Below are 144,179 nucleotides of genomic sequence, written 5' to 3' on the forward strand. Positions count from 1 at the left end.
TAAAATACTAGAGCATCCTGCCATCTGTTCCCCAATTAGAAAACTAACATGTCTAATTATCATCTCTTTCTCGGATACTCACAAAAAGAAGGAAAGAAGCCTGAGAAGCTGGTTGCAGAGAGGACCTCAGAATACACTGGTGCAAATACAAAATTACTAATTGCAAATACTAATTGCAAATACAAAATTTAAAAAAAAAAAAAAAGCTTAAAATTTCACAACATCTAATTACAATGCCAAGAAGAAAAGCTCTAATAAATCCTACCTGGCAAAAATACAAAAATAAATCCAGATGAATCTTCTTTCAAAAAACCCAAGAAACAAAAAACCCCAAAGAATCCCACGAATTGAGAAAGGTGAAGAATATTTATTATATTCTGTTATGAATTTATCTCAAGCTTCTTATGAAAGGAGCTTGAACAAGAATAACATTGGCTAAACTGTTACTTCATTAAAATTCTTAATATTTGTGGGGGGTTTTCGTATTACAGGTAGTGTGCGTGACTTTCAAGAAGGCATAGGTTTCTATGTGTCCAGTTCTGTACTGAAGACTTAACTCCCTAACACTTCTTTAACTCCCTCGACAACTGTATGAGGAGTACATTGTTATAAGCCAGCTGGTAACACCAGCTTGATGTATCCCATTAGACAGGCTTGGTTTTCAGCTGCCAATGAGTTTTCTAATCTTTAACAATTTCGCATTTAATATCCTGTTATGTGCCTGCTTCAAATGTATTTTTCTTCTTAAGCAGACTGGGTCATTAGGTTTCATGAATGAAGTTAGGGAAAAAAAAAAAGAAAAAAGGTGGAGAAGTTGTTTCTCCAAATTTCTGATGCTTTATGGTTTGGAGTAGGGTTTTGAATTTTAGAAGCATTTAGGACTTGTTTCATAGACAGTCTTTGGCTGTGCCCACAAAAGCAGCGTACGTTTGTCCTTCAATGAGTTTGTTTACACATCTTTGGCAAGGGCACCTTAGGCTTTTTTTCCTTGCAAATCCTCTGAGAATTTAGTTTTTACTGACGATGCTGTCCCCCAGCCTGACTTGACAAGATGCTGTTGGTGAAAATTTTGGGACTTTGATCCTCCGCTGAGGAGAGGTGAGTGGGTCTAGCAGGGTGAGGAACTGAGACTGAACAGACATGAGAAAAGGTCTGAGAGAAAAATACAGAAAGGTTTCCCCTTTTGAAAATTGCAGTCACTCGATTAAGTTTGCTGCCAGATCCCAAAACGGAACCCAGATTTCCTGAGTCTACTGTCAACAAATCTCTGCAAAACCCTCTGCAAAAATGTCCGGTTCTCCTTCAGAGCTATTCACAGAGCGGATGACAACCTGCTGCTACTATTGGTTTCTCCTTTAAGCCTAGTGGCAGAGGTAGATCTCAAGTTTCCAACCACCCAATGATTTGTGTGGGCGTCACCACTGATCTATGCAACAAAAAGTCTATTTTTTTTTCCGCATTTGATGATCTAAACTGTTGGAAGATTACATTCTTAGGAAATATGTAAAAAGAATATAGATGTTATTTCAAAGCAAGCATTAAAAATCAGATTTAAGGTTGTCTTGGTGATCTTAATTCAACCCTATAATGCATATTGATACAATAATTAAAGGAGTCTTTATATCTCATTTTTTTTCATGCCAAAATTTGTGTTCATTCATTACATAAAATGCATGGGCTCAGGACTAGGTAACAAAAGTAGGATCCCTACAAGAAATACAGACTGAAGGAATGGTGTGCAGAATAAAGAGGAGACATACAAAATATTAGCCACCTGTTTTGTGAAGATGTTTCAAGAAACAGAAAGATATGAACACAGAAGGAAAATACACTTTCTGTGCTAAAGACACATACCACTGTGCACAGACATACACATACCTATTTCCTCCTCTTCTTGGGTCTTTTTACATGGGATGTGATTACACAGCAGATGTAATTGCTATTTCCTGGTGACTCAGGCATTAGCTCTCCCGCACAATGCTCACAGACACAGCCCCTTCAATTCAGCATTCGCTTTCTGTTTCAGAAGGCTCTTCAAATGAAGATTTACACTCAGAAGCATAATGAAACAAATAGGGACAGTTTTCTTTAACATTATTTGTGTAAAATATTGACATAGGGACAGAAAAATTACCTTGACCATGAAATAATGTCTGAGATGGATTATATCACAGACATAGTTCTCTCCCTTTGGCAATGTTTCACTGATGCTCCCTTGAAAACCAGTCAAAATTTACATCCTCTATCTGCATGGATATACACATATTATGTTCAATTTTTCAGACTGGCTTTAACCTCAAATCTAATTTTTTAAACTTGTAAAATTATGGATACAATTTTGCATCTGCATTTTGTTGTTGTAATTTAGGTCCCTGGAACAGGTATCAAGACTGCACCGTAAATTACTGAGCTGTAAGGTACATTAGGTGAAATAATATCTCATTGATGTCATAGAAAGTATCCCATATATTTCAGAAAGCAGAACTTCCTCCCCTGTGTTCTTTGGTACCAAGGAGAAATACAAATCTGATGCTTGGTAGTAAAATCCCACCTGTGCTACAGTTTCTTTGTCCCAGTCCTACAATGCCATGAAACTGGTACCTCTTACTCCTTAATATTCCCACTATAAATTAAATCTATGGCATAAAGCAGGGACTTTTCAAGAATCACATTGTGCTTTGTGTTCCCCTAATGGAAAGGACACATCAGGGGCAAAAGAAACATAATTGGAGCACTCTGCTGTCTTGGCTGTTCTTGGTCACCAGAGTAGCCCTGTATGTGTGTATTGGTAACTGGGCAAAGCATTCCTGAGGCTGCTCTAATTTGTGCAGGGTACTAGACTGACATCTGGCTGCCTCCAGACTCCAGGGGAAGATATAAGTGGCCTAAAGCCAGTTTTGCTGTTCTAGTGATGAGAGCAGCTCAGCCAAATCAGAAAATCTGGCACTTAAATATAAAAATTATAATAATAATATTTTGGGGCAGAGGAATAAATAGACGCCAGCCTTAGCAAATGTGGCCCAATGGTGATGCATAAATAAACCACCATCTGCTGGAGACTTTGCAAGCCTTTAAGACTTGCACTTTTGAGTTTGCAGATTTATATTAAAATAGATAGATCATCTGGGCAAGGTTTAGGGACAGATAACTCAACTGTGACTTCTATTTTGATTTCTTTCCAAAGCATGGCACTTCCGAATGCTAACAGTAAGGTTTCTGTTTCCTTTCACAAATCTGCTTAAGTTTACTGTTTGGATTATAGAATCAGGATGAAGAGAGACTGGTTGGATAGTCCTGTGCTCCTTCCTCCATCTTTCTGTGTGCTGACGTTTCAGTCTTTCCAGAAAACTGCAAGAAGAAACATTGCAGTTAGAATCTGCTTGGTTTTGATGTTCACTAAATGCACAGAAGGTGTGTTGTGTGGTATTCCTTCCACCTCAAAACCTCTCTTTTTTGGCCATTGACACATGCCACTAACATAACTTACACATATTTTGTGGTTTTACTCTGTGAAAAGGAAGTATTAAGCTCTGAGACACTGTAATAAATTTGTTTGGTTTTGATAGAGATTGACTGCCTGAATGCTACCATTTTTATCAGCTATAAATTGCTCTACAAGCTGTAGGATGAAGGACCTTTCATGCTCTAGTTTGACTTAAACTGGATAAATCATTTGCAATGATTCCTTCAGCAGATGTCAGTTCTTTCTGTTGTGTAAATTTGTTGCAAATGCATTTTCTAATGAATTACATCATTCTCAATCTGCAGATTGCTCACAAGTAACACACTGCAAACATTTGAAGTTTTAGGTGCGCTCGTTACCAGCCTACATGGATAGTGGTTTTTCTGATCCCTGTAGGATGGTTAGATGCAGTTTAAAAAACTAATGTATATTTCAAATACAATATTATTGTAACATCTAGAGACCAGCACTAAGGCCCTGATCATCCTGTGCTAACAAACCTCTCATAAGAGCAGAGACAACATGATGACAACAGTTTGTGGTTTCAGGTCTGGGTTTAACTACCCTTTCTGGGAGAGAAGGGACCCAATGTGGTCCCCTACCTTGTGGGAAATTAAGCAATCAATGAGAAGGCAATGTGAGCCCCGTTTTTCTGATGAAGACTTGAACTTCACAACGACTGAGACTATAACAGGATCATGATACGGGTTTAATCCCAAATCCTAATCCAATGTTGGAAAATTATTTTTGCTCTCGCGCAATTAAAACAAAGGTGATTGGAATTATCATTTCAATTAATACTCGTGAAACTGAGCTGGCTTTTGCTGCCATTCAGTTCTATGTTTCCTAAACTTTCTATTTTCTGCTTTCTGTAGTGTCTGTCATAGCCTTTTCCTATCCAGGGGTGAAAAAAATTGAGCAGTTAACAGAAGTATCAATATCAGAGTTAACCTATTTTCTCTGTTAAAATGGCATTGTGTTAACCTCTCTAAAAGAGGGTGACCTCCCCCAGAGTGTCTGGGGCTGGCATTTAGTTAGATATCTTCTCAGTGGCCCTCTGTGGACCTTCCAAGCATACTGGCCATATCATTTAGAGGTGAACTAGAATGAGGTTTTCAGACAGAAGAAAAGAGGGAATTTCTGCTATTTTATTTTCTTAATTCTTTCTGAAACTGAATGGAAAACAAAGATATTCCCTGAAAGTAAATTCTGAAAAAAAAAATCCTTATTTTAAGCCATCCATTGCTAGTTACCAGGTACCAACCTGAAAAATGCCATCAGTGAGTAGTAGTCTGTCCTACCGGCAGATAACCCCAGATGAGCAGGTTTCCTCATTGTGGAAAATGCACAGTTAAGTCTCCTAAAGTACACTAAATATTTGAATCTTATCTTCCACCTCTCTGTTGTTTTATGAGTAGGCTTAATCTCAACCCGATGACTCCCAGCTCAGTATAGTTCACTTTTCTGTCTCTGATGCAAGACTCTCCCAAATAGGCTTGTCCTGTGGGTGTGCTGTCTTGGCCATTTGTAGAGATGATAAAGCCTGATTTTGACAATTCTGGTCTGCCCTTCTACACCTTTGAGTGGCACTGATGGTTACTGATTCTGACTGCTTCCATGAAACCTACACTCTCAGTTCTGGGATTAGGCTTTCTGTATGATAGTAGAAATGGAGCCACTCCTGCCTGCTCTGCTGAGAGGCGTGAAAAAAAAGCCATTCTTAGAAAAAATACTTTTTTTTTCTGAGCCTGCTTGGATATCCTTGTGCAGAGTAGTTTACAACAGTTTTTCTTGTGGGTGTCACTCTCACAAATACAATGGAGGAATAGAAAAGTGACTGTTTAGCCACTATTTGCATCACTGTCTCCCTATGAGCAGTCAGGACTTTTCCTTCCTCCTATCTCAGTGATCAGGAAGATGACTGGCAATGTGCCTGCCATTGTCAAAGGGTTAACCTGACTATAAGATTCATCCTTCATGTCACGCAGCACTGCTAAATATATCTGTTATTAGAGCTCATTAGATTTGCCAAATGTCTACATGTTTCCCTGACTCCTAGCTCTCAACATGCCTTTGTCCAGCTGACTCATTGATTCATGACGTCTTTTCGGCTGCATCACTGGTAGCATCGATGTTTTTCATTATTTATTGACCATCAGGCTTTTCTCTTTCTTAAATTTTGCTCCCTTTCTCCCCCTGCAGCATTGTCCAAGAGAAAAATTCCAGTTTTACCCAAAACCAAAATTACAAAGAGCCAAATAAAATAACACAACAGCTGCTGGCTGTGCAAACTTTGAGAAGCAGGCTGTTTTATGGACCCACACAATGGCAGTGTCGTAAAGAAAAGCTAAGTGGGTTCCTTTGTGAGCTGGTCGGGCGGCTTTACTTCAGAATAAGAAAAACAGCTGTGAGGCTTTCCAAAGTCACTGTCAGAGTTATGTTTTCACTGAGAGGAAAGAAAGCGAAAAAAAGATTAACAGAGCAAACATACAAAGAAACTGCTTGAAGAACAGGTGTTTCATGACAGGTCAGAGCACAGTAACCCAGCTGAAAAAGAGCTGTGACAAGGCATAACATGAGCATAGAAAATATTCAATAGTTTTCCAATCACAACTATTGTTCTGCTTAAGTGATGCTGGACAACAACCCTCCTGCAATCTTTTAGGTACAGAGGATCAATGAGCAATTAATGGTGCCACTGGATACACTGTAAAACACAAAATAATATTTATTATATTGGCAGGATGACTGTAACGCCTGCTTCCCTTGATGCTGGAATCAGGAATTCTCCATTCTGCTTATCTCTGTAAAGCAGAATAAAAACTTGGATCAAATCTGGATGTTAGCATTTTAGGTCATTGTGAACTGAAAGAACCAAGGGCACACCCAGTGTTACAAGAAACATATTGATTTCGTCTCTTTGAATATTTTTTGTCCAGCATGATGCACATGCTAAGCAAATCAGGAATGACTAATGGGGTTAAATGTGATCATCACCACTATCAAATATCGGCTCAGAGTTGCTCATTCTGCACTAATCAGATTTCACAGTATTAGGACTAGAATTTGTTTTAATTTTGTCTTTATCCCCTGTGTTGCATATTTGTGTTAGATGTGACAGTTGGAGCCATGAGGTTGAATCCTGTGTCCGACAGTCACAATTTGGTGTTTTAGCCACAGTCTGAGTTAGTCTAATTAGTCTAAGACTAACGCGAGGAATCTCTAAGTACTTGAGACCAGTCACTTAATGTCTATTATTGACTTTACACATCCAGAGAAATGAGAGGGTAAATACTTGTTAACTTCTTGTTGGCAAGATTGATCAGTTGGAAGGTAACTACATGCACCAAGCAACATACAACCAAGGGAGGAATGGACCCAACCTATAAACCACTTTGCAGCTCTCTGGATTTTGGGCCAATTCAGTAATATAGCAAAAATTAAAGCAATCAGGCATGCTGCAATAATTACCGTCTCCTATTCATGAGCTATTAGCAGCTTACTGTCAGCAACTGCCCAGTGTCTTCCTGGTGGTGTGTACCTCAGGTGGTTTCCCCCATCACCAGCCCAGCCAGCACATATGAGGAGGGCAGGATCAGGAAATAGGGGTCAGCTGTGGTAGCAAGGGTCTGTGCAAGTATATGCCAGCTTTCTAAAGATGCAGGCCGTTGACGTATACTAGGTGTGCTTTTTCATCTCTGCCTCCTACTGATCCAAACTGCTGATGCAGGTGTTCCTTAATGCTGAAAATTAGAGCTATAGGATGCAAAAGGACAGAGCTCAAATTCACTGCTGGCTTGACCATGCAGTTTTGAGCACTCCTCAGCCCTGACAACACTCCCCTCTCCGCCAAAGAGAGGAGGATACTGTGCTGCTGGAAACTTGGGTGAGCAATAGTTAATCCTACGGTCACAATTTCTCTAAAATCAGATGACTTCTGCTATGTCTGAAATGCTATTTTAGTGCTTTAAACTTCAGGCGAACTTCCAGCACATACACTGCTATATCCCAGAAGGCTGATTTAAGTGCATATATGTTTAAAGCCTAGAGAAATGGCATTTAGTTCACTGTGCCCTGGATCTATTGCATAAAGGATTAGGAATTTTATCCTCACAACTGCTACTGCTCTTCACCCATAAGCAAACTTTTTTGAGGTTCATGAGTGTATCTTGGTCTAACAAATTTAATCTTTTTTTGGAGAAAAAGACACAACCATATAATACAGTATAGACAATAGACATATTGGCTAAGTCCTCTTCAATTCTCCCTCAGCCTATTCTCAGGGTCTCGTTCAATTAAAAAATAAGGACCATCTTCAAAAGCACCTAGGTGACCTTGAGACCTAAATCAAATGATTTCCCAATGGGCATCTAGGCTCATGGGTTTCTGAGACTTTCACTGAGACGTAAATTCCTAAATGCTTTAGTTTTATGACTGTGACCTAAGTCACTTAGTTGCTTCTGAAAATTTTACCTGAGAACTGAACAATGGCATCAGAGTTTAACCTAAATTGTCAGGCTGCACATGCATCCTTATGTGGGCAGAGTTTCAGATTGAAACTGGTGGCTTTGCCATAAAAAAATGAGAGGGTTAACACAAATCAATTCAACAAGGGAAAACACATCTGAATCTCTTATGGGTGGCAGATAAAGAAGCTTTCACCAAGTAAAAGGATCCCCAAATCTGTTAGCATGAGTTACACAGCAGTTGCACACAGGGAAGGATTAGGGAACCCAGGTACTGCTTTACCTAGAGCTGACTACGAAGAAACAGAAGGATGAAGTCGCTGTTGTCACAGTCTCTGGGATTCAGCTGCCTCCTGGTAAAACTGGTTAAAAATTGTCATTGGAAATTTTGTCTCTGTAATCAATATGTCTTTGCTGCTCACTTCCAAGCTGGCAGTTCCAGTTTAGCAGAGAAGGGCTTGATGACACTCGGGGAACTTCTTATCCTGCATGGAGGGACTCTGTGCTATATAATTACAAGAATTACGCACTTACGTGGATGATGCTTCTCCCCTGTGTCAGGACTATCAGTCCCTGGCGAGCAGTAGTATGGGGCTATTAGTCCTCCTGAAACATATTTTATCACTGGCCAGACTTGATGGTAGAACCAAATGTACTTTCTTCCTTTTAAATCTAAGAGTTGAGGATGAGGTATTGCATTTGAAGATGTACAAAACAGTGAATACCTACACTGGCTTTCTTTCACTTGTTTGGTTTTACAGTGGATTTTGTCTTCCCAAAGTCAATCCAAAATGGTGCGTCCAGCTCCCAAATCGTCTAAACAGCACTGTTCCTCAAGATTTGTCTTCTGCAAATAGGAATCTCGATTAGGGTGTAATATCCATTTTATAACTCTCCCTCTCTGTAGGTTTTCTTTTGCATAAATCAGCATAAGGTTGTTGAAGATAAAGGGAAGCAGCTTATTACTATCTCATATTAATCTCAGAGACTATCAAATAAACATATTTGAAGACTACAGTGTTTCTAGAGAAGGAATTCCTAACTACATGGGCTTGGAAATGAGGTACACTCTGACAGCTGGGATGTAGGAACAACTCCTCAATTTCCCATTCACTGCATAACAATGCTCCAGCTGTGGATTGTAATTAACCAAAAACACTTATGGCATATTTAGAAAGGTTTATGCATCTGTTTATCTAGTTTACTCCAAAGACATTTCTCTTCAAGCCGCTTGAGTTCTAGAGTGCAAATGAAGAAATAGTGTAGCCACAAATGGACATTGTACAATTTATATTGCTAAAGAACCTGTAGAGACTGAAATTGCACATATGCATAACAAGAGAAATTTCTTGTCCTGAAGAGCTGCAGGCCTAATTGAAAAGAAAAACTTATTTTTTTAATGGTGGATTGACATACAGAAAGCATGAGTCTTCCAGTGTCCCATACAGGAAATCTGGGACAGAGACAGGTACTGCACACAGATCTTCTGCCTAACACTAGCACTGGAGCTAGAGGAGAGTCCTTCCTCTTGGCAATAGCTTTTGTGTGCCATCTCTCACCAGCCAGTTTTCACTGGACTAATTTTTATTCTTTCGTCTTCTTTGTCTGTTTCTGACAACACTCCATCTTGCTGCCTATTTCTCTAACAGGAGCATAAAGATGGCCATACTGTGACAAAGTTGAGGTCCAGCCATCCTGAGTGCTCATAGAGAGGTGGCTCTTTAATATGATCAAGTGTATTCTGCTTTTCTGTGAGATGTGTTGGATTTCAATGGGGAATAATGGTTCTGTGCACTGGAGAGTAACCCTAAATTGCAGAATTTGTTGTGGTAGTTGGAGAAGGGTGCTGCCTGGATGCTCTATGCTGGGATGACTGTCAGGGTAGCTGCAAAGGGGAGGGCAGTAAAGGAAATGTCCCCTTTATGTAATATTGGACAGTAATAACAATCAGAATGATTATAAGGGTGAAGTTGACTACTAACCAAGAAAAAAAAAAAGTAAAAAAACCAGTTACATTTTCAAGAGGAGCTATTTTGGGAACTGTTTTGGCACATTTCCCAGTCTCTTGTCCTAGGTGCATGGCAGTCAGTTTAATTAGGTTTTTTCTATAGCACTTTTGAAATGCTACAGTTGTGATTTGTGCCTGGTAGGTCATTAATTTACTTTCTGCCAGTTTTAATGCACAGCCCTCTTTGAGCTGGCAAAAACGTGCACTGGAACATGATTCATAGAGATTGATGTCCATAACAGGTGAGAAAAAGAGGAGGTGGACATAGGAAGGGCTACTGGAATTGTTGAGTGAAACACACCATCCATTACAAATATCGTGAAAAGATTATCCTTCAATATTACATTAACCCTCAGCAAAGCCTCATTGTGGCAGATACTCTTTATACCACCATATTTTGTCTCAAAGAGCTTGGCTTCCATCACCAGAAGAATTTAACTGCCATTTCCCGCTTAAATCAATTTCCACAAATCACATCAATAGGTGTGATGTGCGCTAATAACTTTGAGGATTTGGGCCATTGAGTCTTAAAGAGCAAGGCAGGTAAAGGGCTGGGTAGATAGCACTGAGAACTGGAGTGATTTGTCCCTTACAGAGGTAACTTGTGGACTAGAATCAACAGCTCTTCAAGTCCTACTGCATATTTCTTCTTTGGAGGGAGGAAGATAGTTTTGTCCATACTGAACTCTCAGGTCTTCCCTGCGGTGAGTAAAATTCCCTCTTCAAGGTTGCCAGCTTCCTGTCTGGACTTTGCACCAAGTCTTATGGTCCACACACTGTCATGAAAGCACGTCATGAAAACAACATGGTAAGAGGACACCCCACCAGGCCATGAGACTTATGTCTTTCTATGTGTCTTAGAAATGAAATATTAGTGGTGAACCATAGACTTTGAATCAAGGTATTGATTACCATTTGGTACCCAGATAACTTCACCCCTCTTCCTAGTTTGTCCCTCTTTATGCCTGTGCAGCTGAGGGCTTGTCAGTGCCAGGGGTCCTGATGCAGGCTTTTGTTCCCACACACCATCTGACTACACCATTGGTTGTGTCTGAGAGGTTGCCTTTGATTTGCCTTCTTTCAGCTGGTTCCTGAGAGATCTTGCTTATCTAGAGTCATTTACCACAGGCAGCAGTGGGCTATCCAAATCCTGCTAATGGGCAGGCAAGAAGTCATATCTTTTGAGTATGTAAGTTCAGTGGAAATGTAAAATAATTGATTTTATACCCAGATACTGGCATATTTATCTTTCTGGCTGAGGTCTGAGTTATCAGAACAGCATGGGAACAAATTCTCATTATGCTGATGGAAATCAGATTCTGTTTCCCATGTAAACCATGTGGTGCAGCTCCTTGCTTTCGGTGCCATATGTTTTCATGATCACAGTGATTTGCTTTGGTTTGCTTTCATTTACATCCTAGAAATATGGGAGTCAGGGGAGATGGTAGGTGCTGTATTTGCTTCTGCTTTGTTGATAGCTCTGTATATTATTCAAATCCATGTATTTATTCCCAGATGAGAAATAACATTAAGGTATTGTTAATGCTGACAATATATCATTCTTTAGAGCAAGGTGATATATTTTTATTTTTATTATTATTATTATTATAATTATTTAAAAAGCCAGCCGTTTGGAATATTATAAGCTTGGCTAACTCTCAGTTATGTGTTTAAGATCAAATTTGTCTGTAGGCTATTATCGTTGTGCACTTTTTGTCTCTGAAACAGGGACTCCCCTTACACATATAGTTTAAGCCCTGTCTGTTGAGGATATGGATTGCAGCAGGATATCAAATCCGACTAACCAATCGTCCTTACTGGGGTGGTGAAGAAATAGAAAATCTGACTCTGTTTCCAGGGTCCCAAAAATAAAACTTAGCTGGACGGTCCAGAATGGCTTTCAGGTATAAACTGGTACATATTGGCCCCACAAATAGAGCTTATTTGGGACAAGTAAAAAAATTGAGAGTTATATACCAATGGGACATCTTTCTTTAATGAACTGAGTCTGAACAACAAAAATATCTGAAGCCCATCTCAGCTCATTTATCTTAGTGGCCGAGCACTGGGCACTTCTAAATCATTACAAAACCCTTGAAGATAGAAAAGGATTAGTTGCTCTTTTTACAGGTGAGAAATTGAGGCACAAAAAGCAACTGGGATCATGTCCAAGGTCACCATCAGGAAGTCCTTGACTTCCTCAGAATGGAAGCCAAATCCTAGCACCATAGCAAGGACGCTGCTTTACCTTTCTAAGCAGCTGACCTTTGAAATATATTTCAGATTTGGAGATGCTCATATTCAGTTGCAAGTCTGAGCCCTGGGTTTCAACCCAACCTGCAGCATGAAAATTTCCTTGTATCCAGATTTTTTTTAAAATTTGTCCATCTGTTGTCCAAATCCTATCAGTTTTAGGAGAAACCACTACTTCTAAACTCTTTTCTCCTTGACTTTAAGTGAACGCTTTGTCTGCCAGACATTGATTTTTGATCTGGATTTCCTTGCCAGCCCTTCAAAACAGTTGCTGTCACCACGGCATCTTATTTCCATATTGTGTCTGAAAGCGACAGCAATTATTTCCCACCGGAACTGACTTCAATGTCACTACACTGATTAATCAGCAAAGGTTACTATAAGGGAAAGTATCGGTCTTCCTTTTCCATTGGAGCAGGAAAATGCCAGATCTTAGCAGCACAGCGCCTTGGGGACGGCTGCATTAATTTTCCAATGAAAGGCTCTGCACAAGTCAAACCTCCCATCCCCCGTGCCTCCCCTCCACTCCTCTCTTCCTAAAACACACACCGAGGTTTAGTATAAAGTTAATTCTATAACCCAGGGTCCTTTTTTTTTTCTTCTTCTTTTTTAATGCTACTGACCTCCCATTTCCTTGTCAGTCGACACCAAACAATTCCCCAGATGGAGAGAAAGATTTCCACTTTGAATATCCCTGAAACACATTTAGAGCCAAAGGCTTTATCATGGGAATAAAAGCACTGAGGTTCTCACAGCTGGGAAGATTTATACAGCTGAGCCTTACCAGCTTAAATGCCTACAGACAGAAACAGCTGAGCTATGTATTATTTCTTTTCCCCCCACTTGCAAGGGAGATGAAAAATGCAGAGGCAGCCTGCAGATAGATATGACTGACAAGGGAGGGCCAGAGCTGTCTCTATGTAGCTGCTGCAGCGGCGTTTTTATAAGATAATTTCAGCTCCAGAGGTGAGGGGGCTGGGGCTGACATGATTGCTATAGCTGAGAGGAACTGCCCTTTCAGCTAGAGCACTCCAGACAGTGCCAGGCAGTCGTAAGCATCAGTCAGGGAGGCATGGAGCTGACGCCGTGCTGATGAACCCCAAGGGAAAGGTGTTTGGTGGAAGATGCGATGAGCTGAGTGCTCAACATAGCAGAATTGCTGTTTGCACTCTGTGTAAAAACAGAAGCCAAACTGTCTCTGCTCTTCTCACCATAACAACGGCAGTATTGTATTCTTAAAAAAGTGAGTGCAGATCTTTAAGAGTTTAATCTGCCTCCAACGAAACAGGCATTGAATGGCCATGCTTCCCTGGAGACAAACAGGAAGGGAGATTCCCAGAGGCTCAGCTTGCTGTCCATCTACATGAAGATGTGCTGACCTGACAGAAGCAACTTTTTCTGAGGAGTCAACACTGGTTCTGGCCAAAGGTGATCAGAGCAGCCCTGAGAGTTCAATAGCCGTGATAGTGTGAGCAGGTGTGTGCCTTTGAGCATCCCCTCCCTCTGATGTGAGTCTGTTGCCCAGCGTGTGCACTGCCTCTGCTGTCAGTTGCCCTTGATGTCACACAAACCCTGGAGATGTGAGGTCCACTCTGTGCTGCGCATGGCTTCATCACATCTCTCACAGCCCTCAGCCATGACTCTAATTATTCCACTATATCCAGGTGCCTTTGTGTTAGAGAGGGGGAAGAATCATAGAATGGTTTGGGTTGAAAGGGACCTTAAAGATTATCTAGTTCCAACCCCCCTGCCACGGGCAGAGACACCTGCTAGACCAGGTTACTCAAAACGCCATCCAGCCTGGTCTTGAACACTTCCAGGGATGGGGCATCCATAACTTCTCTGGACAACATGTTCCAGTGTCTCACCACCCTCAGAGTAAAGAATTTCTTCCTAATATCTAAGCTAAATTGACCCTCTTCCAGTTTGAAGCCATTACGCCTTGTCATATCACTACACACCCTTGTGAAAAGTCCCTCTCTATCTTTCTTGTAGGCCCCCTTCAGGTGCTGGAAGGCCACTATAGGGTCTCCCCAGAGTCTTCTCTTCAGGTTGAACAACCCTAAGAATGGTCAGAGCTCAGTCTGTATGGGGTTTTGCCCACCCTACAGTGAAGAGAATAGGCCTCCAGAGTCCATGTAACCATGCCATGCACCTCATCACTCCTGATTTTCTCACACAGAAAGCCTGTTGTCCAGCAGTCCCTTGCTTTTCCCTGTGTGCCCAGGCAGGCTTAGGATCCAGCATCCCTTCAAGAACATGGTCACTCTAAGTCTGGGGCCGTCCTTGCCTTATTATAAAATGGAAACTAAATTACTTACATTCTTAGGAATGCCAGTGAGCCGCTTTTGAAATGATTGGTGGAAGAATGGCCAATATACTGGTAAATCATTGGGGAAGCAGAGCTGCATTTTGTAAAAGCTGCCAGTAAATAAGCATGGGAGGAGGAAAATAATTCAACAAACCTGAGTATTGATTAGAAATGTCTTTTAGCAATAGGGAAGAAAACAGAATATCCTAAAATTAAGGGGTCTGGAAAACAATTTAAAAGATTGTATTGTCAGTAATAATGTATCTAGTGACTGAAGTGCTCAGAAATAATCAGTGTCTGTGCTTGTCCAGCCTGAGGGACCTAACAGGGGGTCTAACTTACAATACCAGTGAAAAACCTATCCTTTGAACACCAGGTTACTTGGGATACTCAAAAATCACTCATTCTGCAAAACTTATGTCATCATGCCTGCCTGTCAATATCCAATTGTTGTCTTATATTTAAATGTAACTTTTCTTGGGATATGGACTTCGAACAAATGTGTAACAGCTGTAAGTCGTGTTGCTTAACACAAAAGCCATGCTTAGGTCAAAACAAAAGTCCACTTACCTTAATAACCCTTTGCTCACAATGACTGTAAATAAGAAAAGAATGGGGTCAATCAGAACTAGACACTAGGTTCAAAGGCTTTGCATCAGTTTATATCTTGTGAATTTATATAGAGCATATAGATGTTTTATGTCTGCCTTTATCCTTTTGGTAGCTCTCTGCTTGAATTTTGACTACCCTTGAGCACTGGAGGGATGCTTTACTGGGAATTGCACTCAGCGGTTCCTAGATCTTTACCATGAGTGAGTAAAGCTAAGGTAGAATCCATCACCATGCAGACATAATTTCTATCCACATTGTTTGGTACATGTGTTGGAACTGCCATTTTATTTCCCAGTCATTCAGTCTTATGAGGTCTTCCTGTAACTTCCCAGTTACTTGTAGATTTCATTACAATGGATAAGTCTGTATCATTTGCAGGCTTTGCCGCATGGCTCTTCACCCTCTTTTTTTATTGCCCTTTATGTTTTAAGAGCATAGATGTCTATGGTTTTCCACTGTGAACTTCCTGCAGTTGTGTAAATTTAACATGTAGTGGTAACTTTTCCTTTCCATCTTCTAAGTTGATTCAGATAGCAAGGGTGATTTGTTCCTTTCTCCTGTGACAATTTAATTTTTTTAAGACTGTAATGAAGGTCTTCAAGAAAAGCTTTTGTAAATTCAAACTTCATTATTTGAGCTGGAGCATCCTTTTCCCTGTGCTTGATGGCTTTGTCTTACCCACATCTACTAATTCAGCTCTTCTTGCAGTCTCTACTGATTTGCCTGTGAATCATGTAACCCTTGAACCCTTTTTAGTGGTGACTGACACATTTCCCATCTTCCCTCACTTTGACACCAAAGCTTATATATGCAAAAGGAAACACACTACAGGTACCAGCTCAGCAATTTCACATCTGAATTCCTGAGACCTCCTGAATGAATGAATGCTGTCCAGACTTGGAGTCTAGTTCCTTCTATTTTATTCACTTGTCCTGAAAGTTCTTCCAGTAAAGCTTCAACATGAGACAGTCCCTCAGCTTCGCATTCCAAAAAATAGTTCAAATATAAGAAAACCTTTTCTACAGAAAACAAGAGCACAGAGAATTACCTGCAATGGATATATCTTCGAGTGCTCTTTCTATTACTTATTGGAGGCATCCAGGGGTTTTGGAGGACAATATGTACTGAAGTTCATGAAAGCCACAGAGTAATCTAGACTTATTTTTTTGTTGTCACTTGTGTGTGATGGCCTCGCTAAGAGTGTTGCTCCTTTCTTGTTCCCCTCAGTCATGACATCTAACTAGTGTTTTAATCCAGAAACCCTTCTCAGGCCCCCTCAGGCTCCAGCCTCCATCTCCACCACGAGGTCAAGTTCAAGCTTTGTTCTTGACCTTTCCTATAGTCACCAGGAGACTGAATTTTGCACCACAGAGGCACAATCCCAGTGTTAGAAATCAGCACTCTCCAAATGGTTATAGACAGGAAAATGAGAGAAGCTGTCCTCTCCTTCTAATGTTTTCATATGCTCCACAGAAATCAAGGAACTTCTGATGGGGACCATAAGAGAGAGAGTTTAGGGGTGCAAAAGAAGTACAGCCCTGTCTCACTGCAGCAATCTAGGAAGGGAAAAAGTGATGACTCACTTTAAGTCTTGGGAATGGAAAGAGCCAATCATATAGTGATAAGAGGGAGGGAGAGGAAAGGTACAGATTTACAATCCCTCCTTTGGGTGAAAAATTGGAAACCTTAACCCTGCTGTATGCTATTCCTCATTTCTTTATCTCTTGTGAGTGACTGAACCTCCCAGTGCAATGCATCCTCACTCCTGCAAGCATTTCCCTCCCTCTTTAGAAATTCCAGCCCCAGATAGGCAAGATTTATTCCCTTGAAGAATACCTTCAAGCAGGTGCCATCTATATTTTTGTACACTGTTTGGAGACTTTTGCTGCCTTGCAAACTCCAACTGCATATCCTTGGCTAGTCAAGCTTTGCTGATTTGCACCAACCCAGAGACTTGGCTGCAGACTCAAAAATGTTCTGTGCTAATCCTGTGTGACCTTCAGTGTTCTTTGGCTTTGTGGATGACTTTCCCTGCCTCTGTAGCCTCCTGTGGCAGAAAAATGGGAAAACTAAGCTAGGAAGAGGTATCACTGGAAAGCCTAAGCCTGTAAAAAAAAAAAAAAAAAAGTAATGGAGAGACTCATTCTAGATGTCATCTCCAAACATGTTGAAGAGCTGGGGGTTATTGGAAGTGGGAAACATGGGTTTACCAAGGGTAAATCATGTTTGACCAATCTGATAGCTTTCTATGATGCTATGACTGGTTGGTTGGATGAGGGGAGGGCAGCAGATGTCATCTACCTTGACTTCAGCAAGGCTTTTGACACTGTCTCCCATAATATCCTCATTGGGAAACTAAGGAAGTGTGGGCTGGATGAGGGGACAGTGAGGTGGATTGATAACTGGCTGTGTGACAGGACCCAAAGGGTAATGATTAATGGAGCAGGTTCAAGCTGGAGGCCTGTAACCAGTGGTGTCCCCCAGGGGTCAATACTTGGTCCAGTTCTGTTCAACATATTCATCAGTGACCTGGACGAGGGGACAGAGTGTATCCTCAGCAAGTTTGCTGATGATACCAAACTGGGAGGGGTGGCTGACACCCCGGAGGGCCGTGCTGCCATCCAGCGAGACCTGGACAGGCTGGAGACCTGGGCAAGGAAGAACCTCATGAGGTTCAACAGGGAAAAGTGTAGAGTCCTGCACCTGGGGAAGAAGAAAGTCAGGTACCAATACAGGTTAGGCGTGGACCTGCTGGAGTCAAGTTCTGAAGAGAAAGATCTGGGAGTCCTGGTAGACAGAAAAATGACAATGAGCAAGCAGTGTGCTCTTGTGGCCAGGAAGGCCAATGGAATCCTGGGCTGCATAGGGAAGAGTGTGGCTAGTAGGTTGAGGGAAGTCATTCTTCCCCTCTCCTCTGCACTGGTGAGGCCACAACTGGAGTATTGCATCCAGTTCTGGGCTCCCCAATTCAAGAGGGACAGGGAACTACTGGAAAGAGTCCAGCGAAGGGCAACGAAGATGATTCAAGGATTGGAGCATCTCCCTTATGAAGAAAGGCTGAGAGAGCTGGGACTCTTTAGTCTGGAGAAGAGAAGGCTGAGGAGAGACCTTATCAATGCTTATAAGTATCTAAAGGGTGGGTTGAAGGAGGAGGGAGCCAGACTCTTTTCAGTGGTTGCCAGTGAGAGGACGAGGGGCAACGGGCACAAGTTGGAACATAGGAGGTTCCACTCAAATATGAGAAGAAACTTCTTTACGGTGAGGGTGACAGAGCCCTGGAACAGGCTGCCCAGGGAGGTTATGGAGTCCCCTTCTTTGGAGATTTTCAAGACCCGCCTGGATGCAGTCCTGAGTAACATGCTCTGACGTGCTCTGGGCAATCCTGCTTTGGCAGGGGAGTTGGACTAGATGATCTCTATGGTCCCTTCCAACTCTAAAAAATTCAGTGAAAATTCAGTGAAAGAAAATCAGAAAATTGCTGTCTCAGCTATAGACCTCAAAGTGTAATCACAGTTTTAGCGATCATAAAATGTGTGATTTCTCTTAAGCATTTGGGAAGTTGTAAAAGGGACTGAATTAAGTTCTGGAAAGCTTGAAAATTATAAGGCACCTTAGTCAATATTCACAGAATTTGGGAAATGTATCTTTGTTTATGAATAAGGAAAAATAATTGTGATGATATGGTGTTCACAAATGATGGAGATGCAAGGAAAAATTTTGAGGTTCTGAGTCTTTAGCCCCTGAATGAATTTAACTTAACTCAACTTAAAAGTTCACTAGAAATTGGTCCTAGAAAAAGTTAAATTATATTCTTTCAGTGCATTAAGTCAATTTCTACTATGCTCTTTCACAAAGAAAACGAACATCCTTACTATTTAATGGACCATTATGTCAGCTATCAACAGCAGAAAGCTCCCCAAGAAGCCTGCCCCTCTCTGGCCCCCATCTGAAACTAGGCTGCAGATTAATTTCCCCTCCTAGGTTTTCTGGACAGACCATATGAGGTATTTCTGAGATGCACAGGCTCAGTGTTTCTAGCAGTGGGATTATATGCATGATAAAAACTGCTTATAATTGAGAATTTGTATGGGAAAAATACACAACTCTTGAACTCTCTGGCACTTTGTTTCTGTGGATGCAGTGGTAACTACATATACACACTCCATTGTTTTTTCTGTGTATATATCATACCTCATCTATGCGTTCACTTTAATTGTAGAATTAATAGGGCTTCTCACTTGGAGTTTCTGCCTGCTTCCCATTTCTCATGAGAAAAATGCTCTCCTGAGTTAAATGACATTTTATCATGGAATCATAGAATCATAGAAAGGCAGAATCGTAGAGTAGTTTGGGTTGGAAGGGACCTTTCAAGGTCATCAACTTCCAACTCACCTGCAATGATCAGGGACATCTTCAACTAGATCAGGTTGCTCAGAGCCCTGTCCAACTTGACCTTGAATGTTTCCAGGGATGGGGCATCTACTACCTCTCTGGGCAACCCTGGCCAGTGTTTTACTACCTCATTCACTACCCTCATTTCACCTTCCTCTTTCCTTCAATGAGGAAGAATGTAATTTCTTCCTTACAGTTAGCCTAAACCTACCCTCTTTTAGTTTATAAGTCATTACCCCTTGTCCTATCGCAACAGGCCTTGCTAAAAAGTTTGTCCTCATCTTTCTTATAAGGCCCCTTTAAGTACTGAAAGGCCACAATAGGATCTCCACAGAGCTTTCTCTTCTCCAGGCTGAATAACCTCAACTCTTTCAACCTGTCCTCATAGGAGAGGTGCTCCATCCCTCTCATCATCTTTGCGGCTCTCCTCTGGACCTGCTCCAACAGGTCCATGTCTTTTCTATGCTGAGGGCTCCAGAGCTGGACTCCAGGTGGGGTCTCACTGGAGCAGAGCAGAGGGCCAGAAACACCTCCCTCGTCCTGCTGGCCACGCTTCTTTTGATGCAGCCCAGGATGTGGTTGGATTTTTGGGCTACAAGCACATGTTGTTGGCTCATGTCCAGCTTTTCATCCACCAGTACCCCTGAGTCCTTCTCAGCAAGGCCACTCCCAATCCCTTCATCCCCCAACCTCTGTTGATACTGGGGGTTGCCCTGACCCAAGTGCAGTACCCTGCACTTGGCCTTCTTGTACCTCATGAGGTTCACACAGGCTCATTTCTTAAGCCTGTCCAGGTCCCTCTGGATGGCATCCCTTCCCTCAGGTGTGTCAACTGCACCACTCAGCTTGGTGTCATCTGCAAACTTGCTGAGGGTGCACTCGATACCACTGTCTATGTCATTGGTGAAGATATTGAATAATACTGGTCCCAACATGGACCCCTGAGGGACACCACTTGTCACTAATCTCCATCTGGACATTGAGTCATTGACCACTACCCTCTGGATATGACCATCAAACAAATTCCTCATCCACTGAACAGTCCAACCATCAAATCCATATCTGTCCAGTTTAGAAAGAAAGATGTTGTAGGGGACTGTGGCAAAGGCCTTTGAGAATTCTGCATAGACAATATTTGTAGGTCTTCCCTTGTCCACTGATGTAGTCACTCCATCATAGAAGGCCGCTAGGTTGGTGAGGCAGGACTTGCCCTTGGTGAAGTCATGCTGGCTGTTTCAAACCACCTCCCTGTCCTCCATGTGCCTTAGCATTGCTTCTGGATCTGTTCCATGATCTTCCCAGAGGTGAGGCTGGCAGGTTGGTAGTTCCCAGAGTCCTCCTTTCTACCCTTTTTAAAATTGGGTGTAATAATCTTTCAACTATCTTACACTTCTATTAAGGGAGTTGGGAATGTGTGGGTGGAAGAAAGAAGTGGTGACTTTAGGTTACTTGTCATTTCAAGAGGTTTACTCCCTGAGTTTTTAGTCAAACATAAGGGTACAATCACCAGAAAATCTTACAGTACCTTCCCAAACTTTCAGCAGGGTCAGAAGCGAAACTTTTTCTTCACTGGGAAAGAGCCTGCTAAAGTACAAAGGGCCAGCAGCTTGAGAATGGCGATCAGGTCTAGTGATTGCCCTGTAATTCAGGAGGGCACTGCAGTTTGACTGCTCAGCTCCAAAGCTGGTTGCACTGGCTCTACTATAAGGGTATATCCTGTAAGGACTATGGGCAGGCCTTCGGGTCATCCAGAGAGCAGGTGAGGTTTATCAGATGGATATTGACAGTGCTGGTGATGTTAGTGTGAGAACCTCAAACATCACTCCTTGGCATTAAGGAGCTAATGAGGATCACCCTGTTGTAGTCCAGAGCTAAACATTTCAGCAACAGTAGGATTACAGACAGGACAGGGAGTGGAAAAACATGTAGAAATCTTTTCTCAGACTGAGAATATAGGAAATATGTGCTTGTGAATTTCTTTTATACTGCTTTGTTGGCAGAGGCACATTTTGATTTTACTTAGCGCTGCAAAGGGATTCCCTCTGTATCCCTTACAGGTCTGAAGCTTAATGTTAAAGTATCTTGACCCCAGGACATAAAACAAAGAATGTCATTGTTTATTCTTTGATGTTCTAAAGCATCTTATTCTTCAGGGATCTCAACATGCTGTATACACACATTAATTAAAGTCCATAGTACTCCTAAATCAGCTGCTATTATTCCCAGTTGATTGATGGAGAAGCTGAGATGAAGAGAGATTATACGGTACATTTTCTAATGTGGGAGTATGTGAAATTAGACCCACAAAATTCATGGTTCAGCAATTAAATGGAAGCAATATGATATTTTTCACATATACTGAAAAACCTCTATGTTCCACTGAAACAACATATAAAATTGTTCTTTGAGACCATGGTGTCACAATACTCACAAAACTTGAAGGATTTTTTGGACGAAGGAAAGCTAGTGTGCATGCCCATCTTCAACAGATGCCTCTATGGCATCAAGCTCAGATCTAAGCCCAAATATCCCCATGATTTATGGCTACTTGGATTTATTGTTTCAGTTGAAGCTACTAAAAAGAAAGGCAACACCCAAACCAATGCAGGCAAAGCTGAACCTGTGTAGCCAGCAGGTATTATCACACAAAGCATGAACCCAAACCAGCTACTACAAGAAGAATCAAAAATTCCACTGGTGAGCACAGTAAAATGAGTCACATATCTTCATATTTTTTAACAGAAGAAATTAACTAGATAGATTTTGATCTCACTCCTTTTGTAATACCTAAGAAATAATTTTAAAAGCTTCAGTGAAGATTGCTGACCAGTTTTTTTTTTTCTATTTACTTTTTCAGATATTAATTTCTTTTAAAAGAGTAAGACACAACTTTCTCAAAGGCAGATTTAATCCTGTTCTTTGAAGAAGTAGGCTTTAGGAGCTCCATCTTCCTCTTCATCAGAAGTATCATCAGATGCAGCTTCCTTCTCCATCTCTGGTTCCCTGCTTAAGTGAACGACATGCCTGGCTGATGGATCACAGTATTACCCAGGCCATTGGAAAACAAGAGGTTTAAAATAAACTATATTTGAGCTGATTGCTATTTCGTCTTTTGCTTTCTCATCAGGCTCCCTCATCACTGCCTTGGGGCAGGCAGGTTTGCAGCATCCTGGACCAGGGCTTGTCAGAGCGCTCCTGGAGCCCTGACTCATGGTGGGACTTTCCGAAGGAGTTGGATCAACACCGGCTGGAGCAGCTCCAGATCCCAGCCAAAAGTCTCACAAGTTTTGTCCACTTAGTTTGGGAAGATGCGATAGTCCCATCTCCCACTGAAGCCAGTGGATCTATACAGGCAACTAGGGGATTTTTGCTGGCTCAGAGGCAGCAGAACGGGACATCTTGCCAGCTTCTTTCTGATTCTAAAAGCATTGCTCCCACTGAATAATTTAGAATAAGCTGGGATAGAGAAACATTTAGGATCTGAAGAGGAACCTGAGTCATATACACAATTGCTATTGCAGTCAGTTGAACAAATAAAAAAAATAATCTGTTTAAGCTTAATAAACAGGATGTAACTTGTTAAACCTTAAAAAATAGCTAAGCAATCTGGTCCTTTACTGTTATTGCATTGAATTCTATTTCTGGCTTAGCTACTGTCTTGCTCTGTGACCTTGGCATGCAATTTCCCTCCCTTGTCTCTCCGTTCTGCCTCCCACCACTTTTCTGTCTTGCCTATTTATGTTTTCTTTCGCTCTCAGTTTTCAAGTTTATTTGTTCTGTCAATTGAATCCATTCTATTATTCAGGGAAGGCGGTTTTCTAAAGCATTTTGTCATCCAAAATATTCCCTAGAATATCAAAATTGAAAGTAATGGAAAGTAAATAAACATTCACAAAACATTACTTCCACATGGAGCTAGAACCTTATTATACCTGGCTGTGTGACAAGTCTGTCTGTCAGTAACACTTATTTCTCCTTGCAGCCGGCTGTGCCACAGTGCTCCTCTGAGTCCATTTTTCTGAATCCTGAACTGATGTATATCGTCTGCAGTGCCTGGTACTGACCTTAAGGTTTCTCTTTTAAAACAAGCAGGAGGTCCTCAGGTGGTACCAGTCTGCGTCCTGTGTGCAGCAGTTTGAGGGATATGTCTTTGTAAAGGCAGAAATCACAGGGCAGAGGAGCACCGAAATGAGCTCTTTCTATAGGACACGCTTGAGACACAAATCTGAAATGTTACCTTTGCAGCTCAGACTTTCCATCTCCAATGTTTTGTGATTCACAGTCCAAAGCTGTTTCCTAAACATGTACTCCAAAGTTATCAGGCTGAGTACTAAGGAAATGAATCACTTTCCCCTTTAAAAAAGCAGCTGCTGTGTGTTGGGGAGACACAACTGCCTTTTATGTTGTTCAGTGCTCAGACTCAGGGAGGTCTGGATTCAGCTCTCTTCAGCCTCATTTTTGGGGTCAGGTCCTAAGCACCAGGATATTCCCACTTGACATCCTTGCAGCAATATCAATGTGCAGTAAAAAAAGGCAAGATTCAAAGGGCCAGAGGCAAAGTGGGAATGAGAGAGTTATAGTCCCTATAGCTAAGAGATGAGTGCATTTCTTGATAGGCAAAAATGATGGATTCTGGTCTGCGTTGCTAAAAAACTCAAATTCTCTGTGTGAAGAGACGTTAGACATGATTCATAAACAGGGCTGAATTCTCCCCCTTTCCTTACAGGGCTTTTAACTGCTAAAGTATAAAAGATGCTTTATACTATTATTTCGGTTTTTGTTTTTAAATGAGTGGTTCTAAAATCGAAGTTCACGTTTTGGGCTAAACACCAGGATCTCAATGTGTCTGAGCAGCCCTGCCTCACCAGTGGCCCCATTAACACTCAGTTCCTGAATCCAAGCAAAGCTTAGACTTGCAATAGAGCACCCAGAAAGAGTGAGATGGTAGCATCTGTGGGTAACTTAAGTGTTATATTAACAAAAACATATGTTTCTATGATACCTCAGGCAAAGGAATGAGCAGGCAGGGCTTTATGGTGTCATCACCGGAATTCTATCTAATCTACAGTTTACTTTACAGATTATTCTTATTTCAGTGTCTGATGATCTAGTACATTCAGATGTTGCTTCTGCAAGTGGCCATCACACATTGAGATAGTGAGTTCTGTCAAGGCACAGAACCGGGTGAAGCAGGCACACAAGATGAAAGGCTGTAGGAAATTGGCCCAAAAATTCTCATTCCCATGTGGGGGAATTTGTAAGATTTTATATACCTGACTGGATATGGTCAGTATGAGAGGACCCAGCTCAGCTTTCCTATGCACTGATATCACACATGGCTTGTTTAAAGCCCGCCTAGATGTAGAGCACACCAGGTCGTGTGGTCATAATTCTGTTTAGAATGAGGTGAATAAATTATCTATAGCTCATATCTGAATTAAGGCTGGTTCTTGCTTTTAAAAAAAAAAAAGTGTAAAATGTTGAGGATTTCACTGTTGGAAGTTTGTGATATTGGGATAGGCAGAGGTGGCCACTGGTAAATGCAAAGTATTCATCAGCTTGGGAAGAATACTGGAAAAAACATACTCAGAGCAAGGGTTCCTTGTGCAGTGCTCCTGTGATCACATTGCCCAACGCTCTCTCTGCTCTTGTGAAATCTTCAAACTCCTTTCCAGCTCTGAGTTGGGTTTCTGCCAGGCCCACAGAGCAAAAATGCAAGGACTTCTATTTCAGGGAAGTGTTCTTTCAGCTGCTATTCCAGAGGTTTTCAAGTTGTTGTACTTTGGACCTCTATGATATAAAGAACATTTCTAAGCATCTACCAATGAAAAGAGCATCCATCACTAACTAACTAATGATTTGAATCCACCATAGGGTTGTTCTCACCTCTATTGGACAATGTGCAAATCAAGCACTCCTTTCCCTGTCTGTTACCATAGAGGGATGGCAGAAATCTCTCCATCCAATATAAGTTATTACTCTATTATATTAGCTTATCTCATTAAATATTTTCACATGCAAAGGGATGAGGTTGTAATATTTTATACATTGGAGTGTTTCTTTACAGGAATGATTTAGAGTCCTACGTATAGGACAACTCTAGCTCTCAGCTCAGTGACATGATCTGCATTAATCCAGCATGACACAGATGTAGATCTTCACAGTTAGAATGCTAAAATTGAGGACTAATTCCCCTGAAGTAAAACTGCAGAAAAGGGGAGAATCAATAGCAAGAGCTGAGTCTGCTTGATTGAACCATGCTAAATTACATCAGCTGTGAATGCGTCTCTGAGAATGCTTTCCTGTACTTTGTAACCTGCATTCCTGAAAATCCTTGCAAATGCACTGGTAAGGCTGCTGAGATGGATGTGGTTGATAGCTGTTAGTTCATGCCATATGGATCACAACTGGAGGTTCTGCAACTTGCTAATGACCTGTCTTAACAACAGTCTGCCTGAAAAGATGAAGAAATGGAATCTCCCCGTATTTGCTGTGTTAAGCTTTGTGTTGGCAAACACTTGCTAACATATGTCACCAGCTTTGAAAAGACATGGTTTATTTATATGTTAATTACTGCAACACTTTGGGGAAAATATTTGTTGATACAAGAGCTGTGTAAATAGGCAAGTGTTGAGAGCTGTTGCCATTTAAAAATAAATGAGTGCTAGCCAATAAGAATCAACAGAAGTCTACAATACGAAGAATGTCTCCTTGCTTATGGCTCAGTCCAGTCCCACTGAGATCTCCATTGATTTCTGTGAGTTGTGAGTCAGTCTCTAACTGTTCCTCATGCAAATGTTAAGAAAACCATGCACTCCCTTCCCTGAATTGATGCTGTGCTTCAAGACACTGCACTACATTTGAACTCAGAAGACGGAATTCACTTCTGGGTGACAACAGGGAGCAGAGGGTGTGTAAGTATTGCTGGAAGCAATGTCAATGATAAAATACATCTCATCCTTCCTCAGACCTGGGGCCTCGTCTGTACATGGAGGGGGGGCTGTTTTGAAGGTGTCATGTCTTCTGTGAAACAGAAGCCCTAGGCCTTCACTGCTGTGGTCATTAAAAGTACCTCTACACTGTTTGCAGGAAAATTCTGGCATTTCTGCTGTCTGGGAAAGTCGCTGGGCAACGTGTGGAATTTGCTGCTTTGAAGACTCCTTATTAGTCGCTGATAGAAACGTTTCCCTTCAGACCGGCTGCGTCTCACACTGCTGGCAGAAACCTGGTTAATGGCATATCAGACTCTCCACAGCCAAATTTCTAGGTCATAAAGTACTTCACAGCGAAAATTGTTCTGTCAATGTATTGAATTTTCACAGCGTTGCTATTAGCAATACTGTTTACCTTGAGGGCAAACAACAAAAGAAACAATTCTCTTGGATCTACTTGGTGGTTACAAACACCACGCGTTGTTTGCCAGGCAGTTTACAAACTCCTGGTTTTGTGTGCGAGTGCTATTACAGGGCTGCGAGGATCAACAGTGAGAGATGCATTTTTTCTGCATAGATAGCTGAGAGGTGCCACACCCTTTCCACATGTGGGCAGAAAGTTGCTTATCTTGTAACCCACCTTGTTATCCAGTTCTTCAAAACTATGAAACTATTGAGACCTGAGAACCCTAGAGATTTCCAGCTACCAAAAATATATATTTTGCTCGGTGTCGTCTTCACAAGGGATTAGAGCAAAATGTGGGAAAGATAAGAAATAGCAATGCAATCTTTAGTAGCAATCTCCTTAAAATCTGGCTTTGCAATGTGAGTATTTTGTATAAGTTTAAATGGCAGTGGTGAAACTCACTCCACAAGCAGCCTGTAGCACAGGGCCAGCACAATATATCTGTGCGTGTGATGAAATGGAGATGTCAAGCCACCACGAATAGGAACACGATCACACTATGCAGTCTGATAAAAGTTTGAGGTATCAGTTATGTTCATTATATCTCCTAGAGAAAATATAAAAGGACGGGGGGGATGAAGGGACGAAAGATGAACTTTCACAGCCCTGGTACCCACCTGTCTGTCTATCCATTCTCAGTAAAAGTAATACAAAGGTTGCTGTTATTATTAAGTATTCCTTTCAGGTCAGATACATGATGGTTCAGATGCTCTAGAAGGGGCTTCTTTGCTCCACTGAGCTCAATTTAAGGACAGAATATTAGACAGCTCAGGGCTGGTATGTTCGGATTCATTCCCTGCTGTAGAACATCAAAATCTCAGTGGCTTGTGGTTTTATGGCAGTGATTGCTGCACAGGAGTTAAACTTAAACCAATACACTAGTAAAACAAAATAATAAACCTTGTCATTCAGAGACTGCTCATTCCTGCTAACAGTGAATGGTCCTGTGAATGTAAAGGTCGTCATGGATTTTCTTTTAAATTTTTACAGCAATCTTGTTAGAGATCTTGCAGTTCCTGAGCTGAAAGTGGGGCGGAAACATGTTTGATCCCCAGTTCATAGTGAAAAAATAGAAAACTAAAGTTATGAAACCCTAACTGAGGGAGGAAAGGTGACTGCATTTGGAAATACATACAAACTGAAAATTAGCACTACTGTCAAGAAAAATAAGCTACTGAGTTCTGGAGGTAGCAATCAGAGTAGGACTCTGCCTTGACATGTTTTAGCCCCTGATCATTATCTGTGCAGTTTAAATGGGGGACGATCCCATGTTCATCAACAAAACTATCCTATGACCTGCACACTATTCTGAGAAGTCACAGAAAAGCAGAGTCTTCAGGAAACCACACAGGTTAAACAGACAAGTCGCTAAAGAGTACATATTCTTGGAGCCACCCATAGAAAGAGCCATTTCTGGTGATGTTCACAGCTTACCCCACATCCTGTTTTAAGACAGAGCACCTGCGCAAACTACGTGGTTTTATTTTTAACCAACTAGCTCTGATTAACCTATTACTGCCATCGTTTCTTCCACCCCAATGAAACTTGCAGTATCTCAGGAGTTGACTAAAAAAAACATCCAGCAGTAAGCAAAGCCCCAGGTGACTGTTTATGTGTCAGGTGCTTCAACTATGTAGGGTTTCTGGGTTTGGTACTGCCCTTGGTGTTGCACGTACAGCTGTTGCACAGTGTGGTCCTGTTCTTAGGAGTAGCACTTTCCACATCTACTGTTCAGCAATGGACCATACAAGATATCGCATCTCAGCGCAAAGACGTTTTTTCATTTTGGGAAAGTAGAGGGAAATAAAGGCCTTGTAGCTCTAGCACAACTTCATAATGTGCCACCTTACTTCTAGCAGCTGCCAATAGTGGAAAGCTGAGGAAACTCTGAACTTCTGAATGCAGTTTCCCTACATATGCCATTGTCCCAAAGAAAACAATGATTTTTTTGATGGGTCACAAATCTCTCCAGGGTCCCACATGCAAACAGCCCACAGAAGTCTCCCTTGGAAAGTTTAATTTAATTCAGACTTTTGGAAGATTGAAGGGACAGGTTCTATAGGATCCCACATGCCAAAATTATTTGCCAAGGATAGGCTCCATCAATTCCAGGTGGGTAATTTCTCACCATTTCTTTACATTAGCAAGCGAGTGACACCGTTCTCAAGTTTGTCCCCCCATTTCTCAAGTTGAGATTGATGGACCAAAGTTTCACACAAGCACTACAAGATGACATTTTCTCTCTTTCTTCAACCTGCTGGTACTTAGTTTCGAAAAATCCTTGGGAAGAAATAACTGGGTAAAAGCCATCATACTTCAGCCTTCCTTTCATTCCAGACAGTCTCTGGTAAATCATCACCATCATGGTCTCCATCAAGACTTGTATATCTTGACCTGAACTTCTCCTGTGACAGTTTAAAGGCAAAACAGTGGCCGTCTATGAGGTGAGAGGTATTTGAAGAGAGGTCAGTATAGCAACTGTGGGAGAGCTGGCGCTCTCTATGCAGTGGTGCTTGGGCTGGATAAAAAAGCTCTCGGAATGAGGACAGAGGATTCTCTGGCCACCTACTTTCTTATTCTCTAATAATACACCTTCCTGACTTGTTTTACAAGGCTCTTTTGTCCCTCAAAATTTCCAGAGAAAGCTTCTGCTTCATGTTTGTCCACATTCGGTGTTTGAAGAGTAATGGGAAGAGAACATGTGTGGGCCCATATGCAGAAACAGCTTTTTTACAGCAGTTGTTTCACAAGGAAGGTGGCCTTGGTCATCAAATTAACCAGTCTGACCAGCACTGAAGTGAAACTGCTGGTCAATTATGAAAATGCAAGAGGGTGTAAGGGAAGAGCAAAGGGATGTGAAAAACTGAACTTCAATTACGGTAAATCTGAGGTTTTTCAGCTGATTGGGATGTTAAACTAAGTTACTTCCTCACTCAAAACGAGGACACACCCAGTGGTGAGAACAAAACAAACTTGTTTTGATTATTGCTCTCTTCCTTTCACTTTTCAGACTCTCCAGCCTGCCTCCATTGTCCCAGTTAGGGTTGTTGTGTCCTTGCCTAGGAGAGATTCGACTTATTTTTGGCAGTTGTTTCTACTAACTGGCTGGCTTCATAAGGAGCAAAGATGCTATCATCAAAGTGCAATAAGATCTCTGCATTAGTTCTCTCATGTTATAAGGTGGCAGTGAACAGGGCTCTTCTTAGTTTTCTTTTTTTAATTGGCTGAGTTATTACTTATATGAAACCAAACTTATTTTAAGCTTGCTCAGTGAAAGGCACAGGAACAAACACTAGTCTATGCCCTACGATGACCTTTCTAGTTGCTATTGTATAACTACGTCCTGAAAACTTTTCTCTGGCAAATGTCCTTTTCTCTCCCTAGATCAGAACTGCTTTCCTTAGATAATTTAGAAGTGGATTGTGCCCAGCCTCACACAAGGTTGAAGAAGATATTTTTCAAGGAGGCTTTCCCGCTTTGTGCCCTTGGGCACATGCTGGAACAATCCAACACCTGCAGACAGATGATCAAAATTTACTTAGAGGACCTGGATTCTCAAGTCCAGCTCATGTCTTAGACACTTTTGAAAATGTCACTTGAATCTGCACTGCTTGGGCCATGGTGCATATATAGTGCCCTGCAATGATTGCCTTGCACACCTAGGAGAAGAGCCTCATTGCATCCTCTGAAATCATTGGACTGTTTTAAAGTCCAATGAGACCATAGAGCAGGGATGCACAAGCGAATGCAGTCTCCCACTGTGTCTGAGTGGAGACACAGTATCTCAATTACAAATATTTCTGTGTACTATTTTGAAAGATTTTTAAATATTCAGATTTATTGCATCTGTATCATCTGTATGTTAACAAAGAATAACACTTTAAAATGTCCAACTCTTACTTCCAGAATTGATGTGGTTGATCAGTATTCTGTAAGTGGACCCTGTGGATAGACACGACCCTGTGGACAGACACGACCCTGTGGACAGACACTACCCTATCTGACTTTCAGGAGTTGGCAGAGTTAGCAAGATATGAACTATTGTCTAAAAGACATGGAAGAGCAGTTCTTTGCTTTACATTTAATTTGTGTTTTGGTATTGAAGAAAAATGAAGAAGCGGGTTGGTTTATTTAAATTAAGTATATCACATGTGCTGTAGACCTAATTGGGATTTTCCCTGACTTGAATTATTCTTCCTACTATGTGGACTGGGAGCGTAGGATTTAAGCTGGGCCTGTAATTTGTATATACATTCTTTTTCCTTTGAGTTTTCTGTCACTCCTCCCTTACTCTCTTAACACAATGATTTTTAGGGAGTTTTCATTGTAGGAGCAGAATTAAAGCCAATATAGAAGGATGAACAAAACCATACACAGTTCTTTGTGGCACACTTCAGAACCATTCCCTAATGGAAAACAGATGGGATTTTTTTTTTTCCCCAACAGTACAAAATTCCCGCTTTTCTCCTTGTGGGACACAAGCTACTGGCTTTTAATATCATTACTCATCCATCTAACGTAACTGGTTTAAGAACAAGATGCCTATAAGATTGCACTCTTAATTAAATTCTTATAACTTTCTCAAGTTGTCTTTTCTCCTGTGAACCTTGCATGGATGCAAGACATGAACATCTGCATTAGTGCGGGTTTACTTGACACTTGTGTGGTTTTTACTGGCACTTACAACTGGCAAAGTCCCGAGGGACCTCTCATGCCTTGTTCTTGGATTCAACACTTGTGAATCCTGAGCTTAACCTGAATTGAAAATCATATAGGCCAGATTCCCAGCTGTTGAATATTGATATCTGTTTATTGACTCCAGCAGAGAAGCGCCGATTTCCATCAGTTGAGGATATGTGCACGGCTGTGTAGGTCTGAGGGTGCCCATCTGTTTAGCAGCCAGCAGGGGCTGTTCTCATCAGTGATCCCAGCCTACAATATTTGAATTCTGACCCATCCATCAGTGTCCCCAGGGTGATAATTCTGACAGAGGATAGATTCAGTGGCTGCAGACTGTTTGTTTTAATATAGTTTTGTTTTCTTTGCTTGGCTCTTATTGAGACAATTAGAATTTAAATTACTTCTCATCTTCCAGGTCAGCCATGAGCCATTAAAGGGTTCCAGTGAAGCAAAGGGGAGAAGATTACATGCCGGCTTCCTTCTCTAGGCTTGCATGGGGAAGAAATGTAAGGTTTTAATTTCCAGACCTGCTTACAGGATGCTCATAATTTTTACAAACCACAAGTTTTGACTATCCTCCTAGTTTCCCCTTCTACCCAGAAAAAAGATGAACATTAAAGCAAAGCTGAAGAATGTAATCAAAATGGGATTTATGTCCTGAGATGTCTTTAAACGTCCTTGTAGTACTTAAATAAAGTTGAAATTATCTTTGTTATTTGTGCCAAGCTGTATCATTTCTTTGGCATATCCTGTCCTATGAAATGGGAAGTGGTTTTGCAGACTTCCTTATATAGGGCATCTGTTTAAAATAGTTTGGGGTATTTTTTTTCTTCTTTAACTGTGATAAGAGAATCTAAACTCTGTTTACATTCTTCAGCCCTCTGCCTTTTTATCTGCAAGCAAAGCTCTGTTTTTCTTTGAAAGGTAAAAATGTCATCCTTAGATGAGAATAGCATTGTGCTAAGACATCTGATCAGACAATATTTTACTGCTAGTAAATCAAGGGAAGGTATGAGCTCTGCACTTGGCAGAAAAGGATTCCTAGCTCACAAGCAGCAGCTGAAGAGAAACTTACCGCAGCAAAGTAGGATCTACTAAAACAGAAACAAAGATTTTGGCAGAAAATCAGGATGCTGCACAATAAGCAATAGGTTCCTATCTCTCAGGACTAGATGCAAAGAAAAGGAGAGGAGAGCAGGAGACAAATGGGGAAGGGGGGAAATACCTTCAGGGAAGGAGAGGTGGGACATGGTATTTCCTTGTGTACAGCATAAAGCATTTTTATTAGCCTAGCCTAGTTATTCCAGATTTGGAAAAATGAACTAGGATATAATAATTATAAAGAGAAATTCTCACCTGGAGCTGCTGCTTTATGAAAAAAAGCTGTCAATTGTCTGCAAGACCCACATGGAGAATCCCTCCCTGGAGGAGAGCTCTGAAATGATATAAAGCTATCAGAGCTCACTGTGATGCCAACAAATTCACTACCTACCTAACCTGCTTCCACTCCCCAGCAGGAACAACTTCCTTAGAACAAGAATGTTATAATAGCTGCTAAAGCCACATCTGGATCCTCAGATTCTATAAGCTAAACCGCAGTTTTCTCTTCCCAGCTCTTTTGCATCAAATGCAACCCAAGGAAGAGTTTGGTCTGAAATCCTCATGAGGCAGAGAGCACAGTGGCCTGTCCTGCTATGAAAATGGTAGTCATTTAGGCAGGGAAGACTTCTACTTATCTTACTAAGAAATAAGTAGAATGAAACAAAAGAACCTCATTTCTGTCACCCAGTTACCTCCAGGAAATGTCTGAGATGAGGAGAAAGAAACAGAATGGTAACTATGGAGAAAAATTTGCAGGGACAGAGATTAATGGAGATAATGTAGAGGACAGACTGTGAAGAACTATGAAGAGATGTTTTGGCCATGAATTGGAGACAGCACTGTGAGTATGTATGTATGCATGTGTGGTAATTAATTTAAAAGGACAGTATCAGTCTTCTGCAAAAGGATCCCTGCAGAAAGATTTGAGAAGTAAAAAATATGAGGGACATAAGAATTGCAGATTATTCAGGGGAGAGAAGATGAAAGACCTAAGTCCACTGAGCAATGGGAATTGGAAAAATGGAAGATGTGGCTCAAAAAAAATGAGGAACGTTAAATAAGGAAGACTAAGGTGCACGAGCAACAGATTGTTGTTCCACTCATGCACAGTATTTCTCAACACATTCTTCCTTGCTGACAGCTGTCCAGTATCACTGAGGATTTTAGACCACCGGGATAGGGGAAACGTATGGGAGATGATGACACAAAGCTAGTGCAGATGAGACTTGAGTCAAGTTGCCTGAATCACTCTCACCACTTCACAAAAACACAAACTAAACATGTAGGGCAGGTAATCAACTCAGTGACACAAATATTTGTCAAATCCAGCATGGCATCACAATTTTCAAGCTTGTATGTCAGAGATTCAAGATAATTCAGATTCTAGGATGCATCAGGGGTCACCAGGGAGTAAACAATAGAATGGAAAAGTGTGTAGGAGAAAGAGTGGAAGATACGTTACTTTCAGGATTAATATTTCCATGTTCTTTGGCATGAGGGAAAAAGGAAAACTGCAGTACGTTCATGGTGAGGGAAAAAGAAGGTTTTACTAACTTTCTCTCTATTCTTTCAGAAGAATAATGGCTTTTAGGAAATCCAAAAATGAGCTAGCTGTTCCCCTGAAGAACAAGAAGGATGATAAAGACAGTTTCTCTAGTCCCTTCTCTTAATCTTCCTTTTCCCCATTCCTTTTGGACCCAGCTGAAGGGCTTTTGTATCTGGAAGCATGAAGGAGAGCCATGAAGTCTCTGGTGCTGAGACACTCATTGCCTTCTACTCAGCACTTTTGCTGCATAGCAGCATCATTTTTGTCCGAGTTCAAGACTGAGGTGTAAAACAACAGTTTTATCAGCCTGCTGCACTTGACCTGGGGTCAAGGAGCAGGGGAAAAATGCAGGTACTGTGGTTTAACTTGGACCCTGTGCAGCTCAAACTAAAAGCTCCAATTTGCATCCTCTGTGACTCTTTTAGCTCCATTAAAGGGATGCAAAACACCAAAAATTTCCTCTGTATTTAGCAGCAAAGATAAGGTTTCAATTATTTATTTGCACCTCTCTGCTGCAGTGGGTTTTTGAGAGAGGGTACTGACTTGCTTAATTGTCTTCTCAGTTCAATCCAGAACCAGCACATTGTGAGCTGTGCAGAGGGCCCAGGGAAGCTTAAGACTACATAAAAAGCAGGATATTTATTAGCATCTGACTCATAAACAAACATGGTTTGTTCTGAAAGCGTAAAAGTGTAAATATGGAAGTGGGAGTGGATATTTATATTTTTTTTAAACAAATGAATAAGAAAAATGAAGCATTTTTTTCCCCTTAGAGAGGACATGGACAAAACTCCAGGTCACGACTCTTTATAGGAATTGGTGACTTGAGACAGTTCCTGTGGGAGGAAGTCAGATGTGAAGAAACGTGTATTGGTCCCCTACTGCAGGCAGTTTCACTGTTGAGTTGAAATCCAGCCTTTACCTGGTTTTGTGGCAGCAAAATGTGAGGGTGACACTCTTATCATTCCCATGTAGCCTAGGAGATGGACCTGCTGAAATGCTGACTAGAAACTGAAAGTTCCAGCCCCAGGTATTTCACTGACTTCATGATACATTGAATTAAGGTTTTGTTTTCCTCCATGCTAGAATCAAGTTCAATCACAAATAATTAAAGCTGGGAGTTGAATCATTTCATTTCACTGTCTCCATTTCTCTGGCAAAACCATCTCTCCTCTACTTTACTACCGGGCATATGTTGAATGCCAGCTTGAGTGGGTTTGTGTCCTGTATTAATGTGTCTTTTTATGTTATAATTTTCCCAAGAACGGCAAAAGTGTTGTCTGTCTCAGATCATATGAGAAAATAGCCTTAACACTGTTGGCAATGTATTCATTCCCAATAGCAACACAGCAATACTAGTACCATGGTGAGGTTTGTCCTGATCTCAGAAGGAGTTTGTGCCCTAGAGAAAATCAAGGATCAGACTATTCCATTAAGGAATGTACTTGTTCCAGGTTTAATCTGGACTTTTATATTTGGTGTTTCACCGCTTCCTCTCACCCATCCCTCCAAATCACCTCAGCCACGCATAGCAGGATGTGCAACTCAGGCAGGATTTAGCTCTCACTCAGTCTGGCAACCTGTTTCCTTTGCTGCAGTGACACCAGCTACATCAGTTAAGCTCTGAACATCCCCTAGAACCATCGCAGGTCTCCTGGTGTTTCCGGCAGGATAGGCACATTTATCTCATAGTTTGAGAAGTAACACTTCAACAAAAGAAATCCTAACAGTTCACATGGGAGCACCATGCTGGCAGGAACAGTACTGTCATTCCTGAAGGGGGGTACGATAACTGCTGCATGTCAGGAGTGCAGATACCCCCCAAGGGCAGTGGCCTTATTTTAAGATGAGGCAAGAAGCTAGGCAAGTTTTTGTTTTCCATCTACAGCCCTGTCTTTCAACACAAATAATATCACAGTCCTATAGTCCAGAGACAGAGTCATAGAATCATTTTGGTTAGAAGAGACCTTTAAGATCATTGAATCCAACCGTTAACCTAGCACTGCCAAGTTACCACTAAACGTACATAACTCTGCTCATCTTTGCCTCCCTCAGTCCTTTGTTTCTCATGTTTTACTCTGTTCCTTTTCTCCTTTTTCCATGTATTTTCCCTTTGCTTCTCTGTAGTGAGAAGGAAATCTGTTACCCTGATGAGCTGCAACTAAAACTATCCACACTTAACCATGTGGACTAGATAGTGGCTGAGGACCGGAGAAATGGATCTCTCTTGTGCCTGCATCAGTGCAGGAGCAGAGGAAGAGGCAGACCCTAAATTGAGGCATTTCAAAATTGTCTTCGTGAACGGCAAGATGAGGAGCAGCAGATGAGGCAACGGCAGAAGCGTTGAAGCATGAGACAGGCTTTCCCCTAGCCCCATGTCATGACTCTCATGTTGGCCATTGGAAGACATTATAAGAAAGGACGTAAGGAATATGGTTCCTATGCAAGGTGACCCTTCCCTGGCATCACCCCTTCCAGCAGTCAGCAGCTCGGGAGCTTTCTCCCAATAATCATGTTTAATGACCCACAGCGGACCTCTCCTTTGTTCATCTACCAAACCCTTTTTCAACATCCACAACTGCATTATGTGCTGTGCAAAATAAAAAAATCTCCTTTGGCTTGTTAAATTTGCTGCCTGATCATTTTATGAGGTGCCTTCTAGGTATGAAAAGGTATTCTTCCTGTTAGAAAAAAAGCACAATAACAGTGCTCTATTTCAGCTAGATAAGCAGCCACAATGCAGGCTGGCACGGTTTCAGAGGTGTGTATTCCTTGGTAATTCACTGATGTGAATGCCAAAGGCCTAGCTTCACTTTAAAATGTTAGCCTTTTTCTTCTTATACTCTCTTACCTTTTTGAGACAGATTGGTTGTTTCCTTTCTATAATTGTAATCTCTGAAAGTAGCTGCCAGACCACTGCAAAATACAAAATCTTTTGCATTGTATGGGATGGTCTTTTCCTCTCTCACTCTGTTTTTCCCCTTACAGCTAAAACATAGTAACTTTATGTGTTTTCCTTCTAGGTATATTTATTTCATCTGTAACAGGAGATTAAGCAAAACTCGGTTTGTCTAGATTGCCACTGCTTCAAAGACTCAGTGGCAACAGAACAGAAAATCCTTATCTTATTTGCCTTTGATAGTAAAGATTTTGTGTAGTCATGTTAACTAGTGCTTTTATGCAAGTCTTGGGACCATTTACACAGCAATCAGAAAACGTGTCTTTTTCCAAACAGTTTCTCAATGTGATTATGTATCCTAGCCATTATTTGTGTTCCTTTTAGGATTCTTTTAGGTTGGACCAGATGCCACATTTCGGTGTATTTTGCTGGGGATGGATGATTTCTGAGAGTTCAGGAATCTTTTGGTAGTAAGTCTACAACTGGTGCATTCTACCTTCCCTGGACTCCACAGGGACAGTGTGACGGCATGCATGTTGATCAGTTTCCAAGGAACGGAAGAGCAAACCCCCACTGATAAATGTGAAAGATCTTCAGTGAAGACTGTAGCACTTATGAATTTTCTTTGGAGAGTAGGCTTACAGTGAAATCCACAAAATTCAGAGATACCTAAAATAACAGAATCGGTTTTGTCATCTCTTTCTTGTAGCATCCATCCTCTCCCTCTCTTTACTGGAATTTACTGAGTCTCTCTTGCTTTAAGCGATCTAGTGCTTATAATCAGAGCAATAATTCCTTAACCTCTTCTGTCTTGGATCCTATTTGTCTTCCTGCTCCCCTTCCTGTGAAGTCATCTTCAGGTACACCCAAGCCTTATTGTACTTGCAGTACTAGTATCATACTTAATACATCCTGGGGCCTAACCTTATCTTTGCATAAATAGTTACTTCTTACCATCTGTTCATCAAAAGACCGTCACAGAAGATGGAGTTTCACAGCCCAAACTGGGATGCACATGTGTTATTCAATGCATTAGAGCTGGTCTCTAACACATGACATCTTATTACTTACTTACTACTCTTTGTCACCATACAGTAGCCTCATGTCTACAATTGTTTTCATCTGTAAGGAAACAATGGACCTAAGAGTTTGTTTTTAAGTCTGTGGGTCAGTGAAAACAATCACATCAGTACTAGCAGGCTATAGATTTGGAAAGGAATTTAGAGAATACAGAGAGGGAATTGCCGTATGAGTAGTTTCTATTTCTACAAGCACTAAACATAACAATAATGTTAGCCATGAAATAAAACAAACCTCACTATTAACCTGGCTGTGAGATGATCTGATAGTCTCTGTTTTTCGAAGTGTGAAACCAAAAGCTTTCTTTGAACTAGAAATCGATGGAGATAACCTTTCCCTTTCCCCCCGCTACAGCCTGGACCCCTGACCCCAGAGCTGGAGCCTGGGTCCTGGTAGTGGAAAGTCCTTGACTGGTGGCAGTGGAGAGAAAATCATCACCTGCTCAGTCACAAACAACACATAGGCCTACAGCACTGTTTGTTAAGTAAGATCAGCTAATAGTTGCATAGCGGAGCTTCAAAGCTTCACGACACAGTTAATGAAGGCTTTGTAGATGCCGTGTCCCCACTGAAGCCTTGGACTTTGGGTTTGATATTTAATGCAAGAAATCGAACATTGTTTGGACTTACTCAGTTTTCAGAATAAAAAGGAACAGAATTGCTAGGAAATGAACACAAATTTTGACCTCTAGACCTGATCCCAACTTTGTTTACACCATTTAAAATCACTTCACTAAAATCAGCAGAGCAGATGTCCTGGTTTGTAGGTACAACAGCAAACCTTGGATTGGAATCTCAGTCCTGACTAAGTTTGATTTTTGGATGGAATTAGGATTCAGTTTGAATTGTGCTGCTGCCTCCAGAACCTCAAGTTGATACCTAATCTGTCCACGTGTTAAGCTGCATTGAAGGGAAGTTTTGTTTTAAAAAAGGTTTCTGATAACTTTTCTCAGAGGATACAGCCCATTAAGTTTTTAAAGAACCAATTATTTGCACGAGCATTGCAAACTTTTTAGCCTACAAGTTGAAATATGTCAGATTAAGAGGGGAAATTTTGTGTATTTTAATGAAGGTGTTCTAGCTCAGAAGCTATTTTCCAGAAGAAAAAAGACCATTTTAAAGTTCAGTTCACATTGTAAATGCTTCTCCTTGACTAGCATTTTCTTACCATAGAGTATATACAACATTAATTTTTCAACATATATATATATGTATGACTTTACATATGAGCAACCAAACCCTTTAATTTCCTTATATTTCTATCTTTCTTTTTTTGTAAGGGTGAGCTGAAGCATCTTTCCATAATTCCAGTATAGTCAAATGGTACTGACACTGTCAGACGTGACATGAACTTACGAATGCCCCTCGCAACAATCTTCATTTGGTCACTGTCTTCTTTTTGCCTAGCATAGAGTCACACTGCCAGCAATGCGATGTACCATAAAGGGTACATCCATCACACATCAGTGCAATGCAGATACCCACATTACCTCAGGGTGGGATATCAGAAGGCACCTGTGATAGCAAGATAAGTGACGATATGAGTGCTGGTGAATTTTCCTTTGAGACTTTATTACTCCCCAGCTCTGTGACGAAGCGGGTCTGTGCTGAGCTACCGGACTGTGAATGACAGCAACTGAGCTGTAGGCAGCATGTTCCCTTCCAGCTCTGCATCGGCTCCCCACCTTTCAGCAGAGGAGTGACAATGAGCAGCTGAGCAGGGAGTAACACTTCAAGATGTTCAAACACTTGTAAACCATTTGTTCTCTTGCAAAACTCAGGGATACCCAGGCTCTCCTGACTTTTTAGAGCCAGTTTGAACCCTGACCAGCACTGCATCATCTCTCTTCCAACAAAACTGATGGCATTTAGCAGAGAATGCTATTCACGTGTGTTCTTATCAAGTCCACAGTAATTTAAGCCTGTATCCTTTTACCCCTGCTAAAACCCAGAACCATCGCTTCTCTTCAGGGTACTGGAATTTCTCGTAGCAGAAGGGTATCTGATGGTGTCCTTCAGAAAGGCCCTTCAAATTGCTTCCTTTATCCTGAGTCCTCCTGCAGTGCCAGAATTTTTTCAGCATAGTAAAAATATTTCATTCATTATCAGGAGCTTAGTCATCTGATTCTTGGTGCTGATGCTGCCTTTCGGAACAATGGCTGGCTGCCACTCTGTCTGCTTCTGTGGGAGAGCTGTGCTCTGTAATCTTTGTGTGTTTCTTTCTCTCTCTCTCTTTTTAATATCCTTGGCTTTATCATGGGAATTGATTTTTCTAAATGTCCACCTGGTATGTTCTCTCTTCGTTAGAAACAGAGACCAGGTGTTAATTTGTACCAATGTCACTGACTTCAGATGATAATGAGTTCAGAAAGGATGGAAAATCAAAGCGTATTCCACCATGCCTAGAGGAGCAAAACTGTGAGGGGAAAATCATCTACGGCTGGGCGACATTGCTGGAGGGCATTCTACCCCTCCCTTACTGTGCCTTTATGTAGCTGCCTTTATCCTCTCTTTAAATGACTGGCATGACCAAAGGACCCCAGGGGAAAAGATGGAGAGACAAGAAGAGACCCATAAAGCTGCATCATGCATTAGCGGTGAAAAAAAAAAAGCCGGGGCAGCACAGTTCTGATCAGCTTTACTCTATCCTCTCTGTTCCTTTGGGGAAACCTCACATCACACGTGTCAGTTAGCAGGAGCACAGCAAGAGGTAAGCTGAGCTGCCTTCACGTGTGGAGAGCAATGTGGCCACAGATGCTGAGTACTCTGATCAAAGTCTTCCACGATGGGAATATAAGGTGTGGGGGATCCCTGGATCTAAATGCATTTTCCTTGGCCCAGCTTCCAGCCCAAATGATATCATACTCATTCCACTCTCATGTGCATAGGAATAATTAGCCTGAGGAGTTTTTGCATTACTTTATTTCTCTCTGGATTCCCTTATGCTTGGGAGGGAAAACAGAAATATTATGATCATGAGTATAATAGAAATGTTGGATAGGAAAGGACTTCATTAAGGCTTCTCAATCAGGATATTAACACCAGCACTGCTGCTACCTCATGTTATTTTATTCTCTCTAGTACAAAGGACTTGTCCAGAGTCTCCTTGTGTCTCCTTGTCCACAGTAGGGATATAGGCCTGTAGCCATTACTTGGGACCAGAGCATCACAGATCACATTTACTGCACTGAGCCTCTCAATGAGCATTTGTAGTTTCCTTTTTTTCCTCTTTGAAGGTAAGCCCAAGAAATACTTGTGCACCTCATGTACAGGATAGCATGGCACATAGATAATGTGGCAAGCTTTCAGCAAGTGATCATCAAAGCTATTAAATGCCAATCAGCTAAACTGAAATTATACTAGGTCAGCTTAGTGGTCTGTTGACAATGTCTCTCATTACCTAAGTGATACGGCTACAGATAGTTCTTGGGCAAAATGCATTGTTATTGCTTTTTCCTGATTATATTTTCCTGACAAAATTAATGAAGGCCAGAACTTTAAGAATTGGAACTCAAACTTGGGCTCTTCTGTCAGCAGTCCAGTTCCAAAATTGGCCTGGTTTTTAAAGATGTTGACAGGGCAACAAATTCCAGTGAAGTTGATGAATGTTTTGAATATTTTGACATAGATTTTCAGGGCTAAATGATTAACAGAGATATGCAAATGCTTATGCAGATGATCCAAGATAACTGCTTTAATTCTACTTACACTTTTGATAAGAGATGTCACCGTGGAAAGGAAATGAGTCACATGTTTCTAAAAGGCCAGGAGAGACCAATTTCTGAACAGTGTGAGTACATTCCTGGCAAGACCATGACAGGAAAATTAAACAGAGTAACAGATCAAACATGCAGGCAGGTGAACTGCAGTAGCAAACCCCATCACACAAAGATGGGTTTTCCCTCCAATGTGATGAGCTCACCAATGTGTGTGGTTCTGACAAGAACCTTTACAGCAGAGTGGGTGGCTTCCTGAGGCTCACTCACAGCAAAGGAAAGGGAATAATACCGTGGGTTTCCTTGTTGTTTGGTGTACGTATTTACCCACTTTTATTACAGAAACTGAAAGACTACCTGAAAGTGGTAAAACTAGCTGCCCCTTCTCTGAAATCCAACAGGTTATTATTTGCTTATACAACCTTAAAGAAGAATATTAAAAGTCTTTATGTGTTGTCATTACCACATTGGAGAACATTATGAAAAATTAAGATCTGGACAATGTGATCGTCAAGAATGGGACAGAAAACTTGTTTGCCCTGAAGTCTGTGGGAAGTCTGGCACTAAATTTAGAGACACTATTACTGCTACATGGCTTTCCCTTCAGATACGTTGTCTTCAGGTTCCCTTGCCTAACACTCCTTTGTGTGCTTTCCATGCAGGGGCTATGACTGAACCAGGTACTTACTTATGTACTTGCTTAGATGTCAGCTACATTAGACACTTTCCTTTTAGTTTTTGTCCTGAGATTTTTATATGTTTCAGCCTTCTATATTTTACCTAAAAATTGTTCTTTGTATTGACTTCCAATTTAATACCTTCAGCAGTCCACACATTAGAAGGAAACATGTGTCACTGGTATGAAAAAAAGATTTATCAAGAAAGGACAATAATATGAAGCAGTGCCAACAACCTGATCTAAGTTCTCTGGCTAGGATGGTTTTCAAGTGATGACATGACTATGGGCCAAATTTGAATTGAGTGATCCTAGTGTAAATCTGAAAAGAGTGAGGAATGTCTGGTCTATGCCCTGACTTAAAGTTACAAGTCCCCTGAAATCAACAGAGTTGAAGAAACAGAACTGATTTTTCCCCTCTGAGTTTAGTGACATTGCCTTGGATTTACGTCAGTGAAACTGAGAGCAGACAGTCATTTAGCTGAATATTGCCAAGAGGAAAGATCATGGTGAGCTGCTAATATTTGTTGCTGGAAACAATCCAGGAATGATACAGAAGCCAGATTTTTATAAAGCTTGGAAACCATCCCCTAGGCACACTATGTGGGTCAAGGTACTAGGCAGCAATGGAAGTCGAATGGGTCCCAGGCCTTTCTAATCCTGTCTGATCCAACGACTTCCTCTCTGATTTCGGTCATTTCACTTGAGCTGCTTGAATCTCTTTCAGGCCAGAAATGAAAGCAGGTATAAGAATAACTTAAGATCCAGCTAGGCTCCAGACACCAGCTTAAGTAAACAATACATATTCACTTTTTCTACTAGTTGTGAATGATTGGTAGAGTTTCACATAGAAATTAAACTGTTAACAGTCCCGACTGGGAAGATGCTGAATGCCTCCTACAAGATGGCAAGAGCCACCAGCTGCCAATACACAGCACCCTTATGGCTCCAAATGTGAAGTTATCCCACGGTCTATTCTGATAGACACTTACAACAGAGTTTTGTCATATACTGGTTTTGCTAAGGAAACTGCTTGTGGGCTGAGAAATCAGCATGGAAAGGAAGTCAGGTTTCTTGCTCTCAGAACGCATACGGGTTTATGCAATTTTATAACCAATGCATTTTTAGCAGCATGGCATTTAAGGCTAATCCACCTCCAAAACTGTCTTCCTGGTTTCCTCTCATTCTCAGGGATGAATCTTCCCTCTAGTAGAGACAATCAGAAAATATTGTGACAGTTCAAAGGAACTTGGAAATCCCTAACTATGCTTCTATTGTATGGCTCAGGTGCTCACTCTCAGTCTAAAGAAAGTATTTTCTGGGGAAAAAAGAAAAAAAAAGTAGCATGTAAGAGTGAGTGTATGTGCAGACATATGCACATACCTGTGAATTTTCTTTCTGCCACTTCACTGAAAGTGGAACACGTAACTAATCTTTTTGCCACTCTGAGATCTGGTAAACTATGAGTAAATTCTGTTACTGTTTGGTTAAATGAATGCAACAAGGTTAGGGGAATTATCCAACCTATTTCAGGTACATGATGGATATATGTTTTGAATTCCATGACTGTTTATTTATCTTTTTTTTTTCCAGTAAGCGTGGGTGGGTATTATTTTACACAGACTGTGCGAAAGGTTCAAGGAATCCATACAGCTGGTTGTGTAACAGTCACAAAACTACAGTTCATATTCCAAGGAAAGGACTGCAGTAATATTTTGACTTCTGCATGCTCACCTCTTTCAGAAGCCAGTGAAATTTAGATGTCTGATCTGAAAAACAAAGCTAAAGTCCTTAAATTCCTATCCTGGAAACAAGTTGAAGTTAATTACTAACAAATATTCCGCTTGAAGTCTGTGGATATGAATTTGTCAGCAGATGATGCCTCAGACATTGACCCCTTTGTCAAGGTGAACTTAATCAACCCGGATATTTTGTTGTTTATCTGATGGAATGCTGGAATAGAGCTCTAATGACAATCTTCTCTAATTCCAACTGCCATGTAAATATCATAAAAACATACAGTAAAAATATGGCCTGGTTCCAGGCATGAAAATATTGTCCTTTATGATTAATCAAATGAAGAGAAGGGAATGACTCTAGTGTCAATGTTGAAAAAAAAAATTAAAATCAGCAACAGGAGATTATACTAATGTTCATTTTCAGTACTGCCCATATTGCTTTAGCTGGGTTAACACGGTCTGGAAGCTTTTAGGGTCTTCCAGATTGGTCTCTATCTCTGGCTTTGATCACTGTGCCTTTTGTCCTGTATATTAAAAATGTTTCCTTGACATCAGATTTACCTCTTAGAATACAGTCTTTAGCCATAAAGTCCTGTCAAAGAAGAGCTGATAAAATAGAAGACAATCCAAATAAAATAATATATTCAACAGCAGATAACAATTAAGATATATGCTCATCTCAGTATTTCTTTTGCTTTGACTCATTGCTGCATCTTTTTGGCCATCTTTTTCCCAAAAAAAGCTTCTAGCAGTGTACATTGTAGATGACATGAAATCCCCTTGTGGAAATTACCTTATCTAGTTTTGCTCTCCACACTATAATTTTGTATCTGAGCTAGTTATCCTCCTGTAGTCAACTCCAATACAGTCAATAGAGTTAAGAGCATGATTGATCTGACCAAAAGCTGCTGTCTGCTTTAGGATGAGAGGAATTACGCCTTACACCTAATTTGAGTTTACCGACCTTCCCTCTATTGACTATAAAGAGACCTCATAGCCAGAAGTTTAGATATAGAAGTCCACACTGTAGTGAGATGTACCCTCTCCCTCTTGACTTTAATGGGATGTCAATCAATCCCTTAATATATGTATATACTGGGGTTCTTGATCTTCTATTTCTTTTTTAAGACAATGATCAATTAGAATCCTGCGAGTAACATAATTGTTGTTTTGTTTCCAGAGATGTACCATAGTGAGTCAGTAACCTTACAGCTCCTTTCATCATTGGACATGACGTAAAACTCCCTGGTATATTTGATGTCAACGTGAAAAAAAATTACTCATATGAATCTTCAGAGTGAGAGATGGAGGATATCTTCAGTTCATCTTTAGCAGGTAGGTTCATGATTAAGATACCTCTCCTGGAAAAGCAATAAACTTGTGTTCACTTGTCTTCTCTTGATAGTGTCTGTGGGTAACTTAAAGCTTTCCCTGGTTCCTTTTGATGTTTATTTTTATTATTTTTTTTACCATTTCATGTTCTTGCTGGACAGCTCCTTTTTCAAAGTGCAGCAGTAGCTGAGGCAATAGGAAGCCAAAGAACATCCTGCTCAGTCTGATGAGCCTTTTCTTAAAAAGACAGCTAGGTCTTTAGTGTAGTCTACCGTGGTTTGAAGAGAACCACAGGAATACACTATGTCAACCATCTACTGGTTAGTGTCATATACTATGCTATTTTCTCCCTCCACTTTTTGTATTCTTTTGCCTTCATGGGTTTTACCCAGTTATTTTGGAGGTTTGTCAGCACTTTATTCAGGGTCAGGTGGATACCTGTTTCTTGAGACTGACTTCAGGTTTTGGTTACATGAAGTCCTACTCATTTATGGATGCTTATGAGATAACTTTAATCTCAGCACTGAGGTTTGTCTTAATGTAAATAAGTAACAATACTTCACTAGTTGTAACAGGAAGAGCTGCGTAGATAAAACACTTATAGTGGAAAAATTGGCGGATTAGCTGAGAGTTTATATTGGAACTCTGAGGAACAGGACAAAATGTGGACAGAGGATGAAGTATTCTCAGCCATGGAATAGCTGTGTCATATGTTTTCAATTTGAAATACGGCCACACAGGATGTAAATGCAAACCAGACTGGTGGAAGTCAAAATCCCCTCCTTTCGAGAACCACAAAATGACATTTTGGGAAGAGATGGTTCTGTTCCACTGTGAAGTGGGTGGTGGACATACAATATTACAGTGTCAGAAAAAATTCCAAAATGAATGAATTATATACTTTATATTGCGAATGCTCTTAACAGCACTAATTACTTAAATTTTTAATCGTACATAAAGAAGGGACAAAATTATGCCTCTGACTTGAGTACATCATCCACACCAGGCCAGATCTGGAGGAAAGATCTTCAGGCCAAATGAGACATGCCTATAGTTGTTATTATTAAGCACCCACTGTGGGACTATTCTTGCGATATACTTTGCCAGCTCAGACATTCTTTCTCAGCCATCTTCTCTGTCAGAAGCACAGCGCCTGGATGGACCGATGGACTGTGCCAGTGCAGTGGCTCTTACAGCAGGCATTATGTGGTACTCAAAAATACAAGAACTGCATTCAACAAGAGCAGCATGTCTATACCTGTGGGAAGAAATGAATATATTTAAAGGTGTGAGATTAAAAAAGAATACTACTCAGGTAGATCTGCTGATGCAAATGTAACATGACTGAAGCGGAATACCTTCTGTGTCTCTAGGAAGGCCCTATCAGTGCGATATAAGAGCCATATGAGACTAATAAATGATGATCTTGGTTAATGGTTAATTGAAACGGTTAATCTTCTGTTACCTCCTTTATCTCCAACATTTTTGCACAGTGATTTCGTAATATCCTTTTTTGCCTAATTAGAGAAGTCTTCTATAAATCATTCATGGAGGAAGATGATAGACTGCTGGTAAGAATGTTGGACAAATTAATTTTAAAGATTAGTGAATATTTCAGGCCTTCTGTCAGAAGATATTGAATGTATATGCATTTTAGTTTGTGTTACCGTGGCTACTTAAAGCACTGACTGGAAAACAAAAAAAAATGACTTAGTGACCGGGTAATCATTACTATTTTATTTCCTGTTTTTTAGCTATGTTTCTGAATTTATCCTGAAACTATGTTTCAGCTGACTGCATCTATTCTTCCAACCAGTCAAAAAGAGAGTTTCACTGTGATAAAAAAAGTCATTTTTTCAATTTTTAGTAGAATTATCTTTTAGAGGCAGTGAAACAGTAGAAAAATGGTAAAATCATATAAAATCTACTTCTGAAATGAAAACACAAAAACTTTAAAAAATCAGCACTCCTGACACTTTTTATCAATAGGCTAGTAGAATCATAGAATAGTTTGGGTTGGAACAGACCTTTATAGGTCATCTAGTCCAACCTCACTGCTATGAGCAGGGACACCTTCCACTAGATCAGGTTGCTCAGAGTCCCGTCCAACAGTATTACCAACTGGTGAAATCACATTTAGAGAGAGGTTAGATCCAATCCCACTCGAAGGTTTCCAGCAGACTGAAAACGAAAGCCTCCTTTTTCTCTCAAAACCATGCCCAATTCTTTGTTAAATCTACCTCCTCTGATTAGGCCCATCACAGCTCACCGCAGTTCCTGGATACACCTCTGTCACCCTGGAAAAGTCTATGCTTTCAATGAGGTCTCAACCTCAAAGGTCAGATGATTTTACCTGTATTCATGTTGGCATGTACCTGTCACTTGTATCTTAGTAGTCACTTGTATCTTGGGATTTTTCAGGAAGCTGTCTTGCAAATCTCCACCACTGTGGTGTTTCTCCCTAATCCTTTCTGTTGGTAGGTCATGCAAGAAATTAAAGGGAAAAAATAGGTGTTTTGTGGTGCTTTTGTAGCATCTCCTGTAAATCTCTGAGGTTTTGTTTCCCTTGCAGAACCTCACAAAGGGAAGGATACAAACTGGGTAGCGTTTCTCAGGCCTCCGTTTCCCACAGCTCTCTAGTAATTTTGCCAAGTCTCAGGGAGCAAAAAGCCCTGGGCCAGAATCCTCTCTCATTTACACTGGCATACATTTGAAGATAAAGCCAGCAAAGTCAACACAGTTTCACAACAGTGAAAGTAACGTGAGATCAGAGTTTGATAAGCTATTTTTGGTTGTGTCTCAAGGAATTCAGAGGTATTCAAACACATTTCAGCCTAGGCACTTGCTTAGTATTTCTGCATATTCATGCCAACCATACAGATTTCCTTGTCACATTCTCTGACACTGACCACCCCTGCTCAGGTGACATGAGTCATCATATAGATTCATTAGTGACAATACATGAGCTTTTCATGAGATAATGGAAAGCTGTAGAATTTGTAGTTAAATGCAACACTGCTAAGTGCATCTGCCTCAGCACTGAGTCCCGATCAGCAGGGTAAGTGTTATAGAGAGGTTGTGTTGGCAACTGAAATAATGACTGGATGGAGCATCTGCCTTACAAAGTAAGACTAGGAGGGTTGGGGTGCTTTGATTTGAAGGGAGAAGGTTGTGGAGAGGATTATGATAGAGTTTTATGGAATCATGAAGGGGTGGATAAGGTAAATGTAACATCTTTTTTCACCACCCTCCACAATACTAGAACTATGGAGTCATTAATTAAAAAAAGTACATGACTGAATTAGGACAAATTGAAAAAATACTTTTTTACATAGAGTGTGGTGGCTTCTGGACAGAGAGTTATGGAGATAGACAGCACTGGCAAATTTAGAAAGAGATTAGGCAAATTCATGGACAGCAGGTCAATTAGCAGACACAAAACAGCAAGAATGTACCCTTTAATAACCCTAACTGGGTGGGTGCAGAAGCTGAGGAAGTATGAGATGAATGGGCCACAGGATCCGGGTGTGCTCCTTGTACAGCATCTCCTAGTGCCCCTGCAAGAGACAAAATGCTGAACCAGGTTATTATGGACAGTAGGGCTTTTCTTTTGTTGTTATATTCTCACTTACTATCCCTTGCAATGTTTTTCGATTCAATTTGTGAGGAACACTTTGAGTGGCTTCTGGAGTCCACCGGAGTGCTGTTTTTGTGGTATGTGACTGAGGGTATCCATTGTATGTCCTGGGGTGCTGCATAAGAGCAGGAATGAACGTGCAAAGATTTCTGGGACAATCTGGAGAACAGCACAGTGAAGAAGGAGCCAAACTTGCTCAGTGCCATACAGGCAGAGTCCCTTCTGTGAACTGTCGAGACCCACAGGCACACCCAGGCTTTGTTCTGGGGGGAACTCGTTACTTCACTGTAAAAGGAATTCCGAGAATGAGTAACAGTTATGACATTTATGAAACAGGCAGGAACAGTCAGAGGACTGGGACCTGAGTTATTTGAGACCATGAACATAACTGGAGTAGGTTTCACCAATTCTTTTAGCCAGTCTGCTCTACTGAAAAAGGATCCGGACAACTCGCAAAGGGTTAGAGCCAATGATAGGAGCCTGCATGGGGTCGTACAGCTGATGTCCCCCCAGTTTGGCTACATGGGCCGGCACTCAGTTAAAACTGAGGCCTCTTTCTTCCATTGTCCTGCATGGTGCTGGCAATGAATAGGCTCCTGTGGTTGTGGCTTAAGGGGTTTATTAGGGAAAAAAAACATGCCTCATACAAAAAAAATCTAGTTCTAAAAACTGTGGCAGTTAAAAAGTCTGATGAAGAGAAGGTGTTAAGCTTTAATTATGAGCTTTCTCCATGCACGAGGCAGAAGAATCAGAGCAAATTCAGGTGAAAGCTTCAGCTCCCACAACACAAACATAGCAGGGTCAGACTGAAGCTGTTTCTAATTGTCTAAGCCAGCAGGAAAAGACGACAGCAACGAAGGGCCTCTATATGGGAGCACACGGTGTCCTGCTCCTGGCTTTTCTCAAATCCACATGTTCTTGTGGCTATGGTAAGAATGATGTTTGAGTGGCTGGTATAATTTTACTGCATACACAGCTTTACCAGCATTACCAACATGCTCATTTTTACGTAGACTCTTTTTGCCTTTCATAGACACAATTTTTTGCATGACCTTGTGGCATCAGAAACAGAAGGATATGGGCTTTCATGACATTATTTGTTTCTCCACGAGAGCATATGATTGTAAGGCCTGCAAATAAACTTGCCTGGGGACAAAGGTTTTTCTATTAAGATTTTCTATGAGGCCCCACAACCTTCAGAATTACTATGAGACTTATGTTGTCAGTTGACTCATACAAAAAAGTCAGGATGAGATTATTTGCTTCCTCACGTCTGATTTATTGCTTTATTTTTCAGACTGCTGCTCTCCTAGGTCATGGATGACAATACGTGTTTCAACGTCTTTTTGGGGGAAGCAGGGGAACAGCTCTGAATGTAGCTTGCTGCATATGCAATCCTAAATATGCAGTTCATCATCCTGTCTGTGAAAAAACTGTAACATAAGGAAGCCCTAATAGATCACCCTTCATTTCTCCCTCTCTTTTCCAATGAAAAAAATTCTGTCTACGATGTTGATTGAATCTCTAAAATTGTCTGCTTCCTTCCTGCCTTTATAAATAGTTTCGTATTTGATGTGTATTTACTTTCATTTTTCTTTTTGGGTTTGAATGCACTTGTCATTGTAACAGTGATAGTAATTTACAATAGATGTTAAGACCCTATTAGTACTTTGCTTGAGTAACAGATAATTGAGACACTTATATGTAGTTTCTGGAAACATTTATTCAGTTTCCCATACTTTTTTAAGTGCAGTTGGTCATTTCATAACAGCAGCCTGAAGAGAGACCACAGATGAACTTTCTCAGTTTTGACTGTTTTAACTAGAAACTTCTGTTAAATCAAAGCTCTTCAAGTGGAACTCAGGGAGTGTGAACAGCTCCACCTTCAAATCAAGAAGATGTGCATATGAATTTCTTGGAAGCTAAACTGTTTGATATTGGATTGTAGATTATAGCCTAGCCTGTATGTTGGAGAAAGAGATTTCACCCTATCTGTATTTGCATGTTTATTGCAGTTATTTATGAAATGATTTATTTCTAACTCAAAATCATTAATATCTTTACTCTTCCACACTTTTTTGATATATTGCTTCTGGTCTAGCAGAGAAGATTTGTCAAGGAACTGTATGAATTTCTTAATATGACTGTAACTTTCCTATGCAACCATTCAGGCAACTGATGGGAAAAAGGTATCATGTACCTTAATAATAGATTTTATGCATCTATGGGGCAAAGATGCTTAAAGCAGTTTTTAAAATTCATTTCTGCATGCCAAATGTGTGCTTATGGGTGTTCCAAAGTAATTACACAGGAACTGTGATTTGGTTTGTGCTCAATGTGACCAATTTTGTGCCGACAAGTAATTGCACTTGTAACTGCCCATTTGGCATGTGTAATAATGTGTTTGCACTTCTGCATGCATATTTTGGAGAATACAAACCAGGACCTCACAGTTTGCAATGGAGCAAATGAAGCATGGTAGCAAGTCATTGAGAAGGCTGGTTTTGAATGCAAGTTCCTTGAATCGTTAGAAGTGTTGATTTCTAGGACAAAAGCAGCTTGCTTCACTGATTAATTCTTTATAAATTAATTTAAAACTTGCCTATTAGCTGTAATTCATCTCTTGTAAGCTTTGGTAAACAGGTGCTTTTAGCCCTGAAGACCTGCCGAGGAGCAAGTTCTCTATTTATATTTTTAATTGCTCAGTTGTCATAGCCAGCCACCAAGCAGAAGTTATTCCACTGAAGAATTTTACTTGGCATTTCAATGTCTGTTTTTTTCAGAGCTCCATGTTATTTGGCTGATCTTGACCCATGCCATGTCATTCAGCTGTACATACCTCCATTTTTAACTACTTTTGTACTACTCTACTAAAGAATTATATTCATTGTGAATATCTAGTTTCTTATTTGTATCCACCCATAGCTCTCCTGGCTTTTGCTTTATGTCAGCAAGGTCAAACTCATTCCTCTTCTAATTATACATGGTACCTACTTTACTACTCGAACATGTCAGCCATTGAAGTAATTACATTAGTGTAAATGTCAAAAAAAAACCCAATGAAAAAAGGAAGGAATACAAAGAATTTAAAGCTTTAAGATGAAAAGAAAGTGATTCTTACTGTCACTGAATGTACTAAGTACACTCAGACAATATTGTTTCAGGTGTTAAAGAATCTGGGGACCTGGCTTGAATTTAGGTGAAAAATGCCAGTATTCTTCACTTTTCATTCTTTCTTACTAATGTTCAGATGAAAGCCATAAGGTTTTCATCAAATTAATTACCTTCAGGGAGGCATCTGTGTGTCTGAAGGAGAAGAAATCTTCAGTCTTGCCTGCTGAAGTTACTGTCTTACCTTAAATGAGATTGCTTAGGACCTCCCAGAAAGGAAACAGTGTACTAGCTTGTGTGAAATGAACAGTTTTCAATGCCCTGCTGAAGAAAACATAATGGTTTTCGATTAATTTTCCATTTACATTGAATCTCTTCCTTCAGGGTAAATATATTGAGAAAGTTATGATGAATCATAGTTGCCTTTTCAATTTAAAATATCTACATGCTTTTTGCTATTTGAGTAAAGACTCTATGTCCTATACTTCATGCTACAGGTCTGTACTGGTAGAAGTCCTCTCATTTAGCAGCTGGCAAAGCTTAAACATATTGATTCTTTTATACGTACATAGCCTGGTATCCTTTCCTTCTGGTGTGTGGAGTTCCATGCTTCTCCTTAGAAGGACACAAGGGGAGGAGACCCATGCACAAAAGGTAGTGTTTTATTTTAGTAGGATTTTGACTGATGTCTTTTAACACGTCTTCTGATTTGGGTTTACTTTGGGTAGAAACAGTCAACATAGTACTTGGTACTTAGAAGATGATTGTGGATATTAGGTATCAAAGATAATCTTGCAGATATTAGGTATCAAAGCAGGTCTGGAAACAGCCCTAAATCAGCTTTCCCTGTGATAACCACTCTCTGCTGGTACGTACCTTGTTTGGTCATGCTTAACAGTCCCTCCCATTCTATTCTATACAGTGAGACCTGGAGGTAGATTGAGCTTTCTCAGCTAATTCTGATCACCTCAGGAGTAAAGGAAAAGATCCATATTTTTCTGGTTGATTTTGCCCTAAGCAGAGTCAAGTGTGCAGTGTGTATTTAACCAATTTTGGCAGTGGAGTATTCTGCAGTTGTTGTTATACATGGTGGCTACAGTAAGAGAATACTGCTGTTAAACATTATGGTTTAGTGCTTAGATTTTTGCAGTCAGTTACACTTCATGGAAATCAAGTACCAGTGAAACCATCATCTTTGCTGTAGGTCAATGAAACCAAAAATCTGCGTTTCAACATTCTGCTGATGAGAAGCTCCTCTCTTCAGTCAAAACAGGATGGACTGGATGAGTGGATTTTAGTTATTCTATAACATTGCATCTGACTCCCTTCTGCATTATGAAGTGAAGGTGAGATATATAATTATAGCAATAATTGCATAGCACTTTTTAGGATTATTTTTGAAGCTGGTTAACTTACTCTTGTTCATGTTTCAAAGTCATTCATGTACCGGGGTGAAATTTTTCCATCATTTATTTATTCATAGAGGAATACCGATCAGCTACAAAATTTACAAATTGTTTCTGAATTCATCACTTCAAGCTGAAAAAAAAACTAAACAAATCAAAAGGTTTCTCACTTTTAAGCAAAATTTATTTTTATTTTGAAGAATTTCATTACAAAATTGACATAATTTTACTAATAAAGCCCTCATGGGTTATATATTTCAAGTTGAAAAATAAGTTTCTCTTAACCTAAAATTATTTGGGCATGGAGATGTTTGTCTGAATCAAAAAATTAAATTTTTAAATCTTGTATTGGCCAAAACTTTTTTTTTTTTTTTTTTAATGTTTCTTTAGCTTCCTGTGAAAAACTCAATTATCTTTTGCAGGTTCAGCCTTCTGATCCACATTGCCTTTTGCCTGAACTTGAGTTTAATTTTTACTTTAATTGGTCTGATTGGATGACTGCATTAAATTCTATGAAATTTCTTCTTTCATTATGGAACCACATGAAACTCAGTGATGCAGCCCAAGTTTTTTGTTCACACTCAAACTTGAACGAGAAGGGAAAAACCAGATGTGAACTGAACTGGAAGAAAAGTCACAGTGGATGTATGCATAAAACTTGCATTGAATTCAACGAAACCAGGTCTTGAGGGAAGTTTTAAGCCACATCTTGTCAAACAAGGCTGATCTTTACAATAAGCATACTCAGTCTTGTGATCTATTCATGATCTCATCCATCCTTGTTTGGGGAAGATTGGATTGATATTTTGTGACAGGTTCAAATGTCATGCTTGGGCAATTTTTGATTTGCTGGTAATTTGGAGGACTGTGAACTAAGTAGGGCTGGTTGCATAAATAGCATCAGACCTATCAAATATGGAAATTTGCTATCAATAGAAATCATCCAAAGTTCAAGAACTTTATTATTACATTCGAATTGGGTCAGTGTGTCATGAAAGAGCTCTAAGAGAGATTATATCATTTCCTGACATAAAAGGGAACATTTGAGTTCTTTCATGATAGAGGAGTTGATCAGTTTCAGAATGTTTCAGCGTTATGGCATGCCCATAACATGAGGATATGTCATTAACACTGTAATAAAAGAACCAGACTTGATGAAATTTAACCTTTTAGAAACTCTGATTGAAAAACAAAGCATTCTCTTCTTAGTACTTGCCTTTTTGTGTCGCAAGATGTTTTAGAGGTGTTTAGTTGTTAGTGCTTGGAAAAGAATCCTTCTTTTTCACTTAAAAAATCAGGTTTTTGTAAGTGAAGGTTTAACATTTGTATTTTAAAACAGTGACTGCAGAGAACATATGTTGTAATTGCTTAAATCCAAAGAAATTGCAAATGGAGAGTTATAGACATAAGATTTGAAACCAGCCCACAACAGCTGAACGTTGAATCTTTCTCATTTGTATTGTTATGTCTGAAATTTTTGTTTTATTGGTATTTATTTCTTCATTGGTGCCTTTGGAGATGACCTTGAATTGTAGGTAGCCTTTAATTTTCATCTGTTTAGCCAGGAGAGGTTTTTCCTCTTGTATCAAAGCTTAATATGAAGAAAGTTAAGACTTGCTACTTTCTTCTATGGGATGAGTTAGCCAGGATTATGCAATGATACCTGTTTTCCACAAAACAGACTGCTCATAGCTTTAATGGGAGCTAGATAAAATATAACAATTGACTTTTTAGGACATTTAGGTAGAAGTCTTTTAATACTCAAATCAAAATACAGCAAAATAATAGTTACTACAAAATGGATTGGAATACAGGATTTTTTATCCGCAATTTTAAAAGAAGGTACTTGGATTCATGATCTACAACTGCCATTAGTCTTCAATGGTTTTATGAGTCTGAAGTATTCTAATTCTCAGATTTCCTAATTTCACAGTAATTCACAATGTGATATCAAGTTAACTAGGAAACCTAATCCAAATGAATCCAATCACATAAATGAAAATATATCCCTATTCTTTTGTTTATATTTTGTTTATATAATATGTCTCAATTAAAACTCTTCACAGCTGCAGACATATTGTTCTAAAATTCCATATTCTAAGACATTTATTTCTATTATTGCTTATGCAAAATAACATGTACCCTTTCTGACACTAATGATCCGGTCTATAATTGTACCATAAATTTTTAATCTCTGAATTTTTTTTCCAAACAATTGATCTCAATGGGATAACCATTCTGACAGTTTCTCTAATCTCAACTCAAGAGAGAAAAAAATTAACCTTCATTTTCTTCCTTATGCCTGACATATTTCACCATATAATCAGATTGTTTTTCTTTAAATTAATGTTGGCTGTGTGCTGGTTTTCTCTATTCGCAGGTATTAATGAATAAATTTAAACTCTGAATCACAGGTTTTTAAATTGGCTGAAGAAATAAATGTATAGATACATTCATAAATATATATCAAAGCAGTCAAAAGCTTGGCTATATATTCTACCTTGATATGCAGGCAAAATTTCCATTACTGTTAATGGGAGATAATGTGGGTGTTCTGAGGGCAGAATATATTCCACACAGTATCCTGTAACATGTTTTTTTCCTACTAGTCCCATTTTGCCTTCTTTGTACGCTGTTTGCTAATGCAACATAGCATTTGAATTTGAATTTTAGGAGCTTTACTGAAAGCAGTAACAGAATTTATCACAACAGAAAGACTTTGCAAGATTCGCAATGGACACATCTGTACTAGGAAACCAAACATGGCAAAGGCTCAGACCAAAGCATGTTTGGCCAAATGTAGATACCTAAATTGCAGACTTGCATGTTTAAGCAGATGAAGCCCTCCTGAATTTCTGTTCTGTGGTTAGGACCACACACAATGATAACAAAAAAAAAAAGTCACGATTACTAATAATGTTGATGGTGGTAGCAAAGGGATATTGGCACCATGATGGTGATGCAGGAAGATGTCCACATGAAAGAAAAAAATATTACTTATCCCTGTACACAGGCTGCAGGCCAAACAATTAAAGCCAAGTACCAGATCATGTTGGAAATGTTTTCTTAGGATGTTTAGTGCCACAGTTTATGATGAACGGCTAAATAAAAGTTCCTCTATGTCAGTGAGCTGTTCATAATTTTTACTACCACTCATTTTATAAAATTATTTTAAAGTCCCTAGTTTTTTTGCACGCATCCCAAATGGCACATCTCTCTGGGTTTTCACTGCAACTAGTGTCATTGAACAGTTTGCATGTTCAGAACATTTATCTGTATAAAAACCAGAACCAAAGCAATTACTTTATTTTGTAAGTATCTAATGCTTTTCTTGATTTTCGTGTCATTTTGGTTGTGCTTTCAGTTCTCTTGAGAGAAAAAGGGTGAGAATGAGAGAATGGGGTGAGACAGAGAAAAATGTTCCCCTCGCAGTGAAAAAGTCTGTGCAGAACATCCCACAGCCCAATTTCAACAGTTGTGTTCCCACTTTTCTGGAATGTGTGTATAGCATGGTGACAAATGAAGTGCTAAGCAGCTATGCTTAGCCAATGAAAATGGCATTCTTTTTTTTTTCCACCCTGTGAAATGGGTTAGAAGAAAATTATTTAGAAGAAACATCCAATTAAAAGAAAAAAATAAGAACTTCTCTAATAGTAGATGAGGGCGTCACTGGTGGGTACACTCACAGTTCTGTTATTGTGTGTTCCAGTCATTAAACTGTCATCAAGAAGGGATGGATGGATCTAGGTTCCAGGTGGCTACTGTCTGCAGACTAGTTGCAACTGTAAAGTTTTGGGTAACCTAAACACATAGTTTGTCCCTTAGCGTCTAGTCAGCCTCAGGTGTCCAACATGTCTATTTCATCATGTGTCAATACTTAATTTTCCTATCAATTGATAATTAATAATCTCAGGATCAACTGGCAACAAGAAAAATGCAAATGAGATTAAACACCGTTAGAATCATTTAAGACCAGAAAGGATATTTACTATTGAAATGTTGAGGTACTCACTCTGCATATAACATAAAACAAAATGCTAACACATGAATTGAGGTAATTTTTGTTCTAATAAAGCTTCAGGCTGTGATTAAAATCATTCTGTGGTGAGGTAGTTTTATTTTTGAAAAGCACAATAAAGGTATTTCTGACCCTATCTAGGACTGATCTTTACAGCTCTATTAGATGCAATAAACAAAAAAATTGAAAGTAAGGAGAAAAAGATAGAGGTGGTGACAAAATTTTTGTAGTATTGTTTCAAAGGCTGTAACAAACAGCTGTGTGTACAGGTATTAGTGGAGGAGGTGCTGGTACAGCAACAGAACAATATGATTTTTTTGGAAGAACTACTAAGGAAAGGTGGAATTGTGATAGAAAACTGCTAGGTTTGGGGGAGCCAATTAAAGTTTTAAACCAGAAGAAAAAAGTGACCGAAAAACTCCTTGATTGCTTTGGTCATTTTCGTCATTTTGCTCCGTGGGAATTAAATATGTTTTTGCTTATAAGAGATAGAACTCATGTCTCCTCATGAAACCTTGAGCTACTAACTGTGGCATCGCTCTCCAGGGGAACATATGCAAACAAGTTACAGTAGTCTCTTGCCTACAGTACTGTCATATTTCATTAAAAAAATTATATGAAATTTCACACAGAAGAAACAGTCCTTGCGTTCCCTTATTTGTGAATTGTATGCCAGAGTGCTCCCATTAGACATCAAATGAAAAACATGTCCAAGAGATAATGTGCATATTTATACTCAGTATCTCAACATGTTTGAGCTTTACGTATCCCAAAGTCTTAGCATGTTCTCTTTATGGAGACAGATGTTACGGGCAGTAAATTGTGCAGTCTTGGACCAGAGCTCTTGGCTCTGGCAGGAATCAACATGTTGAAAGGATTATGCTGCTTTTTTATATATGTAAATAACATATTTTTGTATGGCTGTGTGTATTCTCCAAATGCTAAGGAAATAAATAATTTAAGTAGAGAATGTGATGCCTTTTATTGAACTATGGTGTATAATATGCTAGGCCCAAATATTGTTTTCATGAAAATAAAATATTTCCAAGTCTTCAAGTCTATACCGACCAACCCTGATTCTATTAAAACAATGTTTTCTTCCTCTCCTTTAGAAAGACTGAGAGGCTACCTCTTGCATGGGCTAGTCTTCTGCCCTGGGACAATACTCTCAGCAAAGAAGTAACTTCCAAGGATTCATTTACAAGGTAGGAAATGAACCAAACCCCACACCTACTTCTTTGAACTGTTTCAACTCAAAGATATGTGTCATAGTCTAAATGGACTTTATCTGTCAGAATCAAAGCCCTTGATGATCCACTCCAAGACTTTGAAGAAGGCAAAATGCTCTATCCCTGTTGCTGAAGCATACAGTACAATAGCTAGAGAAAACTTCATTATGCCTGTGGTAATGCCAAAAATACACTCCACATTAACTAGTGTGGCACCTCTTCTCTGAGTTACAAGGTAAAGGATTATCAAGATAGATAAAGATCAGCAGTGTTGATGCTAAGGATAATGACTACTGTGCGGCAACAGAAACTCTCCACTGCCATGCACTGTGTAACAGCTTATTGGATGCTTCTAGCTAAACAATGGCAAAATACGCTTATTCTCCACTATAAAACTGTCCACAATTTGGACTCACTTTGCCAGAAGATAGGATTTTCACTGTAAACACATCTACAAGAAAAATCAAGGTTTGAAGAAAAACAGTTTGCCAAAATTTTATGTCAAACAAGACATGGAGAAGGAAGAGAAGAATCTGAAACCATTCAAAATAAACAAACCCCAGACTTGCTAAGAGTCTAACCTTGTCTGTTGCATGTGCACATGACTGAGAACAGAGGGGTTTACATGTTTATTTTGAAGCAAGGAAGTTGAAAGTGGACATTAAAAGCCTTGTTTTGTGATATGCACTTGACTGCATTGCATTTCTCACTTGGTGTTTTCTAAGTTTGGAGTGCTTGTCTTTGCAATGTCAGGGTTCTTCCTAAAGGGTGTTTGTGCATGAAGGAGAGAAAATAATTTTCTAGGTTTTTAATAAAGAAAAAAGGAGAAAAAAACCCAACACAAACACAAATTTCATCTGAGTGACATGCACATGCACGTTTACAGGCACCGCAACCTTTAGATCCACTGCCCAGACCTCTTGCCTCTCGAGATAATTTTGTAACTACCGGATGAGTTTCTCATCCTTTCTGCTGAGCAGCACTAACAGACACTGAAATGCACAGTCTTCCAGTGGAGATGTGCAAAATGCTTGCTGTGAGGTTTAGGAGCTGTGGAGCTTCAGATACACCTGCCCCTTTTTCTCTCAGTGGTACCTGTCCTTGTATATGATGCCACATCTAATTCCTGAACTCCTGCTGAGATCAATTTTGTCCAGTTCAAATTGGACTGTATCCTCTTTACAGAGCCTGGGCTGAGCAATCAGTGGTGAAAAAACTGAATTCACACAAAAAGAGAAAGAGAGGCTTCCTGGCCTCGAGAGCTGGCAGCAGGCAGGAAAACACAACCAGTGCGGAAGGAATTTTTAAGCACACAGCTGCCAACTTCTCTTGTCTGAGCACAGACAAACTCAACGCCTTTTGGAAAATCTACAGCTAGAGACAGAAACAGCATGCGACACTTCCTTAGTCCAGATTTCACTTTCCAACTGTTTAATTTTGAGTCTCTACCACAAAATCTAATATACTCAGTGTTATTCCCACAAACAGTTGTAAAGTTTTATTTTTATTTTTCTGAGATGGGCAATCAGTGCGCTTTTCTTGAATGTCTTAGAAGCAGATGAGGTACTTTGAATGATGGTCTCTGAAAATTCAGCCTAAGGGAGATACTCAGTCTGGAAAATTTTAGCCTGAATGGTTACAGTTTGACAGAATTTTAAACCACTGAAAATCAATATTTATTAGGAGTGTTGGGAAATTTCAAATGTAGGTGGTGTTACCACCTCCATTAACAATACATGTGAAAATTCAACAGCTAGCTACAGAAAACGAGATTCCTGTATTAGACTGTTGGTATATTAATATGCATATGGAGAGAGAGAGAAAATAAAATGCTTCTTTCCATATTTTTTTAATGAGACAGAATCATATGTTAGCAAGAAAAAACAGGCATACTTAAGAAATTAAATTGAACAGAAATAGGAACAACTCTGGCTTTATACATTCCCTTGACAAATCTCTTGAGTTTTTATGACTGTATAATCCAGCTCCTGTCACAGTTTTCTGCTGTGGCATCTTTCAGACGATTAGTTTTGTGCATAGTTATTAGTCTGATGCTGCTAATCTCTTATTTCTGCAGGAATAAACTCAACTGCTTCTATCTGAGTGCTTATGGTTTCTTTTAAAAGGGGGTAATTCAGGTGGCCTAATGGGAAGTGGGAGATCCAAATTTAAAGACAATGTTTGAGCTTTTGTACATTTCAAGTGGTCTAGAAACTGGTCAATATATGGGGCGTATTTTCCAGTATTAGCTGGAAGAAGATGACTAATAACATTCAAGAGTGGTACCTCCTGTTAATTAATACATTAGGTGTGATTTCCTTCACCTACATTAGTTGGGTTAAAAGTAATGCATGTAGGCCAATTCAGTTCCCCATTGGTGGAGAAGGTGACTTGTTCTCATCAGACAGGTCTGTATTGCAGAATGATCAGCTTCCCTGTGGAGCTGCCTATTTTTCCCCATTAATTATGGAAGTGGGTTTAGGTGGTGTGTATATGTCAGGCACCCAAGTTTTAGATGGCTACACCTAATGGAGATGATGGCTGTAATAATTTTCCTTCTTCCTGTAGGGATGAAGCTTACATAGACATGAATGTTTTGTTGTCTTCTCAGTGTTCCTATCCACTGTTAGCAGCTCAGGTATATTTCAACCTGATTTAAGATCAAATACTGAGCGGATGCAACAACAGTAAACTTGGTCTCTGGCTATCCAGGAAGGATACTAGGTGAAGACTCATTCTCTGAGTCCTCTCTTCAGCATTTTGTGCTTTCTATCACAAGACATTCCTGATTCACCTACTAAAGGTATCATAGCTCCATAAAATTGTCTAAATGTACTGGAGATTTTGTCTGAGGCTTCAAACAGATAAAAGTGATGTGAAGAATACAGGTACCTTTGTGAGTAAAAACTGTGCCTTGGAGATTAAAATGCTTATATGGAGGGTGGACAGATTTTATGAGTTTGTTATTTGTTGACTTAACGTTCATGTGAACCAACCAAAACATAGTAAATATACAGGTATTCTTACATATTCTAGCCTATGACCTTTCTTTTTGCTTGTTTCCAGACCCAGGAAACTAACTCTTCACATTTATTCCTGTCAACAGTAAAGAATCATAAGCACTTTTTTCTCTTGCTAAACAAGAAATGCTACCGATTGTCTTCTCTTCAGGCTCCCTCTGTGGCTTATTCTTGTTTTGGCTGCCATACCTGAAAGACTAAATATCTTCTCCCTTGTTGATACCAGTCTTCATATCCCAAAAGTCATGCTTTTTTTCCATCATCACTTTCAGATTTTCTTCCAATATTGAACAATAGGGGAGATTCTACCACAATAAAGGTGTGATCCTTACCTGGGACTTTGTGCTGGTTTTGGCTGGGGTAAAGTTAATTTTCTTCATTGAAGCTAGTATGGGGCTATGTTTTGGGTTTGTGCTGGAAACAGTGTTGATAACACAGGGATCTTTTAGTTGTTGCTGAGCAGTGCTTACACAACATCAAGGGCTTTTCTGCTCCTCACATTACCCCACCAGAGAGTAGGCTGTGTGTGCACAAGAAGTTGGGAGGAGATACAGCCAAGACAGCTGACCCCAACCTACCAAAGGGTTATTCCATACCATATGACATCATGCTCAGCATATAAAGCTGGGGGAAGAAGAAGGAAGGGGAGATGTTCAGAGTTACGTCATTTTGCCTTCCCAAGTAACCATTACACTCAATGGAGCCCTGCTTTCCTGGAGATGGCTGATGGATCTGCCAATGGGAAGTGGTGAATGAATTCCTTGTTTTGCTTCGCTTGTATGCATGGCTTTTGCTTTATTTATTAAACTGTCTTTATCTCAATCCATGAGTTTTCTTACTTTTACTCTTCTGATTCCCTCTCCCATCCCACTGAGGTTGAGTGAGTGAGCGGCTCTGTGGTGCTTAGTTGCTTGCTGTGGTTAAAGCATGACAGACCTCTGAGCTTAGTCATGACTTACAGGATTATGGCACCCTTAGATAGAAAGCAGAGTGTGGCACTGCCTTTTTAGAGGTTTTTGGTGATTTAACTTGTGAATTTCCTGTAGTCAATGTCCCATCTTTCTTTCTCCACAGCTCATGAGATCTGTGACTGCTTTCCTCAAATCTCAATTAAGCAAGCTCTTAAGTCCATATGCTGATGAACAGACATCATCCCACTTTCCCTCCAACCATGTGGCCTCTGAAACACACCTTGAGAAATGTATCTTTTCCTCATAGAAATTGCAAATAAGTTTAAAATATGCCAGCAAAGAGGGAAGGATTTCTTCTCACTTTCTTCTGAAAAGTTATGCAAAATGGGAAACACTTATGGGCATAGTTTTCTTAAGCTATTTCTCCTCTCAGTTTCCCCCTGGAATCTCTTTGTCCACTAGTTGTCGTATACAAAATTAGAAAGAAAGGTTGTCTGTTCCTAATTCATTCTTTGAAATATCTGCCACAGCAGTACAATAAATAAACATAAACTTTGTATCCCTGAGACGAGAAATCAATCTACAGAGGTAACTTTTAGATATTTCATCTAGAAGAAGAATCCAAGGAGGAGGAAGATTAAGTGAAATGGAGAAGTGAAGAACTTGCCTGTCACCTTGCCTCATGTTTGTTAATTGGATACAACTGTAGGAAGAGGCAACATTCAGCTTCAGGGATCTTTCTGTGTGAAAAGCAGAGGTAAATTCCCTGATTCACTACAAAAGCTCTTTTCCTCTTTTTTTTTTTTTTTTTTTTTTTCATTGGGATTATTGATTTTTCTGATGTATTTTAAGTATCTCTTTCTAGCTGCTGCGTTTTTCCATCCCAGACTCTGCCTGCCCTCCTCTGGTCTTTCCACACCTTCACAGGCAAAAAACTGAAATGCTGAAATATCTGAAAAACAGAAAATGTTGTAAGAAAGAAAGAAAGAAGGTGTGACTAAATGGGAAACTAGAAACTCTGAATGTAATGCCTGCCTTAGGATAAGTAATCTGAGAAGTATCTACAAAATTTACAATCGCTAGCTTACTGGCTAGGCAGGCCTTTAGTCTCCTACTTTGTTCAGGCACCTCAAAAATCTCATGGTGAATGAATTTGTCTGTGTGGGTGATGTTTATTTTAGAAAAGAATAGTGAATCCACACTTCTTGAGTCATGGTAAAATATTTGTACATACCATTCTGTCTTTTTAGATTACTTTTCTCAATCTTAAAATGCATGTGAAAATTTAGAATTCAGAAGTTTGTAGAAAGCCAAAAAATCAAAGAACAGTGTTTGCATTAAAACATGGGAGAGACTTGTTCTTTAGGTGAGATGTTTTCTCCTTCTTCCCCAAGTTGCAGTTGACTTCAAAAAGTCTACTGGCAACGCACAGGGAAATTTTCCTCTAAAGTTTGCCAATACATTTCTTAATTTTTTGTTCCTGTTCCTCCTGACCATGCAACATAGCTGGGCAGGGAAAGAACAAGAGAGAAAAAATGAAGATGTCCACAACAATGGAGTGCTGCTAGAAATCTGCCATCTGACTTGTGCTGGCAAATGATGTTTCAAGGTAATTAGTGCCTGGAATGGACTGATACTTACAAGAAAAAGAGAACATATTCTAGAGATTCCTGTCGGAATGCTTTTAAAAGCATTTGCTTAACTTATTCTTTGAATGTTATTTTAAAACATTCACAAGTATCAGTGATGTTCAGGGAGTTTGTACCAAACAGTTGGAAGCTCTTTGGTGGCTTACCTGATCTGACTCAACACGTCCTCCTCATAGGCGTAATCTTCACCAGTCCCAGAGATACACCCTTTCACATGGAAAAGTGTAAAAGCAGCACTTTGGAAATGTTATGGAGGAAGACTTTGCAATGCAGTTAAGTACAGTGCAATGTGACAGAAAATACAGACCCCTTCCAAGGAACCTCACATAAAGCAAAAGTCATAGAAGTCATTAGTATGTTGAACTGAAACAGGTCCACTGAAAGGAGCAGAGATAGTGGGAACAACAAGGCTTAGACTATCCAAAACTTCGTTAAACACAGAAACTAGGGTTGAGATTCAGTTCCAGAAAAATGTGAATAAAATCTATATGTACGTGTCTCCATGCACTCTAGGTATCTGAGATCTCATTGTAGTCCATGGTGTCAATACAGTCTCAGGGCTCCATAACCCAATTCAGTTCACTTTGTTGTGTTGCCTAGAATCTCAGCCCAATTGCCAACATCTCTTGTCATGTGAGATGTTATATAGAATGCCAGATACCTCCATGTGACTAGAATCATAGGATGTTTATAATTGGAAGGGAACTTAAATCTCATGTATTTCCAACCTCCCTGCCATGGGCAAGGACACATTCCACTATATCAGGTTGCTCAAAGCCCCATCCAGGCTGGCCTTGAACACTTCCAGGGATGGGGCATCCACAACTTCCCTGGGCAACTTGTTCCAGTGTCTCACAACCCTCACAGTAAAGAATTTCTTCCTAATATCTAATCTAAATCTCCCCTCTTTCAGTTTAACATTGTTGTCCCTTGTCCTATTGCTACAGTCCCTGATAGAGTCCCTCCCCATCTTTCCTGTAGGCCCCTTTTAAGTACTGGAAGGCTGCTATAAGGTGTCCCTGGAGCCTTCTCTTCTCCAGGTTGAACAGCCCCAACTCTCTCAGTCTGTCTTCATAGAAGAGGTGCTCCAGCCCTGATTGTCTTTGCAGGCCTCCTCTGGAACCGCTCCAACAGATTCATGTCTTTCTTTACATGACGCAGGATACCGAGCTCTTCTGAAGTGGTAACTGGAGGTTAGACTTGATACTTTATGGTCTAGAATTATACTCAGAAACCATACAAAGTAATTAAATTGAATCCTAAATCTCCAGTGGCTGTAATACATTCAATACCTAGCTGGCATGTAGACACCTTAATACTAGGTATTTTCATCTTGAATGAGTCCTTCTCTGAAGGACGTTTAATACAGTGATGTCATATTGCAGCAAAAATTACCAGCTTTTCAGCGTCAAGAGTTGATAATTCCTTTAATTGTCCTTTAGAAACTTCCCATACTAAAAAATAAAATGTCTTAAACCCTTCATATTTCTCAAGCAGTTTCTGCCATTTAAAACACTGTGGATTTCCTAACGAAGGCAATTTCTTTGTGTTTCACTTTCACATTTATAACTTCACAGTGATGTGGTCATAAATTAAACTCTACAAGTGTTTCCAATCTATTCTGATTAATCTTTGATATTTTTAGCTACATAGAAAGGTTTGCAACCCGTTTCAGCCCTCTTCTAGATGCTGTACAAACTGTAATGGATGCCAATCTCTAACTAGGTAGTTTATAATCTGAGGCACATTCTGGTGGTGAGGAGCATAAGTAAATTTCCCATTAGTTTGTATGAATCACTAGTTTATACTGTAACATCTTAATTTCACATCAATTAATCATGTGATTATTGGTTTAAGATATTCATAGTGGAAAAACGTTTTGAGAAAGATGAGTAATCAAACTGTTTTGAAAAGCAGCTGTTCATGCACAGTTGACAGGAACTTGTGCTGTTACTGTGTGCGAGTGGGATTACAAAAATTTCTGCCTTGATAAAGGAAGAAAAAAAATCTATATTTTCAAAGTCACCTCGTGTCCATTGAACTGAATGCTATATTGGTGGAGTTCCTGCTATCTGTCATCTCAGTTCATTCATTAAAAATAGAATTTAAAAAAAAAAAAAAACAAAACACCACACAAAAATGAAAAAGGTATGAGTGGGTGGGAAGACAGTGCAGGAAATTAGAACGAGTTGTGGGTTTTCCTGTGGCAGGTTTCTTCAGTTAGTTATCAAAGGCCTCCATTTGAAATAAATGGCTACTTTACAATTGTGTCTTCTCTCTGATAGCAATCAAGCCAGCAAGGAGTGCGGCGTGTAACTGAAAAAAAAAACAGGGAAAGATTGTATTGGTGAAAACATAGCTAAGACCTAATCAGAAAGTTAATTGAGACCTGTTCCCTGTGCGCTCATGCCTGGTACTGAAGCCACTGGGACTTACCATTGTATTAGACCTTTAGAAGAAGGCTATTAGCAAATGGTTCATACTGGCATGGATGTGGACTTTAGGAATAAGTTCATGTACTAGATTAACTGTTAGTTTCTGCAATTTCTTGCTTGTTTCACTAAAGAGAGAAAAATTTTCAAGCCTGCCCCAAGGAACTCATTTACCTTGAAATATGTACTATACAGTTCACATTAGTTTAGAGGGAGTTTTCAAGGTATTCTCATTATCTTAGGTTTAACAGTTACTCTTTAATTACCTTTCTACTCTAAGCATTCCCCTCTATAGGACTGGTAACTGTTCTAACAATAAAAGTGGCCCCTTTCTGGTGTCTGACATGCCCAGCTAGAGCAGACAGGGAACATCTGGATCATCTGCTTTACTAGCTGTGTGTGCTCCACTTTCAGCTATTATTCCATCCACCTAAAATTCACCCTGTGTTTTCAATTCATCTTCCTACATATTTCCTCCCTGAAGGCTCAAATCTGTATCCAGTGAAGTCAGTATGAATGTTATATGAGAAAGTTCAGGCCTTTAGACTGTGATTTAACAAGGTACTTAAGCACATGCCTGGCTTAGCACACAAGAACTTTCTCATTGAAAGCAGCAGAAAGATTGTGACTGGCCTAATTGGGAACAAGAGCGAGCCATGAACCGTTAAGCAGCTGCTGAATTCCACTGCAGCAGTGACTATATTTCAGTGATGGTCTGGGTGTGAGCCCTGTGAATAGTTTATGATCTGCTTGGGAACCTTAAGAATGAAAGCAGCTCTATACCAACTGCACCCAACCACGGAATTTACCAGTCTAGGCAATATATCTGCTGGTCCACAGCCACCAAGAAGCTTGTAAAAAGGAAAAAGGTATTTTCCAGAAAAAAATTAGAATTCTAACTCTACCCACTTTCAGTTTAAAACCATTACCCCTCATCCTATCACTACACTTCCTGATAGAGTCCCTCCCCATCTTTCCTGTAGGCCCCCTTTAAGTACTGGAAGGCTGCTATAAGGTGTCCCTGGAGCCTTCTCTTCTCCAGGCTGAACAACCCCAACTTTCTCAGCCTGTCTTCATAGGAGAGGTGCTCCAGCCCTCTGATCATCTTCATGCCTCTCCTCTGGACCCGTTCCAACAGGTCCATGTCCTTCCTGTGCTGAGGACTCCAAATCTGGACACAATACTCCAGGTGGGGACTCACCAGAGCAGAGTAGAGGGGAGAATAACCTCCCTTGACCTGCTGGCCACGCTGCATTTCATGCAACCCAGGAAACGGTTGGCTTGCAGTGGGCTGCGAGCGCACATTGCTGGCTCGTGTCCAGCTTTTCATTCACCAGTATCCCCAAGTCCTTCTCAGCAGGGCTGCTCTCAATCCCTTCATCGCCCAACCTGTATTGATATCTTCAGTTGCCCCAACCCAAGTGCAGGACCTTGCACTCGGCCGTGTTGAACTTCATGATGTTCACACAGGCCCACCTCTCAAGCCAAGCCTGTCCAGGTCCCCCTGGATGGCATCCCTTCCCTCCAGCATGAAGACCGCTCCACAAAGTTGATGTCATTGGAAAAATTCCTGAGGGTGCACTCAATGTCACTGTCCATGTTGCCAACAAAAATGTTAAACAGCCCAGTCCCAATACCAAACGCCGAGGAATGTCACTCGTCACTGGTCTCCACTTGGACATCGAGCTGGTGACCGCAACTCAAATAATTATTTGAAAAAAACTCAAGTACTTTTTTTATAAAAGACATAAAATTAGCAAAGACTGATGAATACATCCACAGATACTATCCTATCTTTTTTTCCAATTGTAAAATTTGGTACTCCTGTAGGAGGTGTTTAATGTGTAGGTGAGTGTAATATAGTCATAGATAAATTGTGCAGTCTGTAGGCAGATGGCTACAACTTTTGTGAGAGGCAAAACAGTGGAAGACTCACCATGTGATGGTAGATAGGAAAAGATAATACTAATTTTTGTAGGTTGATATGGTCCTCCCACTGCCCCATACTTAGGTCAATTTATGGCACATTTCAGGCTGTGAGATCCACACCCCTCAATTTTCTTTATCACTTGCCCACAATAAATCATCATAATCCGTCACCTGCCAGGGAAAACACCTAGTGCTTTAGGTCATGGTTCAGTGAAGGTGTTGCATAGCTTAGTTGTGATGGCACTGCCTCCTACCTACTGGAAAACATGAAGCCATGACAGCACCAATGCAGCATCCTGGTCCCCCTCCAGCCCTGAAAGTCCCAAAAGACAGGCTGCGACCCCATGCTGCCAACGCAGGAGGTATAGCCCAAGGCCTGATGATGTGAGGCTTACACCAGCTGCACAAGTCCCATGCTCAGATAATGCAATAGTAAGACTCTCTGGATTCTTTTAAGACAGCTTTAGTTTAACTGTGGTATGGACCACTGCCCATCTAACTCCCACTCTGTGCTTCCACCTGTGTTAGTCTTGGGGTTAGGCAATATCATTTGGAAATACTGTCATACTGTTATTTCTCCTGCTTACCCCTTAAATGTTGTAGTCTAACCCAGTCATTCACCTGTCTTTGTTTTAGTCATTTAGGACTGTTCATGCAATGTCCAGGAAAATGGTGTTACAGTGCTGAGTAGGAGAGAGTCTACCATGCTTTCAGGGGATCACATAAGAAATTCTGTCCCTAAATAACCTATTTTTCTTCTTAGAAATTTATCACTGTCTTTGTGGTTATTTATCTAAGATCTGTGAACCGTGCCTGGAAAGCAAACCTTCTTTATCTGAAGTTGCAGCTGAGGTCTGTGTGTCATTTATTTCAAATCAGCAGAGGAAAACAGCTGAAAAGAATTTAAAATTTAGGCTTTTAACTCAAAACTTATGCTTTAAGACTTTCAGTTCCATCTGGCTACATGATTCAGCACCATGTTCGACAGCACCTATACCTACCTCTGGTCAAAATGAGGTATCTCTACGAGATACCTCCCTGTTTATGCCTATGGTTACAGGAATGCCATAGCAACTGTGTCATTAGCCTTCACTTCTCTTGAAAGGTTTCAATATGAGGTAAAACTTGCAACAACACTAACAGGGGCACAGAAGAAGCAATTTCTGAAGGATCACAGTACTGGTCAGGCAGGTTTATTAAAAAGAAGGGGTAGGTGTTGTCTTGAAGTGAAATGAAACTCTCCTTTAAAGGGTTACACTTTGACACCAACAGATACCAAGAGACACAAATTGCTCATTGGTCCAAGAATTTGTATGAGGAAACTACTAAAGTGCTGCTCCTGGGTTGAAAGTCGAGAGCTGGAGAAGAGCTGAAAGATCACTGGCCCCAAAAGAGTATATCACTTCTGCGGAATGGTTAGACCAAAGAAAGCCATCTGCAAACACTCTGAGCGTTTCGTTACTGGGAACAGCAGCAGTCGTCAGCTGGGGGAGGCTGTGGCCTCAGCTTTAAAGCAGAGCATTGTCTGATTTGGTCTTTTGCTTAAAGCTGTGCATAAAATGTCAAGTGCTTTGGAGCTTAGGAAGTATTCAGGGATGTTTGTCAAAAATTTGGACAGAAAGACATCATTCTTCTGCTTGCTTGACTTTAAAGGGCACACCTACTGTTTGCTTACCGGGCAAAGAAAAGGCTGATACTAAAAGGTTAATTGACTTTACTTTGCACCTTTATAATTCTAAAAGGATAGAATATCTGGTGTTATAGAAACTATATTTGCATGTGGAGATGAGAAGGCAAGGGGCTATAGATTCAGAGCAACTCCAAGTGTCTGGGCAAAGTGCAAGCAAAGCCATAGAGTGATGCAAATTCATCACAACCGATGAAAGGGCCTGAACAGCTGGGCTCTTCTGCTGCCTCAGGAGCACCGGGAGGAATAACAGAGCATCTCTCTGCATCCTCCCAGTCACTTGAACTGCTTTGAGAAATTTGTCTGCTCATTTCCTCACTTTTCCCAATATACCACCTAGTTAATCCTCCCTGTGGCTCTCCAGCCAGCCCTGCGTATTTCAAAAGGACCATAGCAGAGAGCAGTTGGGTATGCTGAACTGTGAATGCTGAAAAATTGTTGTTTTTCTGGCTTGCTCTCAGATTCTCAGGCTGCCTCTGATCACTATTGTTCAAGTTTTGAGGCAAAATATTTTATTTCTGCAACATGTCCTGTGCTCTTATTTTTAGCTTATTTGGCGATTCCTAAAGTGTTTGTTTCTAGTTCTGCTAATTTCTTTATAACTGCATCTGTTGGGTTGGGGCTCAGTTCAGGAAAAGCAATGACAGTGATTTTACTGTTTATGAATGCTCTAAGTGCATGGCTCTGCACAGATAACTAGACAGAGAGTCACAATTTCAAAATGCTATTGCTCGATGACTTAGGCTCTTTTCCAAAAACAATTAGGCACTTACAAAGCTGATTTTCTATGAAAATCAAGAGTATGCAGGAGACCTTTGACTTGAGATCTCAGGCTTGGACACTGAACATATGAATATTTGAAATTTTACTCCTGACTGTGATCCAGTAAATGCCGTCTTGTAACCTACTCATTGCAACTAGTCCCATTAAACTGTGTTTACCTCACCATGAGTGAACTGGGTTATGACCTCAGTAGGGACAGAAACAGTGAGTAATAGAAACAGATGGAAGGGATGTTAAAAGAGGGAACAGTATGATTGTGTGCAACTGCTGTCTGAAGGTCAGGTCAGGTTTTTTTCCTGTATCATTATCCTGGTCAATATTATTACTATTTCAAGTAACTAATAGAAGCTAAATTTGCTTGATGTACTTATATGGCCCCTTTTTCACTTGCTTATCACTTTGCTAAAGTGTAGTTACTTGGATTGAAATTGTTTAATCTGTTCCAGTTTCTTTGTGGTTTTGTTGGTTGTTTGGTTTTCTTTCCTTTTGGATTCATTGAAACTCTGACACAGAGAAGTTTTGTGGGATATGAGGGTAGAGGTAATACTTTTTTCTTCACCCTAGAAGTGTTTTCCTGGGAAGCCATTTTGATGAGAGACTTTGGATCCTACAGCTTTGAAGCAGGGAATTGAAATCTGGCAATGGATGGGCTTGGTATATAGCCTCTTTTGCTGTCTTTGTAGAAATGTGGCCAAATCATGCGTGTCTGAAAAGAATCACTTTCCACAAGCTGAGACATTGTTAAAGATCAGGGGGATCAGTTCCCTGTCTTGACAGAACACACTCCATCCCAGCAGTGAATGAGAACCCTCATTACCAGAGCTGCAGAGCTGGAGCAAGACCTCTTTAGAACTGGTCTTCTTTCTGTCTTACTCCCTGGGACTGTGGTGGCAGTGGTCATGGAAAATTAGATAGAAAAAAAGTGTCTTTTCTGTCAGTGTTCCCTCTGCTAATGCCTTTACTGGGAATGGGTCCAGCTGAACCAAGGGTATGAGTGGAGATGAGAACAAACTGGTACCTCTGTCAGAAGGCATAAACAAACCCCACTGGGAAGTCTTAAATGTGAGAACATTGAAACTGCATTGGAGATTCATTCAGAAATCAATCCAGTTGCCAAAATCAGTGTCCACTTCAGATCCAAAAAGCTAAATGAGTTTTTGCCATCATATTTCATTTCCTATCCTAGTGCATCCTATAGTGTTTTACGAACTACACAGAGGAAGATGTGGATGCATTTGTTACCATTTTCCATGTGAAAAGTGACTCCTTTTTACAACACACTTCAGTGTTACTCTGTTGAGAGGGAAAGAAGAAAAGGGTCACTCACTTTTCAGAACTTCAGGGAGAACCTAGTCTGCAGCATTTGCTTGTCTTATCTGGAGTTTTCCCAGCTCATCAAAGCTAATATCCTTTCTTCTGCAAATAAATGTCGAGGGATCTTTAATTAGCTAAAATGATCAGCAGTCAGGACCTTGATTTTTCACTTAATCTGAAAATAGCACAGTGCCCCTTAGCATATTGCTGGAACGTTGGCAATGAACCAATTGAGAGAAAATAGTGCCAATTATTTAATCATACACTTCCTGCAGCTTCTTCTACATTTCAAGTTGAGTTCATCTCAACAGCTGGAGAAGGGCATTGTCATTTCTACAGTTTGTGGTGAGGGAATTCATGCTTTCTTTGGAAATTGTTTCATAGGGCTGGTTCAGAGCTTTTGGATTTGTTCACTCAAACGTTAATACAGCAAACTCTAGTGGTCAGTATGGTGCAGTGGGAAAAAATGAAAAAGGCAGTCCTAATCTACCCTATGATTTATTACCACCCACAGGTGAAACTAGAGCTCCACCCTTTGTGCTGTTCTTGTATACCGCAGACTTCTGTTCTTAACATAACACTTTAAACTAACACCTGCATCAACTCATGGTGTCCGGCAACAGTGTGGCTAGTAAAGGCTGAACAAGATGTTTGCAGAAGTCTCAGTGAGGTGTTCCAAAATATCTGCAAGTAGCTGTAGGACCACTGTACCAGCAGCCTGCATGCATGTGCTCCATTCCCACAGCTCCCAAGAATAGTTGGGAAAGAAAGCTGCCTGCCAGCTGCAGCCTTGCAGATCAGTTCATCCTTGGTTTAGGTGCTAAGCCAAAAATAACAGAATTTAACAACTTCAAAGTATGCTCTGACATCTCTCATCTTCGAATACTCATCAGTGTGTCTCGGTAACATAGTAAATGGTAGGATAAGGACTCCTTAAAACAGCTAATTGCTATGTCCTGCAGGAAAGATGTCCCAGTGTCAGTGAAGGCTGTAGACTGGGTGCAGCAGGGAGCAGAATGCTGTGGTGGAATTGGACACAATGGGAACATACTGCCAAGGGCCAAATTCATGGCTCTGCACAAAGACTTGTGACCCATTTTAGCAGAGTTTTGTTTGGTTTTGATTTTTGCTGGCAGTACTAAAGTGAAAAAAAGAAAAGAAAAGAAGGCTATAATGAGAGCCAAATATTCTGGTATAAATAAGTACAGTTCTGTCCAAGTCAACAGAGTGAGATTGGCTTAACTCAGAGCTACGCATCTACATAGATATAAGGTAGCTCTCTCCATGCCTATAATATGTCTCTTGGAAGAAACAGCAATAGGATGTCATGTCACTTTTTAGAGTTTAACTGTGATGACACCACAACTGATGGTTAGTCCTTTATGTTCCCAGATTGGACAGTGCAAGACCAGTTCATTTGGGGTGTGTGTGCGTGTGTTGCAGTTTCCACCTATTTTGCTGTTACTGTTTAGCAGTGTGTCCTTGTTCTCACTAGTACTGAAATGCAGGACCATGGTTCCTGGCTTCCATCACAGATGTCACCAACCACACATTTAATTTTGTTAATGTTTCTGCTCCACCCTTGAAAAATTTATTCCCATGGAATCCCATTAGTACCAGTAAAGTTTTTCTAAGGATATCCTGAAGCTTCAAAGCACCACTGTGAGTAGAAGAGGAAAATATTTTTATCCCCAGTTCACAGACAGGGAAATAGATGTTCTTAAATTACTTCCTCAGCATCATCGTACAACTAGTCTTACATTAAGAGTTACAGTGAGAGGACAAGTATTTCGTCTTCCAGCCCCGTATTTATTTCCATGATTTGCTTTCTTTCAAGAGACCCTGCATAATAATTAATTTAACAACAAATATGATTAAAGTAAGTGGTTCAGTTAAGGTTTTCTGAAACGCTATATATAGAGGGTGCTTTCAAGTAAGAGTCACCTTTTTCTTTCTTTTTTCTTTCTCTTTTTTTTTTCTGCAGTAAGCCTCCATTTCCTGCTTTCTTTGAAAAATTGTACTACGAATTATCAACAAGAGGTCACATATTCTAGCATTCAGCAGGCGCTGTCAAACCTATACGTGCTGCTTTTTAAAGTAACATCTTGCGTGTTCTGTTTCACACATGGCCTCTGGAGCTTGTAGGTCATGCACAAATACAATGGTGGTCTTTCATGACCACAAGAGTTTCTAAATCACTGTGTTTTGCATTCTCTCCAACTGTGACTTATTCTGGTCACATACCTTTGCAAAGAATGACCCTGGTATACTCAAAACCCTGCAACTCACACCGCTCTCCCCTCAAATGTGAAAATATTTGGCTCACAGCTCTTTACAGGATTGCATATAGTTCAGGTCTTGAGTTTACTAAGAAATAGAAATATGTCTGCTCTAGGTCATATCAAGTGTCTACCTAGCCTATGGTCCTTCTGCTAGCAGTGTCCATGCAAGGATAGCTCTTGAAGAAAGTGAGTATAGGGCAAATATAGTTTGTATCTGCAACCTTCCAGCTTCTAGGTCAAGGGAGTAATTATGCAATTTTCTGATGTGAGCTGCACAGCACCCAGCACTAGAGCTATTGTAAAGTAAGGTTATAAAGAAAGGACTGGGGGTAATTTTGAGCAGTATAAACAACGTGTGGTCAGTTCCTACTGCATCAAAGCTGGACACAGAAATGATTGATTGGATTAGAGGAAAGAGTGAAATTTACAGGGATTCGGGGCCCACCTTTGCAGGATGTTTGGTGCCTACAAGGGGATTAGTAATTGGAAGATTAGAACAGCAAGAACTAAGAACATCTGTGCAGATTAATAACTACAGGTTTTTTTACCCGGTATTGATATATGCTTAAATCTTAATGTATCCTCTCCCCCAGAAAGAGTAAATGAAGACTTGTAATTTTTTTTTTTAACTTCAAGTTATTAATTTCAACAATGCAATTAAATAATAAAGTCATTGCAAACCACTGTATAAGCATTGACTATCTACATGCTACCTCAGCGCTGGGAGATACCACTCAGGTTAGTATTGGTCTGAGTGTCTTGTAGCCGTTTGCAGGACTTTTAAAGAAATGGCTGGTGACATTTACAAATGAAAAGCACATGGATCCCAGCAGATTAGTACACTGGTCTCTTTCTTTAAGTTTTGGTGTCAAGAAAACTGAAAAACTTTTAAAAATGCAAGTGAAACCAAGACTTACTTGGTACCTTAAAGCACCAAGATTTGATCCATTCTTACGCCTTTTTTTTTTCTGTGATATTTAGTGCTACTTACACAGGAAAAGTTTGCATGATGCTATTGCGAATTCAAATCCAGTTATCAAAGCAAACTGTACATCTGCTGTGTGTGTGATAATGATAAGCCCATGAAAATGTCATTTAAGATTTTCCAAGCTCTACCTGAGTTCTTGGCTTCCCATATAGTACACTACATCCACAGTAGGGCTCTCACGCATTCACTCTAGCAAAGAAATTGTCCACACCACGAGATTCCTACAAGGCCTCAAGTGGGATCAAAGAATATTCTGTGTTTGGAGAGAAAGCTTATAAAAGGTGTGTATTAAAGAGGTTCATGCCTGGAGAAACTCTGTCTGTTATTTGTGCTGAACATTTAACTGATATCTGGTTTGAAACCAAATAACACAAACAGGGTAAAATTTTTCCCCATGTAACATTACTAAAAATCTGGCCACTGACTTCTTATGAGACTATCAGGAGATGAGACTATTGATCTAGTAATCTGATTTCCTTGTAGTATTTCATTTCCTTTACATCTTTATTGATAAAAGCAAGTATTTCAGAAAGGAAGCACATTTTTATTTGAAAACTTTGAGTTGAGAAGAAATCATTGCTTCCTTGTTAACATGCCCCATTAGCTCAGCACTTGTGCTATTATTATGCGTCCACTATTTTTCTTTTGAATTTGTTTAGTATCAATTTTTCTTACAGTGGCTCTACAAAGGCTTCTTTGGACCCAAGATTTCTCTGTTCAAGGAATTCCTGGTTGGAATTGCATTCTTTATCTAACTAGTTTCTCTGTGTTCTTTCTCAAACCAGTCTCTGTCATCACTCTCTTTCATCACAACACAAATGGCTTCTGTAGCATCATATCTGCATCTGTTCTTTCTGTAAGAAGACAGGGTATAATGACAAAGGCCTGTCAATGTCCCTTAAAAATGAAAAACATTCTCCTTACTTCTTCCCTGACTTACTAACACAATTGATCTGAGTTTCTAAAGCTCCATATGATTCCTAAGTAGGTATTTAAAATAACCCGTAATTGAAAAATTTTACTTTGTGGCTTGAGCGTTCAGGTTCACTCACCCATCCACAGGAAGATTGGATTAGGTGGTATGGACTGCAGATTTCTCCTTTCTGTTTTGAGGGGAACAGTACTCACTTTTCAATCTTCAGTTGTTTATTCTTATTTAAAAGGGATGTGCAGTGGCCCTTGGATACAGATTACGAGCATATACAGGTCCTCAGAAACATCATGAAGGTCAACATTGTAGATGTATAGCCTAAAACCTACTAACGGCTTAATTCCAACTAAATGACAAAAAGAGAAGTTTGGAAGTTTTAACCAGAGGTGAAAATCATAATTTGTTTGATTTACAACTCACCTTTGAATTGGTGGGGTAATAGTCTCTTTGAGAGCCAAAAGTATGGAAAATCTTTTAATTTTGGATTTATTTTGTATGGTGGTTTCCTAGCTGGATCAGAAGTTTCATTCCCTTTTAAATGTTCCCCCTTTTTTGTCTCACATATTGGCCAAACAAAGGCTCATGAAACAATTCTGAGTTCACAAGTTGATCAGAAAAGTTGATTGATTTTTTTAGAAACAGTTTGCCTGTAAGATGCCAAACTGGCTGTAGTTTCAGTATGGCTTGAATACTTTTATGCTTGTTTAGAGAGTAGAAGTTCAGTTTAGTGTTTGACCTTCAATGAACTTCAGGTGAATTTTTTACAGTTTTCATGAATATTGAACATTTTTGGTGGCAATAGTGCCTGAAAAATGTTGATGTATAACTTTATACCTTACTGGCTCTTCAAAACACATCAGCTTTATGAATGCCAGAATAGACTCAATGTAATCTTTAGCATCTCTCATATATGATGTGGAATGATGACATGATGCTGAGTAATAATATAATTGGCAATCTGAAACAGTCAATCAAGTACATATATCTGTCTGTATTTTTCTCAGTAACACCATCTTCCCCTCGTTCTGCCTCAAGTCATAGTGAGAGAGCACTGCATTGCAGCTTAAATAAATGTTTGTTAAAATAAAGTGGGTAAAATTTTGTCATTAAAAGTGGAAGACTGGATTGTTGAAACACTGGAGAAGTGTGCATAGCTTTCAGTGAGTTGCTTTGGCTCAAAACTCCAAAATAAAAACTGTGAATTGAAAATAAACCAATTGATTTTCCACATTACAGTGTTTTACTTAGTTGATTTAAACCAAAGTTTGATAAAAAAGTTTGATATTCAGTAATAGCAAGCAGTTTCAAACTGAGGTAAAACAAGATGTTCTGCACTGAATTAATTTAGCATGAACTGAAATAATTTGCTTTATAAAGTTATTCATTATGAATTTTTTTCTATATGATTAAAAATAAAAGTCAGAATTTTTCAAAACAAAAATGAAACAAAAAAACAAATAGTCACTCATTTGTAACACTAAGGAAATTTATCGTGAACCAAATGGTACAGAGGTTTATGTTGGGTAGCTGGAGGAGAAATATATTTCATGCACAATGCGTAGTACTGTGTAGGTTTTTGTGAGCAAGATAACGATTGTCTCATCAAGTGCAATAACTGCTTAATGAGTTGTTTTAAAAAACACATTGTCATAACATTTATCATACGAACAGGTTTTGTTTACAGATTATTTAATAATAATTTTTAGTATGTTAAAAATTATTCACTTGTGTATTTTTAGTTTTGAAGAATAATAGAGTTCCTCGCACTATAGATTCCAAGAGAAGGGGATTAGATCTGTGAAACAGACCAGCATGCACTTTTATTGCACATGTTCTCTGCTGACAGGATTTTTTTTCCCTGTTATCAGTAGTATTACATCTGGGTTTGTTTTTTTTTCCTTTGTTCTTTTTTTCCTTTTTTTTTTCTTTTTCTTTTTTTTTCCTTTGTTTTTCCTTTGTCCAGGTTATAAAAGAAACACATTGGAGATATTTTTCATCTAATTATCTTTTTCCTTTCCTGACAGAATACAGGCAAAAATAAAAAATGTTTAACTAAATTCCTGTATAACTATCTAATTAAAAAAGGGATTTTGGACTTAATTCTGATCCTGTTCTTGTGTTATTCCACATTAGACAATATAGCTGTGTAGAAAAGTGCAGAAATGTGCCCCTGTAGTGTATGAAGCACACTCTGTGCTGAAACATTTTGCAAAAGAACTTAGATCAACTGCTAGATCAACCTCCACTTCTCATTTTGAAGTCAAGACCCATGGCACCTAAAACATAAATGGCTAATCCCAGCATGATCATCCAGAGCACTTCAACCAGATGCTTATGACCTTTAGACAGTCAATGGAAGAGAAGATTGCCTCTGGAAGATGAGGCTGAACACCCAGAAGTTTAGATGGGGATTTGCTCAGAGTTACCAACAGCAAATTGCAAGGAAGGTGTCCCCATTGCTGTCCCTTTCAGAAGTGCAGGCGTGTGACTCAGGACTCACTACCCAGTGCCTGCAGCCACCTGGGATGCAGTCACTGCAGCCCTCTTCCGAGGTTAACTACCCTTCAGGACAATGTCCCCATTATGCAAAAGAAGATGTGACACCAGTGCCCACTTCCTTCATGGTAGCTTAAGAACTGCTAGATTTTCTAGCATTGCTGCTGGAGACAGGAGACCTTGGCTGTAGTCCTCTTTTCTATGTAGGTATTTGGACATATAAAATCAGCACCTTGGGCTGGCCTTCACCACCAGGCTGTTATATATTTGGGAGAATCAGAGGAAGCAGAACTACCTTCCATATCTTTTGTTGAGATTGATTACTCAGAAATGCAAGGACAAGAGTAGAAGCAAATGAGAATTTGGGGGGAGAGGGGAAATAGCGGTTAGGTTCAGCTGAGAAGAGGCAAGTATGGCATTCTGGTACCTGAAAGTTTGTGTGTCCAACACCCATTTGACAGAAAGTGTTCCCCTCCTCAGGAAGCTGTAGAGAGCCATGAGGTCACCCCACAGCCTGCTTTTCTCCAAACTAGACAAACTCAAAGTCCTTAGCTGCTCCTCACAGGACATGCCTTCCAGCCCTTTCACCAGCTTTGTTGCCCTTGTCTGAATGTATTCAAGGACCTTCATATCCTTCTTAAGTGCTGGAGCCCAGAACTGCACACAGTGCTCCAGGTGAGGTCACACCAACACTGAATACAGTGGGATAATCTCCTTTTGACCAGCTGGTGATGCTGTGTCTGATGCACCCCAGGATGGGGCTTGCCCTCCGGGCTGCCAGGACTCACTGCTGGACTGCTGGCTCTCATGGAGCCTGCTGTCGGCCAGCATCCCCAGGTCCCTTTCTGCAGGGCTGCTCTCCAGCCACTGCTCTCCCAATCTGTACTTATGCCCGGCGTTACTCAGTCCCATGTGCAGAACCTGGCATTTGATCTTGTTAAATTTGATGCCATTAATCATTGCCCAATGCTCCAATCTATCTAGATCCCTCTGCAAGGGGGGATACCTCCTAGTTTAGTATCATCATCAAACTTGCTAATGATGCATTCAACTTCTATATCCAGATCATTGATAAAAATATTTAACAAAACTGGCTCTAGAATTGATCCCTGAGGAACACTGCTGGTGACTGGTCGCCAGCCAAATGTAGCGCCATTCACTACTACCCTTTGAGCTCTGCCCTTCAGCCTGTTCTTCACCCAGTGCACCGTGTACCTGCTCATCTCACAGTTGGAAAACTTGTCCAGAAGGATGCTGTGAGGGACAGTATCAAAAGCCTTACTAAAATCCAGAAAAAATAAATCCATTACCTTCCCTTCATCCACTAGGTAGGACACTTTATCATGGAAGGATATTAAATTAGTTAAACAGGACTTTCCCTTTGTGAACCAATGTTGACTGTGCCTGATGATTGCAGTGTTATTTAAATGTCTTTCAATAGTACCCAGTATAATCTTCTCCATAATTTTGCCAGGTGCTGAGGTTAGACAAACAGGTCTGTAGTTTCCTCGGTCTTCCCTCATGCCCTTCTTATAAACTAGAGTAATGTTGGCCAGCTTCCAGTCAGCATCCACCCCCAGACTCCCAAAACCTTTGGTAGATGATTGAGATGCATCCTGCCAGAACATCCTCTACCTCCTTCAGTGCTCTGGGATGAATCTCATCAGGCCCCGTGGACTTGTGAACATTCAGCTGATACAGCTGGTCCCTTACAGTTTCAGTGTCCACAAATGGAGAATCACTGTTCCTGCACTCGCGGTCCTCAAATTCAGAGGACCGGGAAGCCCAAGGTCTACTTGTGTTATTAACAACTGAGGCAAAAAGAGCATTGAATGCCTCCTCTTCTTCATCCTTATTTGCCAGGTGACTATCTTCAACAAATATCATTCCAATGTTTTCCTTGGATCATCTCTTGATATTCATGTACTTAAAAAAACCTTTTAAAATAAAATGGATAAGAAGGCACTCACTGGCACACTTTATTAGATAGTGAAAGTTTTCTAAGGCAATCAATAGAAAATCCCTTCACTTTAGTAATTAAAACAATTGAAATGTCTCTGTGACTATAATTTCAATGACAATCTTCACTGAATGGAGAGAGAAACTGTTTTGTTCTATTTCCACAGCATACAGTGCAGTAAGATCTTGGTTCGCTGCATGTGTCCCTAAGTGCCACGGCAATAAAAGTGCAACAATAATACCCGTTTTTTCAGTCATATAAAGCTTTCAAATAGTTAAGTAGCATGTATCTTCTTTGCTCTTTACAGAAATACAGACATTGTCAGGTAAGTCTGTGACTTGCTCTTAGTCAGAAATTACTCTGACTTGAAACATAACATCTTCATCCCTCATAACCTGGATTCATTTGTCACTGTCATTCAGAGTGCCCTTGGCTACAAGAAGCACCTAACCAGACAATTAAATAAGATCTGTTGTTTTGTTTTATTTGACTTCGTAAAAGCAGTAACATCTCCATGTGGTCTTCAGGTTCAAAATCTTCATTTCCCTTGTATGCAATAACCCATAATTTCTCCCTTGTTTTTCCAATAAGGTGAAAGGGGTGTCCTTTAAGAAGTTCACTAGGATGGTTCATCACATAGAATCACTTTTACTTGATCAGATCTTACATCTTGGTTAAAAACCTGAAATTTCCCCAATGTAGCCCTTCCTTATCTTCTCCAGAGCTAAGCTAAAATACAGGATGCAAGAACAAAAGTTGAATCTACTTTCCTTGAAAAAGAAGCAGATTTTGTTACCAGCATCTCTGAAACAAAGGCAAGCAAAAGCATTTAGTGATCCAGCTATCTGCAATGCCTGGACATACTTTCACTGTACTTTCACTGTGAAAGTGAAAGCTTCCTCCCTACGGGACTCTTGGTCTATGTTCCCCTTGGGTTTTCTACTCCTTCTTCTTGTATTGGAGAATTTATCCCTTTATTTTGCCTTAGCCTGTTGTGGTCACTGATTTATATTCAGGAGAGGAATTGTTAAAATTAACCATGTAATGGTTCAGGTATATCTGGGACAATTTGCAAATCATTTACTAAATGAAATTAGAGTACAGCTAGCTTGACCTGGAACATATCTTAATACTGCCATTTCAAGTAAATAAGTTTGGGGATCTGGTTTGCTGGACTTGGGACGTCTTGGAGAAACACCAGTGTCCTGCTTTTAGCTTAGCTGTGCCTTCTCTTTGGAAGAACCCTAACATTTTTTCACCTTGCATACAAATGACTTCACTTCCTTCTTCCTATGCATTTGGCGGATATTTAAGACAGGAATTTTCTCCCATCCATTATAGTTTTTCTATAGATGCTTTGCACATAACAGTGTTTTGTTCTGAGAAAACAAAGATTTAAGAAGAGACGAACATTATGTAACTATTGAGTTCTTTTTGTGCTCAGAAAAGGTTCCTTGTTCTCAAGATCTTCAAAACCAACAGAAAACCAATCCATTTCCTAAATGAGAAAGGAGACATAATAAAATCCAGATCTCCCCACAGCTCTCCCCCATATAAATGATACTATTTCTTACAGAGGAATAACAACCCCGATCTTAATATGGGAAAAAAGACCTCCACTGCAGGAAATGCTTGTTTCTCTTGCTCAGTTCAGAATCTTTAACAAAGATACTCAAAGTCTGAACTGATGAGTTTCTTTGGCAGTGATTATCCCACAACAGCATTTCATTAAGTGGTGTGGGGGATTTCCTCTTTACTTCCGCTCCAGGCTTACTCACAGATCCCACAGATGCAGATCTCTCAAATGGCAGCCTTTTTTTTCCTCCAAAACCCCCAAGAATTTAAAGATCCCTTTTAGAAAAATAAATTTCCCTTTTATTGTGACTCGGACTTATTCAGTTCAATCCAGCCTATGCAAACACACACGCAGCTTTAAATTAGCATTTGTGAACAAGCTGGGTTTCTTTGGCTGTTTGCTCAGACTTGGCAGTTTAGTTCCTTGAGGAAAAAAGAAAGAGAGATTCACATCTATTTATGGCTTGATTTTCAGACATGCTGAGTACCTCCTGTGGACTTTGAGAGCTGTTCCTCTGAAAATCAGGTCACCGATCTGATGTTGGAAGGAGAGAATACAAGGAAAAGAAGGGCTCTGATTTTCAAGCACAAGTGTTTATATGATTTGGGAAAGAAAAGAAAATGAATAAATATAGTTCTTAAAGGTCTTCTTTGGAGCTGGGACTGAACTCCATATTTCAAATTGAATTTATGCCTGAGAAGCGCACTGACAAGTGCCTATTTTCTAGCATAAGCAGAATAGTCTTCCTTCTCTCCCCAACTAACTCGCTAGTAACTTACTAAGAGCTTTTTCTGTTAGCACCTGCCCAGCACTGGCTGGAGAGGTTGCTCTCCTCCTCTGTGCCTCAGCTGCTTGCGCTGTCTCCAGCCAGAAGTTCCTGTCCTCTCTGCACGTTACTGAGCAGCCGCTCAATGGGAGCAGTCACCAAGTTATTCGGTTGAAGTAGACCAGCTCATACATTTTAAAAAGTAGGTCTTTGACTAAAATGCAGTAGGCAGTGCACATGTGACCTTTTCAGCTGTGGGATCTAAGCAGGGTGGTGTTCTTCACCAGAAGCAATATCTTGCCTTACTTAGTTTTGAAAGCCTGTTTTTGACCCAGAATTTCTGTCTGTTGCACCTGACATTAAAACACAGTGGCACAGAGAGTAGTTGTTACAAAGCCAAATTACTACAGACTTCATAAAGAAATCATTTTTTCCAAAACTTATGATAGTCAGTTCCTAAAGCAAAACTAAAATCTAGCTTCCATCTATATTAAATATAATTGCATTACAACACCACCCTTGTCCATTTCTTTTTAAACATTAGAAAAAAATTGCATATACATAGTAGACTTTTATTTCCTCATCATCTGCTAAGACAGGGTTACAGGTGAGATTTCCAAAGGTACTTAAGCTCACGAAGTGAGAATTTCTTGACTTTCAAGGACATTATAGGTTTAGGTAAGTTGTTTTGTATAACAGATTTACAATAAAAGAAAACCTAAGCCAAAACCACTTGTGTTTCAGGGCTATATAACTTTTATAGCTTTTTGACAACTAGAAGATATTGATAAAAATGTTATGTTTTTCTAAATTTCCAATGCAATTTAATATAGACATATTTAGGAAAAAAAAGCTCAGGGATTTTTGTTCTTCACTCACTGTTCTTCATTAACTCCATGATGCTTTTCAGTGACAATGGGAATCGAGTATTCAGACCCCTTCAGTAACTCTAAATTCCACAGTAAATATTTAAATTCTGAGACTGCTTTTGTAGGTCAAATTCCCTCAAATGGAAATGGAGCAATTGCTACCAAGGACAAAAGTTAAATAAAAAAAAAAAAAGAAATAAAAAAAGAAAAAGAAGAGTGCGGTAAATTTGATAGTCTGGGTCTCCATGTAGGACAGAATGAGGCTAGTTATTTCATTGCAAATAGAATAAAATACCTTGTGAGTTGATATTTATTGATTTTTTTTTTTTTAAAAAGTGTCTTTTTGCCAGTTTCCTACAAATACTCAAGCTTTGGGATTTGGCATAAAAGCCCAAGTGGATAAAACTGTTTCTGAATATCTGACCTGAATCCTAGTCCTGCCAAGTAGGTTTGAAACACAAATTCCGTGAAATAAGGAATGAGCAGAACAGTGACCCTTACATTTGCATCACCTACCCTATAGCATCTTCTGCAGTCTTTTTAATCTAGGATATTAAAAAAACAGTACAGAGGTGTCTCGTGGAAGTTACTTGCAAAGCTGTTTAAACAACATTATGAGAATTAGAAAACCTGCTCATGACACAGCAGGAGTGAGATAAGACAAACATTGTCCCACTGTTTATGTCCACGGTTTATATTAGAAGATTGAATAATCCACCTGAAATGTTCAAAAGCATCAAATTTTAAAGGCAGAAATTCTAGTAATTGCAATCTGATCTGGTTATACAGTCTCTTTAGACAGCTTTGAAAATACAGCCCCTATAGATACAGGAAACTCTTTAAAGATTATTCTACAAGCCTGCTCTATTTATTTCTATGCAAGATTATCCACTGTATGTCAGACTGGTCCCTGCCCAAACAACTCTCTTGCAGCACACAGACAGCTGTGCAGAGATCAGAGAAGGGCAACAGCAAAAGGGAATTACTATGCATGATACCTTACAGATGTAGCAGTCTAAATAAGAAGCCAAATAAAAGTAATCGAGGGAAAATGACTATTGTTTATGCTTAGAAATACAGCAATATCTTGATCTTTAAGCAATAAATCAAATCTTTAGCTACTGACACATTTTAAACCAAAAGTTACTTATATCTGTTTATTGGCCAAAATGGTTTTGAGCCAATCTCTGCATTTCTTCTTACTTCAGTCATTGATTCTTCCAGGAAGATATTTGGCTGACTGGGTGACTGACTGATTAGTAAGAATGAATACAAAATACGTGTAATGACAGGCAAATTTCAGTGAGCCCAATATGCTTAGGAGGGCTGGGTTCTCTTCCTGGTTTTACTCTGAGAGGCTGTGTGATGTTGGGCAACTCAGTGCAGCTTCCAGTGCTATGTTTCCCTGGAAGATGAAATTCCAGATGTATTTCTTGTTGCATTTCCAGACATACAACACCTGGCAATACTGGACTTCCAAGAAGAATCCACTTTGTTGTCCAGTTTTAAGCAAAAGTCCAGACAAAGCAAAAATCAGCCATCAGCCCAGTTTGTACCCTTGTTGTGGTTTAACCCCAGCTGGCAACTAGGACCACGCAATCACTCGCTCACTGGGGATGGGGAGAGAATCAAAAAAATAAAGAAGTAAGGTAAATAAGGAAAACTTGTGGGTTGAGATAAAGACAGTTTAATAGATAAAGCAAAAACCATGCACACAAGCAAAGAAAACAGAGAATTCATTCACCACTTCCCATTGGCAGGCAGGTGTTCAGCCTTCTCCAGGAAGGCAGGGCTCCATCATGCATAATGGCTACTTGGGAAGACAAGCGCCATCACTCCGAACATTCCCTCCTTCCTTCTTCTTCCCCCAGCTTTATATACTGAGCATGATGTCATATGATATGGAATAGTCCTCTGGTCAGCTGGGGTCAACTGTCCCGGCTGTGTTGCCTCCTAAATTTTTGTGCACTCCCGGTCTACTTGCTGTTGGGGTGGTACCAGAAGTAGAAAAAGTCTTGACTGCTCAGCAACAACCAAACCACCCAGTGCACTATCAACACTGTTTCTCATTCCAAATTCAAAACACAGCACCATACCAGCTGCTGGCAAGAAAGTCAACTCCATCCAGCTGAAACCATAGCACTAAAACTAGAAAACACTTTGATTCCACTTTTTTTCTTAATATGAGGTAAATAATCATTCTTAGAAACATTGTCCTCATATAGCATTTAGAAATATGACCAAATAAAGAACCTAATTTAGACACGAAGACTTAAAGATGTCCTTAGAATATTTAAATACAACACCACATCTCAGTGTTTGAAATTCTCTGTCCAGGCTTAAAATATGGCTGATAAAATTATTCCCCTGTTTCCAAAAGTCCTAACTCTTTGTCACACCTCTTGAAATCTTTTCTGCTCTTGAAAACATTTATCATCGATGAATTTTTTTATTAATTAGTATTGAAAGGCCCCAAGAAAGGCCTCATGTCAGCTGCAGGAGGCTGGACGTAAATGTACAGAAGGGAGGATTTTCCTTTTTTATGGTATATATTTTTAATATCTTCCCATCTCTCCAGTCCTGTTCATGGCCTACTTGAATCTTTTCTTCCTTCAGCAGAGAGTAGTCCTGCATTTTCATACCCTACTCATCCTTGCGACTGTCGTACAATCACCTGTGCAGTCAGAGACGGTCTGTTCTGCTCATAATAACACTTAAATGTCAGACCTTTATACATCTGCTCTTGACAATTTGGATCTAACAAAATGTCTGCAAGAAATCAGTCAATCCAAACATGATATTATACTTGTTTTCTTCAGCTGAGTTTAAATTGTGTACTGTTTCTTTCTCTTGTCCCTGCCCATTGCAGAGGGTTTGGACTACATGACCCTTAAAGCTCCCTTCCAACCCAAATTATTCTATGATTCTATGATTCTATGATTGTATAATGCTTGGAGAGTTAAAATTGACATGGTATTTTTTCAGGCATAAAACCTGTGATTTGTAGGCAAATCTCCAGCAAACCAGGCCGCCTCACCCCGATCAAGTGAAACAAGGTGTCATACACCACAGTTTGGGCACATGCTTGATGTGTAATGAAATAGTTCCTTCTGGATCCTTCCAGAGTGATCCTCCTGTGTCAGCTCAGGAAAGCCCCATCGTTTCACTGGATGGCCTCAGATGCCCAACTAGGCTTGCTTCTTCCTTGGTAGAGCACAGTTACCTGTCACAGCAAATAGTACTAATCATTATAGATGTTTGTACTTTTTCTTTACATGCTCTGGTCATGAGTGAAATAGTTAACCATGTTATTATTTGCACTGGCAGCCCCAGAATTCACTGTTAATGGTCACTGAAAAACAGGGAGATGGTTCCCATTTATGTTATATCATTCTCTGAATACTCAGGCAGACATTCATGTGCCAATTATAACCACAGGTTTACTCTCAAAGACCCCATGAGAGCACAGTACTGCTGTCCTAACAAACCTAAATAATTAGAACAGGTCTAGGCATAGGCAAGAAAGCTGTGATTTTTTTTTTTATTTTTTTAAAACCCAAACCTTTTAAATGCACCAATATATTAAAACAGGATTGAGGGAAAGGAAATCTAAGAATCCTAAAATTAAAGCAGGAAGTTTTCAGGTTGGCTTTTCTAATTATAGATCCAAAATATGTGGTTTGAGCTACTTTTCCGCTAGAAGGTAACAAACAGACCCCCACAGTTTGAACTACTTATCTACAGGTGTTAATATATCTGGTGCTTTAAGACAGAGTGAGATTGCCCACTCTCTCCACCCACATGTCTATGGGTTCTGAAAACCAGTCAGTCAACAAGACAGTTTTGTTTGTATGTCTTCAGTCTCCTCACCCCCACAGCTGTCTACAAAAAAAGGATGAACTGTCCTTCTTTAAGTGAACACTGAGGTAATGGCGGTTGTTAATAAGGTCTCAGTGGTATCGTGATTGTAGGACTTTCCATTGGAGTGCCTTTGCTGGGACTTCTCCAAGAAACAAATTCAAATGTAATCACCTCATGTGTTGCAATGGAAACAGCCCCAGAGTACCACTCCAGTGTTTCAAATCAGGCAAGCCTAGAAAATGAGGAAAATTATTCTGTGTATTTTAATAGTGATTTCCTGCAGTCCTTTTCTACACCTTTCACTGTCTTGCAAGAGTTCCTCGTGTTTTTAAGAAAGTACTGAGTTGTTGAACAGGACAAGGAAAAAATTCACATAACATTTTGAAAAAAAAAAAAAAAAAAGGAGAAAAAACCTAGAAATAACAAACTTTATGAGGTTCTACAACACTGTTCCAGTTTCCTGTTACTGCAGGCAATAAGAACTCATATAATCCCCTTCATAAATTGAACAAACTCCATCCTCAATCTGCTTCGATTACTTTGTACTTATTTTGGAAAGCTGCTCAAGAACGTCACTACTGTGAATAGTGGAAACCTTATTGTTATTAACCTGCAACTGTTCAAGGCCAGATTAGTTTAGTCTCTGTCTTTTCCAACTGATTTTCCATGTTGTACTCAAGCAGCCCTTTGTGTTTTTTATATTCTCCCTGGTTTTATTTTTTCCATTTCTGAAATGTTCCCATTCTCCTCTGTGCTGCTGATGTTTCCTGACTTTGTGTCATCAGCAAATTTTATTAGTCTCTTATTATTATATTTTGGCCATAATTTCTAATAAAAATATTAAGTAAGATGCATTTCAAAACTATTTCTAGAGAAACTCCCTTCCCGTTTAGCGCAATCTGTGGGTTTATCCTCTTTAACCAGTTCCTTACTGGATTTATGATTCATTCATTTATTAATTTACATCTCTTCTAGTTTAATCTATGGATTTCCGTGTGACAACATATAAAGTTGAAAGCCAAATAGATTTAGTATAATGAAGTTTCTTTGTCTAAAATTAATTTCTTATTAAAAGATATGGGGCTATTCTGGCTCAATCTGCCTTTGGTAAATTCATGTGACAACTCTTGCATGGCTTTAAATATTTATTCTGCAGCACTGCACATAGTTAAGATCAAACTATCTTTAAAATTATTCTCTTACACATTTGATGTTTTCTCACAAAATTACTCTCAGGAGGAGAGCTTTAAAGGAGAAAAGTGATGTTTGTCAGTGATATCTACAGCTGGTAACAGAAAGGATGAAGGGTCTCATCCACAGTATGTGTGTCTGCTGGAATCTTTCCACTGACATAGTGATCTGCAGATCAATCTTACAGTATTCTAGAAAAATCACTGCTTCTTTTTAAATTTTATTATCTGTAAAAGCTTTTGTGGCCCAGCTGCAGAGACAGACAAGGACTATGTATGGTATTATAAGACAGAACAGATTTTGTTTCAGTAGCTATTTAGTAACTAACTTGCTCATCAGTAGTTGTAGCTAAAATTTTCAATATTAATAAGGAATACATGACAGTTGTACTTGATGAGCTATCTAGTCTGAAAAACTTTCCTCTAAATTTCGGAGAGTGTAAGATCAGAAAATATTGCTTCTGGACCTCACGCATAAATCAAGAACAAAATAGGTACCCTTGAAGTATGATACAGTCATTATGGTGCAGACATATTAACATCAACATTTAAAAAAATAGTTATATCTTATTATAGAAACATTCAGTAGCTAAGGAAAAATGCACAAAATTTCTGGGCTCAGAAACTGAGTTATGGATTTCATTCATAAAAACAGTCACGTGCTCATATTTACGGCATTTAAGTATGTGCATAAGTAGTGATTAGAACAAGCATGTTTCTTTCAAGGATGAAGTTAGGAATTTTGTATTGCTCTATTAATTAGTTAACCCATGGAATTAAAATAGTAAATAGTAGTGCCTTGAATCCTCAACACCAGTGAAAGATTGTACATTTGAAGTCATATCTATTTCACCACGTCATTGTAGTTATAGAGAAAAACTCTAATATAAATCTTAGTCTTCCATGATGAGAGGAGGTGAATAGAAATCAGGAGCCAGTTCTTGAGACAAAACACAAGCTCCTACGTCATGATGTGTTCATTACCTCCATGCTCATTTCATTAGGGATAAATCTTCTGTTATTCCAACTCCTCAGATTCTTAAAACAGCAATCCGGAGCCTCTTTCCCAGCTACCAGAAAGCTCACATGCTTGAAGATGTAGCCTGACATTAGCAAAATGGGTGAGACACATCTGAGCTTTGGGGAGGACAATGCAATCCCTCTGTGTTATACATTGGCAAGTGGAGGATGCCACATGTTTTAACACTTGTGTCTCTCTTTCTTTAATACCTTGGCATGACTGCAAGCAGGCTTGCTGCTGATCCATCTGCTAGCTCCCAGACTTGAATGAGGAGGTCATTTAGATACTCTTCCAAGACCTCTGTAAGTTTACCTGGAATAAACTTTACCTTCAGGCTATACACAATCTATTTCTTTTTAGAGGTTCAAGTGTTTCAGTGACCACTTTTAAGAAGTGCTGAAGAGAACAAGGAGGATTTTGTGGAACAAAGTGGTCAATGAAATGCAGATTATAGTTCTGAAGTCCTAGATGTTTCCACTTGTTCTCAGATGTGGCTGGGAAGCAAGAGCTGAAGAGCTAGCTTGCCACTTTTCATGACACTCACCCACTGACCCTGTTTTTGTTTTTTTCTTAACATGCAGGGAAAGGGTCAAAAAAAGGGCTAAAGAGCAGAGTCCTCCATCAAAGGATGATATAATCATGGGTTGTAATATTATTGATGGGCATTTCATTAATTATTTGTCAACAGGGATTTGCACTCTGTATCTTGTAAAACTACAGACAGGAGTAAATCCAAAGCAATAGGAAATGGTGTTGTCAGGATTAAGCATGGGGAAATATTCTGGTTTGGACTGAACAACATTTGATAGAAAAATACATTTTTCTGTTGGATTGTCAACACCCTCTAAAATCCATTTTCTGTGTAACTGCACGCTCCCATACTGATGTATACATGGCTAGGTCATTTTTTCTAAAACACAGGAAAAAATCCTCAGGAAAAAAATCAGCAGAGGAGTGATGGAGGAGAGTTTTTGCCTTTGTACTTTGAGATGAAGTATTTCTAAAGTGCACAGCTCCTGTATTTCTGTATCAGAAATACAGCTCTCAGTGAAACAAAAGGAAATACTGTGTATAGGAAGAATTTTAGGAAAAGTTTAATGGATATATCACATGACTGAAATCACATTTTACATTTCTTTACAGCAGGCAAAGCATTATGAATGTTTGTTTTTTCCTGTTCAATCTCTGTGTTAACTCTGCATTCATTTTTTTGCAAAATTATTATATCTACCAGACTGTAAGATGAAAAGTTGGAAATCATATAACCCTGTTTTTAAATTTCTCTGCCTGCAAGGCTGGTTAAAAATGATTAAAACAAAAAATAATAAAAAAAAGAAAGTGAACTGGTATTGCACTGTCAGATTCTTAATGCAAATCAGTCAAACCTCCACGGACTGACCACTTGAACTCAGCTTTAAGAAACTCTGCCTGTTGCTGATTTGAGTTGACATATCTCTTCGACTGATTGACTTCACAAGCTTGAAAAGCTGTATTGAAGAGATGTTGTGGTTCTGAGTAAAAGAAGAAAAAAAATCCACTGTGGAAGTGGTTGAAACCCTTGAAGCTGTGTCTAAACTGATGCATTTGATAGTGTTTCCTCATGGCCTGGGTATGAGCCCCACCGCACCCAAATCCCTGCTTACCTTTCACTCAGTGTGACTTCAGGATCTTGATTGTATTGATCTGGCTGTCACAGACATCCTTTGACATGCAGTCTTGCTCCCAAATAGATCAAGTGCCACTGTGAAAACAATAAGTCTTTTTTTCAGTCCTTCTATTCTCATTGTTCCAGAAAACTCCCTCCTCTGGCAATTAGAAACTTGCAAACAGTTGCCAGCCTTGAGTCATGCATGGTCAGTTTTCACTCATTCAGCCTTGTGCTGACATGTTTCTATAGCTTTAATAATTGATTCTTTCCATGAAATATACTCTGATGCATTAAGAGGCAGCAATGGCATCCCTTCTTAGCACGAAATTTGATATAGTAAGCAAGCCAATGCTTTCAGGCTCCTCTTACAAGCAAAACTCTCTCTTCCACTCATTATTGGTTTCCATGAGCCTGTCCTGTATTTCTGTAAGAAATCTGTGGATTTATATATACATCCAGGATTTCTGTCTCACTTAAACCCACTGTGTGTTAACTTTAATCAGGCTGGGTCCAAAAATCTTAAAGTCTTTCTGCAGGACACACTGAGCTCAATAGTATATCTACTTGGTCCAGCACTTCCCAGAAGTGTTACACCTGGACAATGAATCCCTGGAGGCTTCAGACTTACTGCTCAGGTATTAAACATGTGCTCTGCATATGTGCAGCAACTCTGAAGAACTGCAAAACACTAAATTCAGTGCATACATATCTTTTCAAAGCATGTAGGTCTATTTGTGAAATCTAGGGAGGAACAGGGCAATTCTCCCTCTCTGTAGCATCCTTTACCTGTTTCCAACTTGAATGAGCAGAGGTGATGGTGACCGAACACATTAACTCTATACACCATGTTTGCAGTATCTCAACTAATACAATCTTTCATTACTTTTGACTTGGCCAAATCCTAGTGTTGTCTCAGAGTCCTCTGAAACCGATTGATGCATTCAGATCTCTCCTGTATCATATTCAACCCAAGGGTACGTAGTTCATTAAAAATTATTGTTAATTATATTTGGTGTCCAAATGAACTTCTGACATTCTGATCTTTCACTACATGGTTGATGCAATTCCAGATTTGTGCCACTAGCAAATTTCATTAACACTGTGCAAGTATTTTCAACAAGGTCACTAACTGAATATATTTAAACTATATAAAATATATAAACTATTATTTCTTTCTTCTTAGCTGGTCTCTTATAGTTCTGCATTAGCTCTTTAGCCTAACTGAGGACTCCAGTCACAGAATTCTAATTCATTTTAATTGCAAAATAATTTCTAACAAAAGGCCAGTTTGAGCTTTCTGAGTGTCTGGTATTCTTTTATCCTGTCAATATAGATAACTATGCTACTTGAACTACTTTGAATTTATTTTTTCAATTGCCACTTTGTTCCAATGGGACAAAATTCTGAAAAGATGAAAAGTCAAACTAATGCTATGGTACGTTAATAAAGAATATGGTCTGTGTTTTTCATGGTATGGATGAAGATGAAGTAAGTGACTTCAAAAACAGTTTTTCAAAAATCTTGTTCATAACATCCCTATATTTGCTGGCTGGGTGTTTTTATGGAAGTAAACATTTTCAGATTAAATTGAAGGAGATTTTTTTTTTCCTTAAGACACAGTGACTGCTTTGACTTTTAAAAGCCCTCTGCATTGATCTGCTCATCCTCCTCTGGAAATATTACAAACAAATTAAAGTGAGAAAAAACACTTTTGAGGTGTTGAATTTGAGACTCAGTACATGAGACAACAGGGTAGAGAGGTGGGTCACACAGGATAAGACTCACACCCAGAAGCTCTTGTTCAAATGTGCGAACCTTTTGGTGAGTCAATTACAAAGGGTTTGGTTTCAAAGGTTACTGCTACTATGATTTACAACAAAAAAGCATTATTGGTACTAGGCAGAGAGCACTACTTTAGTAATGTCTCACTCCATCCAGCTAAACTCTGCTTAAATCACTGTAGCCTCAAGCACTCTTGAACCAGTTTGATAAACATGGTTTTAATATAAGCAAGGATCGGACAACAGCAAATCAGTGCCAGAGCTTGAAAAATAACCCAGGACTACTGGCCCTCAAGTCTATGTGCTAATTAATGCAAACATTTCCCCTCTCATCCTGCAAGTACGGACTGCAAGGGATACAAAATGAAAGCGGAGGGTTTGTGTGTGCTGTTTTACTAACCTGCATCTTGTAAACATTAGTTACAATTGGACTTTTAGTATAAATTCCAGATTGCAGAGATCACTGTTCTCAGTCAGATACTTTTCTGATTCATTGATGTGTTTTGTTTTTCCTGGCTTTGTATTAAGGGAATTATGCCTCACTGAATTGTGTAACAAGGATTGGGAGCTGCTCCTTGGCTAAAGCAACCTCACGCAAAGATACTCAGCCCCAGTAAAGCTGCTTGAAGTCTGCCAACTAACCAACTTTTCTTCTGCTTTTTTTTTTTTTTTTTTTTTTTTTTTCCATTGGCTGTGAACGGTCATTTATTGGCTCCAGTTCAGTCCTCCTGACAGGAAAGGTTTTCTTCAGGATAATAGAACATAGCCGGGTGTCTGAGCCTCCATTGGGCTTTTTCATAACAGTCTAAATCAGTGCTTTTCAAACTGTTTTCATTTTGTAACCCCCTGAATATCTTCAAGGGGAGATGCAAGTCTCTGTGTAATAAATTTAAGCCTCCCGAAAAGACGCCCACCACAGTCTAGTTGACAAAGTCTTCAGGAATCCTCTGGGGTTGCAAGATGAGAATAGCTGGCCAGACTCTAAGTCTTATATGTGAACTTACATCAATCTAAAGCATTTTCAATCCAAGGTTTGAGATGGGAGGAATATTTCCAGTACATTTTTGTTTAAAAGCCTCTCCTCCATTAGTGGTATTTCTGATACATTAAACCTTTTGCTTTGTCAAATTATTTACTAGCACAGTAGTGAATTCAGAAATTTCCAATGATATCAAGACTTTCATTTCTAAACACACTGTCACCTTCTGAACTTCTGAATTTATGGGAAGAAGATCAGAAAGAATGAGGTACAGTCCAAATTATGGTAGAGGCAGAGGAGCCTTTCCTTTCTTGGATGATGCACCTGTGTGAGAAAAAGTAAGGGAATTTTCCTGTTTTCTGGGTATGAACAGCTGTCACACAGATAAGGCAGCCTGCAGCACCAGTTACTCACCGCAAGTAAATCTTGTTTCCACACCCAGGTAGAAGCGTACAGTGGTATTTCACTGTACCTACACACGCATCTCTGCCTTTTTGTGGGTGAGTCAATAGCCCTGTGTGTTTTTCTAACCTTTTCTCCACTCGACAAGCAGATGAGTAACTTTGTCATGGGGAAATAGGGTGGTGAGAACATCTCTGTCTCAGACATGTCACAGACTGGGAAAGGAGAGGACTTTGTAGCGGGGGTGAGGGGGAAAGAGTTGTTTCTTTTTCAGGATGAAGTTTTCCCAGGATCAAACATACATGTTCTAAGATGATAAGATAATTCAGAATAGTTTCAGGTATTCCTAGAAACCAAAAAAAAACCCCTAAAAAGAGGACTCTGAGGGTGGATTCTTGTATAGGGTGAGTTATTTTCAAAAGGTCTGTGCTAAGGCTGCTTGTCCCCAGAAGACCAGCTTGCATTAAGCAGTAGTTATATTCTTGTCTACTGACTGGAGAATGAAAGTGAAATATAAGTACTATAAATGACCTGAGTTGATGAAGTATTAGAATTACTCACTCAGCCAACCAAACCTGTGCTTCCCCTTCACCCTAAAGTCCAAATAAGGACTCCATTGTAAAAATATTCTAAAGCCTTTTTATCAATAATTTAATGCCTCACAGAAATAGACACATATTTGGTCACTGCTGGGTGCTCCTAGTCCCCCAACAACGGATGTCAGTGGCTGTGGTAAAAAGTGCTCTTTCAGATCATGTAGATTGTTACTGCAAATAAACCCAGATTCTTTTAAGTTCCTCTTAGCCTGGACTTATTTATAACCTCACAAAACCAGCTTATCCTCACGATGTGCCACGCAGTAGAATATTTGGTTATGCTTTGGTGAGTTACATACTGAATATTATGCCATTGATGATGGCAAAATTTCACGTGTAGTTTTCTGTTGAAGACTTACAGGAAATTATCAGAAACTTTGGAGCATCTATTTCCATCCTCTCACCCTTTTTCAGTTGTAATATTTTTCCTTAAAAGATACTATTTTTTTCCACAATGAGTCCTAGAAGCTTCTCCTTTCATCATCCAAACAACTGTTTCTCACAAAAGACATTTTCTTCATTCTAAAATTAGAGACACTTGTGAGGGGGAGGGAGGGAATTTTATTTGTAAGAAATATTTTGTTTGAACTTTTTTCAATGAATGACAGTGAAGAGTTGAGGTTTAGGGTAGGAATTAAGGAGACACTTTTTCCCAGCACTGGTTCCATTGAAGCACGGAAGCTGATTGTAGAAGGGGATGGAATTTATGACATATTTTCAGCCTTCAAAATTTCAGCCAATTCTTTCCCCTAACTTTCCAGCCACCTATAGCAACATTTAGTAATTGTATTCTGTTTTGGTTTTCACTGAACTATGTCACAGAGTCTAACATGAAGATGAATTGAATAATCCTGAGCATGTATTCTGGTATGATGAGTTATTCGTTACATTGTACTATGACATTATTTTTTCCTCATGCCCTGTATTGCAGCTAACAAAACATCTTGAGCATTGATGTTAAATGGCTTTTTATGTTAATCACCTAGCTTTTTTTTCAGCCCTGCAGCTTCTGTAAATTTGTGTTTTAACCATAATGAGTGGAGGAAACAGCTAACCCCTGAGTATGTTAGGTTTTCCTGTTCTAAGCAGGTTTGAAACCAATTAGTTCATAAAGCCACAATAGTAAAAGTTGAAAACATGTTCAATTGGAGAACAAGTACTACTTCTTACGGATCAATTCCAAGAATGTTTTCACTTTGTGTTACCTGACCTTTGTACAATATCAGGTCAGTTATACTTAGCTTTCCAAAGAATAACAGTTTTCTGCCTTCATCTGTAACCAATATTAAATTAAAAAAAAAAAAAAGAAAAGAAAAAAGAAAGAAAAACCAGAAAGCTCAAAAATTAAACACAAGATATCAAATAATATCTAAGTATTTGATGATAAAATGTAGTGTCTATCAGTACCCTTTTTTGTTCAATGTTATCTATTTTACTTACTTTGCTTGATTAAAATTGTGTTTACAAAAATGTCCATTTTAAAGGAAATTCTATAAAAGGTCCCTTTCTGTAATAATGAGTTTTAACACAACTGTGAAGCCCAGAGCCATGCAAAATGTTGATACTGGAGGTCAAAAACAGGAAATGCCCCTCTGATTTCCATATCATGACCAACATATCTAATTCATAGAAAAGCTGATTAATGATTTGTCATCACAACAACTTTCAATGCAAGCTCCTATGTTCAATTGCATTTCAAAGGGCTCATGTCCTGATCTGAAATCCAAGAAAATGTTAACACAGAGAACTGCTCTTTGAAACATTCCTCTGTCATTAACTTCTGATTCTTACCTGTCATCAGCAACAGTTTTTTACTGACTCCAGTTCTTCTACTGATATGTATCAAGAGCCAAACTCAGAACAGAGCTATTGAGATATTGAGCAAGCTCATCAGTGATATCCACCACTGAAAGTAAAAGTCTTTAAAAAAAACCAAAACCAATTGGACTTAATATCAATTTCCAGAAAAATCAAGAAATGTTACAGTATTATGACTATTACAAGATTTTTGCATTTCTGGTAATGTGTTTTATCATCTGCTTTTAGTTTTGCACATACATGAAGTGCTGTATGGACCAGAGATAGCAGACTCACTTAACAAGACCTTGTTTTGTGTGAATAAAATATATGCTGTGATTCAGGCTTGGATGGGTAAAAGGTTTGAAAGCTTTTAGTAAAAGACTGAAAGGAAAAGTTAAGACACTATGATAAGATCTATATCTGTGATGCAATTGCTGCTAACAGATTAACACTTCCTTTCCTGCAGATATCACACTCACACTCACACACACAGAGGGAAGTGCTAATGTGTCTAACTACATGATTTTAATTAACTGCTCACAAATACTGCACAGGCCTCTGACAGGCTTCTAATATCTGCAGCACATGCACGATCTTCTTAGCAACAGTGCTTGCATCTGGGGGCCAAATTCTGATGAGCATAGGTTTGAAGTGCCTTATAACCCTTGCAAGCACAGGGTGCTTTCCACATGTAAATATGCTGGTGGGAAAGGAAGTCCTTGCATAAGCTGCAAGTGGGACTGTGCAAGACATTGACAAAGACTTGAATTCGGTTTCTAATCACTGATCCAAGAACTGAGCAACTCAGAGAAATTATTCTTAGGGCATGCATACAACAGACAGGGACAGTGAAAGTCCTCATCTACCCCTTGATTTTTGTTGCTCATAAGCCCATAGTAAGCCCATGCCCTTAAGTGCCATATCTACTGTACAAATTGATCGTGTGCTATCACAGCTCCAAGGGAGATAGAAATGACCTAATCATTTCTTAATCATCCACGTGGGCGATGACATCACAGGCCATGAGTTACCTCAACATGATATTGCACATTCTGTGTATCCTGTAGCTCTCTGGTAAATTAAACGTTTTCTAGCACAAGAAACCTGGCTCTTATATTTACTCCTGTCATAAGGCAACTGTGCTTGATACGGCAGCCCCATCTACCCTGTGGTTTGTAGTCAAAATATGTCATGATTGCTCCCCATGCTGTGATTTTTCATGAGTGCTTTGTATTCTCTCAAGTACTTTTGAATTTTTGGGAATTGAGATTTTTTTTCACTTTTTCTTCCAGTGATTGATCCCAAGGTAGCCAGAAGGTTTAAGGGCTTCAACCTATTTTAGCAAAGAGAGGAGGTGGGGAATGGGGACCTAATCCCTGCACTAGGGGAAGGTGCAGGTTTTCTACACTAGTAGAAACTCTCCGAGCTCTCATATTTCTATTGCTATGGCACAAAACTGGAAAAAAGAACTTTTGCTCACACATAAACCTGGTAAAAAATTCATATTTGTAAGTCTTATTATAACATGTCAAAAGCTTAAATAGGCACAATAAACTCCAGTACTTTCTTTGCAGGTAGTTATTGTCAGTGGGCTCTTTGCATTGCCTAAAACCAGTAAGTACAGGTACAGAACGTGTGTGGGAAAAGCATACACCAAGGCACATGTCGGGCACATTTCAGGGCAGTTGGAGGAGATGTCATACACAAGGCTCCATCACTGACTAGGAGGCTTTTGAAAATAGGATGCCACTATATGGCATACTTCCCAACTTCAGTTTAGTCCTTGACCTACTTCTTTCCTCGTTATACCTCCAACTGTCTAACAAGCGTATGAGAGGTTGTGGTGCTGCAGTGCAAATGCATGAATTACAGGCCTACTTCTGGTGGGAACAGGAAGTAGTAGTCATCTCAGACTCCCTCTGTGAGAATTGACAACTGTTGCAGGCAGCCTGAGGTATGAAAGGGCAGAGGCAGTTACCTGGCAGGAGAAATGAGCTGATAAAAGAAGCACTGATTTTCCTCTGCTGCTCTTACAGTTAATGTTTCAGTCTTTGTACAAAGGCTCCCACAGCAGCCAGAGCATCTCTCTCTCTCTCTGTACATACATATTTATATATCTGTAAGTATGTGTATGGGGGTGTGTGTATAGGAAACAGTCTGCCTTAGACACCCTTTTTGTCTGTGAAAGGAAGTGTTTGAATTAGAAGGAGATTCTTCCAAGGATAAAGCACCAGGGACAAATTTATACACAGCAGTAGAAACTGCTCTCTGAACTTCATGTAGGAAGGAGTCTGAGATGCAGATTTTATAAACAGACCCCTTTGGATCTCTGAAGAGAGGATTTGAAAAGTCAAACACATCCAGGCCATGCCTATAAAAGTAAAAATTACACTGCCCAGAGCCTTTTAAGCAACAGACTTATTTCAAACAACAGAATAGTATGGCTCTTTTTCTTTCTCTCTCTCTCTCCCCGTGTAGACACACATTGGCAAAACTAACCCCTGACTAAAGATGCTGTTAGTTTAGAGATTTTGTGCATTACGGCTCTAAGACCCATGGCTGAGACCTTTAATGAGAAGGGAACTAGTTGATAGTTGTTGCTGAGCAGTAAGACAGGCAAGTCAGATGTCTGGAGACAAAGGCCACTTCCCTTCGCCTAGCAAAAGGATTGAACTGGATGGGCCAGGCATCATCATTTGCCTGTCACTTAAGGAACAGTTTGGGTGAATTTTCTTCCATTAGTGGAGTGAATGAAATTAATTCACCTGAAAACAAATACCATAAAGACTTATCCAGGATGCTGGAAATGGACGGTTATTGCAACCTGTATTGGATAGAGACTACAGACAGCAAAAGACAAAGCATACTGGAAGTGTCTGTCCAGGAGGAAGGCCCTTCTGCGGGGAGAGTGTAGGATCCCTTATGCCACTAACTGTTTGTAAAAAAGACTGGAATGTTACAGGACCTGTTGGGATGAGCAATGACAAGATGAAACAGGGTGGCAAGCAACAGTAGTGATATCTGGCAGCAGCCAGTGAAATGACAACGTAATAACCATAAAAAGCAGCTACCAGGAGAACCATCATAGAAACTGGTTTTATGGTCAGCAGCATCATAACAAGGAGTTTTGGTCTTATCTTTATTACAGAGGTGAGAGCTGTGAGTTTCACCTGCAACACATAGAGTTTGATTTAACCATTTTGAGCTCACTTTGCAAATATTTACGTATGAGTGCCCTGAGAGTGTTTTTGAGTCTCTAGGTTTGTAGCTGGGCTCTGAAGCAGCTATGTTTCAAGTATCCTAAGAAATAGACGGTGAAATTTTGAAAATTTCTGTGCTGTGCCACCAAATCACTTAAAACCAGGTAAACTCATCATGTAAGCGTGCAATTAAGAGTTTAAAATAAAAGATGATACTTATACAGGAAGAAGTCTTGGCAGGACTGACAAGGAGTGTAAGAACAGTTCCTGGGAGCAAAAAAATATTTGAGTTGTGTTTCTTTGCTGCCATTTTTGTATATTTGGCATTAATGTCTCTACTCCTGGCCATGGCAGAACTAGCGAAGGCATCGTTGCAGTACTGACTTGTCTCTGATGCTGCCAGTACACTCTCTGTGGAGCAGAATGAGCTAATTTGTAGAGGTGAAAAGTTGCAGCAAATTCCCGTTTCCTTGCTCACTTGAGCTCTTTTGTTTCCATATGATTGGGTTGGCCAACATTAGTCAGATATGTAAATTCAAAACTGATCGAGAAGGATGCAGCTGAGGTCTGTGTGGTCCCCAAGTGTTATTGATCATACCTACAATACACGTCTTTGCCTATCCAAAGTCCGGGCTATGTCATGGAGCAGGAGATGAAGATATAAAATGAAACCTCTGACAAAACCCTGGGACCTATGAGTTATTCCCAGTCACTTTCAGGAAGATTTCCTTTCATAGTCCCTCCAACCCAAACCGCTCTGCTTTTCCTAGCACAGTGGAAGCTAGAGATGTCTATAGGTAAACATGGACAGAATTGGAGATGCTCCCTCCCAGCCATATCAGATTCTTTTCACATATCACTAGTCACTTTTGAATTTTTTAGTGCACATCACCTTTTTATTCTGCAAGGCATCCAGAGAGTATATACACAACTTGACTGCTGCTGTGTCCTGACAGCTTCACCAGCTCACAGGAGGAGTCATTAGACAACCAAAAAAAGTTCACAGGTCTTCAGGAGGAACATAACCACTTTCCTCCCCATGTTTGGTTTTGGTTTGTTGGTTTATTGGTTTGTTGGTTTATTATTCCCACTAGATGTATTTCAAAGAAAAGAAAATTTTATGAGTGTTCCAATGGCTTCACTAACTGCTGCTTTTCCTCCAAAAGACAGCAAGGGTTAAGGATGCATGGCCCTGGCCACTTGTCAGATTTGGCATGCTACAGCCAACAGCTGGTGGAGGCAGTTAATTAGTCCTGCACCCTGCTCAAAGTTCAGCCTTTATTGGCAGGGAAAAGCAGGCTGCACCAGCCCTCTTCCGTCTTTCAATTAACAAAGGCCTGTGCCATCAGATTACCTTGGAAACATGCCATGGCATCCGTGTCATTTGCCTGCCTGAGCCTTGCCATGGCAACCGGAAAGCCAACCTTTCCAAAGCAGCATCTGGTCTATGGGTGGCAGATTACCTGCCAAACAGATTTACTAGCTGCAAAGTGCTGCCGAATGTCCCGAGAAAAGAGAGGAAGGGGGAAAATCTTGTGACAAAAAGATGGTTATCCATTTTAATTTTTCTTTCTAAGCAAAGGTTTCCAGAGGTCCGGCTGCTGATATGTAGATAGAGCATGTCTTCATTCTTTCTGGGTATGAAAGCCATTAAACAAATTAATCTTTATCTTAGCCACAAGGTCCTCTGGGCATTACAGAAGCAAAAGTCTTTGTCAAGAACTAATTTGTATCATGCAGTAACCAGGCTGGTCTTGACAGAGCACTGCTGGTTTTTTATTTCATTTTATCACATCCATTTTGCTGTGTTGACACTAGAGATATGTGTGATCCAAAAACCATGGATCCAACTGCTCATAAACTGCAGGGAAAATCAGATCTGAATGTCAGCATCACATCTACTTCCAGTGGTCTATAAAACTCAAGGACAGGCATTAGCTGCTTCATAAGAGTGTGAGACTTTTCCAGCGGACCATCCACAGTAGAGACTTAAGCTCCTGGATTCATAGGGGACAGAGAAATAGGCTGTAGGCAATGCAGGACTGGTTCCATCTCTACCAAATGACCTTTGAAAACAAACCATGTTGCAGAGGAAGGCCATAAAACCAGTGGCCAATACCCAGTGATTCCTCTGTTTTGAGACACAATTCCTTTTTGACTCAACCTAGTCAGTCTTAACACTGAATTGCTGTGACATACTAATCAGACTCTCAAGAAGTATTTGAATGCAAATGCAATATGAATAACGCTATGCAGCAAGGAGTGAAAGAAGAAGGTTCCTTTCCAGTCCCTCCTGAGTGGTTAGTACACCCCTGAAACATGACATTTCTCTGAAGCAACAAATGTGATCAAGGAAAATAGAGGTCATCTCATTTCAGCTCTTCTTACAAACCTAATCATCTTCTCGTAAACTTTAATTTATCCCTCCAGGATATCTCTATCCCAGTTTCTGTCTCTGTGGCCTTTACACACTGAAGGAGGCAGTGCAATGAGTGGTGGTAGCTACAGACAGAGCAAGCTGAGATTGAAGTTGCTGCAGCAGTGGGGAAATTTGTTTCAGGTTGGAAAGCAAGATTGGTCACCAATGCTTTACACACTCAACAAGAAGTGCCATAAAATTCTTTAGGAAGTCAATACCTAGGTGCTTCTCTTCCCTTAGGTTTAAGTCATAAGGGATAAATTTGGAAGCGTGCATGCATGTGTCTCTCAGTGTCACGCAGAACTATGCTGTGCTGAGAGAGCAAAATCAATAGCTAAATCCGGACAAAATAAATTGGGTAGCTAGCACATACTTGAAAGACTCTTGGCAGAAAGATAGCCTCACAGATCAGAATATAAATAACTTGAGAGTTCAACTCTTGCATCTACATCAACGACGATTGTAACAAAAAAACTCCCACAACAGAATAAAGCAAACACACAAAAAGAAATCATTGGTCTTTAAGCCTTTTAAAACTCAGTATGTAGAAGGCTGGTGCACAAGGGACCTGTGTCGCTTCACCATGTCACTTTGCTACACAAATCTTTCATGCTCGTGTGAGTGTTGTAGTTTGATGCACTGCATCTGTCTCCAGCACTCATACAGTTGTTACTGAATACCAGCTCACACCATTCAGCGTCTTTGCCTGAAGCTGATGGGCAACACCACCGTGAAAGTGGTCATCCTTCTACATAGGGTAGGTGAAGGCCCAGAGGACCGAGTGACCTCCCCATATTCACAGAAGCTTCACCAAAGTACATGCTGGGCTATGTCCTCTTTCAACTCAGCATTTTCGCTGTTAATTGTACCTTCTTTCATCCTTTCTGGGTCTCCTGTGCATAATGCACACGTACTATTTTAACAGAGATGAGAGACCTAGAGGCCAAATCCTGCAGCCCTTCTGTAGCTGGCACAGGGAGTGACTCCATGTTGACTTGCTGCCGCACTGGCTGAGAGAAACTCTGAGGCAGGCGCAAGAGACCGGGCCGAGGTTGGGGAGGAGCAGCAAAGAGAAGAGGGATTTGAATGTCCCTGTGTGAGGGATCAGCTGCCCCAGATCTTGAGGGATTGGCTGTGCCCAGTGGGGTTAGGAAAACATAGTCAGCCCCAAAGAGAGCTTGGCCTGGCAGCTCAGAAGCTTCCACAAGAACCAGCCAGATGCCTGGAAGCTTCCAGAAGGAACCGGCCTCATAGCCCAGACCCTGTGAAGGGGTGGAGGTCTGGGGTTGCCACAGGGCCTGTCCCACTGCACACCCTGAGGAGCTTCTGTGGGACATGGCCTCCTTAGGACCTCAACTCCCCAGGGAACCCACAGCAGAGCCAGCCGAGCACCCAGCACGGTGAGTGTGTCGCTGAGTGTTTTAGCTTCAGTCCTGCACAGTTCTCCCCTTTAATTTGATCAGCTGCTCCCAATGAGAAGTAAATTGACTGTGGCTTGTATATGACTAGCTGCTCCTCAAAGTGATGAGCTTGACAGAGGCTTTGTCCTACCTCTGCTGTGGCACTCACCACACAGACGTCTTCCTCGACCAGACATCTTGATATTTCCTTGCACTGCCAGGATGAAGAAAGAACAGAGCCCTTCCAGAGAAAGGTTCCTGTCATTTTATATCATTTGTGGTCAAAAGTCAGGGATCAGCCACACTGATGAAAAACCTTCTGACTCCAGCCTCTGGTATGTTCATGACTCTTTTCCAGATCCCAGACTTCTATAACGTCAGGATTTCTGTATGCAAAAGGCATCTGAGGCTGGCTGAGAATATCTGGGTTTTTTTCCTGTTTTCAATAGTGGCGAAAAAAGAAATTCAGTAAAGTCAAAAAACTGCAATAGTTTGTCCCCTGTCTTTTAGCTAATGAATTACAAACCAGTGGTGGGAAAGCTACCAAAACACCTTTAGGGTACCAGAGCAGTCCCACTGAGTTCTCCAACCTTCGCTCAAAAAGAGATTGGTCCCGGGAGCTGTGGGTGCCCCATGCAGGGTATGATGCCTTGGGAGCGAGGTGGGAAGTGCCAACACCCAAACACAACACACTGGTCCTTATTTAGGAAAGAAGACATTAATGTTAATGCCTAAAGCAGAACTGGGTTCTTTCTGGATCACTCAGCTTCAGTGTCTAGTCAAAACCTGTTGTGTGCAGTAGGAGAGTCCTGTTAATTTCTGTAGCCCTTGGCTTGTACCCTGATAGTCAAGCTCTGTCTCTTACACATGAATTTTGTAAAATACTAATCAGTAGGTTATGATTTGAACTGTGAGTTCAATGTCAGGCTGTAGAAAATAGCAGATAACTTTGTGTCTTCCAGGTAAGTGTGTTGTTCTCCTGTATGATGGAAAGCTGCTCAATTTAGTCCTAAGGCGATAGCTCTGCCATGATGAAGCAAAACAAATAGCAGCTAGAATCTGCATCACTATATTTTGTTTGCCTCTTTCTGTGGGTCACCTGTACCCACAGCAATTTTGTGACAAAATGAGAGAAACAAGAACACAGACTTATTTTTTAGTCACCTCTCTGTGATCAGATCTGTGTGTTGCATATATACTTCAGAGGAGTGGAATTGATCTGAAACCCTGTCACCTCAAATATACTGCTGGGCCATCCTAGGAAATCCTAATAAGTCCTTCTGGCTTAATTGCTAAGCTCTCCAGGGCATAGAGACATGGGCAAAAGCTGCATGCTAAATGACTTTCAGGGTGTCAGGAAGTCTAAGAAGCTGAAACCAAGTATTCATTATTGCTGAAGCATTTTTGATAGAGGATTGCCTGTGTTATACTTTATAAGAAAGGCTTTATTGGGATGCAGAAATTGTTTAATTATTTACAGGGTTTGAGAGTCACCACAACGGAGTCAGTAGCAAATCATGAGGGAAATTATCCACTAGTATGGGGAGTGGTTTTGCGTGCGAGATTGAATCTCACAGTCTGAGAACACTATTTTACTTCAAATGTTAATACCTTCTCTTATGTGGTACTCAGTTTGAAACAATTTTGATGATCCTGTCATTTCCAAATGCTGGGAACTGACTCGGCAACCCAATGAGTTGTCTCATGTTAGGATCCCAGACTAGCAGTCCTACTTATAATGCAGATTATCATTTCCTGCCAAGAGTATGTCCTGGACACCATCCCCACTGCCGTCAAAGTTTTAATCCAGAAGTAGGTCAAATCCAGATGGTGCATCAGTAAATGTTAAAGTGTTTTAATTACCAGGCTATTTTTAGAAGGTTCAGCATGCTATAGTGCCAGGAAGTGAAGTAGAGCAGAAAGTAAAATCCGAGTGATTCACTCTTCTTGAGATAGAGGGATGGGTTATGCATCATTAACACTATTAATGAAAGCCAATTCGTATCAGTTCTAGGTTTAAAAGCTGAGTGTCAACACAGAGAATCTACTTCAGAAAGCAGCTCTTCTTGTTTACTTATGTCATGTGTCCTGTATCCCAACATCATTGTCAAGTAAGAGAAGTTTTTGGTCAGTTTAGTGCTGTTGGTTCTACATCCTCCTTCCTCCCATTAATAGAACAATGAAAATACTGATTGTTTTGACTTTCCGGAAGTTTTCAGGAATGTTTTCTTTGTGACTGAGCTTGTATGAGTAGAAAAACTTGAATTTTCCAGGGGAATTACTCGTTCCTAGTAATAGATAAAGTGATTTAAATGAGCATCAGCTCCCTCAACATCTACCTCTTCTATACAGGATCATCTAGAGGCTGAGATTAGGCAGCAATTACTTTTGTGGTTGATGTTGAGATATATAATATAACAACATGCAGATGTCTTTGAAAGTCTGAATCTATAGACCTAGATTTACTGGTTATCAACTGCAACTATTAATTATAGTTCATTTTGATCTAATGTATGTGGGTCTGGTTCTAGGCACTGCTACACATTTCTTGTGTGTGATCTTCAGCAAATCATCTGCCTTCTCTGTCCACCATGTGTAGCATAAGAAAAGCAATACCTTATACCTCTCTTTTAATGTTTTTATGTGCAGTGTCTGGCTATAGAATTTTATTCCTGTTTGATACTCCTCAGTGCAATTATAAAAGGTAAAAATACTTCTTTTCTGAAAAGGGGAAAAAAAAAAAAAAAAGGATTCCTTGCTTGTTCTGCAGCTGTGCTACCTGCGAATCCAGTAAAGGCATAGGCATTGCTGATTTTTTCCATGTAAATAGCAACCTCCATTCAAATGAATTCTTTATGCAGTTATCAAGTAAGAATCTCAGAGGGGGCCAACATAAACCAAATATAATGCAAACAGGAGAACAGACTGCAATGAATAATCCAGTCATCCCAGGTTTCCTGCCCTCTGCCTCCATCCAGTCCCTGGGATAATTGTAGAGTTTTGCTTAGGCTGGAAAAATGCTCGTCTTGCAGTTGCAAGCATATCGTGTTGGATTTCAGTTTTATTTTTAGTCAAGTGGATTTGCTGTCTCTTGTCAGCTTATTGTGTTAGCAGGGACATTTGAACAGAACGGAGTTTTGCTGGAGCTCCAGTGGGCTCTTGCATATAAAATCAAAGTTCTCTTGCTTACTTCATGTTCTCATTCATTCATTCAGTGTCCCAGAGCCTGCCAACTCTGTGGGCACACAGCCAGTTTTGCATTTACTACTGGGTTTTTTGCTGGCTGCCAGTCACAAAGGACGGTGATAAACGGATTCAGCAGCACCTATTAGGATTAACTGAAGGCTTACATTCATTTTGAACCCTCTTACTGCCAAAATTAATTATACTAAAATTAATTATGCTATGTTAGCCACTGAAGAACAGGCCAAGGTGAGGAAAGTACCCACCTTAAGGTTTATTGTAGCCTAGAGCTGAAACAAATGGTGGCATCTATAGAAGACAGAACTCATCATACTTACTAGACTCATAAGCATAAATGCAATCTCTTTGCACTGTCTGCTTTCAGTTGTCTTTAGATTTTGATCTCAGAGACTGTGTCCTACATGCTAACTTCAGTGATTCAGGTCAATCAGAACAGCACCTGCGTGGTGATCTGCAAAGCAGCTTGGAGAGTAGGAGAATCCTCATATTTGTAGCAAGTTGGAATCCCACTTGTCGTATTTCATGGCATAGTATTTGGAAGAATATGCTAATAAAAAATTCAGTGACTTGGTAGCTTTACAAACCAAAGAAGTCCTGTTCAGCTAACCTATTAATTGTAATAATTCAGTTCAGCCTTGTGTTGAAGAACAGTTGCTGAAAACCAGTGTAATACCATATGGAAGCCCTGAAACTCTACTATCAAAGCAGTAGATTGTCAGATAATAAATGCAGTAGAACCCACCATGGTGGCACAGAGATGATGAAAAACCTCAGTTTTAAGTTCTTCTAGGTCTGTACAATGTCATACCTTGCACTTAAGAGCAACACTACTGGATTAGAGCTCCCTTTCAAAATTAGGTATCGATGTGAGTAACAGTGGCAGAATCTGATCTAGGCTGGACAACAGGCTGCAAGTTTAACACTGATGAAATGATGACAAAACCATGAGAGTCACAATGTCCCGGTAAATTACTTGACTCCTTCCTTTTGTGCTCCCTTCTATATTCTGATAGGGTGTGAGGTCCATCGGCAACATATAAACAAACAGATTTCCTTGATCAGAAGGCTCACAACTGAAGGGAAGAGCTTCCATTTAAAAGATGGAGGAAAGAGAAGAGTAAAAGTAGAATGAAAGCAGGTTTTTAAATACATTACTTAAAAATTAATGGAATGTCACTCTTCCCTGCTGCTCCTCGGTCTAATCTAGGCAAGGAAATTATTTATTTTGACTATTTCTGGGAAAGGTCTGATTACTTTATCCTTTCCAAAGGCTCATCTATAGTGCATACAATAATAAAAAATCAGCTCCTAAGACTCCACTGTAAAACTCTGTAGTTTGTGTTTCTGGTCAATCTCACTTCATTAATTTCAGATAAAATGTTTCTCTCTTCATTCTTGTTCAAGTTACAAACAATTCTTCTGTGTTTTCTTGATGGTGTCTGCTTGCCCTCAGCTTGCAGAGAAAAATATTTCTTGCCTCACTCCTGCAGAAAGACATGGTGATCAGTAGACAATTAGACTTATTCCCCATTTGAAAATTTTGAAAATTAAACTATACTGCTTTGCCTACTAGTTGTGCATTGCTCAGAAAATTGCTACAGAGCATGCCTTGGCTGAGGAATTAAATAATTGCTTTTTGGTTTGTTTTTGTTTTTGGTTTTGTTTTGTTTTGTTTTGTTTTTTGTTATAAAGGTAGCTTTTAAATTACCCATAAATTCATAGCTAGGTTTGGGGTTTTTTTTTCTTTCTTTCCAGTAATCATGTGTTTTACTAAGACACAAAACATTCCAGTTGAACAAAAGTTTGGGAAACCAGAGTCAGGAAATTTCCTTTAAACATGTACCAGAGACATTAAAGTCAAAACTGGAATAGCCATTGTTTCCTTTTATATTCAACAGAGAGACATATATACCTTTAAAGTCATTTAGTCCAATTATGATTTGAATCTATACAAGGAGTATAGGATGGAATAAGTTCTCAGCTTATGATACCTGCATTTGAATGCTAAAGTTCAACAAGATAGAAACCAAGCCAGGAAGTGGAGACAGAATGGAGTCTGTCATAGAGAGCATGGCCTTATATCCAAAATAGCCCATCTATCTGCTGTCTCGGATTGAGTGCTGCATGATGTGGCTCTTCTATGTCCTTATTTCCCCAGCTTAGCTGAAAACATCTAAGCTTGACATTTTGCCTTCCTCTGGTTCCTCCTTTGGGACTACACTGGACGTACTCTGCATGACAATGCAGTTTATTCATTTGGCTTTGCATTTAGCCCTACTGGTATTGTACCTGGTTTGTAATACCTTTCTACTTCTTTTGGAGCCTGATGGTAAAACATTGTTTTAATTTCTTACTTTCACATTTTTATTCCTATTAATTTTCTTTTTCTTTTTTTTTTTTCCTGAAAACCAACATGATTAAGAGATTCTGTTGGGAATGTCTGTATTGCAAAACATAGCTCTCAGATCTCAACCACTTGCTAAATAAGAGCTGTGTATTAGGATGAGATTCAACTGCCAACCATAACCTCTTGTCCCTTCCCTCCGTGTCCTAGCTGTGATGCTAAGGAAATGTGGGGAAGTGAAGCATAAGGAAACTGCAACACTCACCATGACTTACTCTTATTTGGACTGTTAGATATTGACTGCTTCTAGATCTTCATCAGAATGATTGTAATGTAGTACAGGAAAAGGCCCTTTTGGAAAATAAAGAGAAATGGCATCTTTTCATCCATAGCAGACTCAGAGCTATACAAGATTCTTCTGCATGGCATCCATGGTCTCCTAACACAGGAACCTATGCACACACAACACTCCTGACACCTTCCTGAAACACTGAAGCATTCTGTGTCTTCTAGAACAGAAATAAAACTGATATTTTCAGCCTCTCCTCTAGCATATGCATAGTTCAAAACATTTTCCCATTGTTAACCATTATTAGTTGTCCATTTCTTTCAGTTATCATACATGAATATCATGTAGCACTCAAGAGTTTCATTTTTAGAATCCTATAGTCTTGAATAAAGATATAAGATGATCAGAAGGGGCTGATATGCCTGCTTTTGAGTCAAATCTTTCTGAAAGTAATGACACAGACTAAAAAGGCTGGCACTACTCATTTTGGAAAGAAAAAGTCTGATGGGGGATTTAATTGAACTTTATGAAATCCTGAAGGTGATGAATACGATGAATAAGAACTGTTGTTCATTAAATCCTAAAGTATTAGAACTCAAGGGGATTCATTGATCCTGGCTGTAGATTGCTTAAAAATTAACTGAATAGAATAGAATAGAATAGAATAGAATAGAATAGAATAGAATAGTTCAGTTGGAAGAGACCAACAAAGATCATCTATTCCAACTATCTGACCATTCAGGGCTGACCAAAAGCTAAAGCATGTTGTTAAGGGCATTATCCAAATGCCTCTTAAACACTGACAAGCAGTGACCGTCTCTCTAGGAAGCCTGTTTCAGCATTTGACCATCCTCTTGGTAAAGAAATGTTTCCTAAAATATATTTAAAGTGGTCAGGAAGCTTTTGGAATTGGTTGCTGTGTGGGGTTTTCAAGGCAGCACATTCTAAAAGACAGTTAACAAATTCATGAACAACATCCAAAACAGATATTAAAGCAATCAACAGGGATGTACCCTCTAATCCTTAATCCACTGGATTAACACTGTGGATGCTGGGGCTGGGGTAGCAGGTAGTGACTGGGCCCATAAACTCACTCTGAATAATCTTTTCACTGCCATTGTTAATTTCTCACACACAGCTGTATTGGAAGCTTCACTTAGAGCTGACTTATTTAGTAACTGTCTTTGTGCCCTTGTGTACTTTGCTAGTTGTCCAGACAACCGCAGGTGAGCAATGGTCTGGTGAGCCTGGGAGACGATTGGGAGCCTGGTTGCTTTGAGCCAAGTGCAGCACCTCATTACCAAGATCCTCCAGGGTCACACATGAAACGCTTCATAATGTTCACAGCCTTGGAAGAAATTCTTGTACTCAGGTGAACCTACATAAGCCACGTAGACATGAATAGAGTAAGACTCCTTCCCATTCTCCTTTGGCTTCTTCTCACCCTTTTTCATGACATTAGTAACCAGCAACCAGCTTTTTCATGCCCTTCTTGCAGGTACGCACAGCCATCTCCATTTGCGCAGAACTTGGAAGCAGAATACTGGTCTGGATGGATCATTGGTCCTAAGCACATCGTCTGACCCATGAGCACATTTTAAAGTTCTTGTGACATTCAGCTTCTGTCATCCACCTGCAACTTGTCTGAAGTTCATTTATAGATTTCATTTAGAGAGTGAATATGTCCTGACAAGGTGATTTGGACATGAAATTGTACAGTACTTAGGTAGCTTAATGCCAGATCAGAAGGTCAAGATGGCAGCTTCTGAAAAAGAAATAGAGAATTAGTCACTTGCTACCTCTAAAAAATCCTGGGAAGATGACCACCCAACACTGCCAGGCGTAAGGAATAACATTGGAGTATATGACCCACAAGAAGGTATTAAAGGTCAACAGGACAGAGATTCCTGAAGGCTATATTTTGTGGCAAGGGGTGCAATTCTTGGAGGTGTCATTTCTGCAAAACCCCAATTTTTAAGCAAGGCAGCAGGGGTCAACCCAAAAATCCTCTGCAAGCTGACACAGTTCAGAACAAAGAAGCACTCTATAATACTCGGCAGGGTATAACGCAACCTTTTGGCTGAAAGCAAAATGATTAACAATGTAACAAGCAATTATGCCTGATGCTCAGTTAACAACAAAATAAACATGATAAAATATGACCACAACATTTTGAGTCAAAACATCATAGAGAGTTACCATTTGCTCTTACATATTCCACTATGCAAATAGTGGATCGTTAGCAAAGTATTATCCATGTGTTTTCCACCACTGTTTAATTGCATGGGAGGCAGTTAAGCAGATCAAAGAGCTCTATTAACAACAGATAACCACAGCGCAAATATGATTAAAAGTATTTACAGAAGGAAGTAATCTGCTAATTCTTAATGGTTCTGAGGACTCAGAGAGGAGTTCTCAAAGTGATCCGCATCATTGGAAATCAGGGTGTTACTGAAATGAGCTGATATGGTATTTTGGGTTTCAAAGTGTAAGCTATTTTCCTGTGTTTTCGCTTATGCCTTCTCCCAAGCTTCATGCTCACTTGTGACATAATTCAGAAGTGGGAAAATCCTTAACACAACAGTTACCAACCTTTTTTTTTTTTTTTTTTTTTTTTTTTTCTCCCTTGTCTTTTGGCTCCTGGAAAAATTTCCTAGACCTCTTACCTTTCTAACCCAGACATCCCTTCACCTTCCAGACAGACTCTGTAAACAGACTTCTGGCATTTTCCTCACCCTTTCTTCCCCCACACATACTTTCTATCTTATCAACTAGACCTAGAGATGATTTTTCATGCCTTCCACTCTTCCCCTTCTCACTCCACCCAAAAACCTCCTCCATGTCTTACCTCACCTTTTCACTTCAGACATCCTACCGACACTGCCCCTAATAAGCCTTCCCTTTCTGTTCTTCAGTAGACAACTGAGCAGTTAATTTAGAATTAAAAGCAGATGGGTATATGTTTATCTATAATGTGAGGGAGTTTGGAAATCTCCCTGAGAACAGAGCCTTCTAAATGTGCATCTTCTGTGTCTCTCCTCTTTTCTTCCTTCCCCAGCCTTTGCTCCTCTTTTGCTGTTCCCTTTCTTCACTGGCACCAAAATGTGCGTGGCCCCAATGTCTTCACGTACTTAAATACAAGGGCTTTTACAAATCATTGTTTGACGTTGCACAGCTTCTAGTGGTGTCTGAAGCTTCACTGTATCACGTTGCTGCTGACACTAAGGATCACAACTGGAACCAACAGAAAAGCTCACTGAACCTCCTGTGGTCTGAAACCAACACATTTTGCCCAGACTTAATTGGCATACTTATTCAAAACTCAAATCCACTTATGTAACTGATGCCTCTGAAAAAAATACAGCTAATTATGATGCCTACCCAGAACCCAATGGCTAGGAATCTGCTTTATTGAAAAGATAATATGAAATCAGAACAATCCGTGTCATGCTTAAGCACGTCCACCTAAGTAGGAGCATAAATACATAGGAAAGGAGTAACTAGTCCGTGATGAGTTACCATCCTCTCATGACATATTGTTGAATGCTCTGCATGTAGTACTGATATCCAGGTTAATGAAGAAACCCTGGACCTTTGCACTTCATTCTTAAGGAAAACTTAAAATGTCACTTTTTGTTCTCAATTTTGTTACATTTTTCTCTATCTATGATTTATTCTCCAAATTTCTTGTAAGATTCTCCTTGGAGGTAATTCACTGGCTTTGGAAAGTCAAACATTTGAATTCGATAGAGATCACAGTGTTCTGTCTCTTCTTAATTTCTGAGGTGTCCAGCTTGGTTAGATTATCTGATCTCTGCAGTCAGAGCTTTCTCCCTCTCCCAGTAACACTTTGATGGTATTGCTTTCTCCACTTCAAAGGAGGACAAGGTAAAATATATGTACTTCTCATAGTCACAAACAAAGAAAACATATTCCTGCGATAATACTGTCTCCTGATGTTCATCCCAGTCTACTGGTAACTAGACAATCCTTGCTGCCTTTTAGCTGTGCTATTGCTATCACATCACCTGCTTAAAGACCCAAGAGTGCAGGACTGAATTTCTGAAGAGATGTCGGGCAGAATAATTTCCAAGTCGGGACAATTATCAGGATCCTCCTTAATTAAGTAGCTGATCTGTGATTTTGTCATATAGACTCTGTGCTTTCAGCGCTCTTGATCTGCAGGCTGCTCAGGGAGGAAGTTTACCTCTCTTTAGATTAGAGAGTCACAAGTTTTGCTTTAGGTAGGCTGGGCTGTGCAAGAAGAGGTACTTTGTAGTGGTAGGGGAGGTTCTTTGTTAGGAGCTAATGAACTTGTACAAACAAAATTGCCTCTGCAGCTGGGTGTGGAAAGGCTGCCCACTGCTCATTTGGGGCATATTTACCAGGCTATTTCAGGCTTTGAATTAGGCCATTGACTTGATTGTGTCTCAGAGTACCTAAAGTCAAAGCCTTTGTCTTTGTATAATCAAATGGAAAGAGGGAGATGCTTCCAGAGGGCGAGTCTAAGCACGGGCTTTGGTTACCTATAGCTAAGCAGAGCGAACATTCCTCCCTCAGCCATACAGTTTTTACAAAATTTTGTGAAAGTCCTGCCAAAGAAGGACAGGAAGAAGCTCAACCACCTGTTATGGGGCAAGACCAAATTTGCCTGCCCAAGCTTCTTACAGACGAGTGTCCTGCTCCATGTGGTGTGTATGGTACGTAAGTGGTTCCCATTACCAGAGGGCATGAGGATTACTGTAATTACAGAACCACAGAGTTGCTTAGGTGGGAAGGGATCTCTTGAGATCATCTACTATGAGTCCCTGGCTCAAGCAGGGTCAGCTCACATTAGCTCCCATTTTCTATTTCATAATCAAGTTAGTACTAGTGTCGTTTGACTAAACCTAGTAGCACTAAACATACAATCAGACATTTGCAAGATCGGGTTCTTAGAAACTGTGTGCTGTGTCCCAGGCAGTTTGTGGTCAAGAGGATGAATTGTAATTTTTTTGGAGGGCAGAAGAAGAGGAGGGGGAAAATGGGAAGTCTGACTACACATTTCACTCCTATTTTCTAATAAAATTAACAAGCAGGTAAGCTTTTGGACTAAAATTACTACAGATATTCCCTCACTGCTCAACTCCCTACTTCAGCATCCCACCGAAAGGCTGAAATTCCTTTCCAGGATGTCTCAGAAGACAACATGGTCTCACATTCACCATGGCATCCAGCTTGAGTAAGGAAAATGGAGCACTCCATTTCCATTCCTTCACGTGATGTGCTGTATTTGTGTGAAAAGCTGTGAAGTGTGGGCGGTGAGAGACAGGAGATGTTTTAACTGAGATTTTTAATATTTTTTTTTATAAAAGCTTTTATTCTTGCTTAATTTGAACTAAGTGGAAGCTAATAGATCAACAAAGCCTGAAAGATTCTATTGTTAAATAAAATATACAAAGCTTGAATTTAATAACTATTTTTATAGCATGTTACTACTGAAAGAAATAATGGATCCTTTCAGCTAATTCGCTAACCTTTATTTCAGGCACATGAATAAGATTCTTGATTTAAAAATAACGTTTAGCCTCCAACAAATTTCCTTCATGCCATTGGGAGCTGATAGGTGCTTAGCATGTAGAATGAACAGGTGATTTATTCAGGTGCCTGAAACCATAATCCTGCAAAGATTTATGGCTTTAAAATCAGGTTTAAGACTTTATTGTGCATTCCAGAGCCCAACTTTTAAGTTCTTGGTTTCAGTATGCTGGCATTTTGATTAACCAATTGGTTTAACTTTCCTTTACTACAAATTTGCAACATTTAATGCATATAAGATAGTCCATGATAAATAACTGCAATTTTATTAGCTGAATAGTTGGAAGGACATGACTGATAAGTAAGATGTCACATAAATCAGTGGCAAAAATGACCGACTTTGAAGGCCAAGCATAGCAAAGCTTTAAATCTCTTCATCTTCTATAGATTTATTTATAAATCAATACACAAATCAGAGCTGGGAAGTTAAATTCAAGAGTAATTAACTTTAGATCAAACTGTCTTGATTCACTGTAAAATAACCAGAACTTTGTGAACATAATTAACTTGTATATTGTTTTATATTCTACCAGAGTATAGACTAGTTTGAAAACAGGTCTGTTCATGTGAAAAGCAGACATCTTGCTGTCTTTTATATCAGAGTAGTGAAGTAACTCAGCAATCCAGTGTAACTGCATAATGAACAAAGAAATGTCAATGTATTTCTAAAGGGTTAAAGGCGAATATTACCCATTTTTTTACTGGAAATCTTTCCCTCACTTCCATATGTGTGTTTTTATGAATGTCACTAACAAAACAGAAATTCGTGAGACAGAGATGATCTTTTCTGAGGCTGTTCTCTCGACTGTTGTTGATCTCCTTCCTTCACAACCCCCACTTTAAAAAATCAATGTCTAGTTGAACGCCTTGACTATGCATTTCCATTGTCTGTAAAACAGGGATTTTTAAAATGTATTTATTTTTAAGTGGGATATAAAAGGAGAAATGGAAGTTTGTTACATGTCAGCTTCTAGCTGCCTTAATGGCAAAGTAAGATGGGTTATATCAAATCGCAGCAAGTCCTTAAAAGGTAGGAAAGTATTGTTGTCAGCCAGTGGAAAAATGCAGAGATAAAGCACGCACAAAGTTAAGTTTCCAGGTATTGTGAATACCCAGAATTTCAAAAGAAGTAAAAGTGTTGATGAATATCTCTGAAAGTCAGCCCATTGTGCCTTTCCTAACATCACATGCAAAAGCTTGGGCAAAAACAGATCTCCTGAATGCTATGCTTACATTTTATCTTCTGGAATAGTTTTTTCTGCAGTTGTTACCATGTTACCAGGGTTGGAGATGAAAACTCTTAATTTTACTTTCTACTGGTTGATCTTTTTGTGCTCAGCAGCTCTTGCTCCCTGATGTTTAATGTTGTTTTCTAAACCAAACAAACAAAAACCCCAAACCCCAACAGAACCCATGGCATGATGTTTCCTAGCATAAAGGAATGAGTTCTGTTGGGGTTTGGGGTTTTTTTTAACCTGCCTGGGAAGGAAATGCACAAAGAGCAGTTGCATGCTGGCAGTGCTCATAGGAGCAAGTCAAGCTACTGCGAGTACCCCTCGTCCTTTCCTTGTGTAAATGGAATCCACAGAAAATATACTAAATTTGTATTCTCTGCAATTTGGTATTACCATTTTCTTTGTACAGTTCATGAAGTCTACTGACACAAAAAGGCATTGCACTGCCAGCTGTAAGAACACTCGGCATGAAGAATACATCCCAACATAACGGAATATTGATAAGTGAATGAATCCTTGTAGGACAACATCACTTTGTCTTTCTTCTTTCACTGCTGTTGCCTCCTGCCAAGCCCTAAGAGATGTCTGATACCTTTTATGTCAACTCTGGAGTTAAAAGGGAAAAGCAGCCTAAGGTCTGCTTAAGTTGTAAAGGTAACTCACTTAACTGGTGTATACATACTCCAAGATAGAGGCCATCAAATGTGACCAGCAGAGAACTCTGGCATCTTGGATTGGTATTTCTGCCAAGTTCTGGGGAATTAACCCTACTTATAGAGATGATTCAAACTGGAACTCAAGGCAGAAAAAGTGCTTTTCCACTAATGACAGAGTTTCCTTTCTAAGGACCAGATGTTTTGTTCTGAGGCACATTTAATGAAATTTAACAATTTAGGGTATCTCTGAAGAGCTAAACCTTTGTTCACACATTCAGACTCAAAAGAACAATACTGCTTAGTGAAGCCTGCCATAATGCATACATGCATCTGGGATAGGCGTCCTGGCTGGCAAATTTATGATTCAGTTTATCATTAAAAAATTTCTTTTCTTTAAGTGAAAGATGAAGTAGGTGGAAGGATTGCTTAATAGCAGTCTGATAGCATCTAGATTTGCTGTATGTCCTTACTTGTACTTTCTGAGATATTTACCACATTAACAATTAACAGACATTCTGAATAAATTCCAGTGAACAGTGGGAATTTCTGGGAGAATTGACAAACTTCAGAGAGCATGACCCTTGAGCTTGGGTGTTGGGGAATGGTGGGAGTTTAAAGTTTAAATAGTCACAGTTATTCTTCAGTAGCATTTCATTTTTCAGAGAAGTAAAATTCCTTTTAAAATATTCACAAACTTCTGTGACTCATAAAAAGCTTTTTGCCTGTTGCATCACTCTACTATTTGGATATAAGCACTTAAATCCTCAGGAAGGCAATAAGTACATTTTATACTTTGGAAAAATAGTGTTGAATTTCCTAAATCAAAGCTGGAGACCCACTTCTCCTATGTTGAAGACAAGACAGCAAGACTGTAGTAGTTCCCAATGTTGAACTTAATTGCAGTAGAGAAAATGTGTCTGGGTCAATAAGGTGGTAGGATAAAATACAGGATAAAAATGGGATGATGGCACTACACAATAGATGGAGGGGGAAAAATTAGAAATGTTTTAGTATTCAGTACAGAAGTGACAGTCAGAGCACACCTTCACCATGAGTTAACCCAGCTTCTGAGTAAAGTTGGCTGTTGCATCAGAATGTCCTAAAGATTGTCTGCTGAAACATGCTAGTGATTGCATGTATAGAATTGGGCTCATGGGATGGTGGGCTGACACCACTGGAGTGAAAGATAAATGTATTCACCACGTTTTTCCATAACTGATACAACAGAATTGTGACAATTATTATCCAAGCTTTACCTACAGCATTGCAAATGGTGATCTGCAGAGAGAAGAAATCTAATTAGTATTAGCCTGTTGGAACAATATTAGAATATTTTTTAAGTTCATTGATGTTGCAATGTAGTAAACGAAATTTTCTAGCTTTGTATGGTAAACCTTAACCCACTCTAGAAGCCTCAAATGTCTACTCAAGGCCACATTTTCAAAAGCTTCAAATAGTATTGGGTATTGGTTGACACGCTGGAGGAGAGGGATGACATCCAACGGGACCTGGACACGCTGGAGAGGTGGGCCCATGCAAACCTCATGAAGTTCAACAAGGCCAAGTACTAGGTCCTGCACCTGGGTTGGGGCAATCCCAAGCACAAATAAAGGTTGAACTGAGAATGGGTTGAGAGCAGCCCTGAGGAGAAGGACTTGGGGGTGTTGGTGGATGAGATTCTCAACATGAGTCGGCAATGTGCGCTCAAGGCCCAGAAAGCCAACTGCATCCTGGGCTGCATAAAATGCAGCATGGCCAGCAGGTGGAGGGAGGTGATTCTGCCCCTCTACTCTGCTCTGGTGAGACCCCACCTGGAGTACTGCATCCAGCTCTAGGGCCTCCAACAACCTGTTGGAGCAGGTCCAGAGGAGGGCCACAAAGATGATCAGAGGGCTGAAGCACCTGTGCTGTGAAGACGGGCTGAGAAAGTTGGGGTTGTTCAGCCTGGAGAAGAAAAGGCTCTGGGAACACCTTATAGCAGCCTTCCAGTATTTAAAAGGGGCCTACAGGAGAGATGGGGAAGGTCTTTTTATCAGGGAATGTAGTGATAGGACAAGAGGCAATGGTTCTAAACTGTAAGAGGCTAGATTTTTATTAGATATCAGGAAAAAATTCTTTACTGTGAGGGTGGTGAGACACTGGCACAGATTGCCCAGAGAAGTTGTGGATGTCCTTTCATTTGAAGTATTCAAGGCCAGGCTGGATGGGGCTTTGAGCAACCTGGTCTAGTGGGAGATGTCCCTGCCCATGGCAAGGGGGCTGGAACTAGATGATCTTTAAGGTCCCCTCCAACCCAAACCATGTTATCATTCTATGATTCTATTGTTTAGGGAAGACAAATATAAGGTGGGACATTGAGAAATAAAAGCTCTCTGTTCCAATAAAAACTTTTTAAAAGACACTCCTGAAAGGTGAATGGACTGTTTTTGCTGATGGTGGAAAGTTACAATTTATTGTACCTATTCCATTTCTTATGTTGCTACAGTACTTGGAACAAATTTTTGTGAGAAACAAAACAATGATCTTAGCAGGTTATTGCTCCGTTCAAATTGCTGACATGGTCTTCTCCTGGCTATAGTATCTGCCACTGGCAATTAAATGGAGAATACTAGAAGTCCTCATCTTTGCACCATTTGTGACAGGAAAAAAGAAAAGATCTGTAAGTGGGCAGTAATCCCATTCTAACAGCTACTGCTGCAGAGCTCCTGTCATTAGATTTCCTCAGAGGGAGATGAATTATTTTACCCTTCAAGTCCCAAGACTGTTATAGTTGAACAATGGATAACAAAGTTACATGCAATCTTTGTTTAAACAGTCTCTAGGAACACTGAGAGACACAAATATCTGTTTAGAAAATGGAATGACACTTGAAAGAATGTAGACTGTTTGAAAAAAAAATGCTGGCTGTCCCAGGAAATCTAAGTGGTGGTTTGGCTCTCTTCATATTCCACAAGAAGCATATACATCTAAGAGATTTCAGTCTCTTAGATGTATATGTAGTGATATACAGATATACACCTGTAGATATACACCATCACTAGGCTTGTCTTCACTTGTGCGTTATTTAGAGATGATATCTTATTGATGGTATCAGTCCATTCCTTTTTTCTGTTTACATGCTGATATATATACAGATGACCCATGTGAATAATAGATTCTTCAATTCTCCAGCTGCACTAACAATTACTTTAGATCTTAGCAAACATTTTTCTTTGTAGAAAATAAAAATATTAATTTCTCAAAATGTTGTTCATTTGTTTTTACACCAAATTTTGTTCATTTGGGTTGAAAATATTAATTTCAGGATATTTAGTTCAATGTTCAAATAATATTTTGGATACTTTCTATATTTTGGTCTAATTTATTGAGGCTAATTATTAACTCTTCATTTCCTTTGCAAAGCAACAGATCAGCTCCAAAACCTTTTTGGAAATGAAAGGCTATAAATCACATCCTTAGCCTGTATGTCGCTTATCTCTATACCCAGACTAGACAAGTTAACCCCACAATGAACGTGTCATGTCACCCAAAATTAAGAATCAAATTTGAGCTGAATTTGCTACTAGTTTTGGTTGCTTTCAAACTCTGTTTTTCAACAACTAGATTATTCATTGAAAAAAATGCACTGTGTAGTCTCTTACTCAAATGTAATAAGATGTGAAATTCAGCCTGGGTGAAACAATGCATTTCCTTTTTCCTTGTCCTCTTTCTGCTGGTAAGTCTTGCTCTGGGGTGTCCTGGGAATGTTGCTGCGGGACATCTTTAGCCTTTTGCCAGCTGAATGATAATTGTTTCCTATCTCTCTGAGCCTTGAGTTTCATGCATCCCTCCTCTTCCCCCATGCCCTGGATGGAATCTCTGAGCTTCCTGTGAGGTCTCTGAAACAACCCCAAGGGCCTCTTCTGCCACCATATGTATGTAATCACAAACTGAAAACTTCTTTGCTTCTTAAAACACAGGGCTGCCATGTGAGATAACTATCTACAGATATCAGCCTTGCACTGAAAAGAGTGCAGATGCATCCCTCGGCTCAGTTTTTTAATTGTTTTTTTATGCTTTTTTTTTGTTTGTTTTGGGGCTTTTGTTGTTTTGGTTTTTCTGGTCACAGATGTTGCTATTAACATAATGAAGAATCAATATTAAGTAAATCAGGCAAAGGTTCCACCTCAGGAACTTAACAGCACTTCTCCATATTAAAAAACGTGCACCAATGTATAACCAAAATCAGATTAGCTGCCCAACTGGAAAGCAAAGGTAGCTACCTAAAATATGCTGGTAGGTAGAATCTAAATTATTTTAAGTCTATCTTACTCACACTCACCTAAAATTGTGTGAATGTGTTTGCAGTGCAGGGACCTAAGAGCTGTAAGAGATTGTAAGCAGCACTGTTTTATATGGACCAACTCAAGGACCTGTGATTATCTTCAAGGGTCTGCTGGAGCCTTACATCCTATTGCACAGATGTTTTTTGTTGCTCGTGTTGCAGATCCACAGTGGTTAACAGTCTGATGTTGGAAAGTGGCCAGAAAAAATAAAATTAAACTGCTAATAATTTAAGCTGCAAAAAAATGCTGGAATAAAAACTGTGATGGCTCATTTGCTTCAAGGAAAGCTGAAACATGCCTCAATGAGGGTGGAGCCCCATAGGAGTGTCTCCCCTACCGAAGGATGGGACCCCCATTGGGCATCTCTGTGAGTGAACCATGCCAAAATAAACACAATTTTTATAGGAAACAGAAGCAATTTTTTTTTTCATACAGTAGTTAAAATCAACTATCCCAAATGAACTGAGAGCATGAAACTAATTTAGAGTCTGGCCAAACAAATGCACATTTCTTAACTTAGAAAAGGACCCGGGGTTTATTTTACTATTTCTTTTCTCCATTAAGTGACATCTGAAGATATTACTACTAATAATAACCGTAATAATAATATTAATAATTATTCCCACCATTTTTGCCATTGAATGAAGTAACATTAGTATGCTTCCAATTTTTAAATGTGAGTCAATGTAATGCAGCCAATCTAGGTAAAGCTATGATCCTTTCATTACAATAAACCTAGAATAAATTACTTAAAAGAAAAAGTCTAATCTACACAATATGAACTCTTAATTTAAACCAATGTTAAAAAAATTACATTAAGTATTCTCCAAATCTAGGAAGATTTCAAGATTTCATCTTGGAAAAAAAGAATGTAGTTGTGAGGACAACGTTGCCCCAGAAAACGGAGATTGCAGAGTTAAAACCTGAATCAGCACAGACTGCCTTTGTTAGAGACCTCTAACAACTCACACTGAACCAGACTTCAGATTATCTCAACTTCCATTTCTTCTTTATTCGGATTCTTGTAACCTGGAGTAAGAGACTGGTGGGGTTTTTTGTTTGTGTGTTTGTTTGTTTCCCCTACAAAAAGTGTGCCTCTCAATTAAGATCTCATATAAGGTTCCCATTTTAAAACATGCTCATTGTTCCCACTGTGACTCTTACTAAGAAAAGATTTCACTCAAAAGTGGGCAAAATAATGACTTCCCCATCAACTGCAGCGCAATTTGTGTTGCAAATATAACCTTAAGTATATTTACACTTTCATCCTTTCCACAAGATTATTTCATTAAGCATTTGGATGCTTCTTTTCATTGTTTCAAGTGCTAGACATGGATTTTTTTGTGGTTTAACCTCCTCCCTCCTCCTCCCCAACCCAAGGGAAAAGCAACTCTGCATATGTTTTTCCTCTTCTTTATGTTTATGTCAACATTTTCCTTTAACAAATTTGAAAACATATGCACTTTTTGGAGTTATTTCCATCAGCATAACTGGGTGATGAAATGATTCATGAGCACTGATAACTAACCAGATTCATGAGTATAGATATTTCTTCCCATTGATAACAGTCATTTAGTGATGAAATTATTCACCACTAATATTCATCACATTGAGGGAAGGCGAAGGAGATCCAAGGGTAAATTTAGATTTTGAATAAGTTGACTTATTTATAAACCAGATGACAAATTTTTACTTTAACTGGCTAGTTGTTTGGTGTACAAATAGAATTGTTTTGTTTTCTTCTCAGGAGGAGTTGTTTGGTCAGTGGATGTTGCTTCCAGCCATGTGACAGGAAAATTGACTTTTTACTTTAAAAGTCCAAGTTCCCTGTAAATTTAAAACCAAGACAAAAAGACCAAATTTTTACCAAGCCATGCAGAGAGTTCGGTTTCCTCTATGATAGACCAAGTGAAAGGACTTAATTATTCTGCCCCGGGTTTGCAACACTGGCATAAAAATACTAATAGTGCTGGTAATAGTACTGCTAGTTCAAAATATTGTGGGGAACAGGTACCTCCTGTTAAAAAGATGTTCCCAGTTAAGGAGGATTTTAATGTGAACTGCCAATATTTGAAAAGGAAATTTGCTCTTTGTAAAATTTGATTCAGTCCTCTGAAGGAGAAGTCACTGAAGGAGCACATTCCCACTTGAAGAGCATTAACTCCAAGTTTGTTGTCCCTAAACTAATCTTTCCTTATCTTCTATTTAACAGAAGGAATTCCTCTCCCAGTTGGAACTGCCAGGTTTTTCTTAGAAATCCTCCTTGCAGAAGAGGTTCTGAAAGCCTAAATTCCACAGAGTGTTTTGTCTTGCTAATGACTTCAGAGCACAATTGGATGCCCAACTGTGCATCTTTGTACTTCAGCTGGTTTGGGACTGATTTGTCCGCAGGGGGAAGGTAGACAGCTACAATTATGTCTGAGGGAATCCCTCCTCAGAGCACGATGGGGACATAAGCACTGCTGCTGTAGCAGACCGTGTTTTCTCTGCAAAAGGCAATAGCTAAAGAAGGGGGTTAACAATGGGATGAAAGGTTTTCTCTGAAGTCATTAAACTGCGAGGAAATGGTGAGAGTCATGAATTGTTACATAAAAGGAATTAATGAGCATGAGGTGGGAGGTAAAAGTATTAATGGGTTGCTGACACCTAAGTTATAAAGCAGTCAAGCTCCTGCACTGGCAAAGAGTGTCTGCATTTTCATCGCATATTTGAATTTTGATAGTAGCATTTCAGTGTTTTCAAGTATTTCATATTAGCTTTAACCAACCATACAGTGTTAATTGTTCATATCTTTTAAGTCTGTGAAAACTTTAACCAACACTGTAATCACACTATACAATGTTCATATATTTGTCTGTAAAGTCTGTCCCTCTTGATTTCCTCAGGAAAGAAAGGTCACAGGAGCACCCTGAACCAGAAAGGCCCTTGTATTGGGATTAGGGGTACAAAGCAGAAACTTCAGTGAATCTGGTGAGACAGCTAGTGAGGGAAGAGAGGAGGCACAAGTAAATAAGGGTGATAGTATTGACTTAAAATGCAAAACTGGAGAATAATATGTATCAATAACACCCACCACATCCTAGGTCATCCAAGAAACTTGTAGTTTATCTTCTTGGAAACATGAAGATAGAGGGAACAAACTGGCTCCACAGCTGCAGGGAACCCCTGTCCTGCTACAACTCCTTGTTGAGATGACAAAATTCAAAACTAGAAGAAAGCTTCTGAAACACGTTATTTTGAAGGGTGAGTTGTGGTCAGTATAGGAGACTGGACCCTGGTCTGGGTGAATTATCTGGGGGCAGCAGCAGGGGGAAGTCTGAACTAGTAAGGCTTTTCTGTTCTCCCTTCCAGGGAAAGCACAGGAGTAATGCCCCTCAGGTACTGAGCACATGTTAGCAGAACTCAGTATTTCCTACCTTTTTCCTGCCCACTATTTTAAATCTGATCTCCAAACTCATGGCCTGCCTACAGTAATTTTTAAACTTCCTTGATACTTTGATAAGCAGCAGCAAAATCCTCAGGATGTATATAATCTCTCACTAAGCGAATGTAGAAATGCCTACATTTTGATAGCACCAGTTGGGATACATCACAGGCACTGGTGATTTTACTACTACTTGCTAATTTGTTACTGTCAAGTATCAGTGCTGGAATAAGTTCATTTTCACTGAAGACTCCACTTAGCTGCAGGCTAACAATGCTGTTGAATACAAAGCCTATTTATTATTGTGACTTGAAATAAGATTAGTGGACCAGGACATTTATTTTAATTTCTTCCAGGTGGCATAAAGCCTGGCTTTTGTTGGTTTGGTTTTTAGGGGTTTTTTGTTGTTGTTGTTGGTTTTTAAAATTTTTTTCCCCCTCTCATTTAAGAAGAGTTTGTGGTTTAGGAATTAAAGACCTAATTAAGTTGCATGTCATTGCATGTCAAAAACAACAAAATGCTAATACAAGTGATTCCTTCTGACAAAACAGCTTTTCAGATCAGGCTTCAGCCTCATCTAAGCATCAATCCGCAGGTTTTCTGAGGAGCACCTTGTCTTAAAAACAGTCCATCACTGACAACTCTAGCCCTTCAACATAGCATCAGTCTGCTCCTCCACATACTGTTTCAGTACTAGCATGTATAGATAATAAAAATGATAGCAAGAAACTTGCAGCCATTTTCACTGGTGGGTATGCTGTAACACATTGTGTACAAGAGATGCAATCGGTCAGGGATTTTAAAAATACAGAGTACGATCTCTAAATAATAGCTGGAGAAACTGCTTATATAGAACAGGATAATTAAGAAGTTGTCCAGTATTTTTTTATGTCGTAAGAAACTTGTCAGCTGGAAATGTAGGGAAAAAGATGTTTTTATAACATGTCTCCGGGGAACTTTTCACGTTGATTATCTCCCTAAATGAGCGAATACCGGATAAACCATGTGTTAGACAATCAGAACAGCCATGTTTTAATTGTAAGGGATAGAGACGGGTGTGATTAGTCTGAACACTTACAATGAGCTATTAAAAATGTAATATTGTCCTAGAATAATACAAAATGTCTCACAAAGCAAGGACTGTACTGGAAGAACACCAAAAGGATTTATGTAGAAGTGGGACTAGAAGGAGAAAGAATGAATTAATAATATATGATTGGGCCTGGGAATGTGTTCTGTCAAACCTGTGTATGACAGCATAGTAAACAAGGGAATGAAGGAAGTGTGGCCCACAGCACTTTCTCCAGGGACTTATGACTGGACTTAAGGGACAACTGTAGAGATATAGATTACAGAGAGCACTGAGTACGAGGTCTCATTGCACCACTTCACACAAGTCAAGTGGAGGATCACAGGGTTATGGTGGGAAAGCAGTGCAATAAATTCTTAACCTCAAGTTTTTTCATGGCAATAATTCAGTTCTTTTATTTGAACTGGGCTTTAGACACTGCTCTTCAGAACATACAAAATATTTCTTTCTCAGTGTGTGAAATAATAAAGCTTTTAACTGATTGTTATCTTGTGCATCTTGACTCTTAATGGGCTGCAAAGATATTAGTATCTAAAAAACAGATGATGGTTTTCATAGGTTTTGAAAAATTTGTTGCCATTTTCTATAAATTGACATAACAGATGACCCAAAAAACATTTTAATTTCTAGTGAAATGAATCCTTGAAGTTTTATCTTGTCCTAAAGAAGCTTACCAATTCATTTAAGCAAATCACTCTAGACTCCTCTTCAAAACAGATAATTTGTAAGATTTTCTGTTTCTTCATTATATATGTATTTGAATATCTATATTCATTCTTTTAATATTTTTACCTAATTTTTCTAAGGTACCAGTGCATATAGTAAAAGTCTTTTTCTCTCTTCCTTAATGACAGATGTGAAGAGCTGGATTGCTCAGTTTCTTCAGAGCAATTAACATTCGTTTTTAACCTTCCTAAAGGAGTTCTAGGATCTAAAAATAAAAATACTAACATTAACAAAATGGACTAATCTGTTTTATTGCATCTAAATTAGGGTTAACTGCATTAACTGAGACATAGAACAGTGTAAGAATTCACCTTCATTTGAGTCCTTAAGTGCAACAAAGAAGTTCTTCTTATGCAGTAATAAGACCAGCATTCAGCCTTGCAACATACTAAGTTTTCTTTAATGGGGTTTTAAGTAGGATTTGTACTCTCCTTACACCCTTCAAGTATGAAGTGGGAGTAGGGAGAATTGTAGTTTTATTCATAAAATAATTAATTAATCTCAGTGTTGCATCTTTGTTCCTTTTTGACATTTCATTCCAATTATTTGATTCTCCTCATAGGTTAAGGTATCACTGTATTTTTCTCTTGCTGCTTTTTTTTAATCCCTTGAAAATTTTCTTTCTTATTCATCAAGCAATGATGACTATATAAAAACAGTGATTTTTTTTTTCTTTGTTATCAGTTTCACTCTCTTCAACACTGAACTCCTCCGAGTTGATTTTTTTTTTATCAGTCAGTAGGAGAAAATTCAAAAAGCCTAGTTCCCAGGGAAAAAGAACCATCCGGGGTTGAACACCTACTCTTTCCTTCAGAAATATCTCCCTATATTTTTGATTACAACATGTTCAGAACTGGTGCATAACACAGTCAAATCAAGGTCAAGCATTGCTATAACAACTAATTTGTTCAGTGCTAGATTTTAAATCATGTTTCAGTTTCATTCTACTTTGTATCCCTTACCTCTTAACTTAATTTACATGACCTATTTTTTTTCCTGGGCTATTTATATTTAGGCAAGCAGAATTTATTAATTTCGACATGAATGGCTAACTTTTGACTGGGGATAAAGTGTTAGAGATTCAGACCCATGAATTAGGATCCTATACTATTGGATTCTGTTTTAAATTATGCTGAAGAATCATTTTTGTGATCTTGGACAAGACAATGATAGGTGCTTACAGTCATAGGTGATTACTAAAACATTATAATCTCTGTATTATATGACTAAGGGCACTAATCATAGATCCTAACAAGGCTTTTAGAAATTAGTAAGAAAAATTACTTTGCATCATACATTAATAGCTGAATAGGAATCTTCTAAAACAGTGGTTGCCACTACCAAGAGGACTTTCATTACAAAGAGTTCAGAATTTTTGTGGAGGTGTCAGTCTGTGTAACAAGCATCTGGTGAGGTGAATGGAAGCTTAGCAGACTTCAGCTGGATCTCAGCTCCAGCCAATTTGGCAATTATCTCTAGGTGGACTTATATGCCTTTATATTAGATACCTTGCATTTGAAAATTTAGATACTGATCTCAGCAGCACGGTGATTTGCACAAGAATCAAAGGAATGAATCAAGTATCAAAGGAATAATGGCTGAAAATATGAGAAGTCCACATTTATAACCAAATCCGGGTCACCTCCCTCAAATCTTGTGCAAAAGTACTCCTGTAAGACTGTTTATTCTTTACTGCTTGTCACCACAATACAGCTGAAGTCAATACTGTGCACATGAAGTTGAAATCTTCCAACAAATGTAGTTAAAATAAGATAAAATCAGAATATAATGTCATTGGATTTGGCCACTTCAGCTTTCTTGTGGAAATTCTGCTCTGCTGGATGCTAGCCAAAAAATAGGGAGGGAGAAAACACCCATTTGCAACATTTTCCCTTGTCTTTCTCTGAGAGCCCTGAGGATGACAAAGGTCTGAAAGGATGGCTGCTTTTTGTTGCCTCGTTTTTTGTAAATCAGCATGAAATTCATGCTGTTTCCTCTGCAAAGTGATCCAACTCAAGGCAGTGTGGAAAGAAAGCAGTAGGCAGGGAAGCCCAAGGCACAAATTTCTGTAGTCAAGCTATTACAGAGGTCTAAAGAGACAGTGGGAAGGAGAACAGTCAGAGGGATGAAATGTCAGAAGTGCTGTCTCTGCCTGAGCCCATTGACTACTACCATTGACAGAAGCACCAAGAAACTGATGAATTTGTGATGGGACAAAACTTTTCTCCTCCTTCATAGGGCGAACCATATCTTTTGTTTTTTAAAGTTAGATGATGGGTGGGAGACTCCACAAATGAAGCCTTTGCTTTCCCTTTTCTTTGCAGGATCTTTGTGGTAGTTATACAGATGTAGTTTGATTTTCTCTCATGTTTTGACAGAGTTTGTGTAAAAAATACATCATTAAATGAGCTCTGGCTACTCTTTATTTACTGACCTACACCATCTTGTTTCAGGAAACAGCTTTTTCCACAATCCATTTCATAACAGAAACATTGTGGGTTTTGTTTTTTCTTTTAAAATATGCCCCTGTCCTTATCCTGAAATTAAAGCTCTGCCATTAGGACTTTGTACAGAACAGACATCTTTTACTCCCCATAGTAATTTATGCAATCAGAGCTTTAGTATTTTAGTATAACCACCTTCAAGTAATTCAAAGTCATAGGACAAGACCCCACAGCCCTGAATATACTCTGTCTTGTGAGGCTTTAACAACTGGAAATTTCTTGTATTTACTCTCTGGTTCCTGAATTTTTTGCATTCATTTTTTCAAGCCTTCCCTACTGAAGCCTGTTTTTCCAGGAGCAATGACCATTTTTTCACTCCCTTTCTCCTTCCCTTCTTTTTACATTTTGCTTTCCATCTTTAGTTCTTTTGGGGTGGAAGAAAAAGCACTGTTTCTTGTGTATTGGACAAGCCCTGGGCAGAGTCAGACTCCACATAAGAAAGGGACAAGGCTACAATATGGGATATTCATTTTGGTGCTGCATAGAATCATAGAATCGTTTAGGTTGGAAAGGACCTTTGAGATCACTGAGTCCACCTGTTAACCTAACACTGACAAGTCCACCACTAAACCATGTCCCTCAGCACCACATTTACACGTCTTTTAAATCCACACTTCTAGGGATGGAGACTCAACCACTTACTTGGGCAGCCTGTTCTGGTTCTTGAAAGACTCTTGGTGAAGAAAATTTTCCTAATATCCAATCTAAACTTCCCCTGGAGAAACTTGAGGCCGTTTCCTCTCATTACTTGGAAGAAGAGACTGACCCCCACCTCCTTACAACCTCCTTTTGGGTAGCTGTAGAGAGCAATAAGGTCTCCCCTCAGCCTCCTTTTCTCCAGACTAAATCTACATACAACTGGAACGTACATATACATACACCTACATGGACACCTGGAATTTCCCAAGGGCTTGAGAGCAGAATCAAATTTTATTCACAAACTAACCCAGTGTGAGGAGTGAAAAGCCACTTGTGAAACAAGGCATGTCTTACAAAAGTATATTCTGGGATGGTTTTTGGTAAAAACAAGCATTAAGGTAGACCCCAGCAGAACTGCAGTTAGTCTTTTGTCTTTTTTTTGTTTTCAAACTGTAATGAGTTAAGTGTATTTTGTTTAAGATAACAGAAATGTCTACTATTATTGTACATACATTGTTACCCTATCAGACAGGAAAATAAATACTAAAATCCCATTCCTTACACAGGATATGTCAACTTATTGCAGGTAATTGCTACTAGCTTGATGAGCTATGTAATATCATCATTTATTATATAATAAACATGCTATAAATACCTCTCCCAATGGAGTAAACCAGTGGGGAAGATGCTGCTTGTAGTTAGTCACACTGGTTGCAGTGGAGCTTTTGCATGTGTCCTCTTCACTGAAGGGTTGTCTCATGTCCTTGCATCAAAAAAACCCACCATGGGGTAACTTCATAGAAGTTGGTCTTAAGGTTACTGATCTTCATGCACAGCATGGAAAGCCCTGAGAACAAGTAGAAATTTCAAATAACAGTTCACATATTCTCAAACACTAAAAGTGGGACTTAGATGTTCAGCATTTTAAAAGCTCTCAGACGTATTTTTTCCTCATTATCACCTCAGCTGGATGAACTTTATATTTGCCTTTTAGAAAAATGTTCAAGTACATGAAGACTCTAGCTTTCCTATTGCTGTTATTTAAAACAGATTATTTTCTGTGAATATTTTTATTTACAATACTCCATTGGTTAGGTATTTCTGGAAAACGAGAATCAAGAGGGACTGAACCAAATTTCAAGCTACTTTCTGCAATTCTACCACACATTCTTGCCCTTGCTGAAGGTATGTACATCTATGTTCCAGCACAGTGGCAGGAAATAATGTGTTTCATGCAAGTGCCTGGTGTTACTCATTTTGATTCGCTTCGCAGTGCAGAAAGCCTCCTCCGGGAAGAAGTAGAAATTTCAAACAGCGACGAGGGCCCACATATTCTCAGCCACAATCTGATCAGCTGGAGGTGAGAACAGCCAGTTTCTCACTGAGAAAGAAAATCTTTCAGATTATCTCATACGTGATTTCATTCGGGGAAATGAAGGGAGAGGGGAGAATTGAGATGATACAAGAGTGTCTTTGAAACTTTATCTCAAATGTCCTACCATTAGTCTTAGAGCAGAAACAATTTCTAAAGAAGCAGTAATCCTGGAGGAAGTTGCAAATTGATTTTCTCTTTTGGGCTATACTAGAACTACATGTCTCAAACAGCAAACAGGTTTTCAAGAGCCAAGAAAACAGGGGACTGTGCACTGTGTGATACATGACAGTTTAAGGGATTAAGCAAGCTAAAACTGTTGAAAACTAAATGAAAGAAGAAATTCTCCTTTCTGTTCACTGCTTTCAGTTTCTGTCACTAGACTCCACAGATTCATCCACCCATTCACTCACCATTTTCTTGTTTTTCCTCCATGAACAGAATTTATTAACACGTTGCATATGCAGGGAAGTGCAGTTTATCACACCTAGCTCTAAAAAGGACTGCCACAATGAAGGACTCCAGCTGTGTGTAGGGAAGGGTCTAAAGGGATCATCATCTCGTGACAGCTAACGAAGTAGGAAAAAAGACTGGGTTTTAATACTCAGGAATTCTTTCTTGTACAAAACCTCCTCATACTTCAGTGCTTCACGAATAAGTAGACTAGACCTTCATCTGAAAAGACCACTACATCTTGAATCAGGAACAGTTTGCAAAAAGAAAATGATAGATAGTGAATGGAGTGCAGGCCTGCCTCTTAGGGAACGGGGCTTGCCATTAGTGAAATGCCTACTAATTGCTGTGCTCAGCATGGAGTATGGCGTCTATGTCAGCCTGTCACCAAGCACAAGCAGTACTGCAGATGTTATGTTAGCAAGCTACTCCACCTTCTTGTGCCGTACCTATAGATCGAGATAATTATTTCACATTTTACTATATGAGACACATGCAACTTGATGATAAAGACATTTTACTTATTTCTCAAATGTTGGGAGATCTAATGAGTTATAAAAAATAAATAAATTGTAAAGGATCAGTAGAGCTACTAATATTTTTTCATACTTACTCGTTTACTTCTGAGATCTTTCAGTGAGGACAGTGATAGGGGAAAAATTGTAGAAAGCTCTGCAAGTGGTTTAGTATGTCATCCTGTTAAAAGACATAATCCTGAAGGCTTTCACATCCCTATAGTGAGTAGAGTTCTTTGGGAGTGTGAAGTTTTGGAAAAATAGTCAGGGGATCTCCTGCTTTTACCCACTCATCTAGCCAAATTTCTGCTAGATCTCCAGTTCAAAGCCCTACTCTGACTTCCTCTCTCTTCCTCAGAGGAATTCTGTTGCTCTCCCAAGGATGCGACTTGATGACGTTTTCCGCCACTCTAAAAGTGCTGAAGAGGAAAGCATTTTGGTTGCCATAGGAGTTCTCTGTCTTTATGTCTTGCTTCAGTACTGGGGACAGAATATTTATGCAGCATTCAAAATAACATCTATCTTTCATTATAGCAGATTTAAGTCCCCAATAAGAGAAGACTTCTTCATTTTGGGCACAGTGGGCTGCCTATTGTTGAGATCTGCACCAGGAAAGTAGAAGAAGGTATGGTCCTTCCACTAAGATGCACTAAGGTCCTTACTAAGGTCAAACATTGTTTTCTTCAGGATTCATAAATGGCCTTTTCTGGAAATATAAAAGCAAGGTTTTCTGTGAGTTTACACAGATGATGAAGAATCTGACCCTAGTTCATTTTAAAATCCTCTTCCCTGATGACAGAGAACTGTTCTGTAATTTTGTCTTTCACACTTCTTGGTGTGCTTTGAAATGCAGCATCTCTGATCCCAAAGGATCTCAAGATGCTCTGCAGTCATGGTCAGAGAAGCCTATTTGTCTTTGAAGAACTGCACTGATGCAGTCTGCAGACTAAAGGCCTATTATTCTTTGATCCTCCAGCTGCTAGGAAACTTTGCTTACTGTGATAAGTGATCACAGATTTGTCTGATGGGCTTCATGGAGATATAGTTTAAAATGACAACACAGTGCATTGGCAATTAAAGTACATTGATGTTTTTTGGACTCAGGTGTTGTTTCCTTAATTGAATACTTTTGCTTCATTTTTAATGGACACGTTTGGTATATTTAAAATTATGAAGTCTCAGGTCTATCCTAACATTCAAGTTCCCCTTCAAGCCAAAATGGCAATAAAAATAGCAGAGGTGTTTACATGGAAAAATTGCATTTGTGGTTGAGGTTTTTTGCAAGGAATTTGGAAACAAAATGACAATTTTTCATGTAAATCAAGATTTTTATTTCTCCTTTACAATTTTATTTTGCTTTGTTAAATGTTTTACTATTGCCCTTTGACTTTTCTTTTTTGCTCTCGTAATGGCTTAAATAAAGAAAAAATTATGAAAATAGAAAAAATACTTGGGTGAAATAAAAGCAAAGAAATGGAAAAAAGAGAAACAAACGTTCGTCCCTTCCCAGCTGTGATGCTAGTTAAAATTAACACGTTGTTTGGCTACTGCCATACAATAACCGGCATTTTGAATTTGTTTTCCTTCTTCGGAATTTTTGGTTTTTATTTTTTTTCTCGTGAGGGAGTCAACATACATATCTCATAGAATCATGGAATCATAGAATGGTTTGAGTTTGAAGGGACCTTTAAAGATCATCTAGTCTAACCCCCCTGCCATGGGCAGGGACATCTTTCACTAGATCAGGCTGCTCAAAGTCCCGTCCAACCTGACTTTGAATGCTGCCAATGATGGTGTCTCCACAACTTTTCTCGGCAACGGTGCCCAGTGTCTCAACACCCTAAATGGAAGAAAATTTCTTCATTATATCAAATCTAAATCTACCCTTCTGGTTTAAAACCATTGCCCCTTGTCCTGTCACTTCAGGCCCAGGTAAAAAGGCTCTCTCCATATTTCTTATAAGCCCCCTTTAAATACTGAAAGACTGCAATAAGATCTCCCTGAAGGCTTCTCTCCTGCAGACTGAGCAACCTCAACTCTCTCAGCCTTTCTTCATATGAGAGGTGCTCCAGCCTTCTGACCATTTTCATGGCCCTCTTTTGGACCTGCTCCAACAGGCCCATTTCTTTCTTGTACTCAGGACCCCAGTGCTGGTTCCAGTACTCCAGGTGGGGTCTCACAAGAGCAGAGTACCAGGGAAGAGCTACCTTCCTTGACCTATTGGCAATGTTTCTTTTTATGCAGCCCAGGATTTTATGCAGCCCAGGATACAATTGGCTTGCTGGGCCGCAAGTGCACATTGCTGGTTCATATCCGATTTTTCATCCACCAGTATCCCCCAAGTCCTTCTCCAAGTCCTTTTCCAAGTCCATCCATTAAATACTTATCTCTCCAATTTAGAAGCAAGATTGTTGGGGGGGGACCATATCAAAGGCCTAACAGAAGTCCAGATAGATGACGTCAGTAACTCTTCCTTTGTCCACTGATGCAGTCGTTACATCATAGAAGTCCTGTAGCTTCTTGTTCCCATACAACTTACATTCTTACAGTGGTGTCCATGATCAATACGTGTTACAAGCAGCATCTAGTGAGTCATTAAAACAAGTAGAGAATATGTTATTCTACATGTTTCACAGAAAGAAAACAGGCCAAAAGACACAACCAAGATCTGTTACTGGTAGAATTTGGTCATTTGTAGAATGAATCATTTCCTTCTTAGTATTTCTTATTCACCTCCTATTCTGACAGCCTCAGACCCTTGTATCTGGTCTGCAATATGAACCTGTGCCTTTTTCAATCATTCCAAAATTGATCTTTCTCAATTATCATCTGTGGGCAATTGCTGGAGTCAGGCCTCTTTCACACATGTTCACACTCCCCTATTCATTTCACATGTCCTCTGAGCCACAAGTTTAGTTTATCAGGTTTAGTGCCTTTGCCCTTGCTTTTACAATATTGAAAGCTGAAGGCCTCACCCAAATCTCAGGTCCAGTCACCTTTTTATTTCTTCATTATATACTGCTATAACTTGCCAATGACTATTCTGAATAGTGGCTCAATAAAATGGCAAGACCACAGTGTAGAGAAGTGCAGCAGACTGTACTGATCTGTTATTTGAAAATGAGCCACATGGTCATTTTGCAGTAGTTCAGACTGATGTAAATACTTCTAGAAGGAACCATATCTTATATGGTAAGAGCATTATGGGAGATAGCTGTATTTGGGCACAGTGCCCAGCACTGTTGTTCTCAGAGTAAACATTTTACTTTTCTCTGCTTCCAGTCCACAACCAAAATAGGAGAGCCTTGTCTAAAATTAACTAAAGAGCCTCTTTCATCTCAAGAACATTTAGATTTGGTATTTCAAGTAAATGCTTTAAAAAGAGTAATTTTGTTTTACAGCAGCAGTCTCTTGGAATGTCTGGGCTGGATGCCCTTGGCCAGATCCACATGAGGTCTTCATAAGTGGGAAATGATCTTTATCTCCATTTATACTTCTTTTTTTTCCCCTCTAATTTTAAAATACATTGGCTGGAGAATTGCATTTCAAACTATGTGACACGTCTTTTTGAGGGTTTGTATGTCTATTAATAGGTAGGACTTGAACATGTGCTCCCACATCATGCCTTGTTGTGGGGACAAAACTGAATGGATGTAAAGTAGAAAAATGAAACTTTCAGCATCAGTTCATTTCAGGTTCTAATATATACTTTTCAAAACCTCTTTCCAAATGACAACAAATTCTGTTTCCCTAGAAAACCACAGAGTTTCTGGCCATAAGGACTTCAGAAAGACAATCTCTCTAAACTCAACCATACTTGCTTTTCAAAATTCATTTCCTTGAGAAAGGAAAAGCTGCAACGCTTATTTAAAATACTTGGCGGCCTGACTCTTGTACCAGTGAAGGCAACAGTAAGCACTGTCTTGATTCCTATGGAAGAAGGATCAGGTTCCTAGATAGCGACACAAATATTTACCAGGCTGGGAGGAGCCTGGTAACACCCTTCAAAATAAAGGTTGCAATATAGCCTTCATTTATAACTTCCTGTTCTCACATGTTAATAACTTCCTCATGCATTAGTCTTTCTGGCAATTATCCATGTTTGGTTTCTGCCTGGAGGTGATGTGTGTATTTGGAACAAACTCATAACACATTTTTGACTAGGCAAGCAGCCAAAATGGCTGAGATTTCTTGCTTGGTCTAGAGGTAACTGTCCTTGAGGACTAGCACCTTCTCCTGAATGGGGAAAAAAAGTAGAATTGCCAAAGCTATTAAGTGATTCCAAGATCCCTTTTGAGCCAGTGTTGGACCTTTTGGAAGTGATTTAATGATGTCACATCACATTATTAATGCTGTTTCATGTCTGAAGAAAGCAGTCCATTTAGAGTCTCAGTTAAGTCTTCCTAGGGGTCAAGAAGTGAATGGGTAATTCATTCTTAGTTTCCTCATTCTTTCATGTTGATGGAGGAAGGAGAGTGGAAGAAAGTACAGATGGCTTCTAGAATACCTTCTCTCCTTTACTTACATAAAATATTGTACATTTCCTTTTGCATTTGGGGGAGTTAGCCGAAGAGAAACTCTTCCTTCAAGTATTGAATACTGAGTTTAAAGCAACACAGATCAACCAACTAAAATCTTTTGAGTACTTTGAAAAACTAGGAGGCTTTCTGTCTAATCTTGAAAGGTTCTGAGTTTCTTCAGCAGAAATAAATGAAGTCAAAGGTACTTGTCTCTCCTTTGTTCATTACAGACACTAATCTGAAAACTGTGAGTACATAACTTTAAAGGTGTAGGTAGAATATATTAATTCCCCTTTCCTCATTCCTTTTTTCCCACAATAGGAATCCTGTCTTAAAAAAAATCCTGCCCCGAGTCTTTCTTTTTGGCATTTCAGAAGGACACTATCACAGCTCTGTATATGATAACAATTCTGAACTGGAATGCATGGTATTTCCTTGCTCCTGTAGAGGAATTGACACAGGATATTGAATTAGACATTCTGAATCTGCAAAGCTCTCTCTTTTTCTTTATCCATATGGTCTGGTGTATCCTAGATGTGCAGTGTCCTGAATACTGCTTGACACAGAGACTGTGGTAGGAGAGTATGAAAAGACTCTCTGGAGGTTTTTTGCTGTTTTTTTCTTTCCAATTTCTAACCCATGAAGTAAATAAAAGTGCAAAATGACACAAATAGAACAACCTTAGTCAGGAAAAATCATCTTTGCAGTTTGTAGCTATGGCAGATAACTCTGGGTGACAGGAGAGCCTTGTGGTTAGTGGAGGGTGGACAGATGCATCTGCACAGGTATGAGATCTTTTCAAAATGGCAGAGTATCCATCAGCTGTAGTCCGAAAGCTGTGTGATCAGGCTATCTGAATGTTATGTCAGATCAAAATTAGCTTGCTGTTCAGCATGGCTTATTAGCTTGGAATCATTACTGTGCCAACACAAGTACGCAACTTCTGTTTGCTTCAGATAGTAAGCAGACATCAAGCCATAGCATACCCCACGGACATATCCTGAATGTGCCCAGTGAGGCAATCACTGAATTTATTTTCTCAGTTAAGCACCAGAGAAGATTTCGACCCATAACCGAAGGTCTCCACTATGAGGGTCTATCTAGAAAAATTGTTCTATTGTAGTCCTGATGGGGTTGCATGAGAGAGGGTTGGTTATATTGTTAACCCAACCTCTCTTCCAAGAGACCTAGTGTTGGGTGGACAACATAAAGAAGTTGACTGGAAACAGCCAGTCAACTAATATGTTTTAATTTCTCTGGACTTTGCCTGGCCAGATGGAATGAGGAGTGCAATGAAGTGTAAACCTCTGTTTGAATATGTCCTCTGATTGCTGCCTAAGAAGGAAATTATGGGTCCTGCTGTCTTGGAACGATCTGTTTCAGAACTGGTGGTTTTAGGAGCTGATTGATCCAACTTTCAGGATTAAACATTTCAGACCTGTGCTGTTTCCCTAAGGTGTTTCCTCTATCACAAACAGCGCTAGAGAAAGTGATGAACAGAGAAGTTACTATGCAAGACTCCAAATGAGCTAAACTTTCAGCCCTAGTTTTTGCATTACGTTGCAGAATGCTGCTGTGCCAAGGCATTGTACAAACAGAGTTTGCTAAAATCAGTTTCTACCTCACAGAATTTAAGTACAACTTATGAAGAGCAAATACAGAGAGTTTTGACCATACATAACAACATGTAAATAGATTTATAACCCTATATATAAAACAGAGCAGAATGTGCTTCTCAATGTTTGTTTGCACTATCTTTGCTGGAGCAGGGTCCAGTTTTCATTTGGGGCCCCAAAGAAATAATTTTCTGCAGTTGATTTCCTGAACCATGAGACTATACTGTCAGTATCACACTGCTAAACAGGTGGAGTACTGTAAGGTGAAATTGGCCACCATGGGAAAGGTTACGAAATGCTGTCTCTAATTTCTCCCTGCACTTCAGCTTTCCCTAAAGAATTGTGGAATAAATCTGTAGGATTTCAGTATTCTGGCCTATAACAGATGAAGAAAGCCTTACAATACTGTAGCAGGTTGAATCATCTGTTTAATACATGCTACAACCTCCTCTAAACTAATGCTTGTCTGGGGTAAAGCATCTGTCTCTGTAACTCTAGATGTGAGTCTCAAACACTTTCTCCTCTACCTAAGTCCTCTAAATTCACCTTCACCCCATGTGGCTTGTTGAGGACACCCACCCACACAGTCAAAAATTAGCTTGAATGTAAAGTGAACTATACACTTAAAAATGCCTGCTTCTCTCTTCTGACCATATAAGAAACAAAACAATGAGATTAGATTAGATGTCTCCAATGTAGGTATCCATATTAGTTAAAATTAATGTCTTTAGCCAAACTAAGACACTTTGGGGAGAGTGAAGAAACAGGCCATATCAATACAGGTAGAACAATATTTTATGGAGAAAAAAATAAATCTACTCTTGTTTTATAGTTTACCTGTTCAGGGAACTGTTTACAATACTTAGCATTTTTAAATGGAGTGGGTTTTATTGGCCTTGTTTTCAGCCATCAGATCTTGCTAAATCTTTTTGTGCTGGACAAAAGCAGTAATTTTTGAGGTTTCATTCCTGAAGTAGGTACTAACGGCCTATAATCAAGTCATCCCTCAACATTTTCTTTGATTAAGCTAAACAAATTGAGTTCCTGAGTCTTTCTGTAAAGTATGTTTTTAATCCTTTAATCACTTTGGTGGCTCTTCTCTGAACACTCTCCAATTTAGCAACCTGGAGCCAGAACACTATGTATGATTGTATGATATTTTTTTTTTTTTTTTCTAATCTCTTTTTCTTCTTTTGCATCACAAAATCCACTGACATCCAGCTCTTGGATCTGTTCGCACCAAATGCTGATATCAATCTGTGTGTTTGTAGTGTGCTCTTCTTACGCCTGGCTGGAAGAGTGTTAACATGAGCTCAGTGTTTGGCTGCCTGCCCGGGCTGACATGAACTTTCCCCTGCATCACCACATCAGGACTTCTACTTGCAGTGTCAGGGTTGGAGGCAGCCATAATCTGAAAGGAGGAAGAAGAAGAAGAAGAAGAAAAGGAAACTGCAGCTGTAGTCTGAATGGAGGAAGATGAAGAAGAGGCAACTGCAGCCATGTGCCTATCACACCAGTGGTGATAAAAGGAGCGTGTCTGTCACACCAGTGTAAAGGAGGGGAAGGGTGTTGAGGGAGCTGTCTGCAGTCCTCCTCCTGTACAGAGAAACCTGAACATAGTTTCTCTGCATTCTCTACATACTGCTGCATCAATACTGTAAAAGGTTCTTAATTTGTGTAATTTAAAGTTGAAAAAGATTATTGGATCACCCAGACTGCCTTCTTTTCTGTCATAAGATGCAACTTTTCATCTATTTATTCTTGTAATTATCCCAGCTATTCATAAGTGGCAAAATTCACCAAGGAAAGTGAACAAACCCAGTTCCAGCTGGTGTCTAAGTTAGGAGCACAGTGTCTGTGAGTTTTCTCTGCAGTCAATGGAAAAGACCGAACTTCCTCCAAAGGGTGATCCTTGTCGTGGTTTCGGCCGAATTTACCAAAACCGGACCGACAGATGGCCCTTCCCCCCCCCCCTTCCCCCCCAAAAAGAGGAGAGAGGAGGAGAAAGAGATAAAGGAGATTCAGAAGTTTAGAATGAACTAAACTACTTTAATGAAGAATTAATATTAAAATAAAAATAAAGAAGAAAATAATGAAATAGATACAATATATACAAAACCGTGTCAAGCTCCCAGGATGACAGTCATAGCACCGGCAGGCACTGGGGAAGTCCCAGACTGGACTCAGTGACAAATGGGAACTGGATTCCAGCTCTGGAGTCAGGAACACATGGATCGGGATCAAAGGCAGATAAACAGACAGAGTCCTCTCTGGACGTCGGCCATCGCAGGAAGATGGAAGTTGACCCTTTGATCCCTCAGCTTTTATACTGAGCATGGGGCAGATGGGATGGAATACCCCAGTTGGTCAGGTTTGGGTCACCTGTCCTGTCCACTCCTCCCCATTGATGTGACCCCTCTACGTTTTTTCCGTTTCCGACCCTCTAAGGGGGCAAATAACGAAATTGGCTGACCTTGGTTGTTATAGCAATAAGTATAAGCAAGGGCCTCTCTGCATACCATTCCTTGGCATGGAGCACAAACATTGGGCTTATCATTCTGAGAACGAGCAGTTTTCTCCACAATATGCCGTTAATTTCAGAGAGTTAGAGGAGGCCTAGCTAGGGTGTAAAGTTACAGAACAGAAAATTGGTTCAGCTTTACTTCAAACCGGGACAATCCTCCAAAGGGAAAACCTGAATTGCTCTCAGGAAAGGCCTATCATGACAGGCTCCAAATTTGGCCATCTCAGATAAATTACAGAAAGACAAAGTTTGTTGGACCTTTGTCTTGATTTGGAGACATGAGGAGTTTTTCCCTTGTGATCTTTACTCAATGGCTATTCATCCCATCATTTTGTTTTCTTTCTAAAGTATCCCGTCTTTGATTTTCCGCCATGAACTCCAGTTACATTTTTCTCTGGTAGATCAGAGAATCCTTTATAACCAGCATTTTATTCCTGTTGAAGGAGCAGATTTACCACATGCTGGAGAGGAGCAGATTGAAGGAGACTGCTGCCTTCTCTTACTAAGTGATAATCTGCCAAGTACAGTCTCATATAGGTGATGGGGAGCTCTCTGCAGCCACTGCCAGTTACTATTTTGAAATCATCAGTTACTACAATAGTGTACCAATGCCATGGTACCACCACAAAACTTCTCAGCATTAGCCAGGGAACTGGAGAAGACCTGTCCTGTGACCAGAAACTGGTGAAAATAAGAGTACACGGTCAAGACTTCCTGTTCTACCCTTTCTGCAATTGTGAAGACTTTGTTTTCATGTGACACTCATAAGTGCTCAAAATCAACATCTGTTCTTGGCCTCCCTTTCGGTCCTTCATTTCCAGAGATTAAGATAATCTTGGGGAAGACCTGATGGATTTCTAAAATTTTTATTCCTGTTAATAAACAAGACCAGCACCAAGGTAACTTGCAGTTCACAGCAGTCATTGCAGAGGCAGGCTGAGCCAAGCTGAGTAAGGATATCTCTTGAGATCAGCCCTGACCATCATCTTAAATCAACTTTATGAGGTTTGCTCAAGGTCACACAGAAAATACGATGTAACAAAGAATCACATCTCTGCATCCTAAATTCCACAGTAATTCTTAAACTTTTGGTTCATCCTGCTTCGATGTGCCGTTAACCTGTCTGTGGATTTATAGCTATCACTAGCCTAACTTTGCTTGATTCTCGAGTGCCATCCTATGATGCTTGAATTGCGTGATGCTCTATTTGCAAGTCCCCACAACCAGTGGAAATCAACAGCAACGACTCACATGCTCTGGTCTCCAGCAGCTCAGGGAACCCTGCAGTAAAGAAGTAGGAGCAGACATTTCGTGCATTTCCTAACGAGCTGCTGCCTGAGTGCACAGTCATTAACATCACTCTGGCACTCACCAGCTGCTACTTTGAACAGCCCCTGAATGAAAGGGTCAGCTGCACATGATCAAGTCAGCTGAGTCAGTGATCCTTAATCTACCCTCCCATTGAAATGTAACTCTGATGCACATCCTCCGACTGAGCAGAGAGCCCACCCTGAACAGGTGCTGGGCGGCTCAGCCAGATAAACTCCTCTTGGAACGAGCATAGAGATGGCCCTGTGAATCCAGCTACTTGGAACATGCAGAATAAATAGACATTTTCACAGGACTGGGGGTGTGCGGGTGTATGCAACATATGTCAACCCTCTATAGACAAGAAACAGTCCAATACAATTAGAAAGGAATATGGAAAAGTAATTTTTCAAAATATGTCCTGGATGGCTGTGTTCTGGTCTGTGCTACAACAGCCAATCTTGGCATTTCATCCTTTCCAGTGCAACAGAAACTAAAAGCTGAAGATTGCAATGGAGGCACAGAGTGTGCTAACAATGCCCTCACCCATAGGCAGTCTTTTACTCCAATGTCAACTTTATGCACTCAAGAGTCTGTGTAATGCACAACTCTGAAGGTGAGCTGGGCCTACCTTTGGGTCAAGAGGTACTGTATGCGTTATGAGACACGCATGGCTGCCTATGCCTATTAAATGAAAGCATAATAGAATGCACAATTCATACCACTGCTATCAGGATACCTTTTTTTCAACAAAGGAAATAGGCTGGACCTATTAATAGGGAATATTCATACAAGCCAGGCTTTTGATCTCTCTGCCACTTTCTGTTCCTTTACTAACAGCTGTTGTCTTAACAGAACACAACCTTCAAAAACTGAATAAAGGTAGACATTTAAAG

This window comes from Numenius arquata, chromosome 3 (assembly GCF_964106895.1).
Source record: "Numenius arquata chromosome 3, bNumArq3.hap1.1, whole genome shotgun sequence".
Taxonomy (NCBI): Eukaryota; Metazoa; Chordata; class Aves; order Charadriiformes; family Scolopacidae; genus Numenius; species Numenius arquata.